The 144,179-nt window shown below is 53.8% G+C and overlaps 1 protein-coding gene across 1 annotated transcript; it reads left to right on the top strand.

Annotated features, from left to right (window-relative positions):
- The first annotated feature begins 54,402 nt into the window (after positions 1–54,402).
- Positions 54,403–127,880, top strand: DERA (deoxyribose-phosphate aldolase). The gene is made up of 9 exons (XM_075603008.1): positions 54,403–54,517; positions 64,855–64,952; positions 70,887–71,034; positions 72,877–72,972; positions 91,200–91,334; positions 100,473–100,601; positions 118,761–118,873; positions 126,275–126,424; positions 127,661–127,880. The coding sequence occupies exons 1-9, from the start codon at positions 54,487–54,489 to the stop codon at positions 127,715–127,717; spliced, it is 957 nt and encodes a 318-aa protein (XP_075459123.1). The 5' UTR covers positions 54,403–54,486; the 3' UTR covers positions 127,718–127,880.
- The last annotated feature ends 16,299 nt before the right edge of the window (positions 127,881–144,179 follow it).

The raw sequence follows: 144,179 nt of genomic DNA, 5'->3' as shown, positions 1-144,179 counted from the left end.
CTCACAGTGCAGCGTACGCAGAACCCCGGAATGCCTGTCACACAGCGCTGCGTATGCAGAACCCCGGAATGCCTGTCACACTCAGTGCAGCGTACGCAGAACCCCGGAATGCCTGTCACACTCACAGCGCTGCGTACACAGAACCCCGGAATGCCTGTCACACGCACAGCGCTGTGTATGCAGAACCCCGGAATGCCTGTCACACTCACAGTGCAGCGTACGTAGAACCCCGGAATGCCTGTCACACTCAGTGCAGCGTACGCAGAACCCCGGAATGCCTGTCACACTCACAGCGCAGCGTACGCAGAACCCCGGAATGCCTGTCACACTCACAGTGCAGCGTACGCAGAACCCCGGAATGCCTGTCACACTCACAGCGCAGCGTACATAGAACCCTGGAATGCCTGTCACACTCACAGTGCAGCGTACGCAGAACCCCGGAATGCCTGTCACACTCACAGCGCAGCGTACATAGAACCCTGGAATGCCTGTCACACTCACAGTGCAGCGTATGCAGAACCCCGGAATGCTTGTCACACTCACAGTGCAGCGTATTCAGAACCCCGGAATGCCTGTCACACTCACAGTGCAGCGTATGCAGAACCCCGAAATGCCTGTCACACTCACAGCGCAGCGTACACAGAACCCCGGAATGCCTGTCACACTCACAGTGCAGCGTACACAGAACCCCGGAATGCCTGTCACACTCACAGTGCAGCGTACGCAGAACCCCGGAATGCCTGTCACACTCAGTGCAGCGTACGCAGAACCCCAGAATGCCTGTCACACTCACAGCGCAGCGTACACAGAACCCCGGAATGCCTGTCACACTCACAGCGCTGCGTATGCAGAACCCCGGAATGCCTGTCACACTCACAGTGCAGCGTACACAGAACCCTGGAATGCCTGTCACACAGCGCAGCGTACGTAGAACCCCGGAATGCCTGTCACACTCACAGTGCAGCATACGCAGAACCCCGGAATGCCTGTCACACTCACAGCGCAGCGTACACAGAACCCCCAGAATGCCCGTCACACTCACAGTGCAGCGTACGCAGAACCCCGGAATGCCTGTCACACTCACAGTGCAGCGTACGCAGAACCCCGGAATGCCTGTCACACTCACAGTGCAGCGTACGCAGAACCCCGGAATGCCTGTCACACAGCGAAGCGTACACAGAACCCGGAATGCCTGTCACACTCAGTGCAGCGTACGTAGAACCCCGGAATGCCTGTCACACTCAGCGCAGCGTACACAGGTACGCAGAACCCCGGGAATGCCTGTCACACAGCGCAGCGTACACAGAACCCGGGAATGTCTGTCACACTCAGTGCAGCGTACGCAGAACCCCGGAATGCCTGTTACACTCAGTTCAGCGTACGCAGAACCCCGGAATGCCTGTCACACTCACAGCGCAGCGTACGCAGAACCCCGGAATGCCTGTCACACTCAGTGCAGCGTACGCAGAACCCCGGAATGCCTGTCACACTCAGTGCAGCGTACGCAGAACCCCGGAATGCCTGTCACACTCACAGTGCAGCGTACGCAGAACCCCGGAATGCCTGTCACACGCACAGTGCAGCGTACGCTGAACCCCGGAATGCCTGTCACTCACAGTGCAGTGTACGCAGAACCCCGGAATGCCTGTCACACTCACAGTGCAGCGTACGCAGAACCCCGGAATGCCTGTCACACTCACAGTGCAGCGTACGCAGAACCCCGGAATGCCTGTCACACAGCGCTGCGTATGCAGAACCCCGGAATGCCTGTCACACTCAGTGCAGCGTACGCAGAACCCCGGAATGCCTGTCACACTCACAGCGCTGCGTACACAGAACCCCGGAATGCCTGTCACACGCACAGCGCTGCGTATGCAGAACCCCGGAATGCCTGTCACACTCACAGTGCAGCGTACGTAGAACCCCGGAATGCCTGTCACACTCAGTGCAGCGTACGCAGAACCCCGGAATGCCTGTCACACTCACAGCGCAGCGTACGCAGAACCCCGGAATGCCTGTCACACTCACAGTGCAGCGTACGCAGAACCCCGGAATGCCTGTCACACTCACAGCGCAGCGTACATAGAACCCTGGAATGCCTGTCACACTCACAGTGCAGCGTACGCAGAACCCCGGAATGCCTGTCACACTCACAGCGCAGCGTACATAGAACCCTGGAATGCCTGTCACACTCACAGTGCAGCATACGCAGAACCCCGGAATGCCTGTCACACTCACAGCGCAGCGTACACAGAACCCCAGAATGCCTGTCACACTCACAGTGCAGCGTACGCAGAACCCCGGAATGCCTGTCACACTCACAGTGCAGTATACGCAGAACCCCGGAATGCCTGTCACACAGCGCAGCGTACACAGAACCCCGGAATGCCTGTCACTCAGTGCAGCGTACGTAGAACCCCGGAATGCCTGTCACACTCACAGTGCAGCATACGCAGAACCCCGGAATGCCTGTCACACTCACAGCGCAGCGTACACAGAACCCCCAGAATGCCTGTCACACTCACAGTGCAGCGTACGCAGAACCCCGGAATGCCTGTCACACTCACAGTGCAGCGTACGCAGAACCCCGGAATGCCTGTCACACAGCGAAGCGTACACAGAACCCCGGAATGCCTGTCACACTCAGTGCAGCGTACGTAGAACCCCGGAATGCCTGTCACACTCAGCGCAGCGTACACAGGTACGCAGAACCCCGGGAATGCCTGTCACACAGCGCAGCGTACACAGAACCCGGGAATGTCTGTCACACTCAGTGCAGCGTACGCAGAACCCCGGAATGCCTGTTACACTCAGTTCAGCGTACGCAGAACCCCGGAATGCCTGTCACACTCACAGCGCAGCGTACGCAGAACCCCGGAATGCCTGTCACACTCAGTGCAGCGTACGCAGAACCCCGGAATGCCTGTCACACTCAGTGCAGCGTACGCAGAACCCCGGAATGCCTGTCACACTCACAGTGCAGCGTACGCAGAACCCCGGAATGCCTGTCACACGCACAGTGCAGCGTACGCTGAACCCCGGAATGCCTGTCACTCACAGTGCAGTGTACGCAGAACCCCGGAATGCCTGTCACACTCACAGTGCAGCGTACGCAGAACCCCGGAATGCCTGTCACACTCACAGTGCAGCGTACGCAGAACCCCGGAATGCCTGTCACACAGCGCTGCGTATGCAGAACCCCGGAATGCCTGTCACACTCAGTGCAGCGTACGCAGAACCCCGGAATGCCTGTCACACTCACAGCGCTGCGTACACAGAACCCCGGAATGCCTGTCACACGCACAGCGCTGCGTATGCAGAACCCCGGAATGCCTGTCACACTCACAGTGCAGCGTACGTAGAACCCCGGAATGCCTGTCACACTCAGTGCAGCGTACGCAGAACCCCGGAATGCCTGTCACACTCACAGCGCAGCGTACGCAGAACCCCGGAATGCCTGTCACACTCACAGTGCAGCGTACGCAGAACCCCGGAATGCCTGTCACACTCACAGCGCAGCGTACATAGAACCCTGGAATGCCTGTCACACTCACAGTGCAGCGTACGCAGAACCCCGGAATGCCTGTCACACTCACAGCGCAGCGTACATAGAACCCTGGAATGCCTGTCACACTCACAGTGCAGCATACGCAGAACCCCGGAATGCCTGTCACACTCACAGCGCAGCGTACACAGAACCCCAGAATGCCTGTCACACTCACAGTGCAGCGTACGCAGAACCCCGGAATGCCTGTCACACTCACAGTGCAGTATACGCAGAACCCCGGAATGCCTGTCACACAGCGCAGCGTACACAGAACCCCGGAATGCCTGTCACTCAGTGCAGCGTACGTAGAACCCCGGAATGCCTGTCACACTCACAGTGCAGCATACGCAGAACCCCGGAATGCCTGTCACACTCACAGCGCAGCGTACACAGAACCCCCAGAATGCCTGTCACACTCACAGTGCAGCGTACGCAGAACCCCGGAATGCCTGTCACACTCACAGTGCAGCGTACGCAGAACCCCGGAATGCCTGTCACACTCACAGTGCAGCGTACGCAGAACCCCGGAATGCCTGTCACACAGCGAAGCGTACACAGAACCCCGGAATGCCTGTCACACTCAGTGCAGCGTACGTAGAACCCCGGAATGCCTGTCACACTCAGCGCAGCGTACACAGGTACGCAGAACCCCGGGAATGCCTGTCACACAGCGCAGCGTACACAGAACCCGGGAATGTCTGTCACACTCAGTGCAGCGTACGCAGAACCCCGGAATGCCTGTTACACTCAGTTCAGCGTACGCAGAACCCCGGAATGCCTGTCACACTCACAGCGCAGCGTACGCAGAACCCCGGAATGCCTGTCACACTCAGTGCAGCGTACGCAGAACCCCGGAATGCCTGTCACACTCAGTGCAGCGTACGCAGAACCCCGGAATGCCTGTCACACTCACAGTGCAGCGTACGCAGAACCCCGGAATGCCTGTCACACGCACAGTGCAGCGTACGCTGAACCCCGGAATGCCTGTCACTCACAGTGCAGTGTACGCAGAACCCCGGAATGCCTGTCACACTCACAGTGCAGCGTACGCAGAACCCCGGAATGCCTGTCACACTCACAGTGCAGCGTACGCAGAACCCCGGAATGCCTGTCACACAGCGCTGCGTATGCAGAACCCCGGAATGCCTGTCACACTCAGTGCAGCGTACGCAGAACCCTGGAATGCCTGTCACACTCACAGCGCTGCGTACACAGAACCCCGGAATGCCTGTCACACGCACAGCGCTGCGTATGCAGAACCCCGGAATGCCTGTCACACTCACAGTGCAGCGTACGTAGAACCCCGGAATGCCTGTCACACTCAGTGCAGCGTACGCAGAACCCCGGAATGCCTGTCACACTCACAGCGCAGCGTACGCAGAACCCCGGAATGCCTGTCACACTCACAGTGCAGCGTACGCAGAACCCCGGAATGCCTGTCACACTCACAGCGCAGCGTACATAGAACCCTGGAATGCCTGTCACACTCACAGTGCAGCGTACGCAGAACCCCGGAATGCCTGTCACACTCACAGCGCAGCGTACATAGAACCCTGGAATGCCTGTCACACTCACAGTGCAGCGTATGCAGAACCCCGGAATGCTTGTCACACTCACAGTGCAGCGTATTCAGAACCCCGGAATGCCTGTCACACTCACAGTGCAGCGTATGCAGAACCCCGAAATGCCTGTCACACTCACAGCGCAGCGTACACAGAACCCCGGAATGCCTGTCACACTCACAGTGCAGCGTACACAGAACCCCGGAATGCCTGTCACACTCACAGTGCAGCGTACGCAGAACCCCGGAATGCCTGTCACACTCAGTGCAGCGTACGCAGAACCCCAGAATGCCTGTCACACTCACAGCGCAGCGTACACAGAACCCCGGAATGCCTGTCACACTCACAGCGCTGCGTATGCAGAACCCCGGAATGCCTGTCACACTCACAGTGCAGCGTACACAGAACCCTGGAATGCCTGTCACACAGCGCAGCGTACGTAGAACCCCGGAATGCCTGTCACACTCACAGTGCAGCATACGCAGAACCCCGGAATGCCTGTCACACTCACAGCGCAGCGTACACAGAACCCCCAGAATGCCCGTCACACTCACAGTGCAGCGTACACAGAACCCTGGAATGCCTGTCACACAGCGCAGCGTACGTAGAACCCCGGAATGCCTGTCACACTCACAGTGCAGCATACGCAGAACCCCGGAATGCCTGTCACACTCACAGTGCAGCGTACGCAGAACCCCGGAATGCCTGTCACACAGCGAAGCGTACACAGAACCCGGGAATGCCTGTCACACTCACAGCGCTGCGTACGCAGAACCCCGGAATGCCTGTCACACTCACAGCGCTGCGTATGCAGAACCCCGGAATGCCTGTCACACTCACAGTGCAGCGTACGCAGAACCCTGGAATGCCTGTCACACAGCGCAGCGTACACAGAACCCCGGAATGCCTGTCACTCAGTGCAGCGTACGTAGAACCCCGGAATGCCTGTCACACTCACAGTGCAGCATACGCAGAACCCCGGAATGCCTGTCACACTCACAGTGCAGCCTACACAGAACCCCAGAATGCCTGTCACACTCACAGTGCAGCGTACACAGAACCCTGGAATGCCTGTCACACAGCGCAGCGTACACAGAACCCCGGAATGCCTGTCACTCAGTGCAGCGTACGTAGAACCCCGGAATGCCTGTCACACTCACAGTGCAGCATACGCAGAACCCCGGAATGCCTGTCACACTCACAGCGCAGCGTACACAGAACCCCAGAATGCCTGTCACACTCACAGTGCAGCGTACGCAGAACCCCGGAATGCCTGTCACACTCACAGTGCAGTATACGCAGAACCCCGGAATGCCTGTCACACAGCGCAGCGTACACAGAACCCCGGAATGCCTGTCACTCAGTGCAGCGTACGTAGAACCCCGGAATGCCTGTCACACTCACAGTGCAGCATACGCAGAACCCCGGAATGCCTGTCACACTCACAGCGCAGCGTACACAGAACCCCCAGAATGCCTGTCACACTCACAGTGCAGCGTACGCAGAACCCCGGAATGCCTGTCACACTCACAGTGCAGCGTACGCAGAACCCCGGAATGCCTGTCACACTCACAGTGCAGCGTACGCAGAACCCCGGAATGCCTGTCACACAGCGAAGCGTACACAGAACCCCGGAATGCCTGTCACACTCAGTGCAGCGTACGTAGAACCCCGGAATGCCTGTCACACTCAGCGCAGCGTACACAGGTACGCAGAACCCCGGGAATGCCTGTCACACAGCGCAGCGTACACAGAACCCGGGAATGTCTGTCACACTCAGTGCAGCGTACGCAGAACCCCGGAATGCCTGTTACACTCAGTTCAGCGTACGCAGAACCCCGGAATGCCTGTCACACTCACAGCGCAGCGTACGCAGAACCCCGGAATGCCTGTCACACTCAGTGCAGCGTACGCAGAACCCCGGAATGCCTGTCACACTCAGTGCAGCGTACGCAGAACCCCGGAATGCCTGTCACACTCACAGTGCAGCGTACGCAGAACCCCGGAATGCCTGTCACACGCACAGTGCAGCGTACGCTGAACCCCGGAATGCCTGTCACTCACAGTGCAGTGTACGCAGAACCCCGGAATGCCTGTCACACTCACAGTGCAGCGTACGCAGAACCCCGGAATGCCTGTCACACTCACAGTGCAGCGTACGCAGAACCCCGGAATGCCTGTCACACAGCGCTGCATATGCAGAACCCCGGAATGCCTGTCACACTCAGTGCAGCGTACGCAGAACCCCGGATTGCCTGTCACACTCACAGCGCTGCGTACACAGAACCCCGGAATGCCTGTCACACGCACAGCGCTGCGTACGCAGAACCCCGGAATGCCTGTCACACTCACAGCGCAGCGTACGCAGAACCCCGGAATGCCTGTCACACTCACAGTGCAGCGTACGCAGAACCCCGGAATGCCTGTCACACTCACAGCGCAGCGTACATAGAACCCTGGAATGCCTGTCACACTCACAGTGCAGCGTACGCAGAACCCCAGAATGCCTGTCACACTCACAGCGCAGCGTACATAGAACCCTGGAATGCCTGTCACACTCACAGTGCAGCGTATGCAGAACCCCGGAATGCTTGTCACACTCACAGTGCAGCGTATTCAGAACCCCGGAATGCCTGTCACACTCACAGTGCAGCGTATGCAGAACCCCGAAATGCCTGTCACACTCACAGCGCAGCGTACACAGAACCCCGGAATGCCTGTCACACTCACAGTGCAGCGTACACAGAACCCCGGAATGCCTGTCACACTCACAGTGCAGCGTACGCAGAACCCCGGAATGCCTGTCACACTCAGTGCAGCGTACGCAGAACCCCAGAATGCCTGTCACACTCACAGCGCAGCGTACACAGAACCCCGGAATGCCTGTCACACTCACAGTGCAGCGTACACAGAACCCCGGAATGCCTGTCACACTCACAGTGCAGCGTACACAGAACCCCGGAATGCCTGTCACACTCACAGTGCAGCGTACGCAGAACCCCGGAATGCCTGTCACACTCAGTGCAGCGTACGCAGAACCCCAGAATGCCTGTCACACTCACAGCGCTGCGTATGCAGAACCCCGGAATGCCTGTCACACTCACAGTGCAGCGTACACAGAACCCTGGAATGCCTGTCACACAGCGCAGCGTACGTAGAACCCCGGAATGCCTGTCACACTCACAGTGCAGCATACGCAGAACCCCGGAATGCCTGTCACACTCACAGCGCAGCGTACACAGAACCCCCAGAATGCCCGTCACACTCACAGTGCAGCGTACGCAGAACCCCGGAATGCCTGTCACACTCACAGTGCAGCGTACGCAGAACCCCGGAATGCCTGTCACACTCACAGTGCAGCGTACGCAGAACCCCGGAATGCCTGTCACACAGCGAAGCGTACACAGAACCCCGGAATGCCTGTCACACTCAGTGCAGCGTACGTAGAACCCCGGAATGCCTGTCACACTCAGCGCAGCGTACACAGGTACGCAGAACCCCGGGAATGCCTGTCACACAGCGCAGCGTACACAGAACCCGGGAATGTCTGTCACACTCAGTGCAGCGTACGCAGAACCCCGGAATGCCTGTTACACTCAGTTCAGCGTACGCAGAACCCCGGAATGCCTGTCACACTCACAGCGCAGCGTACGCAGAACCCCGGAATGCCTGTCACACTCAGTGCAGCGTACGCAGAACCCCGGAATGCCTGTCACACTCAGTGCAGCGTACGCAGAACCCCGGAATGCCTGTCACACTCACAGTGCAGCGTACGCAGAACCCCGGAATGCCTGTCACACGCACAGTGCAGCGTACGCTGAACCCCGGAATGCCTGTCACTCACAGTGCAGTGTACGCAGAACCCCGGAATGCCTGTCACACTCACAGTGCAGCGTACGCAGAACCCCGGAATGCCTGTCACACTCACAGTGCAGCGTACGCAGAACCCCGGAATGCCTGTCACACAGCGCTGCGTATGCAGAACCCCGGAATGCCTGTCACACTCAGTGCAGCGTACGCAGAACCCCGGAATGCCTGTCACACTCACAGCGCTGCGTACACAGAACCCCGGAATGCCTGTCACACGCACAGCGCTGCGTATGCAGAACCCCGGAATGCCTGTCACACTCACAGTGCAGCGTACGTAGAACCCCGGAATGCCTGTCACACTCAGTGCAGCGTACGCAGAACCCCGGAATGCCTGTCACACTCACAGCGCAGCGTACGCAGAACCCCGGAATGCCTGTCACACTCACAGTGCAGCGTACGCAGAACCCCGGAATGCCTGTCACACTCACAGCGCAGCGTACATAGAACCCTGGAATGCCTGTCACACTCACAGTGCAGCGTACGCAGAACCCCGGAATGCCTGTCACACTCACAGCGCAGCGTACATAGAACCCTGGAATGCCTGTCACACTCACAGTGCAGCATACGCAGAACCCCGGAATGCCTGTCACACTCACAGCGCAGCGTACACAGAACCCCAGAATGCCTGTCACACTCACAGTGCAGCGTACGCAGAACCCCGGAATGCCTGTCACACTCACAGTGCAGTATACGCAGAACCCCGGAATGCCTGTCACACAGCGCAGCGTACACAGAACCCCGGAATGCCTGTCACTCAGTGCAGCGTACGTAGAACCCCGGAATGCCTGTCACACTCACAGTGCAGCATACGCAGAACCCCGGAATGCCTGTCACACTCACAGCGCAGCGTACACAGAACCCCCAGAATGCCTGTCACACTCACAGTGCAGCGTACGCAGAACCCCGGAATGCCTGTCACACTCACAGTGCAGTGTACGCAGAACCCCGGAATGCCTGTCACACTCACAGTGCAGCGTACGCAGAACCCCGGAATGCCTGTCACACAGCGAAGCGTACACAGAACCCCGGAATGCCTGTCACACTCAGTGCAGCGTACGTAGAACCCCGGAATGCCTGTCACACTCAGCGCAGCGTACACAGGTACGCAGAACCCCGGGAATGCCTGTCACACAGCGCAGCGTACACAGAACCCGGGAATGTCTGTCACACTCAGTGCAGCGTACGCAGAACCCCGGAATGCCTGTTACACTCAGTTCAGCGTACGCAGAACCCCGGAATGCCTGTCACACTCACAGCGCAGCGTACGCAGAACCCCGGAATGCCTGTCACACTCAGTGCAGCGTACGCAGAACCCCGGAATGCCTGTCACACTCAGTGCAGCGTACGCAGAACCCCGGAATGCCTGTCACACTCACAGTGCAGCGTACGCAGAACCCCGGAATGCCTGTCACACGCACAGTGCAGCGTACGCTGAACCCCGGAATGCCTGTCACTCACAGTGCAGTGTACGCAGAACCCCGGAATGCCTGTCACACTCACAGTGCAGCGTACGCAGAACCCCGGAATGCCTGTCACACTCACAGTGCAGCGTACGCAGAACCCCGGAATGCCTGTCACACAGCGCTGCGTATGCAGAACCCCGGAATGCCTGTCACACTCAGTGCAGCGTACGCAGAACCCCGGAATGCCTGTCACACTCACAGCGCTGCGTACACAGAACCCCGGAATGCCTGTCACACGCACAGCGCTGCGTATACAGAACCCCGGAATGCCTGTCACACTCACAGTGCAGCGTACGTAGAACCCCGGAATGCCTGTCACACTCAGTGCAGCGTACGCAGAACCCCGGAATGCCTGTCACACTCACAGCGCAGCGTACGCAGAACCCCGGAATGCCTGTCACACTCACAGTGCAGCGTACGCAGAACCCCGGAATGCCTGTCACACTCACAGCGCAGCGTACATAGAACCCTGGAATGCCTGTCACACTCACAGTGCAGCGTACGCAGAACCCCGGAATGCCTGTCACACTCACAGCGCAGCGTACATAGAACCCTGGAATGCCTGTCACACTCACAGTGCAGCGTATGCAGAACCCCGGAATGCTTGTCACACTCACAGTGCAGCGTATTCAGAACCCCGGAATGCCTGTCACACTCACAGTGCAGCGTATGCAGAACCCCGAAATGCCTGTCACACTCACAGCGCAGCGTACACAGAACCCCGGAATGCCTGTCACACTCACAGTGCAGCGTACACAGAACCCCGGAATGCCTGTCACACTCACAGTGCAGCGTACGCAGAACCCCGGAATGCCTGTCACACTCAGTGCAGCGTACGCAGAACCCCAGAATGCCTGTCACACTCACAGCGCAGCGTACACAGAACCCCGGAATGCCTGTCACACTCACAGCGCTGCGTATGCAGAACCCCGGAATGCCTGTCACACTCACAGTGCAGCGTACACAGAACCCTGGAATGCCTGTCACACAGCGCAGCGTACGTAGAACCCCGGAATGCCTGTCACACTCACAGTGCAGCATACGCAGAACCCCGGAATGCCTGTCACACTCACAGCGCAGCGTACACAGAACCCCCAGAATGCCCGTCACACTCACAGTGCAGCGTACGCAGAACCCCGGAATGCCTGTCACACTCACAGTGCAGCGTACGCAGAACCCCGGAATGCCTGTCACACTCACAGTGCAGCGTACGCAGAACCCCGGAATGCCTGTCACACAGCGAAGCGTACACAGAACCCCGGAATGCCTGTCACACTCAGTGCAGCGTACGTAGAACCCCGGAATGCCTGTCACACTCAGCGCAGCGTACACAGGTACGCAGAACCCCGGGAATGCCTGTCACACAGCGCAGCGTACACAGAACCCGGGAATGTCTGTCACACTCAGTGCAGCGTACGCAGAACCCCGGAATGCCTGTTACACTCAGTTCAGCGTACGCAGAACCCCGGAATGCCTGTCACACTCACAGCGCAGCGTACGCAGAACCCCGGAATGCCTGTCACACTCAGTGCAGCGTACGCAGAACCCCGGAATGCCTGTCACACTCAGTGCAGCGTACGCAGAACCCCGGAATGCCTGTCACACTCACAGTGCAGCGTACGCAGAACCCCGGAATGCCTGTCACACGCACAGTGCAGCGTACGCTGAACCCCGGAATGCCTGTCACTCACAGTGCAGTGTACGCAGAACCCCGGAATGCCTGTCACACTCACAGTGCAGCGTACGCAGAACCCCGGAATGCCTGTCACACTCACAGTGCAGCGTACGCAGAACCCCGGAATGCCTGTCACACAGCGCTGCGTATGCAGAACCCCGGAATGCCTGTCACACTCAGTGCAGCGTACGCAGAACCCCGGAATGCCTGTCACACTCACAGCGCTGCGTACACAGAACCCCGGAATGCCTGTCACACGCACAGCGCTGCGTATGCAGAACCCCGGAATGCCTGTCACACTCACAGTGCAGCGTACGTAGAACCCCGGAATGCCTGTCACACTCAGTGCAGCGTACGCAGAACCCCGGAATGCCTGTCACACTCACAGCGCAGCGTACGCAGAACCCCGGAATGCCTGTCACACTCACAGCGCAGCGTACATAGAACCCTGGAATGCCTGTCACACTCACAGTGCAGCGTACGCAGAACCCCGGAATGCCTGTCACACTCACAGCGCAGCGTACATAGAACCCTGGAATGCCTGTCACACTCACAGTGCAGCGTATGCAGAACCCCGGAATGCTTGTCACACTCACAGTGCAGCGTATTCAGAACCCCGGAATGCCTGTCACACTCACAGTGCAGCGTATGCAGAACCCCGAAATGCCTGTCACACTCACAGCGCAGCGTACACAGAACCCCGGAATGCCTGTCACACTCACAGTGCAGCGTACACAGAACCCCGGAATGCCTGTCACACTCACAGTGCAGCGTACGCAGAACCCCGGAATGCCTGTCACACTCAGTGCAGCGTACGCAGAACCCCAGAATGCCTGTCACACTCACAGCGCAGCGTACACAGAACCCCGGAATGCCTGTCACACTCACAGCGCTGCGTATGCAGAACCCCGGAATGCCTGTCACACTCACAGTGCAGCGTACACAGAACCCTGGAATGCCTGTCACACAGCGCAGCGTACGTAGAACCCCGGAATGCCTGTCACACTCACAGTGCAGCATACGCAGAACCCCGGAATGCCTGTCACACTCACAGCGCAGCGTACACAGAACCCCAGAATGCCTGTCACACTCACAGTGCAGCGTACGCAGAACCCCGGAATGCCTGTCACTCAGTGCAGCGTACGTAGAACCCCGGAATGCCTGTCACACTCACAGTGCAGCATACGCAGAACCCCGGAATGCCTGTCACACTCACAGCGCAGTGTACACAGAACCCCAGAATGCCTGTCACACTCACAGTGCAGCGTACGCAGAACCCCGGAATGCCTGTCACACTCACAGCGCAGCGTACGCAGAACCCCGGAATGCCTGTCACACTCACAGTGCAGCGTACACAGAACCCCGGAATGCCTGTCACACAGTGCAGCGTACACAGAACCCCGGAATGCCTGTCACACTCAGTGCAGCGTACGCAGAACTCCAGAATGCCTGTCACACTCAGTGCAGCGTACGCAGAACCCCGGAATGCCTGTCACACTCACAGTGCAGCGTACGCAGTTACCCCGTAATGCCTGTCACACTCACAGCGCAGCGTACGCAGAACCCCGGAATGCCTGTCACACAGCGCAGCGTACACAGAACCCGGGAATGCCTGTCACACTCACAGCGCTGCGTACGCAGAACCCCGGAATGCCTGTCACACTCACAGCGCTGCGTATGCAGAACCCCGGAATGCCTGTCACACTCACAGTGCAGCGTATGCAGAACCCTGGAATGCCTGTCAAACAGAGCAGCGTACACAGAACCCCGGAATGCCTGTCACACTCACAGTGCAGCATACGCAGAACCCCGGAATGCCTGTCACACTCACAGCGCAGCCTACACAGAACCCCAGAATGCCTGTCACACTCACAGTGCAGCGTACACAGAACCCTGGAATGCCTGTCACACAGCGCAGCGTACACAGAACCCCGGAATGCCTGTCACTCAGTGCAGCGTACGTAGAACCCCGGAATGCCTGTCACACTCACAGTGCAGCATACGCAGAACCCCGGAATGCCTGTCACACTCACAGCGCAGCGTACACAGAACCCCAGAATGCCTGTCACACTCACAGTGCAGCGTACGCAGAACCCCGGAATGCCTGTCACACTCAAAGTGCAGTATACGCAGAACCCCGGAATGCCTGTCACACAGCGCAGCGTACACAGAACCCCGGAATGCCTGTCACTCAGTGCAGCGTACGTAGAACCCCGGAATGCCTGTCACACTCACAGTGCAGCATACGCAGAACCCCGGAATGCCTGTCACACTCACAGCGCAGCGTACACAGAACCCCCAGAATGCCTGTCACACTCACAGTGCAGCGTACGCAGAACCCCGGAATGCCTGTCACACTCACAGTGCAGCGTACGCAGAACCCCGGAATGCCTGTCACACTCACAGTGCAGCGTACGCAGAACCCCGGAATGCCTGTCACACAGCGCAGCGTACACAGAACCCCGGAATGACTGTCACACTCAGTGCAGCGTACGTAGAACCCCGGAATGCCTGTCACACTCAGCGCAGCGTACACAGGTACGCAGAACCCCGGGAATGCCTGTCACACAGCGCAGCGTACACAGAACCCGGGAATGTCTGTCACACTCAGTGCAGCGTACGCAGAACCCCGGAATGCCTGTTACACTCAGTTCAGCGTACGCTGAACCCCGGAATGCCTGTCACACTCACAGCGCAGCGTACGCAGAACCCCGGAATGCCTGTCACACTCAGTGCAGCGTACGCAGAACCCCGGAATGCCTGTCACACTCACAGTGCAGCGTACGCAGAACCCCGGAATGCCTGTCACACGCACAGTGCAGCGTACGCTGAACCCCGGAATGCCTGTCACTCACAGTGCAGTGTACGCAGAACCCCGGAATGCCTGTCACACTCACAGTGCGACGTACGCAGAACCCCGGAATGCCTGTCACACTCACAGTGCAGCGTACGCAGAACCCCGGAATGCCTGTCACACAGCGCTGCGTATGCAGAACCCCGGAATGCCTGTCACACTCAGTGCAGCGTACGCAGAACCCCGGAATGCCTGTCACACTCACAGCGCTGCGTACACAGAACCCCGGAATGCCTGTCACACGCACAGCGCTGCGTATGCAGAACCCCGGAATGCCTGTCACACTCACAGTGCAGCGTACGTAGAACCCCGGAATGCCTGTCACACTCAGTGCAGCGTACGCAGAACCCCGGAATGCCTGTCACACTCACAGCGCAGCGTACGCAGAACCCCGGAATGCCTGTCACACTCACAGTGCAGCGTACGCAGAACCCCGGAATGCCTGTCACACTCACAGCGCAGCGTACATAGAACCCTGGAATGCCTGTCACACTCACAGTGCAGTGTATGCAGAACCCCGGAATGCCTGTCACACTCACAGCGCAGCGTACATAGAACCCTGGAATGCCTGTCACACTCACAGTGCAGCGTATGCAGAACCCCGGAATGCTTGTCACACTCACAGTGCAGCGTATGCAGAACCCCGGAATGCCTGTCACACTCACAGTGCAGCGTATGCAGAACCCCGAAATGCCTGTCACACTCACAGCGCAGCGTACACAGAACCCCGGAATGCCTGTCACACTCACAGTGCAGCGTACACAGAACCCCGGAATGCCTGTCACACTCACAGTGCAGCGTACGCAGAACCCCGGAATGCCTGTCACACTCAGTGCAGCGTACGCAGAACCCCAGAATGCCTGTCACACTCACAGCGCAGCGTACACAGAACCCCGGAATGCCTGTCACACTCACAGCGCTGCGTATGCAGAACCCCGGAATGCCTGTCACACTCACAGTGCAGCGTACACAGAACCCTGGAATGCCTGTCACACAGCGCAGCGTACGTAGAACCCCGGAATGCCTGTCACACTCACAGTGCAGCATACGCAGAACCCCGGAATGCCTGTCACACTCACAGCGCAGCGTACACAGAACCCCAGAATGCCTGTCACACTCACAGTGCAGCGTACGCAGAACCCCGGAATGCCTGTCACTCAGTGCAGCGTACGTAGAACCCCGGAATGCCTGTCACACTCACAGTGCAGCATACGCAGAACCCCGGAATGCCTGTCACACTCACAGCGCAGTGTACACAGAACCCCAGAATGCCTGTCACACTCACAGTGCAGCGTACGCAGAACCCCGGAATGCCTGTCACACTCACAGCGCAGCGTACGCAGAACCCCGGAATGCCTGTCACACTCACAGCGCAGTGTACACAGAACCCCAGAATGCCTGTCACACTCACAGCGCAGCGTACACAGAACCCCAGAATGCCCGTCACACTCACAGTGCAGCGTACGCAGAACCCCGGAATGCCTGTCACACTCACAGCGCAGCGTACGCAGAACCCCGGAATGCCTGTCACACTCACAGCGCAGTGTACGCAGAACCCCAGAATGCCTGTCACACTCACAGTGCAGCGTACGCAGAACCCCGGAATGCCTGTCACACTCACAGCGCAGCGTAGCAGAACCTCGGAATGCCTGTCACACTCACAGTGCAGCGTACGCAGAACCCCGGAATGCCTGTCACACTCACAGTGCAGCGTACGCAGAACCCCGGAATGCCTGTCACACAGCGCAGCATACACAGAACCCCGGAATGCCTGTCACACTCAGTGCAGCATACACAGAACCCCGGAATGCCTGTCACACTCAGTGCAGCGTACGCAGAACCCCGGAATGCCTGTTACACTCAGTTCAGCGTACGCAGAACCCCGGAATGCCTGTCACACTCACAGCGCAGCGTACGCAGAACCCCGGAATGCCTGTCACACTCAGTGCAGCGTACGCAGAACCCCGGAATGCCTGTCACACTCAGTGCAGCGTACGCAGAACCCCGGAATGCCTGTCACACTCACAGTGCAGCGTACGCAGAACCCCGGAATGCCTGTCACACGCACAGTGCAGCGTACGCAGAACCCAGGAATGCCTGTCACACAGCGCTGCGTATGCAGAACCCCGGAATGCCTGTCACACAGCGCAGCGTACACAGAACCCGGGAATGCCTGTCACACTCACAGCGCAGCGTACGCAGAACCCCGGAATGCCTGTCACACTCACAGCACTGCGTATGCAGAACCCCGGAATGCCTGTCACACTCACAGTGCAGCGTACGTAGAACCCCGGAATGCCTGTCACACTCAGTGCAGCGTACGCAGAACCCCGGAATGCCTGTCACACTCACAGTGCAGCGTACGCAGAACCCCGGAATGCCTGTCACACTCACAGTGCAGCGTACGCAGAACCCCGGAATGCCTGTCACACTCACAGCGCAGCGTACACAGAACCCCAGAATGCCTGTCACACTCACAGTGCAGCGTACGCAGAACCCCGAATGCCTGTCACACTCACAGCGCAGCGTACGCAGAACCCCGGAATGCCTGTCACACTCACAGCGCAGCGTACAGAGAACCCCAGAATGCCTGTCACACAGCGCTGCGTATGCAGAACCCCGGAATGCCTGTCACACTCACAGTGCAGCGTACGTAGAACCCCGGAATGCCTGTCACACTCAGTGCAGCGTACGCAGAACCCCGGAATTCCTGTCACACTCACAGCGCAGCGTACGCAGAACCCCGGAATGCCTGTCACACTCACAGTGCAGCGTACACAGAACCCCGGAATGCCTGTCACACTCACAGCGCAGCGTACATAGAACCCTGGAATGCCTGTCACACTCACAGTGCAGCGTATGCAGAACCCCGGAATGCCTGTCACACTCACAGCGCAGCGTACATAGAACCCTGGAATGCCTGTCACACTCACAGTGCAGCGTATGCAGAACCCCGGAATGCCTGTCACACTCACAGTGCAGCGTATGCAGAACCCCGAAATGCCTGTCACACTCACAGCGCAGCGTACACAGAACCCCGGAATGCCTGTCACACTCACAGTGCAGCGTACGCAGAACCCCGGAATGCCTGTCACACTCAGTGCAGCGTACGCAGAACCCCAGAATGCCTGTCACACTCACAGCGCAGCGTACACAGAACCCCGGAATGCCTGTCACACTCACAGCGCTGCGTATGCAGAACCCCGGAATGCCTGTCACACTCACAGTGCAGCGTACACAGAACCCTGGAATGCCTGTCACACAGCGCAGCGTACGTAGAACCCCGGAATGCCTGTCACACTCACAGTGCAGCATACGCAGAACCCCGGAATGCCTGTCACACTCACAGCGCAGCGTACACAGAGCAGAATGCCTGTCACACTCACAGTGCAGCGTACGCAGAACCCCGGAATGCCTGTCACTCAGTGCAGCGTACGTAGAACCCCGGAATGCCTGTCACACTCACAGTGCAGCATACGCAGAACCCCGGAATGCCTGTCACACTCACAGCGCAGCGTACGCAGAACCCCGGAATGCCTGTCACACTCACAGCGCAGCGTACACAGAACCCCAGAATGCCTGTCACACTCACAGCGCAGCGTACACAGAACCCCAGAATGCCCGTCACACTCACAGTGCAGCGTACGCAGAACCCCGGAATGCCTGTCACACTCACAGCGCAGCGTACGCAGAACCCCGGAATGCCTGTCACACTCACAGCGCAGTGTACGCAGAACCCCAGAATGCCTGTCACACTCACAGTGCAGCGTACGCAGAACCCCGGAATGCCTGTCACACTCACAGTGCAGCGTACGCAGAACCCCGGAATGCCTGTCACACAGCGCAGCATACACAGAACCCCGGAATGCCTGTCACACTCAGTGCAGCATACACAGAACCCCGGAATGCCTGTCACACTCAGTGCAGCGTACGCAGAACCCCGGAATGCCTGTTACACTCAGTTCAGCGTACGCAGAACCCCGGAATGCCTGTCACACTCACAGCGCAGCGTACGCAGAACCCCGGAATACCTGTCACACTCAGTGCAGCGTACGCAGAACCCCGGAATGCCTGTCACACTCAGTGCAGCGTACGCAGAACCCCGGAATGCCTGTCACACTCACAGTGCAGCGTACGCAGAACCCCGGAATGCCTGTCACACGCACAGTGCAGCGTACGCAGAACCCCGGAATGCCTGTCACACAGCGCAGCATACACAGAACCCCGGAATGCCTGTCACACTCAGTGCAGCATACACAGAACCCCGGAATGCCTGTCACACTCAGTGCAGCGTACGCAGAACCCCGGAATGCCTGTTACACTCAGTTCAGCGTACGCAGAACCCCGGAATGCCTGTCACACTCACAGCGCAGCGTACGCAGAACCCCGGAATACCTGTCACACTCAGTGCAGCGTACGCAGAACCCCGGAATGCCTGTCACACTCAGTGCAGCGTACGCAGAACCCCGGAATGCCTGTCACACTCACAGTGCAGCGTACGCAGAACCCCGGAATGCCTGTCACACGCACAGTGCAGCGTACGCAGAACCCCGGAATGCCTGTCACACTCAGTGCAGCGTACGCAGAACCCCGGAATGCCTGTCACACAGCGCTGCGTATGCAGAACCCCGGAATGCCTGTCACACAGCGCAGCGTACGCAGAACCCCGGAATGCCTGTCACACTCACAGCACTGCGTATGCAGAACCCCGGAATGCCTGTCACACTCACAGTGCAGCGTACGTAGAACCCCGGAATGCCTGTCACACTCAGTGCAGCGTACGCAGAACCCCGGAATGCCTGTCACACTCACCGTGCAGCGTACGCAGAACCCTGGAATGCCTGTCACACTCACAGTGCAGCGTACGCAGAACCCCGGAATGCCTGTCACACTCACAGCGCAGCGTACACAGAACCCCAGAATGCCTGTCACACTCACAGTGCAGCGTACGCAGAACCCCGAATGCCTGTCACACTCACAGCGCAGCGTACGCAGGACCCCGGAATGCCTGTCACACTCACAGCGCAGCGTACAGAGAACCCCAGAATGCCTGTCAAACTCACAGCACAGCGTACACAGAACCCAAGAATGCCTGTCACACTCACAGTGCAGCGTACGCAGAACCCCGGAATGCCTGTCACACTCACAGCGCAGCGTACGCAGAACCCCGGAATGCCTGTCACACTCACAGCGCAGTGTACGCAGAACCCCAGAATGCCTGTCACACTCAGTGCAGCGTACGCAGAACCCCGGAATGCCTGTCACACTCACAGTGCAGCGTACGCAGAACCCCGGAATGCCTGTCACACGCACAGTGCAGCGTACGCAGAACACCGGAATGCCTGTCACTCACAGTGCAGTGTACGCAGAACCCCGGAATGCCTGTCACACTCACAGTGCAGCATACGCAGAACCCCGGAATGCCTGTCACACAGCGCTGCGTATGCAGAACCCCGGAATGCCTGTCACACAGCGCAGCGTACTCAGAACCCGGGAATGCCTGTCACACTCACAGCGCAGCGTACACAGAACCCCGGAATGCCTGTCACACTCACAGTGCAGCGTACGCAGAACCCCGGAATGCCTGTCACACTCAGTGCAGCGTACGCAGAACCCCAGAATGCCTGTCACACTCACAGCGCAGCGTACACAGAACCCCGGAATGCCTGTCACACTCACAGCGCTGCGTATGCAGAACCCCGGAATGCCTGTCACACTCACAGTGCAGCGTACACAGAACCCTGGAATGCCTGTCACACAGCGCAGCGTACACAGAACCCCAGAATGCCTGTCACACTCACAGTGCAGCGTACGCAGAACCCCGGAATGCCTGTCACTCAGTGCAGCGTACGTAGAACCCCGGAATGCCTGTCACACTCACAGTGCAGCATACGCAGAACCCCGGAATGCCTGTCACACTCACAGCGCAGCGTACACAGAACCCCAGAATGCCTGTCACACTCACAGTGCAGCGTACGCAGAACCCCGGAATGCCTGTCACACTCACAGCGCAGCGTACGCAGAACCCCGGAATGCCTGTCACACTCACAGCGCAGCGTACACAGAACCCCAGAATGCCTGTCACACTCACAGCGCAGCGTACACAGAACCCCAGAATGCCCGTCACACTCACAGTGCAGCGTACTCAGAACCCCGGAATGCCTGTCACACTCACAGCGCAGCGTACGCAGAACCCCGGAATGCCTGTCACACTCACAGCGCAGTGTACGCAGAACCCCAGAATGCCTGTCACACTCACAGTGCAGCGTACGCAGAACCCCGGAATGCCTGTCACACTCACAGCGCAGCGTAGCAGAACCCCGGAATGCCTGTTACACTCACAGTGCAGCGTACGCAGAACCCCGGAATGCCTGTCACACTCACAGTGCAGCGTACGCAGAACCCCGGAATGCCTGTCACACAGCGCAGCATACACAGAACTCCGGAATGCCTGTCACACTCAGTGCAGCATACACAGAACCCCGGAATGCCTGTCATACTCAGTGCAGCATACGCAGAACCCCGGAATGCCTGTTACACTCAGTTCAGCGTACGCAGAACCCCGGAATGCGTGTCGCACTCACAGCGCAGCGTACGCAGAACCCCGGAATGCCTGTCACACTCAGTGCAGCGTACGCAGAACCCCGGAATGCCTGTCACACTCAGTGCAGCGTATGCAGAACCCCGGAATGCCTGTCACACTCACAGTGCAGCGTACGCAGAACCCCGGAATGCCTGTCACACGCACAGTGCAGCGTACGCAGAACCCCGGAATGCCTGTCACTCTCAGTGCAGCGTACGCAGATACCCGGAATGCCTGTCACACAGCGCTGCGTATGCAGAACCCCGGAATGCCTGTCACACAGCGCAGCGTACACAGAACCCGGGAATGCCTGTCACACTCACAGTGCAGCGTACGCAGAACCCCGGAATGCCTGTCACACGCACAGTGCAGCGTACGCAGAACACCGGAATGCCTGTCACTCACAGTGCAGTGTACGCAGAACCCCGGAATGCCTGTCACACTCACAGTGCAGCATACGCAGAACCCCGGAATGCCTGTCACACAGCGCTGCGTATGCAGAACCCCGGAATGCCTGTCACACAGCGCAGCGTACACAGAACCCGGGAATGCCTGTCACACTCACAGCGCAGCGTACACAGAACCCCGGAATGCCTGTCACACTCACAGTGCAGCGTACGCAGAGCCCCGGAATGCCTGTCACACTCAGTGCAGCGTACGCAGAACCCCAGAATGCCTGTCACACTCACAGTGCAGCATACGCAGAACCCCGGAATGCCTGTCACACTCACAGCGCAGCGTACACAGAACCCCAGAATGCCTGTCACACTCACAGTGCAGCGTACGCAGAACCCCGGAATGCCTGTCACTCAGTGCAGCGTACGTAGAACCCCGGAATGCCTGTCACACTCACAGTGCAGCATACGCAGAACCCCGGAATGCCTGTCACACTCACAGCGCAGCGTACACAGAACCCCAGAATGCCTGTCACACTCACAGTGCAGCGTACGCAGAACCCCGGAATGCCTGTCACACTCACAGCGCAGCGTACGCAGAACCCCGGAATGCCTGTCACACTCACAGCGCAGCGTACACAGAACCCCAGAATGCCTGTCACACTCACAGCGCAGCGTACACAGAACCCCAGAATGCCTGTCACACTCACAGTGCAGCGTACGCAGAACCCCGGAATGCCTGTCACACTCACAGCGCAGCGTACGCAGAACCCCGGAATGCCTGTCACACTCACAGCGCAGCGTACACAGAACCCCAGAATGCCTGTCACACTCACAGCGCAGCGTACACAGAACCCCAGAATGCCCGTCACACTCACAGTGCAGCGTACGCAGAACCCCGGAATGCCTGTCACACTCACAGCGCAGCGTACGCAGAACCCCGGAATGCCTGTCACACTCACAGCGCAGTGTACGCAGAACCCCAGAATGCCTGTCACACTCACAGTGCAGCGTACGCAGAACCCCGGAATGCCTGTCACACTCACAGCGCAGCGTAGCAGAACCTCGGAATGCCTGTCACACTCACAGTGCAGCGTACGCAGAACCCCGGAATGCCTGTCACACTCACAGTGCAGCGTACGCAGAACCCCGGAATGCCTGTCACACAGCGCAGCATACACAGAACCCCGGAATGCCTGTCACACTCAGTGCAGCATACACAGAACCCCGGAATGCCTGTCACACTCAGTGCAGCGTACGCAGAACCCCGGAATGCCTGTTACACTCAGTTCAGCGTACGCAGAACCCCGGAATGCCTGTCACACTCACAGCGCAGCGTACGCAGAACCCCGGAATACCTGTCACACTCAGTGCAGCGTACGCAGAACCCCGGAATGCCTGTCACACTCAGTGCAGCGTACGCAGAACCCCGGAATGCCTGTCACACTCACAGTGCAGCGTACGCAGAACCCCGGAATGCCTGTCACACGCACAGTGCAGCGTACGCAGAAGCCCGGAATGCCTGTCACACTCAGTGCAGCGTACGCAGAACCCCGGAATGCCTGTCACACAGCGCTGCGTATGCAGAACCCCGGAATGCCTGTCACACAGCGCAGCGTACACAGAACCCGGGAATGCCTGTCACACTCACAGCGCAGCGTACGCAGAACCCCGGAATGCCTGTCACACTCACAGCACTGCGTTTGCAGAACCCCGGAATGCCTGTCACACTCACAGTGCAGCGTACGTAGAACCCCGGAATGCCTGTCACACTCAGTGCAGCGTACGCAGAACCCCGGAATGCCTGTCACACTCACAGTGCAGCGTACGCAGAACCCCGGAATGCCTGTCACACTCACAGTGCAGCGTACGCAGAACCCCGGAATGCCTGTCACACTCACAGCGCAGCGTACACAGAACCCCAGAATGCCTGTCACACTCACAGTGCAGCGTACGCAGAACCCCGAATGCCTGTCACACTCACAGCGCAGCGTACGCAGAACCCTGGAATGCCTGTCACACTCACAGCGCAGCGTACAGAGAACCCCAGAATGCCTGTCAAACTCACAGCGCAGCGTACACAGAACCCCAGAATGCCTGTCACACTCACAGTGCAGCGTACGCAGAACCCCGGAATGCCTGTCACACTCACAGCGCAGCGTACGCAGAACCCTGGAATGCCTGTCACACTCACAGCACAGTGTACGCAGAACCCCAGAATGCCTGTCACACTCAGTGCAGCGTACGCAGAACCCCGGAATGCCTGTCACACAGTGCAGCGTACGCAGAACCCCGGAATGCCTGTCACACGCACAGTGCAGCGTACGCAGAACACCGGAATGCCTGTCACTCACAGTGCAGTGTACGCAGAACCCCGGAATGCCTGTCACACTCACAGTGCAGCATACGCAGAACCCCGGAATGCCTGTCACACAGCGCTGCGTATGCAGAACCCCGGAATGCCTGTCACACAGCGCAGCGTACTCAGAACCCGGGAATGCCTGTCACACTCACAGCGCAGCGTACACAGAACCCCGGAATGCCTGTCACACTCACAGTGCAGCGTACGCAGAACCCCGGAATGCCTGTCACACTCAGTGCAGCGTACGCAGAACCCCAGAATGCCTGTCACACTCACAGCGCAGCGTACACAGAACCCCGGAATGCCTGTCACACTCACAGCGCTGCGTATGCAGAACCCCGGAATGCCTGTCACACTCACAGTGCAGCGTACACAGAACCCTGGAATGCCTGTCACACAGCGCAGCGTACACAGAACCCCAGAATGCCTGTCACACTCACAGTGCAGCGTACGCAGAACCCCGGAATGCCTGTCACTCAGTGCAGCGTACGTAGAACCCCGGAATGCCTGTCACACTCACAGTGCAGCATACGCAGAACCCCGGAATGCCTGTCACACTCACAGCGCAGCGTACACAGAACCCCAGAATGCCTGTCACACTCACAGTGCAGCGTACGCAGAACACCGGAATGCCTGTCACACTCACAGCGCAGCGTACGCAGAACCCCGGTATGCCTGTCACACTCACAGCGCAGCGTACACAGAACCCCAGAATGCCTGTCACACTCACAACGCAGCGTACACAGAACCCCAGAATGCCCGTCACACTCACAGTGCAGCGTACTCAGAACCCCGGAATGCCTGTCACACTCACAGCGCAGCGTACGCAGAACCCCGGAATGCCTGTCACACTCACAGCGCAGTGTACGCAGAACCCCAGAATGCCTGTCACACTCACAGTGCAGCGTACGCAGAACCCCGGAATGCCTGTCACACTCACAGCGCAGCGTAGCAGAACCCCGGAATGCCTGTCACACTCACAGTGCAGCGTACGCAGAACCCCGGAATGCCTGTCACACTCACAGTGCAGCGTACGCAGAACCCCGGAATGCCTGTCACACAGCGCAGCATACACAGAACCCCGGAATGCCTGTCACACTCAGTGCAGCATACACAGAACCCCGGAATGCCTGTCACACTCAGTGCAGCGTACGCAGAACCCCGGAATGCCTGTTACACTCAGTTCAGCGTACGCAGAACCCCGGAATGCGTGTCGCACTCACAGCGCAGCGTACGCAGAACCCCGGAATGCCTGTCACACTCAGTGCAGCGTACGCAGAACCCCGGAATGCCTGTCACACTCAGTGCAGCGTATGCAGAACCCCGGAATGCCTGTCACACTCACAGTGCAGCGTACGCAGAACCCCGGAATGCCTGTCACACGCACAGTGCAGCGTACGCAGAACCCCGGAATGCCTGTCACTCTCAGTGCAGCGTACGCAGATACCCGGAATGCCTGTCACACAGCGCTGCGTATGCAGAACCCCGGAATGCCTGTCACACAGCGCAGCGTACACAGAACCCGGGAATGCCTGTCACACTCACAGTGCAGCGTACGCAGAACCCCGGAATGCCTGTCACACGCACAGTGCAGCGTACGCAGAACACCGGAATGCCTGTCACTCACAGTGCAGTGTACGCAGAACCCCGGAATGCCTGTCACACTCACAGTGCAGCATACGCAGAACCCCGGAATGCCTGTCACACAGCGCTGCGTATGCAGAACCCCGGAATGCCTGTCACACAGCGCAGCGTACACAGAACCCGGGAATGCCTGTCACACTCACAGCGCAGCGTACACAGAACCCCGGAATGCCTGTCACACTCACAGTGCAGCGTACGCAGAGCCCCGGAATGCCTGTCACACTCAGTGCAGCGTACGCAGAACCCCAGAATGCCTGTCACACTCACAGCGCAGCGTACACAGAACCCCGGAATGCCTGTCACACTCACAGCGCTGCGTATGCAGAACCCCGGAATGCCTGTCACACTCACAGTGCAGCGTACACAGAACCCTGGAATGCCTGTCACACAGCGCAGCGTACGTAGAACCCCGGAATGCCTGTCACACTCACAGTGCAGCATACGCAGAACCCCGGAATGCCTGTCACACTCACAGCGCAGCGTACACAGAACCCCAGAATGCCTGTCACACTCACAGTGCAGCGTACGCAGAACCCCGGAATGCCTGTCACTCAGTGCAGCGTACGTAGAACCCCGGAATGCCTGTCACACTCACAGTGCAGCATACGCAGAACCCCGGAATGCCTGTCACACTCACAGCGCAGCGTACACAGAACCCCAGAATGCCTGTCACACTCACATTGCAGCGTACGCAGAACCCCGGAATGCCTGTCACACTCACAGCGCAGCGTACGCAGAACACCGGAATGCCTGTCACACTCACAGCGCAGCGTACACAGAACCCCAGAATGCCTGTCACACTCACAGCGCAGCGTACACAGAACCCCAGAATGCCCGTCACACTCACAGTGCAGCGTACTCAGAACCCCGGAATGCCTGTCACACTCACAGCGCAGCGTACGCAGAACCCCGGAATGCCTGTCACACTCACAGCGCAGTGTACGCAGAACCCCAGAATGCCTGTCACACTCACAGTGCAGCGTACGCAGAACCCCGGAATGCCTGTCACACTCACAGCGCAGCGTAGCAGAACCCCAGAATGCCTGTCACACTCACAGTGCAGCGTACGCAGAACCCCGGAATGCCTGTCACACTCACAGTGCAGCGTACGCAGAACCCCGGAATGCCTGTCACACAGCGCAGCATACACAAAAACCCCGGAATGCCTGTCACACTCAGTGCAGCATACACAGAACCCCGGAATGCCTGTCACACTCAGTGCAGCGTACGCAGAACCCCAGAATGCCTGTTACACTCAGTTCAGCGTACGCAGAACCCCGGAATGCCTGTCGCACTCACAGAGCAGCGTACGCAGAACCCCGGAATGCCTGTCACACTCAGTGCAGCGTACGCAGAACCCCGGAATGCCTGTCACACTCAGTGCAGCGTATGCAGAACCCCGGAATGCCTGTCACACTCACAGTGCAGCGTACGCAGAACCCCGGAATGCCTGTCACACGCACAGTGCAGCGTACGCAGAACCCCGGAATGCCTGTCACACTCAGTGCAGCGTACGCAGATACCCGGAATGCCTGTCACACAGCGCTGCGTATGCAGAACCCCGGAATGCCTGTCACACAGCGCAGCGTACACAGAACCCGGGAATGCCTGTCACACTCACAGCGCAGCGTACGCAGAACCCCGGAATGCCTGTCACACTCACAGCACTGCGTATGCAGAACCCCGGAATGCCTGTCACACTCACAGTGCAGCGTACGTAGAACCCCGGAATGCCTGTCACACTCAGTGCAGCGTACGCAGAACCCCGGAATGCCTGTCACACTCACAGTGCAGCGTACGCAGAACCCCGGAATGCCTGTCACACTCACAGTGCAGCGTACGCAGAACCCCGGAATGCCTGTCACACTCACAGCGCAGCGTACACAGAACCCCAGAATGCCTGTCACACTCACAGTGCAGCGTACGCAGAACCCCGGAATGCCTGTCACACTCACAGCGCAGCGTACGCAGAACCCCGGAATGCCTGTCACACTCACAGCGCAGTGTACAGAGAACCCCAGAATGCCTGTCAAACTCACAGCGCAGCGTACACAGAACCCCAAAATGCCTGTCACACTCACAGTGCAGCGTACGCAGAACCCCGGAATGCCTGTCACACTCACAGCGCAGCGTACGCAGAACCCCGGAATGCCTGTCACACTCACAGTGCAGCGTACGCAGAACCCCGGAATGCCTGTCACACGCACAGTGCAGCGTACGCAGAACACCGGAATGCCTGTCACTCACAGTGCAGTGTACGCAGAACCCCGGAATGCCTGTCACACTCACAGTGCAGCATACGCAGAACACCGAAATGCCTGTCACACAGCGCTGCGTATGCAGAACCCCGGAATGCCTGTCACACAGCGCAGCGTACACAGAACCCGGGAATGCCTGTCACACTCACAGCGCAGCGTACGCAGAACCCCGGAATGCCTGTCACACTCACAGCGCTGCGTATGCAGAACCCCGGAATGCCTGTCACACTCACAGCGCAGCGTACGTAGAACCCCGGAATGCCTGTCACACTCAGTGCAGCGTACGCAGAACCCCGGAATGCCTGTCACACTCACAGCGCAGCGTACGCAGATCCCCGGAATGCCTGTCACACTCACAGTGCAGCGTACGCAGAACCCCGGAATGCCTGTCACACTCACAGCGCAGCGTACACAGAACCCTGGAATGCCTGTCACACTCACAGTGCAGCGTATGCAGAACCCCGGAATGCCTGTCACACTCACAGCGCAGCGTACACAGAACCCCGGAATGCCTGTCACACTCACAGTGCAGCGTACACAGAACCACGGAATGCCTGTCACACTCACAGTGCAGCGTACGCAGAACCCCGGAATGCCTGTCACACTCACAGCGCAGCGTACACAGAACCCCGGAATGCCTGTCACTCAGTGCAGCGTACGCAGAACCCCGGAATGCCTGTCACACTCACAGTGCAGCGTATGCAGAACCCCGAAATGCCTGTCACACTCAGTGCAGCGTACACAGAACCCCGGAATGCCTGTCACACTCACAGCGCAGCGTACACAGAACCCCGGAATGCCTGTCACACTCACAGTGCAGCGTACGCAGAACCCCGGAATGCCTGTCACACTCACAGCGCAGCGTACACAGAACCCCGGAATGCCTGTCACACTCACAGTGCAGCGTACGCAGAACCCCGGAATGCCTGTCACACAGCGCAACGTACACAGAACCCCGGAATGCCTGTCACACTCACAGCGCAGTGTACGCAGAACCCCAGAATGCCTGTCACACTCACAGTGCAGCGTACGCAGAACCCCGGAATGCCTGTCACACTCACAGCGCAGCGTAGCAGAACCCCGGAATGCCTGTCACACTCACAGTGCAGCGTACGCAGAACCCCGGAATGCCTGTCACACTCACAGTGCAGCGTACGCAGAACCCCGGAATGCCTGTCACACAGCGCAGCATACACAGAACCCCGGAATGCCTGTCACACTCAGTGCAGCATACACAGAACCCCGGAATGCCTGTCACACTCAGTGCAGCGTACGCAGAACCCCGGAATGCCTGTTACACTCAGTTCAGCGTACGCAGAACCCCGGAATGCCTGTCGCACTCAGAGCGCAGCGTACGCAGAACCCCGGAATGCCTGTCACACTCAGTGCAGCGTACGCAGAACCCCGGAATGCCTGTCACACTCAGTGCAGCGTATGCAGAACCCCGGAATGCCTGTCACACTCACAGTGCAGCGTACGCAGAACCCCGGAATGCCTGTCACACGCACAGTGCAGCGTACGCAGAACCCCGGAATGCCTGTCACACTCAGTGCAGCGTACGCAGATACCCGGAATACCTGTCACACAGCGCTGCGTATGCAGAACCCCGGAATGCCTGTCACACAGCGCAGCGTACACAGAACCCGGGAATGCCTGTCACACTCACAGCGCAGCGTACGCAGAACCCCGGAATGCCTGTCACACTCACAGCACTGCGTATGCAGAACCCCGGAATGCCTGTCACACTCACAGTGCAGCGTACGTAGAACCCCGGAATGCCTGTCACACTCAGTGCAGCGTACGCAGAACCCCGGAATGCCTGTCACACTCACAGTGCAGCGTACGCAGAACCCCGGAATGCCTGTCACACTCACAGTGCAGCGTACGCAGAACCCCGGAATGCCTGTCACACTCACAGCGCAGCGTACACAGAACCCCAGAATGCCTGTCACACTCACAGTGCAGCGTACGCAGAACCCCGGAATGCCTGTCACACTCACAGCGCAGCGTACGCAGAACCCCGGAATGCCTGTCACACTCACAGCGCAGTATACGCAGAACCCCAGAATGCCTGTCACACTCAGTGCAGCGTACGCAGAACCCCGGAATGCCTGTCACACTCACAGTGCAGCGTACGCAGAACCCCGGAATGCCTGTCACACGCACAGTGCAGCGTACGCAGAACACCGGAATGCCTGTCACTCACAGTGCAGTGTACGCAGAACCCCGGAATGCCTGTCACACTCACAGTGCAGCATACGCAGAACACCGAAATGCCTGTCACACAGCGCTGCGTATGCAGAACCCCGGAATGCCTGTCACACAGCGCAGCGTACACAGAACCCGGGAATGCCTGTCACACTCACAGCGCAGCGTACGCAGAACCCCGGAATGCCTGTCACACTCACAGCGCTGCGTATGCAGAACCCCGGAATGCCTGTCACACTCACAGCGCAGCGTACGTAGAACCCCGGAATGCCTGTCACACTCAGTGCAGCGTACGCAGAACCCCGGAATGCCTGTCACACTCACAGCGCAGCGTACGCAGATCCCCGGAATGCCTGTCACACTCACAGTGCAGCGTACGCAGAACCCCGGAATGCCTGTCACACTCACAGCGCAGCGTACACAGAACCCTGGAATGCCTGTCACACTCACAGTGCAGCGTATGCAGAACCCCGGAATGCCTGTCACACTCACAGCGCAGCGTACACAGAACCCCGGAATGCCTGTCACACTCACAGTGCAGCGTACACAGAACCACGGAATGCCTGTCACACTCACAGTGCAGCGTACGCAGAACCCCGGAATGCCTGTCACACTCACAGCGCAGCGTACACAGAACCCCGGAATGCCTGTCACTCAGTGCAGCGTACGCAGAACCCCGGAATGCCTGTCACACTCACAGTGCAGCGTATGCAGAACCCCGAAATGCCTGTCACACTCAGTGCAGCGTACACAGAACCCCGGAATGCCTGTCACACTCACAGCGCAGCGTACACAGAACCCCGGAATGCCTGTCACACTCACAGTGCAGCGTACGCAGAACCCCGGAATGCCTGTCACACTCACAGCGCAGCGTACACAGAACCCCGGAATGCCTGTCACACTCACAGTGCAGCGTACGCAGAACCCCGGAATGCCTGTCACACAGCGCAACGTACACAGAACCCCGGAATGCCTGTCACACTCACAGCGCAGTGTACGCAGAACCCCAGAATGCCTGTCACACTCACAGTGCAGCGTACGCAGAACCCCGGAATGCCTGTCACACTCACAGCGCAGCGTAGCAGAACCCCGGAATGCCTGTCACACTCACAGTGCAGCGTACGCAGAACCCCGGAATGCCTGTCACACTCACAGTGCAGCGTACGCAGAACCCCGGAATGCCTGTCACACAGCGCAGCATACACAGAACCCCGGAATGCCTGTCACACTCAGTGCAGCATACACAGAACCCCGGAATGCCTGTCACACTCAGTGCAGCGTACGCAGAACCCCGGAATGCCTGTTACACTCAGTTCAGCGTACGCAGAACCCCGGAATGCCTGTCGCACTCAGAGCGCAGCGTACGCAGAACCCCGGAATGCCTGTCACACTCAGTGCAGCGTACGCAGAACCCCGGAATGCCTGTCACACTCAGTGCAGCGTATGCAGAACCCCGGAATGCCTGTCACACTCACAGTGCAGCATACGCAGAACCCCGGAATGCCTGTCACACGCACAGTGCAGCGTACGCAGAACCCCGGAATGCCTGTCACACTCAGTGCAGCGTACGCAGATACCCGGAATACCTGTCACACAGCGCTGCGTATGCAGAACCCCGGAATGCCTGTCACACAGCGCAGCGTACACAGAACCCGGGAATGCCTGTCACACTCACAGCGCAGCGTACGCAGAACCCCGGAATGCCTGTCACACTCACAGCACTGCGTATGCAGAACCCCGGAATGCCTGTCACACTCACAGTGCAGCGTACGTAGAACCCCGGAATGCCTGTCACACTCAGTGCAGCATACACAGAACCCCGGAATGCCTGTCACACTCAGTGCAGCGTACGCAGAACCCCGGAATGCCTGTTACACTCAGTTCAGCGTACGCAGAACCCCGGAATGCCTGTCGCACTCAGAGCGCAGCGTACGCAGAACCCCGGAATGCCTGTCACACTCAGTGCAGCGTACGCAGAACCCCGGAATGCCTGTCACACTCAGTGCAGCGTATGCAGAACCCCGGAATGCCTGTCACACTCACAGTGCAGCATACGCAGAACCCCGGAATGCCTGTCACACGCACAGTGCAGCGTACGCAGAACCCCGGAATGCCTGTCACACTCAGTGCAGCGTACGCAGATACCCGGAATACCTGTCACACAGCGCTGCGTATGCAGAACCCCGGAATGCCTGTCACACAGCGCAGCGTACACAGAACCCGGGAATGCCTGTCACACTCACAGCGCAGCGTACGCAGAACCCCGGAATGCCTGTCACACTCACAGCACTGCGTATGCAGAACCCCGGAATGCCTGTCACACTCACAGTGCAGCGTACGTAGAACCCCGGAATGCCTGTCACACTCAGTGCAGCGTACGCAGAACCCCGGAATGCCTGTCACACTCACAGTGCAGCGTACGCAGAACCCCGGAATGCCTGTCACACTCACAGTGCAGCGTACGCAGAACCCCGGAATGCCTGTCACACTCACAGCGCAGCGTACACAGAACCCCAGAATGCCTGTCACACTCACAGTGCAGCGTACGCAGAACCCCGGAATGCCTGTCACACTCACAGCGCAGCGTACGCAGAACCCCGGAATGCCTGTCACACTCACAGCGCAGTGTACAGAGAACCCCAGAATGCCTGTCAAACTCACAGCGCAGCGTACACAGAACCCCAAAATGCCTGTCACACTCACAGTGCAGCGTACGCAGAACCCCGGAATGCCTGTCACACTCACAGCGCAGCGTACGCAGAACCCCGGAATGCCTGTCACACTCACAGCGCAGTATACGCAGAACCCCAGAATGCCTGTCACACTCAGTGCAGCGTACGCAGAACCCCGGAATGCCTGTCACACTCACAGTGCAGCGTACGCAGAACCCCGGAATGCCTGTCACACGCACAGTGCAGCGTACGCAGAACACCGGAATGCCTGTCACTCACAGTGCAGTGTACGCAGAACCCCGGAATGCCTGTCACACTCACAGTGCAGCATACGCAGAACACCGGAATGCCTGTCACACAGCGCTGCGTATGCAGAACCCCGGAATGCCTGTCACACAGCGCAGCGTACACAGAACCCGGGAATGCCTGTCACACTCACAGCGCAGCGTACGCAGAACCCCGGAATGCCTGTCACACTCACAGCGCTGCGTATGCAGAACCCCGGAATGCCTGTCACACTCACAGCGCAGCGTACGTAGAACCCCGGAATGCCTGTCACACTCAGTGCAGCGTACGCAGAACCCCGGAATGCCTGTCACACTCACAGCGCAGCGTACGCAGATCCCCGGAATGCCTGTCACACTCACAGTGCAGCGTACGCAGAACCCCGGAATGCCTGTCACACTCACAGCGCAGCGTACACAGAACCCTGGAATGCCTGTCACACTCACAGTGCAGCGTATGCAGAACCCCGGAATGCCTGTCACACTCACAGCGCAGCGTACACAGAACCCCGGAATGCCTGTCACACTCACAGTGCAGCGTACACAGAACCACGGAATGCCTGTCACACTCACAGTGCAGCGTACGCAGAACCCCGGAATGCCTGTCACACTCACAGCGCAGCGTACACAGAACCCCGGAATGCCTGTCACTCAGTGCAGCGTACGCAGAACCCCGGAATGCCTGTCACACTCACAGTGCAGCGTATGCAGAACCCCGAAATGCCTGTCACACTCAGTGCAGCGTACACAGAACCCCGGAATGCCTGTCACACTCACAGCGCAGCGTACACAGAACCCCGGAATGCCTGTCACACTCACAGTGCAGCGTACGCAGAACCCCGGAATGCCTGTCACACTCACAGCGCAGCGTACACAGAACCCCGGAATGCCTGTCACACTCACAGTGCAGCGTACGCAGAACCCCGGAATGCCTGTCACACAGCGCAACGTACACAGAACCCCGGAATGCCTGTCACACTCACAGCGCAGTGTACGCAGAACCCCAGAATGCCTGTCACACTCACAGTGCAGCGTACGCAGAACCCCGGAATGCCTGTCACACTCACAGCGCAGCGTAGCAGAACCCCGGAATGCCTGTCACACTCACAGTGCAGCGTACGCAGAACCCCGGAATGCCTGTCACACTCACAGTGCAGCGTACGCAGAACCCCGGAATGCCTGTCACACAGCGCAGCATACACAGAACCCCGGAATGCCTGTCACACTCAGTGCAGCATACACAGAACCCCGGAATGCCTGTCACACTCAGTGCAGCGTACGCAGAACCCCGGAATGCCTGTTACACTCAGTTCAGCGTACGCAGAACCCCGGAATGCCTGTCGCACTCAGAGCGCAGCGTACGCAGAACCCCGGAATGCCTGTCACACTCAGTGCAGCGTACGCAGAACCCCGGAATGCCTGTCACACTCAGTGCAGCGTATGCAGAACCCCGGAATGCCTGTCACACTCACAGTGCAGCGTACGCAGAACCCCGGAATGCCTGTCACACGCACAGTGCAGCGTACGCAGAACCCCGGAATGCCTGTCACACTCAGTGCAGCGTACGCAGATACCCGGAATACCTGTCACACAGCGCTGCGTATGCAGAACCCCGGAATGCCTGTCACACAGCGCAGCGTACACAGAACCCGGGAATGCCTGTCACACTCACAGCGCAGCGTACGCAGAACCCCGGAATGCCTGTCACACTCACAGCACTGCGTATGCAGAACCCCGGAATGCCTGTCACACTCACAGTGCAGCGTACGTAGAACCCCGGAATGCCTGTCACACTCAGTGCAGCGTACGCAGAACCCCGGAATGCCTGTCACACTCACAGTGCAGCGTACGCAGAACCCCGGAATGCCTGTCACACTCACAGTGCAGCGTACGCAGAACCCCGGAATGCCTGTCACACTCACAGCGCAGCGTACACAGAACCCCAGAATGCCTGTCACACTCACAGTGCAGCGTACGCAGAACCCCGGAATGCCTGTCACACTCACAGCGCAGCGTACGCAGAACCCCGGAATGCCTGTCACACTCACAGCGCAGTGTACAGAGAACCCCAGAATGCCTGTCAAACTCACAGCGCAGCGTACACAGAACCCCAAAATGCCTGTCACACTCACAGTGCAGCGTACGCAGAACCCCGGAATGCCTGTCACACTCACAGCGCAGCGTACGCAGAACCCCGGAATGCCTGTCACACTCACAGCGCAGTATACGCAGAACCCCAGAATGCCTGTCACACTCAGTGCAGCGTACGCAGAACCCCGGAATGCCTGTCACACTCACAGTGCAGCGTACGCAGAACCCCGGAATGCCTGTCACACGCACAGTGCAGCGTACGCAGAACACCGGAATGCCTGTCACTCACAGTGCAGTGTACGCAGAACCCCGGAATGCCTGTCACACTCACAGTGCAGCATACGCAGAACACCGGAATGCCTGTCACACAGCGCTGCGTATGCAGAACCCCGGAATGCCTGTCACACAGCGCAGCGTACACAGAACCCGGGAATGCCTGTCACACTCACAGCGCAGCGTACGCAGAACCCCGGAATGCCTGTCACACTCACAGCGCTGCGTATGCAGAACCCCGGAATGCCTGTCACACTCACAGCGCAGCGTACGTAGAACCCCGGAATGCCTGTCACACTCAGTGCAGCGTACGCAGAACCCCGGAATGCCTGTCACACTCACAGCGCAGCGTACGCAGATCCCCGGAATGCCTGTCACACTCACAGTGCAGCGTACGCAGAACCCCGGAATGCCTGTCACACTCACAGCGCAGCGTACACAGAACCCTGGAATGCCTGTCACACTGACAGTGCAGCGTATGCAGAACCCCGGAATGCCTGTCACACTCACAGCGCAGCGTACACAGAACCCCGGAATGCCTGTCACACTCACAGTGCAGCGTACACAGAACCACGGAATGCCTGTCACACTCACAGTGCAGCGTACGCAGAACCCCGGAATGCCTGTCACACTCACAGCGCAGCGTACACAGAACCCCGGAATGCCTGTCACTCAGTGCAGCGTACGCAGAACCCCGGAATGCCTGTCACACTCACAGTGCAGCGTATGCAGAACCCCGAAATGCCTGTCACACTCAGTGCAGCGTACACAGAACCCCGGAATGCCTGTCACACTCACAGCGCAGCGTACACAGAACCCCGGAATGCCTGTCACACTCACAGTGCAGCGTACGCAGAACCCCGGAATGCCTGTCACACTCACAGCGCAGCGTACACAGAACCCCGGAATGCCTGTCACACTCACAGTGCAGCGTACGCAGAACCCCGGAATGCCTGTCACACAGCGCAACGTACACAGAACCCCGGAATGCCTGTCACACTCACGGTGCAGCGTACGCAGAACCCCGGAATGCCTGTCACACTCACAGTGCAGCGTACGCAGAACCCCGGAATGCCTGTCACACTCACAGTGCAGCGTACGCAGAACCCCGGAATGCCTGTCACACTCACAGTGCAGCGTACGCAGAACCCCGGAATGCCTGTCACACTCACAGCGCAGCATACACAGAACCCCGGAATGCCTGTCACACAGCGCAGCGTACACAGAACCCTGGAATGCCTGTCACACTCACTGTGCAGCGTACGCTGAACCCCAGAATGCCTGTCACACTCACAGTGCAGCATACGCAGAACCCCGGAATGCCTGTCACACAGAGCAGCGTACACAGAACCCCGGAATGCCTGTCACACAGCGCAGCGTACACAGAACCCCGGAATGCCTGTCACACTCACAGTGCAGCATACGCAGAACCCCGGAATGCCTGTCACACTCACCGCGCAGCGTACACAGAACCCCGGAATGCCTGTCACACTCACAGTGCAGCGTACACAGAACCCCGGAATGCCTGTCACACTCACAGTGCAGCGTACGCAGAACCCCGGAATGCCTGTCAAACTCACAGTGCAGCGTACGCAGAACCCCGGAATGCCTGTCACACTCACAGTGCAGCGTACACAGAACCCCGGAATGCCTGTCACACTCACAGCGCAGCGTACACAGAACCCCAGAATGCCTGTCACACTCACAGCGCAGCGTACACAGAACCCCAGAATGCCTGTCACACTCACAGTGCAGCGTACGCAGAACCCCGGAATGCCTGTCACACTCACAGTGCAGCGTACGCAGAACCCCGGAATGCCTGTCACACTCACAGCGCAGCGTACGCAGAACCCCGGAATGCCTGTCACACTCACAGCGCAGCGTACACAGAACCCCAGAATGCCTGTCACACTCACAGCGCAGCGTACACAGAACCCCAGAATGCCCGTCACACTCACAGTGCAGCGTACTCAGAACCCCGGAATGCCTGTCACACTCACAGCGCAGCGTACGCAGAACCCCGGAATGCCTGTCACACTCACAGCGCAGTGTACGCAGAACCCCAGAATGCCTGTCACACTCACAGTGCAGCGTACGCAGAACCCCGGAATGCCTGTCACACTCACAGCGCAGCGTAGCAGAACCCCGGAATGCCTGTCACACTCACAGTGCAGCGTACGCAGAACCCCGGAATGCCTGTCACACTCACAGTGCAGCGTACGCAGAACCCCGGAATGCCTGTCACACAGCGCAGCATACACAGAACCCCGGAATGCCTGTCACACTCAGTGCAGCATACACAGAACCCCGGAATGCCTGTCACACTCAGTGCAGCGTACGCAGAACCCCAGAATGCCTGTTACACTCAGTTCAGCGTACGCAGAACCCCGGAATGCCTGTCGCACTCACAGAGCAGCGTACGCAGAACCCCGGAATGCCTGTCACACTCAGTGCAGCGTACGCAGAACCCCGGAATGCCTGTCACACTCAGTGCAGCGTATGCAGAACCCCGGAATGCCTGTCACACTCACAGTGCAGCGTACGCAGAACCCCGGAATGCCTGTCACACGCACAGTGCAGCGTACGCAGAACCCCGGAATGCCTGTCACACTCAGTGCAGCGTACGCAGATACCCGGAATGCCTGTCACACAGCGCTGCGTATGCAGAACTCCGGAATGCCTGTCACACAGCGCAGCGTACACAGAACCCGGGAATGCCTGTCACACTCACAGCGCAGCGTACGCAGAACCCCGGAATGCCTGTCACACTCACAGCACTGCGTATGCAGAACCCCGGAATGCCTGTCACACTCACAGTGCAGCGTACGTAGAACCCCGGAATGCCTGTCACACTCAGTGCAGCGTACGCAGAACCCCGGAATGCCTGTCACACTCACAGTGCAGCGTACGCAGAACCCCGGAATGCCTGTCACACTCACAGTGCAGCGTACGCAGAACCCCGGAATGCCTGTCACACTCACAGCGCAGCGTACACAGAACCCCAGAATGCCTGTCACACTCACAGTGCAGCGTACGCAGAACCCCGGAATGCCTGTCACACTCACAGCGCAGCGTACGCAGAACCCCGGAATGCCTGTCACACTCACAGCGCAGTGTACAGAGAACCCCAGAATGCCTGTCAAACTCACAGCGCAGCGTACACAGAACCCCAAAATGCCTGTCACACTCACAGTGCAGCGTACGCAGAACCCCGGAATGCCTGTCACACTCACAGCGCAGCGTACGCAGAACCCCGGAATGCCTGTCACACTCACAGCGCAGTATACGCAGAACCCCAGAATGCCTGTCACACTCAGTGCAGCGTACGCAGAACCCCGGAATGCCTGTCACACTCACAGTGCAGCGTACGCAGAACCCCGGAATGCCTGTCACACGCACAGTGCAGCGTACGCAGAACACCGGAATGCCTGTCACTCACAGTGCAGTGTACGCAGAACCCCGGAATGCCTGTCACACTCACAGTGCAGCATACGCAGAACACCGAAATGCCTGTCACACAGCGCTGCGTATGCAGAACCCCGGAATGCCTGTCACACAGCGCAGCGTACACAGAACCCGGGAATGCCTGTCACACTCACAGCGCAGCGTACGCAGAACCCCGGAATGCCTGTCACACTCACAGCGCTGCGTATGCAGAACCCCGGAATGCCTGTCACACTCACAGCGCAGCGTACGTAGAACCCCGGAATGCCTGTCACACTCAGTGCAGCGTACGCAGAACCCCGGAATGCCTGTCACACTCACAGCGCAGCGTACGCAGATCCCCGGAATGCCTGTCACACTCACAGTGCAGCGTACGCAGAACCCCGGAATGCCTGTCACACTCACAGCGCAGCGTACACAGAACCCTGGAATGCCTGTCACACTCACAGTGCAGCGTATGCAGAACCCCGGAATGCCTGTCACACTCACAGCGCAGCGTACACAGAACCCCGGAATGCCTGTCACACTCACAGTGCAGCGTACACAGAACCACGGAATGCCTGTCACACTCACAGTGCAGCGTACGCAGAACCCCGGAATGCCTGTCACACTCACAGCGCAGCGTACACAGAACCCCGGAATGCCTGTCACTCAGTGCAGCGTACGCAGAACCCCGGAATGCCTGTCACACTCACAGTGCAGCGTATGCAGAACCCCGAAATGCCTGTCACACTCAGTGCAGCGTACACAGAACCCCGGAATGCCTGTCACACTCACAGCGCAGCGTACACAGAACCCCGGAATGCCTGTCACACTCACAGTGCAGCGTACGCAGAACCCCGGAATGCCTGTCACACTCACAGCGCAGCGTACACAGAACCCCGGAATGCCTGTCACACTCACAGTGCAGCGTACGCAGAACCCCGGAATGCCTGTCACACAGCGCAACGTACACAGAACCCCGGAATGCCTGTCACACTCACAGCGCAGTGTACGCAGAACCCCAGAATGCCTGTCACACTCACAGTGCAGCGTACGCAGAACCCCGGAATGCCTGTCACACTCACAGCGCAGCGTAGCAGAACCCCGGAATGCCTGTCACACTCACAGTGCAGCGTACGCAGAACCCCGGAATGCCTGTCACACTCACAGTGCAGCGTACGCAGAACCCCGGAATGCCTGTCACACAGCGCAGCATACACAGAACCCCGGAATGCCTGTCACACTCAGTGCAGCATACACAGAACCCCGGAATGCCTGTCACACTCAGTGCAGCGTACGCAGAACCCCGGAATGCCTGTTACACTCAGTTCAGCGTACGCAGAACCCCGGAATGCCTGTCGCACTCAGAGCGCAGCGTACGCAGAACCCCGGAATGCCTGTCACACTCAGTGCAGCGTACGCAGAACCCCGGAATGCCTGTCACACTCAGTGCAGCGTATGCAGAACCCCGGAATGCCTGTCACACTCACAGTGCAGCGTACGCAGAACCCCGGAATGCCTGTCACACGCACAGTGCAGCGTACGCAGAACCCCGGAATGCCTGTCACACTCAGTGCAGCGTACGCAGATACCCGGAATACCTGTCACACAGCGCTGCGTATGCAGAACCCCGGAATGCCTGTCACACAGCGCAGCGTACACAGAACCCGGGAATGCCTGTCACACTCACAGCGCAGCGTACGCAGAACCCCGGAATGCCTGTCACACTCACAGCACTGCGTATGCAGAACCCCGGAATGCCTGTCACACTCACAGTGCAGCGTACGTAGAACCCCGGAATGCCTGTCACACTCAGTGCAGCGTACGCAGAACCCCGGAATGCCTGTCACACTCACAGTGCAGCGTACGCAGAACCCCGGAATGCCTGTCACACTCACAGTGCAGCGTACGCAGAACCCCGGAATGCCTGTCACACTCACAGCGCAGCGTACACAGAACCCCAGAATGCCTGTCACACTCACAGTGCAGCGTACGCAGAACCCCGGAATGCCTGTCACACTCACAGCGCAGCGTACGCAGAACCCCGGAATGCCTGTCACACTCAGTGCAGCGTACGCAGATACCCGGAATACCTGTCACACAGCGCTGCGTATGCAGAACCCCGGAATGCCTGTCACACAGCGCAGCGTACACAGAACCCGGGAATGCCTGTCACACTCACAGCGCAGCGTACGCAGAACCCCGGAATGCCTGTCACACTCACAGCACTGCGTATGCAGAACCCCGGAATGCCTGTCACACTCACAGTGCAGCGTACGTAGAACCCCGGAATGCCTGTCACACTCAGTGCAGCGTACGCAGAACCCCGGAATGCCTGTCACACTCACAGTGCAGCGTACGCAGAACCCCGGAATGCCTGTCACACTCACAGTGCAGCGTACGCAGAACCCCGGAATGCCTGTCACACTCACAGCGCAGCGTACACAGAACCCCAGAATGCCTGTCACACTCACAGTGCAGCGTACGCAGAACCCCGGAATGCCTGTCACACTCACAGCGCAGCGTACGCAGAACCCCGGAATGCCTGTCACACTCACAGCGCAGTGTACAGAGAACCCCAGAATGCCTGTCAAACTCACAGCGCAGCGTACACAGAACCCCAAAATGCCTGTCACACTCACAGTGCAGCGTACGCAGAACCCCGGAATGCCTGTCACACTCACAGCGCAGCGTACGCAGAACCCCGGAATGCCTGTCACACTCACAGCGCAGTATACGCAGAACCCCAGAATGCCTGTCACACTCAGTGCAGCGTACGCAGAACCCCGGAATGCCTGTCACACTCACAGTGCAGCGTACGCAGAACACCGGAATGCCTGTCACTCACAGTGCAGTGTACGCAGAACACCGGAATGCCTGTCACACAGCGCTGCGTATGCAGAACCCCGGAATGCCTGTCACACAGCGCAGCGTACACAGAACCCGGGAATGCCTGTCACACTCACAGCGCAGCGTACGCAGAACCCCGGAATGCCTGTCACACTCACAGCGCTGCGTATGCAGAACCCCGGAATGCCTGTCACACTCACAGCGCAGCGTACGTAGAACCCCGGAATGCCTGTCACACTCAGTGCAGCGTACGCAGAACCCCGGAATGCCTGTCACACTCACAGCGCAGCGTACGCAGATCCCCGGAATGCCTGTCACACTCACAGTGCAGCGTACGCAGAACCCCGGAATGCCTGTCACACTCACAGCGCAGCGTACACAGAACCCTGGAATGCCTGTCACACTCACAGTGCAGCGTATGCAGAACCCCGGAATGCCTGTCACACTCACAGCGCAGCGTACACAGAACCCCGGAATGCCTGTCACACTCACAGTGCAGCGTACACAGAACCACGGAATGCCTGTCACACTCACAGTGCAGCGTACGCAGAACCCCGGAATGCCTGTCACACTCACAGCGCAGCGTACACAGAACCCCGGAATGCCTGTCACTCAGTGCAGCGTACGCAGAACCCCGGAATGCCTGTCACACTCACAGTGCAGCGTATGCAGAACCCCGAAATGCCTGTCACACTCAGTGCAGCGTACACAGAACCCCGGAATGCCTGTCACACTCACAGCGCAGCGTACACAGAACCCCGGAATGCCTGTCACACTCACAGTGCAGCGTACGCAGAACCCCGGAATGCCTGTCACACTCACAGCGCAGCGTACACAGAACCCCGGAATGCCTGTCACACTCACAGTGCAGCGTACGCAGAACCCCGGAATGCCTGTCACACAGCGCAACGTACACAGAACCCCGGAATGCCTGTCACACTCACGGTGCAGCGTACGCAGAACCCCGGAATGCCTGTCACACTCACAGTGCAGCGTACGCAGAACCCCGGAATGCCTGTCACACTCACAGTGCAGCGTACGCAGAACCCCGGAATGCCTGTCACACTCACAGTGCAGCGTACGCAGAACCCCGGAATGCCTGTCACACTCACAGCGCAGCATACACAGAACCCCGGAATGCCTGTCACACAGCGCAGCGTACACAGAACCCTGGAATGCCTGTCACACTCACTGTGCAGCGTACGCAGAACCCCAGAATGCCTGTCACACTCACAGTGCAGCATACGCAGAACCCCGGAATGCCTGTCACACAGAGCAGCGTACACAGAACCCCGGAATGCCTGTCACACAGCGCAGCGTACACAGAACCCCGGAATGCCTGTCACACTCACAGTGCAGCATACGCAGAACCCCGGAATGCCTGTCACACTCACCGCGCAGCGTACACAGAACCCTGGAATGCCTGTCACACTCACCGCGCAGCGTACACAGAACCCCGGAATGCCTGTCACACTCACAGTGCAGCGTACGCAGAACCCCGGAATGCCTGTCAAACTCACAGTGCAGCGTACGCAGAACCCCGGAATGCCTGTCACACTCACAGTGCAGCGTACACAGAACCCCGGAATGCCTGTCACACTCACAGCGCAGCGTACACAGAACCCCAGAATGCCTGTCACACTCACAGCGCAGCGTACACAGAACCCCAGAATGCCTGTCACACTCACAGTGCAGCGTACGCAGAACCCCGGAATGCCTGTCACACTCACAGTGCAGCGTACGCAGAACCCCGGAATGCCTGTCACACTCACAGCGCAGCGTACGCAGAACCCCGGAATGCCTGTCACACTCACAGCGCAGCGTACACAGAACCCCAGAATGCCTGTCACACTCACAGCGCAGCGTACACAGAACCCCAGAATGCCCGTCACACTCACAGTGCAGCGTACTCAGAACCCCGGAATGCCTGTCACACTCACAGCGCAGTGTACGCAGAACCCCGGAATGCCTGTCACACTCACAGCGCAGTGTACGCAGAACCCCAGAATGCCTGTCACACTCACAGTGCAGCGTACGCAGAACCCCGGAATGCCTGTCACACTCACAGCGCAGCGTAGCAGAACCCCGGAATGCCTGTCACACTCACAGTGCAGCGTACGCAGAACCCCGGAATGCCTGTCACACTCACAGTGCAGCGTACGCAGAACCCCGGAATGCCTGTCACACAGCGCAGCATACACAGAACCCCGGAATGCCTGTCACACTCAGTGCAGCATACACAGAACCCCGGAATGCCTGTCACACTCAGTGCAGCGTACGCAGAACCCCAGAATGCCTGTTACACTCAGTTCAGCGTACGCAGAACCCCGGAATGCCTGTCGCACTCACAGAGCAGCGTACGCAGAACCCCGGAATGCCTGTCACACTCAGTGCAGCGTACGCAGAACCCCGGAATGCCTGTCACACTCAGTGCAGCGTATGCAGAACCCCGGAATGCCTGTCACACTCACAGTGCAGCGTACGCAGAACCCCGGAATGCCTGTCACACGCACAGTGCAGCGTACGCAGAACCCCGGAATGCCTGTCACACTCAGTGCAGCGTACGCAGATACCCGGAATGCCTGTCACACAGCGCTGCGTATGCAGAACTCCGGAATGCCTGTCACACAGCGCAGCGTACACAGAACCCGGGAATGCCTGTCACACTCACAGCGCAGCGTACGCAGAACCCCGGAATGCCTGTCACACTCACAGCACTGCGTATGCAGAACCCCGGAATGCCTGTCACACTCACAGTGCAGCGTACGTAGAACCCCGGAATGCCTGTCACACTCAGTGCAGCGTACGCAGAACCCCGGAATGCCTGTCACACTCACAGTGCAGCGTACGCAGAACCCCGGAATGCCTGTCACACTCACAGTGCAGCGTACGCAGAACCCCGGAATGCCTGTCACACTCACAGCGCAGCGTACACAGAACCCCAGAATGCCTGTCACACTCACAGTGCAGCGTACGCAGAACCCCGGAATGCCTGTCACACTCACAGCGCAGCGTACGCAGAACCCCGGAATGCCTGTCACACTCACAGCGCAGTGTACAGAGAACCCCAGAATGCCTGTCAAACTCACAGCGCAGCGTACACAGAACCCCAAAATGCCTGTCACACTCACAGTGCAGCGTACGCAGAACCCCGGAATGCCTGTCACACTCACAGCGCAGCGTACGCAGAACCCCGGAATGCCTGTCACACTCACAGCGCAGTATACGCAGAACCCCAGAATGCCTGTCACACTCAGTGCAGCGTACGCAGAACCCCGGAATGCCTGTCACACTCACAGTGCAGCGTACGCAGAACCCCGGAATGCCTGTCACACGCACAGTGCAGCGTACGCAGAACACCGGAATGCCTGTCACTCACAGTGCAGTGTACGCAGAACCCCGGAATGCCTGTCACACTCACAGTGCAGCATACGCAGAACACCGAAATGCCTGTCACACAGCGCTGCGTATGCAGAACCCCGGAATGCCTGTCACACAGCGCAGCGTACACAGAACCCGGGAATGCCTGTCACACTCACAGCGCAGCGTACGCAGAACCCCGGAATGCCTGTCACACTCACAGCGCTGCGTATGCAGAACCCCGGAATGCCTGTCACACTCACAGCGCAGCGTACGTAGAACCCCGGAATGCCTGTCACACTCAGTGCAGCATACGCAGAACCCCGGAATGCCTGTCACACTCACAGCGCAGCGTACGCAGATCCCCGGAATGCCTGTCACACTCACAGTGCAGCGTACGCAGAACCCCGGAATGCCTGTCACACTCACAGCGCAGCGTACACAGAACCCTGGAATGCCTGTCACACTCACAGTGCAGCGTATGCAGAACCCCGGAATGCCTGTCACACTCACAGCGCAGCGTACACAGAACCCCGGAATGCCTGTCACACTCACAGTGCAGCGTACACAGAACCACGGAATGCCTGTCACACTCACAGTGCAGCGTACGCAGAACCCCGGAATGCCTGTCACACTCACAGCGCAGCGTACACAGAACCCCGGAATGCCTGTCACTCAGTGCAGCGTACGCAGAACCCCGGAATGCCTGTCACACTCACAGTGCAGCGTATGCAGAACCCCGAAATGCCTGTCACACTCAGTGCAGCGTACACAGAACCCCGGAATGCCTGTCACACTCACAGCGCAGCGTACACAGAACCCCGGAATGCCTGTCACACTCACAGTGCAGCGTACGCAGAACCCCGGAATGCCTGTCACACTCACAGCGCAGCGTACACAGAACCCCGGAATGCCTGTCACACTCACAGTGCAGCGTACGCAGAACCCCGGAATGCCTGTCACACAGCGCAACGTACACAGAACCCCGGAATGCCTGTCACACTCACAGCGCAGTGTACGCAGAACCCCAGAATGCCTGTCACACTCACAGTGCAGCGTACGCAGAACCCCGGAATGCCTGTCACACTCACAGCGCAGCGTAGCAGAACCCCGGAATGCCTGTCACACTCACAGTGCAGCGTACGCAGAACCCCGGAATGCCTGTCACACTCACAGTGCAGCGTACGCAGAACCCCGGAATGCCTGTCACACAGCGCAGCATACACAGAACCCCGGAATGCCTGTCACACTCAGTGCAGCATACACAGAACCCCGGAATGCCTGTCACACTCAGTGCAGCGTACGCAGAACCCCGGAATGCCTGTTACACTCAGTTCAGCGTACGCAGAACCCCGGAATGCCTGTCGCACTCAGAGCGCAGCGTACGCAGAACCCCGGAATGCCTGTCACACTCAGTGCAGCGTACGCAGAACCCCGGAATGCCTGTCACACTCAGTGCAGCGTATGCAGAACCCCGGAATGCCTGTCACACTCACAGTGCAGCGTACGCAGAACCCCGGAATGCCTGTCACACGCACAGTGCAGCGTACGCAGAACCCCGGAATGCCTGTCACACTCAGTGCAGCGTACGCAGATACCCGGAATACCTGTCACACAGCGCTGCGTATGCAGAACCCCGGAATGCCTGTCACACAGCGCAGCGTACACAGAACCCGGGAATGCCTGTCACACTCACAGCGCAGCGTACACAGAACCCCGGAATGCCTGTCACACTCACAGCACTGCGTATGCAGAACCCCGGAATGCCTGTCACACTCACAGTGCAGCGTACGTAGAACCCCGGAATGCCTGTCACACTCAGTGCAGCGTACGCAGAACCCCGGAATGCCTGTCACACTCACAGTGCAGCGTACGCAGAACCCCGGAATGCCTGTCACACTCACAGTGCAGCGTACGCAGAACCCCGGAATGCCTGTCACACTCACAGCGCAGCGTACACAGAACCCCAGAATGCCTGTCACACTCACAGTGCAGCGTACGCAGAACCCCGGAATGCCTGTCACACTCACAGCGCAGCGTACGCAGAACCCCGGAATGCCTGTCACACTCACAGCGCAGTGTACAGAGAACCCCAGAATGCCTGTCAAACTCACAGCGCAGCGTACACAGAACCCCAAAATGCCTGTCACACTCACAGTGCAGCGTACGCAGAACCCCGGAATGCCTGTCACACTCACAGCGCAGCGTACGCAGAACCCCGGAATGCCTGTCACACTCACAGCGCAGTATACGCAGAACCCCAGAATGCCTGTCACACTCAGTGCAGCGTACGCAGAACCCCGGAATGCCTGTCACACTCACAGTGCAGCGTACGCAGAACCCCGGAATGCCTGTCACACGCACAGTGCAGCGTACGCAGAACACCGGAATGCCTGTCACTCACAGTGCAGTGTACGCAGAACCCCGGAATGCCTGTCACACTCACAGTGCAGCATACGCAGAACACCGAAATGCCTGTCACACAGCGCTGCGTATGCAGAACCCCGGAATGCCTGTCACACAGCGCAGCGTACACAGAACCCGGGAATGCCTGTCACACTCACAGCGCAGCGTACGCAGATCCCCGGAATGCCTGTCACACTCACAGTGCAGCGTACGCAGAACCCCGGAATGCCTGTCACACTCACAGCGCAGCGTACACAGAACCCTGGAATGCCTGTCACACTCACAGTGCAGCGTATGCAGAACCCCGGAATGCCTGTCACACTCACAGCGCAGCGTACACAGAACCCCGGAATGCCTGTCACACTCACAGTGCAGCGTACACAGAACCACGGAATGCCTGTCACACTCACAGTGCAGCGTACGCAGAACCCCGGAATGCCTGTCACACTCACAGCGCAGCGTACACAGAACCCCGGAATGCCTGTCACTCAGTGCAGCGTACGCAGAACCCCGGAATGCCTGTCACACTCACAGTGCAGCGTATGCAGAACCCCGAAATGCCTGTCACACTCAGTGCAGCGTACACAGAACCCCGGAATGCCTGTCACACTCACAGCGCAGCGTACACAGAACCCCGGAATGCCTGTCACACTCACAGTGCAGCGTACGCAGAACCCCGGAATGCCTGTCACACTCACAGCGCAGCGTACACAGAACCCCGGAATGCCTGTCACACTCACAGTGCAGCGTACGCAGAACCCCGGAATGCCTGTCACACAGCGCAACGTACACAGAACCCCGGAATGCCTGTCACACTCACAGCGCAGTGTACGCAGAACCCCAGAATGCCTGTCACACTCACAGTGCAGCGTACGCAGAACCCCGGAATGCCTGTCACACTCACAGCGCAGCGTAGCAGAACCCCGGAATGCCTGTCACACTCACAGTGCAGCGTACGCAGAACCCCGGAATGCCTGTCACACTCACAGTGCAGCGTACGCAGAACCCCGGAATGCCTGTCACACAGCGCAGCATACACAGAACCCCGGAATGCCTGTCACACTCAGTGCAGCATACACAGAACCCCGGAATGCCTGTCACACTCAGTGCAGCGTACGCAGAACCCCGGAATGCCTGTTACACTCAGTTCAGCGTACGCAGAACCCCGGAATGCCTGTCGCACTCAGAGCGCAGCGTACGCAGAACCCCGGAATGCCTGTCACACTCAGTGCAGCGTACGCAGAACCCCGGAATGCCTGTCACACTCAGTGCAGCGTATGCAGAACCCCGGAATGCCTGTCACACTCACAGTGCAGCGTACGCAGAACCCCGGAATGCCTGTCACACGCACAGTGCAGCGTACGCAGAACCCCGGAATGCCTGTCACACTCAGTGCAGCGTACGCAGATACCCGGAATACCTGTCACACAGCGCTGCGTATGCAGAACCCCGGAATGCCTGTCACACAGCGCAGCGTACACAGAACCCGGGAATGCCTGTCACACTCACAGCGCAGCGTACGCAGAACCCCGGAATGCCTGTCACACTCACAGCACTGCGTATGCAGAACCCCGGAATGCCTGTCACACTCACAGTGCAGCGTACGTAGAACCCCGGAATGCCTGTCACACTCAGTGCAGCGTACGCAGAACCCCGGAATGCCTGTCACACTCACAGTGCAGCGTACGCAGAACCCCGGAATGCCTGTCACACTCACAGTGCAGCGTACGCAGAACCCCGGAATGCCTGTCACACTCACAGCGCAGCGTACACAGAACCCCAGAATGCCTGTCACACTCACAGTGCAGCGTACGCAGAACCCCGAAATGCCTGTCACACTCACAGCGCAGCGTACGCAGAACCCCGGAATGCCTGTCACACTCACAGCGCAGTGTACAGAGAACCCCAGAATGCCTGTCAAACTCACAGCGCAGCGTACACAGAACCCCAAAATGCCTGTCACACTCACAGTGCAGCGTACACAGAACCACGGAATGCCTGTCACACTCACAGTGCAGCGTACGCAGAACCCCGGAATGCCTGTCACACTCACAGCGCAGCGTACACAGAACCCCGGAATGCCTGTCACTCAGTGCAGCGTACGCAGAACCCCGGAATGCCTGTCACACTCACAGTGCAGCGTATGCAGAACCCCGAAATGCCTGTCACACTCAGTGCAGCGTACACAGAACCCCGGAATGCCTGTCACACTCACAGCGCAGCGTACACAGAACCCCGGAATGCCTGTCACACTCACAGTGCAGCGTACGCAGAACCCCGGAATGCCTGTCACACTCACAGCGCAGCGTACACAGAACCCCGGAATGCCTGTCACACTCACAGTGCAGCGTACGCAGAACCCCGGAATGCCTGTCACACAGCGCAACGTACACAGAACCCCGGAATGCCTGTCACACTCACAGTGCAGCGTACGCAGAACCCCGGAATGCCTGTCACACTCACAGTGCAGCGTACGCAGAACCCCGGAATGCCTGTCACACTCACAGTGCAGCGTACGCAGAACCCCGGAATGCCTGTCACACTCACAGTGCAGCGTACGCAGAACCCCGGAATGCCTGTCACACTCACAGCGCAGCATACACAGAACCCCGGAATGCCTGTCACACAGCGCAGCGTACACAGAACCCTGGAATGCCTGTCACACTCACTGTGCAGCGTACGCAGAACCCCAGAATGCCTGTCACACTCACAGTGCAGCATACGCAGAACCCCGGAATGCCTGTCACACAGAGCAGCGTACACAGAACCCCGGAATGCCTGTCACACAGCGCAGCGTACACAGAACCCCGGAATGCCTGTCACACTCACAGTGCAGCATACGCAGAACCCCGGAATGCCTGTCACACTCACCGCGCAGCGTACACAGAACCCTGGAATGCCTGTCACACTCACCGCGCAGCGTACACAGAACCCCGGAATGCCTGTCACACTCACAGTGCAGCGTACGCAGAACCCCGGAATGCCTGTCAAACTCACAGTGCAGCGTACGCAGAACCCCGGAATGCCTGTCACACTCACAGTGCAGCGTACACAGAACCCCGGAATGCCTGTCACACTCACAGCGCAGCGTACACAGAACCCCAGAATGCCTGTCACACTCACAGCGCAGCGTACACAGAACCCCAGAATGCCTGTCACACTCACAGTGCAGCGTACGCAGAACCCCGGAATGCCTGTCACACTCACAGTGCAGCGTACGCAGAACCCCGGAATGCCTGTCACACTCACAGTGCAGCGTACGCAGAACCCCGGAATGCCTGTCACACTCACAGTGCAGCGTACACAGAACCCCGGAATGCCTGTCACACTCACAGTGCAGCGTACACAGAACCCCGGAATGCCTGTTACTCAGTGCAGCGTACGCAGAACCCCGGAATGCCTGTCACACTCACAGTGCAGCGTATGCAGAACCCCGGAATGCCTGTCACACTCACAGTGCAGCGTATGCAGAACCCCGAAATGCCTGTCACACTCACAGCGCAGCGTACACAGAACCCCGGAATGCCTGTCACACTCACAGCGCAGCGTACACAGAACCCCGGAATGCCTGTCACACTCACAGTGCAGCGTACGCAGAACCCCGGAATGCCTGTCACACTCACAGCGCAGCGTACACAGAACCCCGGAATGCCTGTCACTCAGTGCAGCGTACGCAGAACCCCGGAATGCCTGTCACACTCACAGTGCAGCGTATGCAGAACCCCGAAATGCCTGTCACACTCACAGCGCAGCGTACACAGAACCCCGGAATGCCTGTCACACTCACAGCGCAGCGTACACAGAACCCCGGAATGCCTGTCACACTCACAGTGCAGCGTACGCAAAAGCCCGGAATGCCTGTCACACTCAGTGCAGCGTACGCAGAACCCCGGAATGCCTGTCACACTCACAGCGCAGCGTACACAGAACCCCGGAATGCCTGTCACACTCACAGTGCAGCGTACGCAGAACCCCGGAATGCCTGTCACAGCGCAACGTACACAGAACCCCGGAATGCCTGTCACACTCACAGTGCAGCGTACGCAGAACCCCGGAATGCCTGTCACACTCACAGTGCAGCGTACGCAGAACACCGGAATGCCTGTCACACTCACAGTGCAGCGTACGCAGAACCCCGAAATGCCTGTCACACTCACAGTGCAGCGTACGCAGAACCCCGGAATGCCTGTCACTCACAGCGCAGCATACACAGAACCCCGGAATGCCTGTCACACAGCGCAGCGTACACAGAACCCTGGAATGCCTGTCACACTCACTGTGCAGCGTACGCAGAACCCCAGAATGCCTGTCACACTCACAGTGCAGCATACACAGAACCCCGGAATGCCTGTCACACAGAGCAGCGTACACAGAACCCCGGAATGCCTGTCACACAGCGCAGCGTACACAGAACCCCGGAATGCCTGTCACACTCACAGTGCAGCATACGCAGAACCCCGGAATGCCTGTCACACTCACCGCGCAGAGTACACAGAACCCTGGAATGCCTGTCACACTCACCGCGCAGCGTACACAGAACCCCGGAATGCCTGTCACACTCACAGTGCAGCGTACGCAGAACCCCGGAATGCCTGTCACACTCACAGTGCAGCGTACGCAGAACCCCGGAAGGCCTGTCACACTCACAGTGCAGCGTACACAGAACCCCGGAATGCCTGTCACACTCACAGTGCAGCGTACACAGAACCCCGGAATGCCTGTCACACTCACAGCGCAGCGTACACAGAACCCCAGAATGCCTGTCACACTCACAGTGCAGCGTACGCAGAACCCCGGAATGCCTGTCACACTCACAGTGCAGCGTACGCAGAACCCCGGAATGCCTGTCACACTCACAGTGCAGCGTATGCAGAACCCCGAAATGCCTGTCACACTCACAGCGCAGCGTACACAGAACCCCGGAATGCCTGTCACACTCACAGTGCAGCGTACGCAGAACCCCGGAATGCCTGTCACACAGCGCAGCGTACGCAGAACCCCGGAATGCCTGTCACACTCAGCGCAGCGTACACAGGTACGCAGAACCCCGGAATGCCTGTCACACTCACAGTGCAGCGTACACAGAACCCCGGAATGCCTGTCACACTCACAGTGCAGCGTACGCAGAACCCCGGAATGCCTGTCACTCAGTGCAGCGTACGCAGAACCCCAGAATGCCTGTCACAATCACAGTGTAGCGTACGCGGAACCCCGGAATGCCTGTCACAATCACAGTGTAGCGTACGCGGAACCCCGGAATGCCTGTCACACTCACAGTACAGCGTACGCAGAACCCCGGAATGCCTGTCACACTCACAGCGCAGCGTACGCAGAACCCCGGAATGCCTGTCACACTCAGCGCAGCGTACACAGGTACGCAGAACCCCGGGAATGTGTCACACTCACAGCGCAGCGTACGCAGAACCCCGGAATGCCTGTCACAATCACAGTGTAGCACAGACGTGAAGATGTCTGTGTAAAAATGTCCTTCCTATGAACAGGAGGGGTAAGGGTCTTTAAAGCATCTTTTCAAAATGTTTATTGTGAGTTTATGCAAACTGCATATCCACTGAGCACTGGTTCTGGGAGACGTGTTAGGAACCGGCAGCGGATCCGGTAATCTTCCTGTCACTGCAGCGAGGGGGTATCATTTTTTCCAGATAAAGTATAAAAACATATTTTATTTTCCAACCAAAAGTAGCAATCCTGAATCCTCTCACAACTATTACTGTGAGCACTAATTACTTCAATCATATGTCTGTCAGAGGCACCTGACACACACTCTCTCCCACCTCCCCATATCTCTCCCACCTCCCCTCCTCTCTCCCACCTCCCCTCCTCTCTCCCTCCCCTCCCATCTCTCTCTCCCCCCTCCCATCTCTCTCCCCCCCTCCCATCTCTCTCCCCCCCTCCCATCCCCATATCTCTCCCCCCTCCCATCTCTCTCTCCCCCTTCCCATCTCTCTCTCCCCCCTCCCATCTCTCTCTCCTCCCCTCCCCATATCTCTCTCCCCCACTCCCCATATCTCTCTCCCCCCCTCCCCATATCTCTATCCCCCCCTCCCCATATCTCTATCCCCCTACCTCCCCATATCTCTCTCCCCCCTCCCCATATCTCTCTCCCCCCTCCCATCTCTCTCTCCCCCCTCCCATCTCTCTCTCCCCCCTCCCATCTCTCTCTCCCCCCCTCCCATCTCTCTCTCCCCCCCTCCCATCTCTCTCTCCCCCCCTCCCATCTCTCTCTCCCCCCCTCCCCATATCTCTATCCCCCCCTCCCCATATCTCTATCCCCCTACCTCCCCATATCTCTCTCCCCCTCCCCATATCTCTCTCTCCCCCCCCTCCCCATATCTCTCTCTCCCCCCCCTCCCCATATCTCTCTCTCCCCCCCCTCCCCATATCTCTCTCTCCCCCGCCCCCCTTCTTCTCTTTCTCTAGTCAAATGCAAATTTGCCCCCATTATAGAGAGAAGGAAGCAAGTTACAAATGACTGACACACACCCGGGCAGTGAGCACAGTGCTGCAGTATTGTTACTCTGTTACCACGTGACCAGGCTGCCGCTGCCGCTGCCTTATTGGCTGCTTCAGGTGGGTGGGGAGGAAGTGACAGGAGGGGCTGTAACCCAGGAAGTGCCGCTACCCAGGAAGTGCCGCTGACCCTGAGACTCCGCACTGGGACAGGCTCAGGATCTCTCGTCTCATCATGTCATCCAGGAACCCGGGCACAGAGCTGGGTAAGGGGGCACAGGGGGGCACAGGAACCCGGGCACAGAGCTGGGTAAGGGGGCACAGGGGGGCACAGGAACCCGGGCACAGAGCTGGGTAAGGGGGCACAGGAACCCGGGCACAGAGCTGAGTAAGGGGGGCACAGGAACCCGGGCACAGAGCTGGGTAAGGGGGCACAGGGGGGCACAGGAACCCGGGCACAGAGCTGGGTAAGGGGGCACAGGGGGGCACAGAGCTGGGTAAGGGGGCACAGGAACCCAGGCACAGAGCTGGGTAAGGGGGCACAGGGCGGCACAGTAACCTGGGCACAGAGCTGGGTAAGGGGGCACAGTAACCCGGGCACAGAGCTGGGTAAGGGGGGCACAGGAACCCGGGCACAGAGCTGGGTAAGGGGGGCACACTAATCCGGGCACAGAGCTGGGTAAGGGGGCACAGGGGGGCACAGGAACCCGGGCACAGAGCTGGGTAAGGGGGGCACAGGAACCCGGGCACAGAGCTGGGTAAGGGGGGCACACTAATCCGGGCACAGAGCTGGGTAAGGGGGCACAGGGGGGCACAGGAACCCGGGCACAGAGCTGGGTAAGGGGGCACAGGAACCCGGGCACAGAGCTGGGTAAGGGGGCACAGGAACCCGGGCACAGGGCTGGGTAAGGGGGCACAGTAACCCGGGCACAGAGCTGGGTAAGGGGGCACAGGAACCCGGGCACAGAGCTGGGTAAGGGGGCACAGGAACCCGGGCACAGAGCTGGGTAAGGGGGCACAGGGGGGCACAGGAACCCGGGCACAGAGCTGGGTAAGGGGGCACAGGAACCCGGGCACAGAGCTGGGTAAGGGGGCACAGGAACCCGGGCACAGAGCTGGGTAAGGGGGCACAGGAACCCGGGCACAGGGCTGGGTAAGGGGGCACAGTAACCCGGGCACAGAGCTGGGTAAGGGGGCACAGGAACCCGGGCACAGAGCTGGGTAAGGGGGCACAGGGGGGCACAGGAACCCGGGCACAGAGCTGGGTAAGGGGGCACAGGGGGGCACAGGAACCCGGGCACAGAGCTGGGTAAGGGGGCACAGGAACCCGGGCACAGAGCTGGGTAAGGGGGCACAGGGGGCACAGGAACCCGGCCACAGGGCTGGGTAAGGGGGCACAGTAACCCGGGCACAGAGCTGGGTAAGGGGGCACAGTAACCTGGGCACAGCTGGGTAAGGGGGCACAGTAACCCGGGCACAGGGCTGGGTAAGAGGTCACAGGGGGGCACAGGAACCTGGGCACAGAGCTGGGTAAGGGGGCACAGTAATCCATGCACAGAGCTGGGTAAGGGGGCACATGGGGGCACAGTAACCCGGGCACAGAGCTGGGTAAGCAGGTACATTGCATCGCCCCCATAACGCTGATCTCAGTGGTGTGATACAGACCAGTATCGGGTCCTGCAGCATCGGTAGTAAAGTGATAGTAGGACATTGAGTAATATGATACCTGGAGCAGCAGGGGCTGTGCAGTGAAGTCTTGCAGGTTACAGGACACATCACCTGAGCAGTAAATAATAATACATTGCTGCACACGTGGGAAACATTCTGCAGCCTTAACCCTTTGAATCCTTAACCCCGGATGTGTTTGTAATTGGGCGCATTATATATTTCCATTGGGACATTTTGTGGATAATCTAATGACCGTCTTTATCCGATGTTCTAAGGCTCTGGATCACAAATAAATTACAATGCATACAAATGGTTATACGTGTGCAAACATTTATAAACGCTCTACAATATAATAAATACATAATAATATACATTTACATAGCCTTAGCTGAAGCGTGTGTTTCCGTGTGGAACATTGCTCGCCACTGCATGGGCCGTGCGTGGAAGAAATCTGGTGTCTGAAGTTTGTGTCGCCATAAAACTGCGTCTGAAAACTAAACACGTGGAACACGCGCTCGTACAAAACAGGAAATCTGAATGAAGTCAAAGCGCTCCTCTCGTGACCCAGACAAATCGGATCATCGGTGCCTGTTTCTTAGACTTCGGCCCGTGTGTGATCAAAACATGCACGTTTCTTGCGTATTTTACAGACGTCGGAATAAAATTAGCATTAATAACGTGACCTGAGTGTTTTGGTTCCGCTGAACATTTATAAACCACTTCACAAGGTCCGCTAAATAAAGCACTTCGGCTGTTTCAGCTTTCACTGGCTCGTACTATTTACTTTAATGGCTGGATGACCTCAGGGATATCTCTCCCGGATAGAGGATGAAGATCAACATTCACATCATACAGAAGAGCCTGTGTCAGGGTTTTAATCAGCAGTTTGCGTGCAGCTCCCTCTGAGAATCCGTATCCGGCCTCATTGGAAAAGCTCCTTTTTTGTAAGGATTCTCTCGCTAACTAAAGTGATCATCAGATGCCTCGAATCATCACTTGGGCACAACTAGAGGCGTATAATAGTGTAGTCATGCACACACGTGCTGTATGTTCCAATCAGCAACACACATGTATTTACTTCCCAGCATTATCTTGGGGGGGCCCCAGGGTTACAAGCATTGGGGGAGGGTCACGGCGCTCCGATAACATGGACCAGAGCTTTCACCGTGCATCTGCATTACCTGCCAATCAAGGCAATGCCATTATTGGGGTTTCGTTGACAATAAATTAGTCTGGTTGATTTCACGTGCAGGAAGGTTACACACCTTGATCTCACGTGCAGGAAGGTTACACACCTTGATCTCACGTGCAGGAAGCTTACACACCGTGATCTCACGTTCAGGAAGGTTACACACCTTGATCTTCACGTGCAGGAAGGTTACACACCTTGATCTTCACGTGCAGGAAGGTTACACACCTTGATCTCACGTGCAGGAAGCTTACACACCGTGATCTCACGTTCAGGAAGGTTACACACCTTGATCTTCACGTGCAGGAAGGTTACACACCTTGATCTTCACGTGCAGGAAGGTTACACACCTTGATCTCACGTGCAGGAAGCTTACACACCTTGATCTTCACGTTCAGGAAGCTTACACACCTTGATCTCACGTGCAGGAAGCTTACACACCTTGATCTTCACATGCAGGAAGCTTACACACCTTGATCTTCACGTTCAGGAAGCTTACACACCTTGATCTCACGTGCAGGAAGTTTACACATCTTGATCTTCACGTTCAGGAAGCTTACACACCGTGATCTCACGTGCAGGAAGTTTACACATCTTGATCTTCACGTTCAGGAAGCTTACACACCTTGATCTTCACGTTCAGGAAGCTTACACACCTTGATCTTCACGTTCAGGAAGCTTACACACCTTGATCTTCACGTTCAGGAAGCTTACACACCGTGATCTCACGTGCAGGAAGCTTACACACCTTGATCTCACGTGCAGGAAGCTTACACACCTTGATCTCACGTGCTGGAAGCTTACACACCTTGATCTCATGTGCAGGAAGCTTACATAGCTTGATCTCACGTGCAGGAAGCTTACACACCTTGATCTCACGTGCAGGAAGCTTACACACCGTGATCTCACGTGCAGGAAGCTTACACGCCTTGATCTCACGTGCAGGAAGCTTACACACCTTGATCTCATGTGCAGGAAGCTTACACATCGTGATCTCACGTGCAGGAAGCTTACACACCGTGATCTCACGTGCAGGAAGCTTACACACCGTGATCTCACGTGCAGGAAGCTTACACACCGTGATCTCACGTGCAGGAAGCTTACACATCGTGATCTCACGTGCAGGAAGCTTACACACCTTGATCTTCACGTTCAGGAAGCTTACACACCTTGATCTTCACGTTCAGGAAGCTAACACACCGTGATCTCAAGATGCTGTGGTGGAGGAAACCTCGCTCTTAAACCCCTTGTTGGACAAAGCGTGCTGCCTAGGGATGGGTTGGAATAGCTAGAGAAGTGTATCAAAGAAGATACACCAAAGAAATCCCTTTCGTAGGCGCACCGCAGACCTTTATAGTATATACGGTCAGGGGTGAATGTGGTGGGTGAAGTTAACTTTATTTCATACTGATGTGTCAATCGTGTAGTTAAAACAGTATATAGTGTGGATCTATATACTCGAAATAAAAGATAGACACCTAAAGTCTATTTGATCTCTGCCATGCCTCTCCTTTATTGTCTATGTATTACTCTATAAGGAATAGATATGCCCTTTTGTTTTTTTATATTTTATTTTTTAATTTATCTTTCTATGCTTCTACATCCCGTGTGTTTTTTGAGGTTTTTGTATCCTTGGTATATATAGAAGGTATAATCCTTCTGTTATTTTTGGTTTGGGGTAATGTCACCTGATCCCTCGTTTGGGAGGGTTGTGTTCTTTATCATATATGACCAATGCTCCACTGTAGGAGTCTGTTCCCTGTATCCCTGTTTAGTATATGTTGCTGTATTTTAGCATACAGTAGGAGAACGTGCCCTGGTTGGCTGATGGTACAAAGTCGCATTGGTCATATATGATAAAGAACACAACCCTCCCAAACGAGGGATCAGGTGACATTACCCCAAACCAAAAATAACAGAAGGATTTATATCCATCCATCTATATATACCAAGGATACAAAAACCTCAAAAAACACACGGGATGTAGAAGCATAGAAAGATAAATTAAAAAATAAAATATAAAAAAACAAAAGGGCATATCTATTCCTTATAGAGTAATACATAGACAATAAAGGAGAGGCATGGCAGAGATCAAATAGACTTTAGGTGTCTATCTTTTATTTCGAGTATATAGATCCACACTATATACTGTTTTAACTACACGATTGACACATCAGTATGAAATAAAGTTAACTTCACCCACCACATTCACCCCTGACTGTATATACTATAAAGGTCTGCGGGACACCATGATCTCATGTGCAGGAAGCTTACACACCGTGATCTCATGTGCAGGAAGCTTACACACCTTGATCTTCACGTTCAGGAAGCTTACACACCGTGATCTCATGTGCAGGAAGCTTACACACCTACAATATTAGGAGGCACATGAGAAACCAGGAAAGAGAAACCCGTGCATCATAAAAAATCGATCAGTCTTTATTATAAATTCATAAATGGCATATTCACTTATTTTACAAAGCGCTGCCACCGTGCTGTTAGCCGCCTGGGAGGAGCTATACGTCGGCACTCCCGGCAAGTGTCAGGGTAATAGTGACTATTTGCACAATAGTGACGTACGCAGTGAACTCTTTAAAAAGAGAAGGGTTGTGATTTTGTCGTCTGGTTGTGTTAGCCGTTATTTATAGATTTTGACGCTTTGCTTTATGTATCTTTAAGATATCCTCCTAGATAACGGGGATTTTTAATACCGTAAAAGTACCAAACATTATAAAAAAGACAAATCTGTTGCTAAGCGGCATGTTTGTTGTGTAACTTGTAGCTGTGCTTGTTGTGTAACTTGTAGCTGTGTTTGTTGTGTAACTTGTAGCTGTGTTTGTTGTGTAACTTGTAGCTGTGCTTGTTGTGTAACTTGTAGCTGTGTTTGTTGTGTAACTTGTAGCTGTGTTTGATGCTCCGTTAGAGCGATGATCCCACTGATTACACAGGAGTTGTGTTATCTTTAAAAAGGCGTTCCCGTAGGTGGGACGCGGTGACCCCGGAGCGAAACCGCATTTATTTCGGCTTTGGTGACCCCTTCGTTTCCAAGATACTTACATAGGATGGGGCCGCTGGTTACTTCTGGCTCGTTTCGATGCCTGTGTCACGCAGGCCAAAGAGAAGCCGCGACCGGTGAGGGCTATTTAATACGGGAAATGAAAACGCGCGGGGGCGGGGGAAGGGGGGGGGGCTATCTAATACGGGAAATGAAAACGCGCGGGGCGGGGGGAGGTGGGGGGGGGGCGCTATCTAAAGCTGCAGTTCAGTCTTTTTTTTTGTTTTTTTAATTTATTTTTTTACTTCAATAGTTTTATGTGTGCAATCTCTAATTACCTAAAGAACTGTATAGCTGCCGGTCAATTCGTTCTCCATGTATTGATAGGTCGAAATTTGGTGACATAATTAGTGAAGGGATCTGTTTATATTCTGCTTGTCTGTCAGTGGAAGCTCATGAATATTCATGAGCACTACTGCACTGACATGTGCTAGAGGGAGGGCAGGGCTGACAAAGGGGTGTGCCAGGGCTTGTGACAGGACAAGAAGGGGCAGTGCCTTAGCAAATGGCTGTTAAAATAGAATACAAGAAAATTGGTCTTTAAAAGTTGTTTTTTTAAAAACAGAAAATGCTAAAAGTATTTTTTCTTACTACAGAACTGATTTATTAAAAAAAACCCCCACATGCAGGATATTGACTGAACTGCAGCTTTAATACGGGAAATGAAAACGCGCGGGGGCGGGGGGAGGGGGGGGCGCACCTTGTATTACCCTACATGTTTTTTTTTTTTAAATAAATCCGAGTGTAGTATTAGATAATACTTTGTTGTTGTTACTTTGCCTCATTATGTTGAATGGCTTTATTAAATATAGGGATTTTATATCACTAACATTTGATTTGTAATTTACAAAGTTGTGTGTGCATATATTCCTCCACAGCGTGGCGCTTAACTCCATTTAACTCAATCGTAATTAGGATCTGTGCACAATAATCTTTAGCGTGTAATAAAAGTTTGGGGTCATGATAGCAAACGCCACAATTTTGTATATACTATAATATAAGGGGCAGCCAACTCCAGTACTCAAGGGCCACCAACAGTTCAGGTTTTCAGGATATCACTGTTTCAGCACAGGTTGTGCAGTCGCTGACTGAGCCATTGATTGAGCCACCTGTGCTGAAGCAGGGATATCCTAAAAACCTGACATGTTGGTGGCCCTTGAGGACTGGAGTTGGCCACCCCTGAACTATATGGTCTTAACATGCGATCTATTGTTATAATCAATAGTTTCAAATGGTAATTTTGTAATCTACAAATAAGTATAACCCGCTAATTAGTTCTCTGGAAATGAGTCCTTCATCACAGACACATTCAGCTGAGCTGAACCGGTTTTATTCCTATAAATGTATATATAGACTGTCGGTGTGTCTACAAAACGATCCGACCCATTTATTCATGTCATTGTCATCCTAAATAGTTAAAAAGATTTGGCGCGGCTTGAAACGTCGCCCAGAACAAAGCAAGGACAGACATTGAAATGCATTTGGCGTTACTGATAAGTAGAAGATAATAAAACTGTGTGATGATGGCTCTGGGTGTAACCTTTAGAAGCTGCGCCCCTGGGGGCCTCGGCCCTTGGAAGATATGTTGGAAGAGATGAGACGCTTTAAAGAGACTCTTTTGAAGATTTATATTCTACTTCATCTTCATCAAGTCTTTTCCTGGATGCCAAGCACCAATGATTGAAGTCTTCCCAGGCTGCAGAGGAGGCAAAGCGTTGCGTGTCGTCCACTGCAACAGCAGCCTCCAACGTGAAGGCATCGCTGCAAAACGTGGGCTGCAGGAGAAGACATTGTCACGGATATCCACGGGCGGGTGGACATGTCTCCGGTATTTAACCAACGAGATTCCACGTGTGAGGTTCTCAATGGAAACTTCTGGTCTTCTGGTCTACATGATTGTTAAAAATGTCCAACATTAGGATGATAGAAATGGAGGGCAGGAACGGTTACTGGGTCCACCTACAGATGTCACCCAACCAGGCATGGATTATCCACTGGGCACAACGGGCACAGTGCCCCGGGCCAACGAAGCTCTCAAGGGCTCACAAAGAAGTTTTAGGCCCCAAAACAACCTCAGATTGCTCAAAAATGAGAAAAGAAAACTGCTAAATCAAATGTAATAATTTGCTTTCATTGAATTATTTTACAAAACCTTTTTAATATAATAATACATCTACAAATGTTGATGTGTACAGTATATAAACCCATGCAAGTAACGTTAATAAAATTGTGAGATATTATGGAACGTTGAATCATCAAGAATGAGTCATAGTCTCAAAGTATCATAGTCCTGTATTATATAGCTCTATGATTTATATTCTGGGACCTATACATTGTATACAATGCAAATATTTATCTATAGCTCTATCCTGGGGGCCTGCCATTATGAGAGGGTCCAGGGCGTTCAAAGCCTTTCATCCGGCCCTGCTCCCTTCTACCTTCTCCTGCTTTCCCCTGCAACCTCGCGTGTCGCCCCTGTGTGCTCGTGTAATATGGTGTTAATCCTGGTCATCGTTGCTTGACACACCATGTTAGCCCTGGTCATCGCTGCTGGACATACCATGTTAGTCCTGGTCATCGCTGCTGGACACACCATGTTAGTCCTGGTCATCGATGCTGGACACACCATGTTAGTCCTGGTTATCGCTGCTGGACACACCATGTGAGTCCTGGTCATCGCTGCTGGACACACCATGTTAGTCCTTGTCATCGCTGCTGGACACACCATGTTAGTCCTTGTCATCGCTGCTGGACACACAATGTTAGTCCTGATCATCGACGCTGGACACACCATGTTAGTCCTGGTCATCGACGCTGGACACACCATGTTAGTCCTGGTCATCGCTGCTGGACACACCATGTTAGTCCTGGTCATCGCTGCTGGACACACCATGTTAGTCCTGGTCATCGCTGCTGGACACACCATGTTAGTCCTGGTCATCGATGCTGGACACACCATGTTAGTCCTGGTCATCGATGCTGGACACACCATGTTAGTCCTGGTCATCGCTGCTGGACACACCATGTTAGTCCTGGTCATCGCTGCTGGACACACCATGTTAGTCCTTGTCATCGCTGCTGGACACACCATGTTAGTCCTTGTCATCGCTGCTGGACACACAATGTTAGTCCTGATCATCGACGCTGGACACACCATGTTAGTCCTGATCATCGACGCTGGACACACCATGTTAGTCCTGGTCATCGACGCTGGACACACCATGTTAGTCCTGGTCATCGCTGCTGGACACACCATGTTAGTCCTGGTCATCGCTGCTGGACACACCATGTTAGTCCTGGTCATCGCTGCTGGACACACCATGTTAGTCCTGGTCATCGATGCTGGACACACCATGTTAGTCCTGGTCATCGATGCTGGACACACCATGTTAGTCCTGGTCATCGCTGCTGGACACACCATGTTAGTCCTGGTCATCGCTGCTGGACACACCATGTTAGTCCTTGTCATCGCTGCTGGACACACCATGTTAGTCCTTGTCATCGCTGCTGGACACACAATGTTAGTCCTGATCATCGACGCTGGACACACCATGTTAGTCCTGGTCATCGACGCTGGACACACCATGTTAGTCCTGGTCATCGACGCTGGACACACCATTTAAGTCCTGGTCATCGCTGCTGGACACACCATGTTAGTCCTGGTCATCGCTGCTGGACACACCATGTTAGTCCTGGTCATTGCTGCTGGACACACCATGTTAGTCCTTGTCATTGCTGCTGGACACACCATGTTAGTCCTGGTCATCGATGCTGGACACACCATATTAGTCCTGGTCATCGATGCTGGACACACCATGTTAGTCCTTGTCATCGCTGCTGGACACACCATGTTAGTCCTGGTCATCGCTGCTGGACACACCATGTTAGTCCTGGTCATCGCTGCTGGACACACCATGTTAGTCCTGGTCATCGCTGCTGGACACACCATGTCAGTCCTGGTCATCGCTGCTGGACACACCATGTTAGTCCTTGTCATCGCTGCTGGACACACCATGTTAGTCCTGGTCATCGCTGCTGGACACACCATGTTAGTCCTGGTCATCGATGCTGGACACACCTGTTAGTCCTGGTCATCGCTGCTGGACACACCATGTTAGTCCTGGTCATCGCTGCTGGACACACCATGTTAGTCCTGGTCATCGCTGCTGGACACACCATGTTAGTCCTGGTCATCGCTGCTGGACACACCATGTTAGTCCTTGTCATCGCTGCTGGACACACCATGTTAGTCCTGGTCATCGCTGCTGGACACACCATGTTAGTCCTGGTCATCGATGCTGGACACACCATGTTAGTCCTGGTCATCGATGCTGGACACACCATGTTAGTCCTTGTCATCGCTGCTGGACACACCATGTTAGTCCTGGTCATCGCTGCTGGACACACCATGTTAGTCCTGGTCATCGCTGCTGGACACACCATGTTAGTCCTGGTCATCGCTGCTGGACACACCATGCTAGGTGAATGTGCCGCTGTGGTCACTCCGTTAAGGAGAGGTTTGAGATCCAATACAGATGTAACGGACATTACTGCTCCCACGGGCCACGTTACAGCGGGGGGACACAACACGCCACGTGAGCAGCCACCATTTAAAAGTATGTTAGCTGCTCGCAGAAAGGGCGACTCCGAGTCCTGCGGACGGCCATGTAAATATTCCTTTTCTTTCACAGACCTTGGCTGGATCTCGATAGTTAAAGTGAACTTACCTGCAGTTCTGCGACGGGCGGAACAGATCCAAACCCGGAGGACCGTCAAAAAGGAGTGGCAGGTAAGTGCTTTAGTAAAGCGATCGCATAGTACAGAGGGGCTCAACGCCCGTCCTCAAGCCCCTCCAACAGGACAGGTTTTCAGGATATCTCTGCTTCAGCACAGGTGGCTCAATCAGAGGCTCAGTCAAAGACTGCACATCCTGTGCTGGAGCAGGGACTGATTGAGCCACCTGTGCTGGAGCAGGGATATCCCGCCTCCCTTCTCACACAGCCCCGCCTCCCTTCTCACACAGCCCCGCCTCCCTTCTCACACAGCCCCGCCTCCCTTCTCACACAGCCCCGCCTCCCTTCTCACACAGCCCCGCCTCCCTTCTCACAGAGCCCCGCCTCCCTCCTCACAGAGCCCCGCCTCCCTCCTCACAGAGCCCCGCCTCCCTCCTCACAGAGCCCCGCCTCCCTCCTCACAGAGCCCCGCCTCCCTCCTCACAGAACCCCGCCTCCCTTCTCACAGAGTTCCCGCCTCCCTTCTCACAGAGCCCCGCCTCCCTTCTCACAGAGCCCCGCCTCCCTCCTCACAGAGCCCCGCCTCCCTCCTCACAGAGCCCCGCCTCCCTCCTCACAGAGCCCCGCCTCCCTTCTCACAGAGCCCCGCCTCCCTTCTCACAGAGCCCCGCCTCCCTTCTCACAGAGCCCCGCCTCCCTTCTCACAGAGCCCCGCCTCCCTTCTCCCTTCTCACACAGCCCCGCCTCCCTTCTCACACAGCCCCTCCTCCCTTCTCACACAGCCCCGCCTCCCTTCTCACACAGCCCCGCCTCCCTTCTCACAGAGCCCCGCCTCCCTTCTCACACAGCCCCGCCTCCCTTCTCACACAGCCCCGCCTCCCTTCTCACACAGCCCCGCCTCCCTTCTCACACAGCCCCGCCTCCCTTCTCACACAGCCCCGCCTCCCTTCTCACACAGCCCCGCCTCCCTTCTCACACAGCCCCGCCTCCCTTCTCACACAGCCCCGCCTCCCTTCTCACAGAGCCCCGCCTCCCTTCTCACAGAGCCCCGCCTCCCTTCTCACACAGCCCCGCCTCCCTTCTCACACAGCCCCGCCTCCCTTCTCACAGAGCCCCGCCTCCCTTCTCACACAGCCCCGCCTCCCTTCTCACACAGCCCCGCCTCCCTTCTCACAGAGCCCCGCCTCCCTTCTCACAGAGCCCCGCCTCCCTTCTCACACAGCCCCGCCTCCCTTCTCACACAGCCCCGCCTCCCTTCTCACACAGCCCCGCCTCCCTTCTCACAGAGCCCCGCCTCCCTTCTCACACAGCCCCGCCTCCCTTCTCACAGAGCCCCGCCTCCCTTCTCACACAGCCCCGCCTCCCTTCTCACACAGCCCCGCCTCCCTTCTCACAGAGCCCCGCCTCCCTTCTCACACAGCCCGCCTCCCTTCTCACAGAGCCCCGCCTCCCTTCTCACAGAGCCCCGCCTCCCTTCTCACACAGCCCGCCTCCCTTCTCACAGAGCCCCGCCTCCCTTCTCACAGAGCCCCGCCTCCCTTCTCACAGAGCCCCGCCTCCCTTCTCACACAGCCCCGCCTCCCTTCTCACACAGCCCCGCCTCCCTTCTCACACAGCCCCGCCTCCCTTCTCACACAGCCCCGCCTCCCTTCTCACACAGCCCCGCCTCCCTTCTCACACAGCCCCGCCTCCCTTCTCACACAGCCCCGCCTCCCTTCTCACACAGCCCCGCCTCCCTTCTCACACAGCCCCGCCTCCCTTCTCACACAGCCCCGCCTCCCTTCTCACACAGCCCCGCCTCCCTTCTCACACAGCCCCGCCTCCCTTCTCACACAGCCCCGCCTCCCTTCTCACACAGCCCCGCCTCCCTTCTCACACAGCCCCGCCTCCCTTCTCACACAGCCCCGCCTCCCTTCTCACACAGCCCCGCCTCCCTTCTCACACAGCCCCGCCTCCCTTCTCACACAGCCCGCCTCCCTTCTCACACAGCCCCGCCTCCCTTCTCACACAGCCCCGCCTCCCTTCTCACACAGCCCCGCCTCCCTTCTCACACAGCCCCGCCTCCCTTCTCACACAGCCCCGCCTCCCTTCTCACACAGCCCCGCCTCCCTTCTCACACAGCCCCGCCTCCCTTCTCACACAGCCCCGCCTCCCTTCTCACACAGCCCCGCCTCCCTTCTCACACAGCCCCGCCTCCCTTCTCACACAGCCCCGCCTCCCTTCTCACACAGCCCCGCCTCCCTTCTCACACAGCCCCGCCTCCCTTCTCACACAGCCCCGCCTCCCTTCTCACACAGCCCCGCCTCCCTTCTCACACAGCCCCGCCTCCCTTCTCACACAGCCCCGCCTCCCTTCTCACACAGCCCCGCCTCCCTTCTCACACAGCCCCGCCTCCCTTCTCACACAGCCCCGCCTCCCTTCTCACAGAGCCCCGCCTCCCTTCTCACAGAGCCCCGCCTCCCTTCTCACACAGCCCCGCCTCCCTTCTCACACAGCCCCGCCTCCCTTCTCACACAGCCCCGCCTCCCTTCTCACAGAGCCCCGCCTCCCTTCTCACAGAGCCCCGCCTCCCTTCTCACAGAGCCCCGCCTCCCTTCTCACAGAGCCCCGCCTCCCTTCTCACACAGCCCCGCCTCCCTTCTCACACAGCCCCGCCTCCCTTCTCACACAGCCCCGCCTCCCTTCTCACACAGCCCCGCCTCCCTTCTCACACAGCCCCGCCTCCCTTCTCACACAGCCCCGCCTCCCTTCTCACACAGCCCCGCCTCCCTTCTCACACAGCCCCGCCTCCCTTCTCACACAGCCCCGCCTCCCTTCTCACACAGCCCCGCCTCCCTTCTCACACAGCCCCGCCTCCCTTCTCACACAGCCCCGCCTCCCTTCTCACACAGCCCCGCCTCCCTTCTCACAGAGCCCCGCCTCCCTTCTCACAGAGCCCCGCCTCCCTTCTCACACAGCCCCGCCTCCCTTCTCACACAGCCCCGCCTCCCTTCTCACACAGCCCGCCTCCCTTCTCACACAGCCCCGCCTCCCTTCTCACACAGCCCCGCCTCCCTTCTCACAGAGCCCCGCCTCCCTTCTCACAGAGCCCCGCCTCCCTTCTCACAGAGCCCCGCCTCCCTTCTCACAGAGCCCCGCCTCCCTTCTCACACAGCCCCGCCTCCCTTCTCACACAGCCCCGCCTCCCTTCTCACACAGCCCCGCCTCCCTTCTCACACAGCCCCGCCTCCCTTCTCACACAGCCCCGCCTCCCTTCTCACACAGCCCCGCCTCCCTTCTCACACAGCCCCGCCTCCCTTCTCACACAGCCCCGCCTCCCTTCTCACACAGCCCCGCCTCCCTTCTCACACAGCCCCGCCTCCCTTCTCACACAGCCCCGCCTCCCTTCTCACACAGCCCCGCCTCCCTTCTCACACAGCCCCGCCTCCCTTCTCACACAGCCCCGCCTCCCTTCTCACACAGCCCCGCCTCCCTTCTCACACAGCCCCGCCTCCCTTCTCACACAGCCCCGCCTCCCTTCTCACACAGCCCGCCTCCCTTCTCACAGAGCCCCGCCTCCCTTCTCACAGAGCCCCGCCTCCCTTCTCACAGAGCCCCGCCTCCCTTCTCACAGAGCCCCGCCTCCCTTCTCACACAGCCCCGCCTCCCTTCTCACACAGCCCCGCCTCCCTTCTCACACAGCCCCGCCTCCCTTCTCACACAGCCCCGCCTCCCTTCTCACACAGCCCCGCCTCCCTTCTCACACAGCCCCGCCTCCCTTCTCACACAGCCCCGCCTCCCTTCTCACACAGCCCCGCCTCCCTTCTCACACAGCCCCGCCTCCCTTCTCACACAGCCCCGCCTCCCTTCTCACACAGCCCCGCCTCCCTTCTCACACAGCCCCGCCTCCCTTCTCACACAGCCCCGCCTCCCTTCTCACACAGCCCCGCCTCCCTTCTCACACAGCCCCGCCTCCCTTCTCACAATGCAAAATTTGAATAAACAGGTCTAATCTAGTAGTAATACAATGGGATGATGTTTTTGCAGGGAAAATGTAGAAGATAAATGGGCAGTCTTTAAAACATTGTTAGAAAAGCACACTTATCAGTGTATACCCTTGGGTAATAAGTATAAAAGAAATAAGTCAAAACCAATGTGGCTAAATAAACAGGTAGGGGAGGAAATGGACAAGAAGAGGAAGGCGTTTAGGTTCTTTAAGTCAGAAGGGACGGAGACATCGTATCAGAATTATAAGGAATGTAACAATTGTAAAAGGGCAATCAAATTAGCAAAAATGGATAATGAAAAAAGGATTGCAATAGAAAGTAAGGTCAACCCTAAAAAGTTCTTTAAGTACCTTAATAACAAAATAATTAGAAAAGAAAATATAGGACCCTTTCAGTGTGAGATGGGTAGGCAGATTATTGGAGATAAGGAAAAAGCTGAGGTATTAAACAAATTCTTTGCCTCTGTGTTTACCAGGGAAGAATCAAGTTCAATAGTAGTGCCGCAGGAGGAAGCCACAACCTCCATATTAATGACCAATTGGTTAACTGAGGAAGAAGTTCATAAGCGACTTGAAAGAATTAAAGTAAATAAGGCACCTGGCCCCGATGGCATACATCCAAGAGTTCTCAAGGAGTTAAGCTCAGTAACAGCCAAACCATTATATTTAATATTCAAGGACTCCATTTCCACAGGCTCAGTACCACAAGATTGGCGTAAAGCAGATGTGGTGCCTATATTTAAAAAGGGAGCTAGATCACACCCAGGGAATTACAGACCTGTAAGCCTGACTTCAATAGTGGGGAATCTTCTTGAAAGTTTAATACGGGATAATATTCAGGAATACCTAATAGAAAACAAAATTATTAGTAATAGTCAGCATGGATTTATGAAGGATAGATCATGCCAAACTAACCTTATTTGTTTCTTTGAGGAGGTAAGTAGGAATCTAGACCAGGGTAAGTAGGAATCTAGACCAGGGTAATGCAGTTGATGTGGTCTACTTAGATTTTGCAAAGGTTTTTGATACGGTTTCACACGAGGTTGGTGTACAAAATAAAGCAAATTGGACTCAGTAATAATATATGCACCTGGATTGAAAACTGGTTAAAGGACAGACAACAGAGTAATAAATGGAACCTTTTCAGGTTGGGGTAAGGTCGTGAGGGTAGTACCTCAGGGATCGGTACTGGGACCCCTGCTTTTTAATTTGTTTATTAATGACCGTGAGGGAGCAATGCGGGAATGAGAGGGGGAGCAATGGGGGAATGAGGGGGGAGAGGGAATGAGGGGGGGAGCAATGGGGGAATGAGGGGGGAGCAATGGGGGAATGAGGGGGGAAGCAATGGGGGAATGAGGGGGGAGCAATGGGGGAATGAGGGGGGGAGCATTGCGGGAATGAGGGGGGGAGCAATGCGGGAATGAGGGGGGGAGCAATGAGGGAATGAGGGGGGGAGCAATGAGGGAATGAGGGGGGGAGCAATGAGGGAATGAGGGGGGGGAGCAATGCGGGAATGAGGGGGGGAGCAATGAGGGAATGAGGGGGGGAGCAATGAGGGAATGAGGGGGGGAGCAATGAGGGAATGAGGGGGAGCAATGCGGGAATGAGGGGGGGAGCAATGAGGGAATGAGGGGGGGAGCATTGCGGGAATGAGGGGGGGAGCAATGCGGGAATGAGGGGGGGAGCAATGCGGGAATGAGGGGGGGAGCAATGCGGGAATGAGGGGGGGAGCAATGAGGTGGGGAGCAATGCGGGAATGAGGGGGGGGAGCAATGCGGGAATGAGGGGGGGAGCAATGCGGGAATGAGGGGGGGGAGCATTGCGGGAATGAGGGGGGGAGCAATGCGGGAATGAGGTGGGGAGCATTGCGGGAATGAGGGGGGGAGCAATGCGGGAATGAGGGGGGAGTTATGAGGGGGGGTTCACTTTTACGCGGATGGGTGAATATTAGTGACATTTTCCCACCTGATCTAATTTCACGTATTCCCCCCCCCCCCCCCCGCAGGCGGCCTGGTTACTGAGAGCGGTGACCTGCATCGATCTCACCACGCTCTCCGGGGATGACACGCCTTCAAATATTCACCGGCTCTGTTTTAAAGCCAAGCATCCAATCAGAGAGGATCTCCTGAGGACCATTAATATGGATGACATAGGTGCGAACGCCTTAAAGAAAGAGCAGTTTAATTATAGTTCATCAGCAGAAGAGAGACCTGCCCCGTGTACAGCAGAAGAGAGATCTGCCCCTTGTACAGCAGAAGAGAGACCTGCCCCGTGTGCAGCTTTATTCCCGCTCACATCTAGATACAGAAATGCTAACCCGTTCCTACGGGTAATACTCAGGGCCTTTAAATCCCAGGAAACACAGCATTATGTGCATAAGTCAGACTGTTTCTTGTAACCAGTAAAGATCATTTAAGGGCGGATAGAGCAGGTTTGTAATTAGGAAGATCCTCAGCGTTGAATCTGTCCGTGAGTATTTGCGCCTTTCCCTCCTGCTCCTTCAAAACGTATCCGTGAGTATTTGCGCCTTTCCCTCCTGCTCCTTCAAAACGTATAAGCAAGTGCGCAGAGTACTGTTACCCGGGCTCCGCGCAGACGGTACCTAGCAGCATTAATACTATTCTCTGTGCAAGTCTCTCATAGTATGTGTGTATGTATTGTATGTCTTTATTTATATCGCGCCATTAATGTACACAGCGCTTCACAGCAGTAATACACGTGGTAATCATACAAATAATACAAATAACAACATGGGAATAAGTGCTTCAGGCATAAAAAGTAACATTTAGGAAGAGGAGTCCCTGCTCCGAAGAGCTTACAATCTAATTGATTAGGGCATAGGGCCATGGTAATCAAGTCTTGGCATTATACATGTGAAATATGTTAAAAAAGGGATTTAATCAGAGAAGTATGAGTATTTTTAACTATTTGTTACCCAAATGCCCCAAATCCTTTCACAAATTGTGATCCTTGCTGTGACTTATCTGTAACAATCTCCAACGTTGCTCCACATTTCTTGTTGTTATTAGCAAACCATTCTAGCAGCGGCATGCTCTCTATCCATTCATGCTCCTGTCCAGGCTCTTCGTCCGTTTGTAAACCACGTAACCTAAAAGTTGTCTCCTTTCTCATATATCCCTGCTTCAGCACAGGTGGCTCAATCAGTCTCTGATTCAGTAAAGGTAGCTTAATCAGAGGCTTAGTCTTTGTCTCCTCAAAACGCTTCCGCGTCAACGCGCCTCTTCGCCTGCAGGCGCGTGGGCACATGGCTAACTGCTATAACCAATTACTGACGTGTGCTTGGCGCGCGGGCACATGGCTAACTGCTATACCCAATTACTGACGTGTGCTTGGCGCGCGGGCACACGGCTAACTGCTATAACCAATTACTGACGTGTGCTTGGCGCGCGGGCACATGGCTAACTGCTATAACCAATTACTGACGTGTGCTTGGCGCGCGCAGAAACTCTTCCACTGTAAGTTCGGCCTAAGAGGGGATATGATAACTATATACAAATATATTCGGGGACAATACAAGGAGCTTTCAAAAGAATTATTCATCCCACGGGCAGCACAAAGGACTCGGGGCCATCCCTTAAGGTTGGAGGAAAGGAAATTTCACCAGCAACAAAGGAAAGGGTTCTTTATAGTAAGGGCAGTTACAGTGCGGGATTCATCACCCATGGAGACTGTGATGGCAGATACAATAGATTTGTTCCAACAAAGGTTGGACATCTTTTTAGATGGGAAAGGTATACAGGGATATATCAAATAAGAAAACATGGGAAGGATGCTGATCCAGGGAGTAATCTGATTGCCAATATTTGGAGTCAGGAAGGAATGTATTTTCCCCTATGAGATATCATTGGATGATATGACACTGGGGTTTTGTGTTTGCCTTCCTCTGGATCTCGAACCTGATGGACAAGTCTTTTTTTTTTTTCCAACCTCATCTCCTATGTAACTATGTATATCTTGTCATTCTTTTCCTGTAGGCATTACCACTGGGGCTGTTTGTGTGTACCCAGCGCGTGTGCGGGATGCTGTAAAAGCGCTTAAAGCTGCAGGCTGCAACATACCAGTGGCATCAGGTATATCTCCTTCTTTGTGTCACTACTGGGTAGAAATGCAGAGAGGAAGGACAGGCTGAGCCAGTGCGGGGTAGGACCCAGTCGCTGTGCTGCTTAGGACCCCGTCGCTGCGCTGCTTAGGACCCCGTCGCTGCGCTGCTTAGGATCCCGTCGCTGCGCTGCTTAGGACCCCGTCGCTGTGCTGCTTAGGATCCCGTCGCTGTGCTGCTTAGGATCCCGTCGCTGTGCTGCTTAGGACCCCGTCGCTGTGCTGCTTAGGATCCCGTCGCTGCGCTGCTTAGGACCCCGTCGCTGCGCTGCTTAGGACCCCGTCGCTGCGCTGCTTAGGATCCCGTCGCTGTGCTGCTTAGGATCCCGTCGCTGTACTGCTTAGGATCCCGTCGCTGTGCTGCTTAGGACCCCGTCGCTGTGCTGCTTAGGATCCCGTCGCTGTGCTGCTTAGGATCCCATCGCTGTGCTGCTTAGGATCCCGTCGCTGCGCTGCTTAGGATCCCGTCGCTGCGCTGCTTAGGATCCCGTCGCTGTGCTGCTTAGGATCCCGTCGCTGCGCTGCTTAGGATCCCGTCGCTGCGCTGCTTAGGATCCCGTCGCTGCGCTGCTTAGGACCCCGTCGCTGTGCTGCTTAGGACCCCGTCGCTGCGCTGCTTAGGATCCCGTCACTGCGCTGCTTAGGACCCCGTCGCTGTGCTGCTTAGGATCCCGTCGCTGTGCTGCTTAGGATCCCGTCGCTGTGCTGCTTAGGATCCCGTCGCTGCGCTGCTTAGGATCCCGTCGCTGCGCTGCTTAGGACCCCGTCGCTGTGCTGCTTAGGACCCCGTCGCTGTGCTGCTTAGGATCCCGTTGCTGCGCTGCTTAGGATCCCGTCGCTGTGCTGCTTAGGACCCTGTCGCTGCGCTGCTTAGGATCCCGTTGCTGCGCTGCTTAGGATCCCGTCGCTGTGCTGCTTAGGATCCCGTCGCTGTGCTGCTTAGGATCCCGTTGCTGCGCTGCTTAGGATCCCGTCGCTGTGCTGCTTAGGATCCCGTCGCTGTGCTGCTTAGGACCCTGTCGCTGTGTTGCTTAGGACCCCGTCGCTGTGCTGCTTAGGACCCTGTCGCTGTGTTGCTTAGGATCCCGTCGCTGCGCTGCTTAGGATCCCGTCGCTGTGCTGCTTAGGACCCCGTCGCTGTGCTGCTTAGGACCCTGTCGCTGTGCTGCTTAGGACCCTGTCGCTGTGTTGCTTAGGATCCAGTCGCTGCGCTGCTTAGGATCCCGTCGCTGCGCTGCTTAGGACCCCGTCGCTGCGCTGCTTAGGACCCCGTCGCTGCGCTGCTTAGGATCCAGTCGCTGCGCTGCTTAGGATCCCGTCGCTGTGCTGCTTAGGACCCCGTCGCTGTGCTGCTTAGGACCCCGTCGCTGTGCTGCTTAGGATCCCGTCGCTGCGCTGCTTAGGATCCCGTCGCTGCGCTGCTTAGGATCCCGTCGCTGTGCTGCTTAGGACCCCGTCGCTGCGCTGCTTAGGATCCCGTCGCTGCGCTGCTTAGGATCCCGTCGCTGCGCTGCTTAGGATCCCGTCGCTGCGCTGCTTAGGACCCCGTCGCTGCGTTGCTTAGGATCCCGTCGCTGTGTTGCTTAGGACCCCGTCGCTGCGCTGCTTAGGACCCCGTCGCTGTGCTGCTTAGGACCCAGTCGCTGTGCTGCTTAGGATCCAGTCGCTGCGCTGCTTAGGATCCCGTCGCTGTGCTGCTTAGGACCCCGTCGCTGCGCTGCTTAGGATCCCGTCTCTGTGCTGCTTAGGACCCCGTCGCTGTGCTGCTTAGGATCCCGTCGCTGCGCTGCTTAGGATCCCGTCGCTGCGCTGCTTAGGATCCCGTCGCTGTGCTGCTTAGGACCCCGTCGCTGCGCTGCTTAGGATCCCGTCGCTGCGCTGCTTAGGATCCCGTCGCTGCGCTGCTTAGGATCCCGTCGCTGCGCTGCTTAGGACCCCGTCGCTGTGCTGCTTAGGATCCAGTCGCTGCGCTGCTTAGGATCCCGTCGCTGCGCTGCTTAGGACCCCGTCGCTGTGCTGCTTAGGACCCTGTCGCTGCGCTGCTTAGGATCCCGTCGCTGCGCTGCTTAGGATCCCGTCGCTGTGCTGCTTAGGACCCCGTCGCTGTGCTGCTTAGGACCCCGTCGCTGCGCTGCTTAGGACCCCGTCGCTGTGCTGCTTAGGATCCCGTCGCTGTGCTGCTTAGGATCCCGTCGCTGTGCTGCTTAGGATCCCGTCGCGGTGCTGCTTAGGACCCCGTCTCTGCGCTGCTTAGGATCCCGTCGCTGCGCTGCTTAGGACCCCGTCTCTGTGCTGCTTAGGATCCCGTCGCTGTGTTGCTTAGGACCCCGTCGCTGCGCTGCTTAGGATCCCGTCGCTGTGCTGCTTAGGACCCCGTCGCTGCGCTGCTTAGGATCCCGTCGCTGCGCTGCTTAGGATCCCGTCGCTGTGCTGCTTAGGACCCCGTCGCTGTGCTGCTTAGGATCCCGTCGCTGTGCTGCTTAGGATCCCGTCGCTGTGCTGCTTAGGACCCCGTCGCTGTGCTGCTTAGGATCCCGTCGCTGCGCTGCTTAGGACCCCGTCTCTGTGCTGCTTAGGATCCCGTCGCTGTGCTGCTTAGGATCCCGTCGCTGTGCTGCTTAGGACCCCGTCGCTGTGCTGCGTAGGACCCCGTCGCTGTGCTGCTTAGGACCCCGTCTCTGTGCTGCTTAGGATCCCGTCGCTGCGCTGCTTAGGACCCCGTCGCTGTGCTGCTTAGGACCCCGTCTCTGTGCTGCTTAGGACCCCGTCTCTGTGCTGCTTAGGATCCCGTCGCTGTGCTGCTTAGGACCCCGTCGCTGCGCTGCTTAGGATCCTGTCGCTGCGCTGCTTAGGATCCCGTCTCTGTGCTGCTTAGGACCCCGTCGCTGCGCTGCTTAGGACCCCGTCTCTGTGCTGCTTAGGATCCCGTCGCTGCGCTGCTTAGGATCCCGTCTCTGTGCTGCTTAGGACCCCGTCGCTGCGCTGCTTAGGACCCCGTCTCTGTGCTGCTTAGGATCCCGTCTCTGTGCTGCTTAGGATCCCGTCGCTGCGCTGCTTAGGATCCCGTCTCTGTGCTGCTTAGGACCCCGTCGCTGCGCTGCTTAGGACCCCGTCTCTGTGCTGCTTAGGATCCCGTCTCTGTGCTGCTTAGGACCCCGTCTCTGTGCTGCTTAGGATCCCGTCTCTGTGCTGCTTATGACCCCGTCTCTGTGCTGCTTAGGATCCCGTTGCTGCGCTGCTTAGGATCCCGTCGCTGCGCTGCTTAGGACCCTGTCTCTGTGCTGCTTAGGATCCCGTCTCTGTGCTGCTTAGGATCCCGTCTCTGTGCTGCTTAGGACCCCGTCTCTGTGCTGCTTAGGATCCCGTCGCTGTGCTGCTTAGGACCCCGTCTCTGTGCTGCTTAGGATCCCGTCGCTGCGCTGCTTAGGACCCCGTCTCTGTGCTGCTTAGGATCCCGTCGCTGCGCTGCTTAGGACCCCGTCGCTGTGCTGCTTAGGACCCCGTCGCTGTGCTGCTTAGGACCCCGTCGCTGTGCTGCTTAGGACCCCGTCGCTGTGCTGCTTAGTATCCTGTCGCTGCGCTGCTTAGGACCCCGTCTCTGTGCTGCGAAGGATCCCGTCTCTGTGCTGCTTAGGACCCCGTCGCTGTGCTGCTTAGGACCCCGTCGCTGCGCTGCTTAGGATCCCGTCGCTGCGCTGCTTAGGATCCCGTCGCTGTGCTGCTTAGTATCCCGTCGCTGCGCTGCTTAGGACCCCGTCGCTGTGCTGCTTAGGATCCCGTCGCTGCGCTGCTTAGGATCCCGTCGCTGCGCTGCTTAGGATCCCGTCTCTGTGCTGCTTAGGATCCCGTCTCTGTGCTGCTTAGGACCCCGTCGCTGCGCTGCTTAGGATCCCGTCGCTGCGCTGCTTAGGATCCCGTCTCTGTGCTGCTTAGGATCCCGTCGCTGCGCTGCTTAGGATCCCGTCTCTGTGCTGCTTAGGATCCCGTCTCTGTGCTGCTTAGGATCCCGTCGCTGTGCTGCTTAGGATCCCGTCGCTGCGCTGCTTAGGATCCCGTTGCTGTGCTGCTTAGGATCCCGTCGCTGCGCTGCTTAGGACCCAGTCGCTGTGCTGCTTAGGATCCCGTCTCTGTGCTGCTTAGGACCCCGTCTCTGTGCTGCTTAGGACCCCGTCTCTGTGCTGCTTAGGATCCCGTCTCTGCGCTGCTTAGGACCCCGTCTCTGCGCTGCTTAGGACCCCGTCTCTGCGCTGCTTAGGACCCCGTCGCTGTGCTGCTTAGGATCCCGTCGCTGCGCTGCTTAGGATCCCGTCGCTGCGCTGCTTAGGATCCCGTCTCTGTGCTGCTTAGGATCCCGTCTCTGTGCTGCTTAGGACCCCGTCGCTGCGCTGCTTAGGACCCCGTCGCTGCGCTGCTTAGGACCCTGTCGCTGCGCTGCTTAGGACCCCGTCGCTGCGCTGCTTAGGATCCCGTCGCTGCGCTGCTTAGGATCCCGTCGCTGCGCTGCTTAGGATCCCGTCGCTGTGCTGCTTAGGATCCCGTCTCTGTGCTGCTTAGGACCCCGTCGCTGTGCTGCTTAGGATCCCGTCGCTGCGCTGCTTAGGATCCCGTCGCTGCGCTGCTTAGGATCCCGTCGCTGCGCTGCTTAGGACCCCGTCGCTGCGCTGCTTAGGACCCCGTCTCTGTGCTGCTTAGGACCCCGTCGCTGCGCTGCTTAGGACCCCGTCGCTGCGCTGCTTAGGACCCCGTCGCTGCGCTGCTTAGGATCCCGTCGCTGTGCTGCTTAGGATCCCGTCGCTGTGCTGCTTAGGACCCCGTCGCTGTGCTGCTTAGGACCCCGTCGCTGTGCTGCTTAGGACCCCGTCGCTGTGCTGCTTAGGACCCCGTCGCTGTGCTGCTTAGGATCCCGTCGCTGTGCTGCTTAGGATCCCGTCGCTGCGCTGCTTAGGACCCCGTCGCTGCGCTGCTTAGGACCCCGTCGCTGCGCTGCTTAGGATCCCGTCGCTGCGCTGCTTAGGATCCCGTCGCTGCGCTGCTTAGGATCCCGTCGCTGCGCTGCTTAGGATCCCGTCGGTGCGCTGCTTAGGATCCCGTTGCGTCGCTGCGCTGCTTAGGATCCCGTCGCTGCGCTGCTTAGGATCCCGTCGCTGCGCTGCTTAGGATCCCGTCGCTGCGCTGCTTAGGATCCCGTCGCTGCGCTGCTTAGGATCCCGTCGCTGCGCTGCTTAGGACCCCGTCGCTGTGCTGCTTAGGACCCCGTCGCTGTGCTGCTTAGGATCCCGTCTCTGTGCTGCTTAGGATCCCGTCGCTGTGCTGCTTAGGATCCCGTCGCTGCACTGCTTAGGATCCCGTCGCTGTGCTGCTTAGGACCCCGTCGCTGCGCTGCTTAGGACCCCGTCGCTGTGCTGCTTAGGATCCCGTCGCTGCGCTGCTTAGGATCCCGTCGCTGCGCTGCTTAGGATCCCGTCGCTGCGCTGCTTAGGACCCCGTCGCTGCGCTGCTTAGGACCCCGTCGCTGCGCTGCTTAGGATCCCGTCGCTGTGCTGCTTAGGACCCCGTCGCTGTGCTGCTTAGGACCCCGTCGCTGTGCTGCTTAGGATCCCGTCGCTGTGCTGCTTAGGATCCCGTCGCTGTGCTGCTTAGGATCCCGTCGCTGTGCTGCTTAGGACCCCGTTGCTGTGCTGCTTAGGACCCCGTCGCTGTGCTGCTTAGGACCCCGTCGCTGCGTTGCTTAGGATCCCGTCGCTGTGTTGCTTAGGACCCCGTCGCTGCGCTGCTTAGGACCCCGTCGCTGTGCTGCTTAGGACCCAGTCGCTGTGCTGCTTAGGATCCAGTCGCTGCGCTGCTTAGGATCCCGTCGCTGTGCTGCTTAGGACCCCGTCGCTGCGCTGCTTAGGATCCCGTCTCTGTGCTGCTTAGGACCCCGTCGCTGTGCTGCTTAGGATCCCGTCGCTGCGCTGCTTAGGACCCCGTCGCTGCGCTGCTTAGGATCCAGTCGCTGCGCTGCTTAGGATCCCGTCGCTGTGCTGCTTAGGACCCCGTCGCTGTGCTGCTTAGGACCCCGTCGCTGTGCTGCTTAGGATCCCGTCGCTGCGCTGCTTAGGATCCCGTCGCTGTGCTGCTTAGGACCCCGTCGCTGCGCTGCTTAGGATCCCGTCGCTGCGCTGCTTAGGATCCCGTCGCTGAGCTGCTTAGGATCCCGTCGCTGCGCTGCTTAGGACCCCGTCGCTGCGCTGCTTAGGACCCCGTCGCTGTGCTGCTTAGGACCCCGTCGCTGTGCTGCTTAGGACCCCGTCGCTGTGCTGCTTAGGATCCCGTCGCTGTGCTGCTTAGGATCCCGTCGCTGTGCTGCTTAGGATCCCGTCGCTGTGCTGCTTAGGACCCCGTTGCTGTGCTGCTTAGGACCCCGTCGCTGTGCTGCTTAGGACCCCGTCGCTGCGTTGCTTAGGATCCCGTCGCTGTGTTGCTTAGGACCCCGTCGCTGCGCTGCTTAGGACCCCGTCGCTGTGCTGCTTAGGACCCAGTCGCTGTGCTGCTTAGGATCCAGTCGCTGCGCTGCTTAGGATCCCGTCGCTGTGCTGCTTAGGACCCCGTCGCTGCGCTGCTTAGGATCCCGTCGCTGTGCTGCTTAGGACCCCGTCGCTGTGCTGCTTAGGATCCCGTCGCTGTGCTGCTTAGGACCCCGTTGCTGCGTTGCTTAGGATCCCGTCTCTGTGCTGCTTAGGACCCCGTCGCTGTGCTGCTTAGGATCCCGTCGCTGCGCTGCTTAGGATCCCGTCGCTGCGCTGCTTAGGATCCCGTCGCTGTGCTGCTTAGGACCCCGTCGCTGCGCTGCTTAGGATCCCGTCGCTGCGCTGCTTAGGATCCCGTCGCTGCGCTGCTTAGGATCCCGTCGCTGCGCTGCTTAGGACCCCGTCGCTGTGCTGCTTAGGATCCAGTCGCTGCGCTGCTTAGGATCCCGTCGCTGCGCTGCTTAGGACCCCGTCGCTGTGCTGCTTAGGACCCTGTCGCTGCGCTGCTTAGGATCCCGTCGCTGCGCTGCTTAGGATCCCGTCGCTGTGCTGCTTAGGACCCCGTCGCTGTGCTGCTTAGGACCCCGTCGCTGCGCTGCTTAGGACCCCGTCGCTGTGCTGCTTAGGATCCCGTCGCTGTGCTGCTTAGGATCCCGTCGCTGTGCTGCTTAGGATCCCGTCGCGGTGCTGCTTAGGACCCCGTCTCTGCGCTGCTTAGGATCCCGTCGCTGCGCTGCTTAGGACCCCGTCTCTGTGCTGCTTAGGATCCCGTCGCTGTGTTGCTTAGGACCCCGTCGCTGCGCTGCTTAGGATCCCGTCGCTGTGCTGCTTAGGACCCCGTCGCTGCGCTGCTTAGGATCCCGTCGCTGCGCTGCTTAGGATCCCGTCGCTGTGCTGCTTAGGACCCCGTCGCTGTGCTGCTTAGGATCCCGTCGCTGTGCTGCTTAGGATCCCGTCGCTGTGCTGCTTAGGACCCCGTCGCTGTGCTGCTTAGGATCCCGTCGCTGCGCTGCTTAGGACCCCGTCTCTGTGCTGCTTAGGATCCCGTCGCTGTGCTGCTTAGGATCCCGTCGCTGTGCTGCTTAGGACCCCGTCGCTGTGCTGCGTAGGACCCCGTCGCTGTGCTGCTTAGGACCCCGTCTCTGTGCTGCTTAGGATCCCGTCGCTGCGCTGCTTAGGACCCCGTCGCTGTGCTGCTTAGGACCCCGTCTCTGTGCTGCTTAGGACCCCGTCTCTGTGCTGCTTAGGATCCCGTCGCTGTGCTGCTTAGGACCCCGTCGCTGCGCTGCTTAGGATCCTGTCGCTGCGCTGCTTAGGATCCCGTCTCTGTGCTGCTTAGGACCCCGTCGCTGCGCTGCTTAGGACCCCGTCTCTGTGCTGCTTAGGATCCCGTCGCTGCGCTGCTTAGGATCCCGTCTCTGTGCTGCTTAGGACCCCGTCGCTGCGCTGCTTAGGACCCCGTCTCTGTGCTGCTTAGGATCCCGTCTCTGTGCTGCTTAGGATCCCGTCGCTGCGCTGCTTAGGATCCCGTCTCTGTGCTGCTTAGGACCCCGTCGCTGCGCTGCTTAGGACCCCGTCTCTGTGCTGCTTAGGATCCCGTCTCTGTGCTGCTTAGGACCCCGTCTCTGTGCTGCTTAGGATCCCGTCTCTGTGCTGCTTATGACCCCGTCTCTGTGCTGCTTAGGATCCCGTTGCTGCGCTGCTTAGGATCCCGTCGCTGCGCTGCTTAGGACCCTGTCTCTGTGCTGCTTAGGATCCCGTCTCTGTGCTGCTTAGGATCCCGTCTCTGTGCTGCTTAGGACCCCGTCTCTGTGCTGCTTAGGATCCCGTCGCTGTGCTGCTTAGGACCCCGTCTCTGTGCTGCTTAGGATCCCGTCGCTGCGCTGCTTAGGACCCCGTCTCTGTGCTGCTTAGGATCCCGTCGCTGCGCTGCTTAGGACCCCGTCGCTGTGCTGCTTAGGACCCCGTCGCTGTGCTGCTTAGGACCCCGTCGCTGTGCTGCTTAGGACCCCGTCGCTGTGCTGCTTAGTATCCTGTCGCTGCGCTGCTTAGGACCCCGTCTCTGTGCTGCGAAGGATCCCGTCTCTGTGCTGCTTAGGACCCCGTCGCTGTGCTGCTTAGGACCCCGTCGCTGCGCTGCTTAGGATCCCGTCGCTGCGCTGCTTAGGATCCCGTCGCTGTGCTGCTTAGTATCCCGTCGCTGTGCTGCTTAGTATCCCGTCGCTGCGCTGCTTAGGACCCCGTCTCTGTGCTGCGAAGGATCCCGTCTCTGTGCTGCTTAGGACCCCGTCGCTGCGCTGCTTAGGATCCCGTCTCTGTGCTGCTTAGGATCCCGTCGCTGCGCTGCTTAGGATCCCGTCGCTGCGCTGCTTAGGACCCCGTCGCTGCGCTGCTTAGGATCCCGTCGCTGCGCTGCTTAGGACCCCGTCTCTGCGCTGCTTAGGATCCCGTCTCTGCGCTGCTTAGGACCCCGTCTCTGCGCTGCTTAGGACCCCGTCTCTGCGCTGCTTAGGACCCCGTCGCTGTGCTGCTTAGGATCCCGTCGCTGCGCTGCTTAGGATCCCGTCGCTGCGCTGCTTAGGATCCCGTCTCTGTGCTGCTTAGGATCCCGTCTCTGTGCTGCTTAGGACCCCGTCGCTGCGCTGCTTAGGATCCCGTCGCTGCGCTGCTTAGGATCCCGTCTCTGTGCTGCTTAGGATCCCGTCTCTGTGCTGCTTAGGATCCCGTCGCTGCGCTGCTTAGGATCCCGTCTCTGTGCTGCTTAGGATCCCGTCTCTGTGCTGCTTAGGATCCCGTCGCTGTGCTGCTTAGGATCCCGTCGCTGCGCTGCTTAGGATCCCGTTGCTGTGCTGCTTAGGATCCCGTCGCTGCGCTGCTTAGGACCCAGTCGCTGTGCTGCTTAGGATCCCGTCTCTGTGCTGCTTAGGATCCCGTCTCTGTGCTGCTTAGGACCCCGTCTCTGTGCTGCTTAGGATCCCGTCTCTGCGCTGCTTAGGACCCCGTCTCTGCGCTGCTTAGGACCCCGTCTCTGCGCTGCTTAGGACCCCGTCGCTGTGCTGCTTAGGATCCCGTCGCTGCGCTGCTTAGGATCCCGTCGCTGCGCTGCTTAGGATCCCGTCTCTGTGCTGCTTAGGATCCCGTCTCTGTGCTGCTTAGGACCCCGTCGCTGTGCTGCTTAGGATCCCGTCGCTGCGCTGCTTAGGATCCCGTCTCTGTGCTGCTTAGGATCCCGTCTCTGTGCTGCTTAGGATCCCGTCGCTGCGCTGCTTAGGATCCCGTCTCTGTGCTGCTTAGGATCCCGTCTCTGTGCTGCTTAGGATCCCGTCGCTGTGCTGCTTAGGATCCCGTCGCTGCGCTGCTTAGGATCCCGTCGCTGTGCTGCTTAGGATCCCGTCGCTGCGCTGCTTAGGACCCCGTCGCTGTGCTGCTTAGGATCCCGTCGCTGCGCTGCTTAGGATCCCGTTGCTGCGCTGCTTAGGACCCCGTCGCTGCGCTGCTTAGGACCCTGTCGCTGCGCTGCTTAGGACCCCGTCGCTGCGCTGCTTAGGATCCCGTCGCTGCGCTGCTTAGGATCCCGTCGCTGTGCTGCTTAGGATCCCGTCTCTGTGCTGCTTAGGACCCCGTCGCTGTGCTGCTTAGGATCCCGTCGCTGCGCTGCTTAGGATCCCGTCGCTGTGCTGCTTAGGATCCCGTCGCTGCGCTGCTTAGGACCCCGTCGCTGCGCTGCTTAGGACCCTGTCGCTGCGCTGCTTAGGACCCCGTCGCTGCGCTGCTTAGGATCCCGTCGCTGCGCTGCTTAGGATCCCGTCGCTGCGCTGCTTAGGATCCCGTCGCTGTGCTGCTTAGGATCCCGTCTCTGTGCTGCTTAGGACCCCGTCGCTGTGCTGCTTAGGATCCCGTCGCTGCGCTGCTTAGGATCCCGTCGCTGTGCTGCTTAGGATCCCGTCGCTGCGCTGCTTAGGACCCCGTCGCTGCGCTGCTTAGGACCCCGTCTCTGTGCTGCTTAGGACCCCGTCGCTGCGCTGCTTAGGACCCCGTCGCTGCGCTGCTTAGGACCCCGTCGCTGCGCTGCTTAGGATCCCGTCGCTGTGCTGCTTAGGATCCCGTCGCTGTGCTGCTTAGGACCCCGTCGCTGTGCTGCTTAGGACCCCGTCGCTGTGCTGCTTAGGACCCCGTCTCTGTGCTGCTTAGGACCCCGTCGCTGTGCTGCTTAGGATCCCGTCGCTGTGCTGCTTAGGATCCCGTCGCTGCGCTGCTTAGGACCCCGTCGCTGCGCTGCTTAGGACCCCGTCGCTGCGCTGCTTAGGATCCCGTCGCTGCGCTGCTTAGGATCCCGTCGCTGTGCTGCTTAGGATCCCGTCGCTGTGCTGCTTAGGATCCCGTCGCTGTGCTGCTTAGGACCCCGTCTCTGTGCTGCTTAGGACCCCGTCTCTGTGCTGCTTAGGATCCCGTCGCTGTGTTGCTTAGGACCCCGTCGCTGCGCTGCTTAGGATCCCGTCGCTGTGCTGCTTAGGACCCCGTCTCTGTGCTGCTTAGGATCCCGTCGCTGCGCTGCTTAGGATCCCGTCGCTGTGCTGCTTAGGACCCCGTCGCTGTGCTGCTTAGGACCCCGTCGCTGTGCTGCTTAGGACCCCGTCGCTGCGCTGCTTAGGACCCCGTCTCTGCGCTGCTTAGGACCCCGTCGCTGCGCTGCTTAGGACCCCGTCGCTGCGCTGCTTAGGACCCCGTCGCTGCGCTGCTTAGGATCCCGTCGCTGCGCTGCTTAGGATCCCGTCGCTGTGCTGCTTACGACCCCGTCGCTGTGCTGCTTAGGACCCCGTCGCTGTGCTGCTTAGGACCCCGTCGCTGTGCTGCTTAGGAGCTGCTTAGGACCCCGTCGCTGCGCTGCTTAGGACCCCGTCGCTGTGCTGCTTAGGACCCCGTCGCTGCGCTGCTTAGGATCCCGTCGCTGCGCTGCTTAGGATCCCGTCGCTGCGCTGCTTAGGATCCCGTCGCTGCGCTGCTTAGGATCCCGTCGCTGCGCTGCTTAGGATCCCGTCGCGTCGCTGCGCTGCTTAGGATCCCGTCGCTGCGCTGCTTAGGATCCCGTCGCTGCGCTGCTTAGGATCCCGTCGCTGCGCTGCTTAGGATCCCGTCGCTGCGCTGCTTAGGACCCCGTCGCTGTGCTGCTTAGGATCCCGTCTCTGTGCTGCTTAGGATCCCGTCGCTGTGCTGCTTAGGATCCCGTCGCTGCGCTGCTTAGGATCCCGTCGCTGTGCTGCTTAGGACCCCGTCGCTGCGCTGCTTAGGACCCCGTCGCTGCGCTGCTTAGGACCCCGTCGCTGTGCTGCTTAGGATCCCGTCGCTGCGCTGCTTAGGATCCCGTCGCTGCGCTGCTTAGGATCCCGTCGCTGCGCTGCTTAGGATCCCGTCGCTGTGCTGCTTAGGATCCCGTCGCTGCGCTGCTTAGGACCCCGTCGCTGCGCTGCTTAGGACCCCGTCGCTGTGCTGCTTAGGACCCCGTCGCTGCGCTGCTTAGGACCCCGTCGCTGTGCTGCTTAGGACCCCGTCGCTGTGCTGCTTAGGACCCCGTCGCTGCGCTGCTTAGGACCCCGTCGCTGCGCTGCTTAGGACCCCGTCGCTGTGCTGCTTAGGATCCAGTCGCTGCGCTGCTTAGGATCCCGTCGCTGTGCTGCTTAGGACCCCGTCGCGCTGCGCTGCTTAGGATCCCGTCGCTGTGCTGCTTAGGACCCCGTCGCTGCGCTGCTTAGGATCCCGTCGCTGCGCTGCTTAGGATCCCGTCGCTGCGCTGCGTAGGATCCCGTCGCTGCGCTGCTTAGGACCCCGTCGCTGTGCTGCTTAGGATCCAGTCGCTGCGCTGCTTAGGATCCCGTCGCTGCGCTGCTTAGGACCCCGTCGCTGTGCTGCTTAGGACCCTGTCGCTGCGCTGCTTAGGATCCCGTCGCTGCGCTGCTTAGGATCCCGTCGCTGTGCTGCTTAGGACCCCGTCGCTGTGCTGCTTAGGACCTCGTCGCTGCGCTGCTTAGGATCCCGTCGCTGTGCTGCTTAGGATCCCGTCGCTGTGCTGCTTAGGATCCCGTCGCTGTGCTGCTTAGGACCCCGTCTCTGTGCTGCTTAGGACCCCGTCTCTGTGCTGCTTAGGATCCCGTCGCTGTGTTGCTTAGGACCCCGTCGCTGCGCTGCTTAGGACCCCGTCGCTGTGCTGCTTAGGACCCCGTCTCTGTGCTGCTTAGGATCCCGTCGCTGCGCTGCTTAGGATCCCGTCGCTGTGCTGCTTAGGACCCCGTCGCTGTGCTGCTTAGGATCCCGTCGCTGTGCTGCTTAGGACCCCGTCGCTGTGCTGCTTAGGATCCAGTCGCTGCGCTGCTTAGGATCCCGTCGCTGTGCTGCTTAGGACCCCGTCGCTGCGCTGCTTAGGATCCCGGCGCTGTGCTGCTTAGGATCCCGTCGCTGCGCTGCTTAGGACCCCGTCGCTGCGCTGCTTAGGACCCCGTCGCTGTGCTGCTTAGGACCCCGTCGCTGCGCTGCTTAGGACCCCGTCGCTGTGCTGCTTAGGACCCTGTCGCTGTGCTGCTTAGGACCCCGTCGCTGCGCTGCTTAGGATCCCGTCGCTGCGCTGCTTAGGACCCCGTCGCTGTGCTGCTTAGGATCCAGTCGCTGCGCTGCTTAGGATCCCGTCTCTGTGCTGCTTAGGACCCCGTCGCTGTGTTGCTTAGGACCCCGTCGCTGCGCTGCTTAGGATCCCGTCGCTGTGCTGCTTAGGACCCCGTCTCTGTGCTGCTTAGGATCCCGTCGCTGCGCTGCTTAGGATCCTGTCGCTGCGCTGCTTAGGATCCCGTCGCTGCGCTGCTTAGGATCCCGTCGCTGTGCTGCTTAGGACCCCGTCGCTGTGCTGCTTAGGACCCCGTCGCTGCGCTGCTTAGGATCCCGTCGCTGTGCTGCTTAGGATCCCGTCGCTGTGCTGCTTAGGATCCCGTCGCTGTGCTGCTTAGGACCCCGTCTCTGTGCTGCTTAGGACCCCGTCTCTGTGCTGCTTAGGATCCCGTCGCTGTGTTGCTTAGGACCCCGTCGCTGCGCTGCTTAGGATCCCGTCGCTGTGCTGCTTAGGACCCCGTCTCTGTGCTGCTTAGGATCCCGTCGCTGCGCTGCTTAGGATCCCGTCGCTGTGCTGCTTAGGACCCCGTCGCTGTGCTGCTTAGGACCCCGTCGCTGTGCTGCTTAGGACCCCGTCGCTGTGCTGCTTAGGATCCCGTCGCTGCGCTGCTTAGGACCCCGTCTCTGTGCTGCTTAGGATCCCGTCGCTGTGCTGCTTAGGATCCCGTCGCTGTGCTGCTTAGGATCCCGTCGCTGCGCTGCTTAGGACCCCGTCTCTGTGCTGCTTAGGATCCCGTCGCTGCGCTGCTTAGGACCCCGTCTCTGTGTTGCTTAGGACCCCGTCTCTGTGCTGCTTAGGACCCCGTCTCTGTGCTGCTTAGGATCCCGTCGCTGTGCTGCTTAGGACCCCGTCGCTGCGCTGCTTAGGACCCCGTCTCTGTGCTGCTTAGGATCCCGTCGCTGCGCTGCTTAGGATCCCGTCTCTGTGCTGCTTAGGATCCCGTCTCTGTGCTGCTTAGGACCCCGTCGCTGCGCTGCTTAGGACCCCGTCTCTGTGCTGCTTAGGATCCCGTTGCTGCGCTGCTTAGGATCCCGTCGCTGCGCTGCTTAGGACCCTTTCTCTGTGCTGCTTAGGATCCCGTCTCTGTGCTGCTTAGGATCCCGTCTCTGTGCTGCTTAGGACCCCGTCTCTGTGCTGCTTAGGATCCCGTCGCTGTGCTGCTTAGGTCCCCGTCGCTGTGCTGCTTAGGACCCCGTCTCTGTGCTGCTTAGGATCCCGTCGCTGCGCTGCTTAGGACCCCGTCTCTGTGCTGCTTAGGATCCCGTCGCTGCGCTGCTTAGGACCCCGTCGCTGTGCTGCTTAGGACCCCGTCGCTGTGCTGCTTAGGACCCCGTCGCTGTGCTGCTTAGGACCCCGTCGCTGTGCTGCTTAGGATCCCGTCTCTGTGCTGCTTAGGATCCCGTCTCTGTGCTGCTTAGGACCCCGTCTCTGTGCTGCGAAGGATCCCGTCTCTGTGCTGCTTAGGACCCCGTCGCTGCGCTGCTTAGGATCCCGTCTCTGTGCTGCTTAGGATCCCGTCGCTGCGCTGCTTAGGATCCCGTCGCTGCGCTGCTTAGGACCCCGTCGCTGTGCTGCTTAGGATCCCGTCGCTGCGCTGCTTAGGATCCCGTCTCTGTGCTGCTTAGGATCCCGTCGCTGCGCTGCTTAGGATCCCGTCGCTGCGCTGCTTAGGACCCCGTCTCTGTGCTGCTTAGGATCCCGTCTCTGTGCTGCTTAGGACCCCGTCGCTGTGCTGCTTAGGATCCCGTCGCTGCGCTGCTTAGGATCCCGTCGCTGTGCTGCTTAGGACCCCGTCGCTGCGCTGCTTAGGATCCCGTCTCTGTGCTGCTTAGGATCCCGTCGCTGCGCTGCTTAGGATCCCGTCGCTGCGCTGCTTAGGACCCCGTCGCTGTGCTGCTTAGGATCCCGTCGCTGCGCTGCTTAGGATCCCGTCTCTGTGCTGCTTAGGATCCCGTCGCTGCGCTGCTTAGGATCCCGTCGCTGCGCTGCTTAGGATCCCGTCTCTGTGCTGCTTAGGATCCCGTCGGTGCGCTGCTTAGGATCCCGTCGCTGCGCTGCTTAGGATCCCGTCGCTGTGCTGCTTAGGACCCCGTCTCTGTGCTGCTTAGGATCCCGTCTCTGTGCTGCTTAGGATCCCGTCGCTGCGCTGCTTAGGATCCCGTCGCTGCGCTGCTTAGGATCCCGTCTCTGTGCTGCTTAGGACCCCGTCGCTGTGCTGCTTAGGATCCCGTCTCTGTGCTGCTTAGGATCCCGTCTCTGTGCTGCTTAGGACCCCGTCGCTGTGCTGCTTAGGATACCGTCGCTGCGCTGCTTAGGATCCCGTCTCTGTGCTGCTTAGGATCCCGTCTCTGTGCTGCTTAGGATCCCGTCTCTGTGCTGCTTAGGATCCCGTCGCTGCGCTGCTTAGGACCCCGTCGCTGCGCTGCTTAGGACCCTGTCGCTGTGCTGCTTAGGATCCCGTCGCTGTGCTGCTTAGGATCCCGTCTCTGTGCTGCTTAGGACCCCGTCGCTGTGCTGCTTAGGATCCCGTCGCTGCGCTGCTTAGGATCCCGTCGCTGTGCTGCTTAGGATCCCGTCGCTGCGCTGCTTAGGACCCCGTCGCTGCGCTGCTTAGGACCCCGTCTCTGTGCTGCTTAGGACCCCGTCGCTGTGCTGCTTAGGACCCCGTCGCTGTGCTGCTTAGGACCCCGTCGCTGTGCTGCTTAGGATCCCGTCGCTGTGCTGCTTAGGACCCCGTCGCTGTGCTGCTTAGGATCCCGTCGCTGTGCTGCTTAGGACCCCGTCGCTGCGCTGCTTAGGATCCCGTCGCTGCGCTGCTTAGGATCCCGTCGCTGCGCTGCTTAGGATCCCGTCGCTGCGCTGCTTAGGATCCCGTCGCTGCGCTGCTTAGGATCCCGTCGCGTCGCTGCGCTGCTTAGGATCCCGTCGCTGCGCTGCTTAGGATCCCGTCGCTGCGCTGCTTAGGATCCCGTCGCTGCGCTGCTTAGGATCCCGTCGCTGCGCTGCTTAGGACCCCGTCGCTGTGCTGCTTAGGACCCCGTCGCTGTGCTGCTTAGGATCCCGTCTCTGTGCTGCTTAGGATCCCGTCGCTGCGCTGCTTAGGATCCCGTCGCTGCGCTGCTTAGGACCCCGTCGCTGTGCTGCTTAGGACCCCGTCGCTGTGCTGCTTAGGACCCCGTCGCTGCGCTGCTTAGGATCCCGTCGCTGCGCTGCTTAGGATCCCGTCGCTGTGCTGCTTAGGATCCCGTCGCTGTGCTGCTTAGGACCCCGTCGCTGTGCTGCTTAGGATCCCGTCGCTGTGCTGCTTAGGACCCCGTCGATGTGCTGCTTAGGACCCCGTCGCTGCGCTGCTTAGGACCCCGTCGCTGTGCTGCTTAGGACCCCGTCGCTGCGCTGCTTAGGATCCCGTCGCTGCGTTGCTTAGGACCCCGTCGCTGCGCTGCTTTTCCGTGACGTACGCCCGTAACCTGTGTATTCCATCTAACGACTCGTCTTTTCCCTGACGTGCGCCCGTAACCTGTGTATTCCATCTAACGACTCGTCTTTTCCCTGACGTACGCCCGTAACCTGTGTATTCCATCTAACGACTCGTCTTTTCCGTGACGTGCGCCCGTAACCTGTGTATTCCATCTAACGACTCGTCTTTTCCCTGACGTGCGCCCGTAACCTGTGTATTCCATCTAACGACTCGTCTTTTCCGTGACGTGCGCCCGTAACCTGTGTATTCCATCTAACGACTCGTCTTTTCCGTGACGTGCGCCCGTAACCTGTGTATTCCATCTAACGACTCGTCTTTCCGTGACGTGCGCCCGTAACCTGTGTATTCCATCTAACGACTCGTCTTTTCCGTGACGTGCGCCCGTAACCTGTGTATTCCATCTAACGACTCGTCTTTTCCCTGACGTACGCCCGTAACCTGTGTATTCCATCTAACGACTCGTCTTTCTGTGACGTGCGCCCGTAACCTGTGTATTCCATCTAACGACTCGTCTTTTCCGTGACGTGCGCCCGTAACCTGTGTATTCCATCTAACGACTCGTCTTTTCCGTGACGTGCGCCCGTAACCTGTGTATTCCATCTAACGACTCGTGTTTTCCGTGACGTGCGCCCGTAACCTGTGTATTCCATCTAACGACTCGTCTTTTCCGTGACGTGCGCCCGTAACCTGTGTATTCCATCTAACGACTCGTCTTTTCCCTGACGTGCGCCCGTAACCTGTGTATTCCATCTAACGACTCGTCTTTTCCCTGACGTGCGCCCGTAACCTGTGTATTCCATCTAACGACTCGTCTTTTCCCTGACGTGCGCCCGTAACCTGTGTATTCCATCTAACGACTCGTCTTTTCCCTGACGTGCGCCCGTAACCTGTGTATTCCATCTAACGACTCGTCTTTTCCGTGACGTGCGCCCGTAACCTGTGTATTCCATCTAACGTCTCGTCTTTTCCCTGACGTACGCCCGTAACCTGTGTATTCCATCTAACGACTCGTCTTTTCCGTGACGTGCGCCCGTAACCTGTGTATTCCATCTAACGACTCGTCTTTTCCGTGACGTGCGCCCGTAACCTGTGTATTCCATCTAACGTCTCGTCTTTTCCGTGACGTGCGCCCGTAACCTGTGTATTCCATCTAACGTCTCGTCTTTTCCGTGACGTGCGCCCGTAACCTGTGTATTCCATCTAACGACTCGTCTTTTCCGTGACGTGCGCCCGTAACCTGTGACAAATAATCACATCTCTCCTCCGTTGGTGAACATTAATTTACACACACGGCACGCCTGCAATGTGAGGGAAAGGATACAGAGGGGAGGGACATGTTTAGTGTGCCCCACATCGAATGCTGCTCGGGATTCTGGGTTGTTACGTTGTTCTTGTTTTTCTTTATATACATTAAACAGCCTCCACATCTTTATATTTCCAGGGATTTAGTAGTTAAAATGAAGGAACATTTAGAACATTTGTTTAAAAATGCATTTTACCACCGATACGAGCATTTGACATTTTCAGTGGTTATTTTATGTTAATATTTCCTTACAGTGGCCACGGGGTTTCCTGCCGGACAGACGCCACTGAAAACCCGGTTAGAAGAGGTCAGGATAGCCGTCGATGATGGGGCATTGGAGATTGATATTGTGATTAACAGAACCTTGGCCCTGACTGGCCAGTGGGAAGGTGAGTCCTATATAGTGTGTGTAATAAATATATTAGGGTTGCTACATTTACGTTTTTATAATGGGGGACACCGAAATCCAGTAGGAAAATTCAATGTTATTGCCATACAATTCCTATATGCTTTAGTGTCACAAACACGCAACGTTTCTCTCTCCCCCTCCATTCTCTCCTGCACCCCCATATCCTCTCTCCCCCATCTTTCTCTCCCCCCTATATCCATTTCTTTCCTCCCCCCTCAGCTCCTCACCTCGCTAAAAGTGCCCAGTCGCAGTCCCTAGCTCTTACCTGTAGACTGGCGCCCATCCTGGTGGCAGACACAGGAAGTTGTCATTGACTTCCAGGTCGGACAGCGGGGCAGGCTCCAGCCCTACTCTTCTCTACTGCTGCCACCATTGTCCCACCTTCCTCTACATCTGCCCTCTGCCATCCTCCTCCTGTCAGTGCCGGACAGACCAGCGTACGCCCCTGAATTGTCCTGTTGCTCCCTGAAATACGAGACAGTTATGCGTCCCGACAGACCTTTCTGGGACAATTCATTAGCGTGTGTGTGTTTTTGGGAGCACCACATGCCTATAGTGCTTCCGTGTCACGTGATGTCTTCCAGTCTCGTCTCGCGGCACCATGGCTTTCAAGTCCCTGTGCAGCGGCAGCACTTCGGGAGGTTGCAGGATCGTCAGCTGGAGCCACAGTCTCTAACGCAATTAAATTGGCGAGTGCTTCCTCAGGAGCTGACAGAGGCCCCCGCTGTCCCCCAGAACAATTAAAGTGATTGCGAGGGGAGAACACGGGGCTTCTGTAACACTGTTACCTTCCCCGGCGGCTTCTCCTCATGCAGGGTCCCGTCATCATGCCTTTGCGACATCAAATGACAACGGGACGCTGCATGGCGTTGTGACCTCACGTGATGTCTCGTTGGCATGAGAACACAACGCCATTTGACGTCGCGGAGCCATGATGACGGGACCCTGAGGTGATGCTGCCGGAGAAAGTAAGAATCGAGGCCCTGCACTGAGCCCCGCAAATATACCAGCCGGCCCGGCCTAATATGTGTGTGTGTGTCGTCTGGGGTGTAGGCACGGTCCAGTGGTCAGAGTAGATCACGAGATCACTCGGCTACAAACGGTAGATCCGGACAGTCCAGTCGCGGATCAGGCTGCCTGGGCCACAGTCTTTAGGGTGTTTGCGGTACTGCCAAGTTAATGCGTATCCCGCGGCCAGACAAGGGGGTCTTCCCAGAGGGTAAGGCCAGGGAGTACCGCTCAGGGCCCCTCTCCTCGGGACCCCAATTACTTTATCACAGACTTTGCTATATATAGACGAGCCTGAAGCCCCTCCCTCCAGCTACAATTAGCCAGTGTCCTTCCAAGAACGAACTACCCCCAGGAGTTGAGATGTTAACCCATTAGAACCCTAATAGCTGGCTGGGGTGTGCGCGTGTGTGTGCGCGCTCGTGTGTGTGCGCGCTCGTGTGTGTGCGCGTGTGTGTGCGCGTGCGTGTGTTTGTGTGGATGTGTTTGTGTGCGTGTGCGTGTGTGTGTGCGTGCGCGTGTGTGTGCCACCTTCTCTGATCCTGATTGTATTAGGAATTATTATCAGAGTATTTGGTAATATGAGAACATTTTGTATTATTGGAAGCTCCCTTAGCCGTGTCCTGTGAGAAACAAATCCCTTTTTATGTTCGGTGAGCTGTGTGAAGTGGTATTATCAGATCATTACTGTAACTTTCACTAATGATGGCTAGGAAGAGCAAAGGGGAAGATGACACAATATACAGGTTAACAATCTGCCTATTCCACAATTCGTGTTATCGCAGAAGAGACGTACTGTGACTAACACATCCAAAGTCATCGGTTACCGTGGAAACATTACTGTAAATTGGGTGCGTTTTTTACAATAAAAATCAAACAAATATATGTATTTTCAGATCAATCACCTGCATTTAGCACATGAAACATATCAACCCCACTTCTATATGTGTTTAATGCAGTTTGAATGTGGGCGATTAATTATAAAAATACATACTGTATGGAAAAAGGCTGGCCGCAATAACACGAGATCTAATAAAGTTACCGCCGCAATAACACGAGATCTAATAATGTTACCGCCGCAATAACACGAGATCTAATAATGTTACCGCCGCAATAACACGAGATCTCATAATGTTACCGCAGCAATAACACGAGATCTAATAATGTTACCGCCGCAATAACACGAGCTCTAATAATGTTACCGCAGCAATAACACGAGATCTAATAATGTTACCGCCGCAATAACACGAGCTCTAATAATGTTACCGCCGCAATAACACGAGATCTAATAATGTTACCGCCGCAATAACACGAGCTCTAATAATGTTACCGCAGCAATAACACGAGATCTAATAATGTTACCGCCGCAATAACACGAGATCTAATAATGTTACCGCCGCAATAACACGAGATCTAATAATGTTACCGCCGCAATAACACGAGATCTAATAATGTTACCGCCGCAATAACACGAGATCTAATAATGTTACCGCCGCAATAACACGAGATCTAATAATGTTACCGCCGCAATAACACGAGATCTAATAATGTTACCGCCGCAATAACACGAGATCTAATAATGTTACCGCCGCAATAACACGAGATCTAATAATGTTACCGCCGCAATAACACGAGATCTAATAATGTTACCGCCGCAATAACACGAGATCTAATAATGTTACCGCCGCAATAACACGAGCTCTAATAATGTTACCGCAGCAATAACACGAGATCTAATAATGTTACCGCCGCAATAACACGAGCTCTAATAATGTTACCGCCGCAATAACACGAGATCTAATAATGTTACCGCCGCAATAACACGAGCTCTAATAATGTTACCGCAGCAATAACACGAGATCTAATAATGTTACCGCCGCAATAACACGAGATCTAATAATGTTACCGCCGCAATAACACGAGATCTAATAATGTTACCGCCGCAATAACACGAGATCTAATAATGTTACCGCCGCAATAACACGAGATCTAATAATGTTACCGCCGCAATAACACGAGATCTAATAATGTTACCGCCGCAATAACACGAGATCTAATAATGTTACCGCCGCAATAACACGAGATCTAATAATGTTACCGCCGCAATAACACGAGATCTAATAATGTTACCGCCGCAATAACACGAGATCTAATAATGTTACCGCCGCAATAACACGAGATCTAATAATGTTACCGCCGCAATAACACGAGATCTAATAATGTTACCGCCGCAATAACACGAGATCTAATAATGTTACCGCCGCAATAACACGAGATCTAATAATGTTACCGCCGCAATAACACGAGATCTAATAATGTTACCGCCGCAATAACACGAGATCTAATAATGTTACCGCCGCAATAACACGAGATCTAATAATGTTACCGCCGCAATAACACGAGATCTAATAAAGTTACCGCCGCAATAACACGAGATCTAATAATGTTACCGCCGCAATAACACGAGATCTAATAATGTTACCGCCGCAATAACACGAGATCTAATAAAGTTACCGCCGCAATAACACGAGATCTAATAAAGTTACCGCCGCAATAACACGAGATCTAATAATGTTACCGCCGCAATAACACGAGATCTAATAATGTTACCGCCGCAATAACACGAGATCTAATAATGTTACCGCCGCAATAACACGAGATCTAATAATGTTACCGCCGCAATAACACGAGATCTAATAATGTTACCGCCGCAATAACACGAGATCTAATAATGTTACCGCCGCAATAACACGCTATCTAATAATGTTACCGCCGCAATAACACGAGATCTAATAATGTTACCGCCGCAATAACACGAGATCTAATAATGTTACCGCCGCAATAACACGAGATCTAATAATGTTACCGCCGCAATAACACGAGATCTAATAATGTTACCGCCGCAATAACACGAGATCTAATAATGTTACCGCCGCAATAACACGAGATCTAATAACGTTACCGCCGCAATAACACGAGATCTAATAACGTTACCGCCGCAATAACACGAGATCTAATAAAGTTACCGCCGCAATAACACGAGATCTAATAATGTTACCGCCGCAATAACACGAGATCTAATAATGTTACCGCCGCAATAACACGAGATCTAATAATGTTACCGCCGCAATAACACGAGATCTAATAAAGTTACCGCCGCAATAACACGAGATCTCATAAAGTTACCGCCGCAATAACACGAGATCTAATAATGTTACCGCCGCAATAACACGAGATCTAATAATGTTACCGCCGCAATAACACGAGATCTAATAATGTTACCGCCGCAATAACACGAGATCTAATAATGTTACCGCCGCAATAACACGAGATCTAATAATGTTACCGCCGCAATAACACGAGATCTAATAAAGTTACCGCCGCAATAACACGAGATCTAATAATGTTACCGCCGCAATAACACGAGATCTAATAATGTTACCGCCGCAATAACACGAGATCTAATAATGTTACCGCCGCAATAACACGAGATCTAATAAAGTTACCGCCGCAATAACACGAGATCTAATAAAGTTACCGCCGCAATAACACGAGATCTAATAATGTTACCGCCGCAATAACACGAGATCTAATAATGTTACCGCCGCAATAACACGAGATCTAATAATGTTACCGCCGCAATAACACGAGATCTAATAATGTTACCGCCGCAATAACACGAGATCTAATAATGTTACCGCCGCAATAACACGAGATCTAATAATGTTACCGCCGCAATAACACGCTATCTAATAATGTTACCGCCGCAATAACACGAGATCTAATAATGTTACCGCCGCAATAACACGAGATCTAATAATGTTACCGCCGCAATAACACGAGATCTAATAATGTTACCGCCGCAATAACACGAGATCTAATAATGTTACCGCCGCAATAACACGAGATCTAATAACGTTACCGCCGCAATAACACGAGATCTAATAACGTTACCGCCGCAATAACACGAGATCTAATAAAGTTACCGCCGCAATAACACGAGATCTAATAATGTTACCGCCGCAATAACACGAGATCTAATAATGTTACCGCCGCAATAACACGAGATCTAATAATGTTACCGCCGCAATAACACGAGATCTAATAAAGTTACCGCCGCAATAACACGAGATCTCATAAAGTTACCGCCGCAATAACACGAGATCTCATAATGTTACCGCCGCAATAACACGAGATCTAATAATGTTACCGCCGCAATAACACGAGATCTAATAATGTTACCGCCGCAATAACACGAGATCTAATAAAGTTACCGCCGCAATAACACGAGATCTAATAATGTTACCGCCGCAATAACACGAGATCTAATAATGTTACCGCCGCAATAACACGAGATCTAATAATGTTACCGCCGCAATAACACGAGATCTAATAATGTTACCGCCGCAATAACACGAGATCTAATAATGTTACCGCCGCAATAACACGAGATCTAATAATGTTACCGCCGCAATAACACGAGATCTAATAATGTTACCGCCGCAATAACACGAGATCTAATAATGTTACCGCCGCAATAACACGAGATCTAATAATGTTACCGCCGCAATAACACGAGATCTAATAATGTTACCGCCGCAATAACACGAGATCTAATAATGTTACCGCCGCAATAACACGAGATCTAATAATGTTACCGCCGCAATAACACGAGATCTAATAATGTTACCGCCGCAATAACACGAGATCTAATAATGTTACCGCCGCAATAACACGAGATCTAATAATGTTACCGCCGCAATAACACGAGATCTAATAAAGTTACCGCCGCAATAACACGAGATCTAATAAAGTTACCGCCGCAATAACACGAGATCTAATAATGTTACCGCCGCAATAACACGAGATCTAATAATGTTACCGCCGCAATAACACGAGATCTAATAATGTTACCGCCGCAATAACACGAGATCTAATAATGTTACCGCCGCAATAACACGAGATCTAATAATGTTACCGCCGCAATAACACGAGATCTAATAAAGTTACCGCCGCAATAACACGAGATCTAATAATGTTACCGCCGCAATAACACGAGATCTAATAATGTTACCGCCGCAATAACACGAGATCTAATAATGTTACCGCCGCAATAACACGAGATCTAATAATGTTACCGCCGCAATAACACGAGATCTAATAAAGTTACCGCAGCAATAACACGAGATCTAATAATGTTACCGCAGCAATAACACGAGATCTAATAATGTTACCGCAGCAATAACACGAGATCTAATAATGTTACCGCAGCAATAACACGAGATCTAATAATGTTACCGCCGCAATAACACGAGATCTAATAATGTTACCGCCGCAATAACACGAGATCTAATAATGTTACCGCCGCAATAACACGAGATCTAATAATGTTACCGCCGCAATAACACGAGATCTAATAAAGTTACCGCCGCAATAACACGAGATCTAATAAAGTTACCGCCGCAATAACACGAGATCTAATAAAGTTACCGCCGCAATAACACGAGATCTAATAAAGTTACCGCCGCAATAACACGAGATCTAATAATGTTACCGCCGCAATAACACGAGATCTAATAAAGTTACCGCAGCAATAACACGAGATCTAATAATGTTACCGCAGCAATAACACGAGATCTAATAATGTTACCGCAGCAATAACACGAGATCTAATAATGTTACCGCAGCAATAACACGAGATCTAATAATGTTACCGCAGCAATAACACGAGATCTAATAATGTTACCGCCGCAATAACACGAGATCTAATAATGTTACCGCAGCAATAACACGAGATCTAATAATGTTACCGCAGCAATAACACGAGATCTAATAATGTTACCGCAGCAATAACACGAGATCTAATAATGTTACCGCCGCAATAACACGAGATCTAATAATGTTACCGCAGCAATAACACGAGATCTAATAATGTTACTGCAGCAATAACACGAGATCTAATAATGTTACCGCAGCAATAACACGAGATCTAATAATGTTACCGCAGCAATAACACGAGATCTAATAATGTTACCGCCGCAATAACACGAGATCTAAGAATGTTACCGCAGCAATAACACGCTATCTAATAATGTTACCGCAGCAATAACACGAGATCTAATAATGTTACCGCCACAATAACACGAGATCTAATAATGTTACCGCAGCGACAACACGAGATCTAATAATGTTACCGCAGCGACAACACGAGATCTAATAATGTTACCGCCGCAATAACACGAGATCTAATAATGTTAAAGCAGCAATAACATGAGATCTAATAATGTAACCGCAGCAAGAGAGACAGACAGAGACAGACAGAGACAGACAGAGACAGACAGAGACAGACAGAGACAGACAGAGACAGACAGAGACAGACAGAGACAGACAGAGACAGACAGAGACAGACAGACAGACAGACAGACATACACAGAGAGAGCGAGAGAGACACAGAGAGAGCGAGAGAGACACAGAGAGAGCGAGAGAGACACAGAGAGAGCGAGACAGACAGAGAGAGCGAGAGAGACACAGAGAGAGCGAGACAGACACAGAGAGAGCGAGAGAGACACAGAGAGAGCGAGAGAGACACAGAGAGAGCGAGACAGACACAGAGAGAGCGAGAGAGACACAGAGAGAGCGAGAGAGACACAGAGAGAGACACAGAGAGACAGACTCCAAGCCCTGGCGAATGAGTTCATTATAACATGCTTTGTTTGCTCTGGAATATTAGGATAAGTAGATTGATGCCAGTTGAAGATGAGATACATTGTCTGTAAAGTGATTTCTTGATGCTGTTTAGTTGTGAATAGTTCTGCCTTTTAACTCACTTGAGGAACTGGAGCCCTCGTTTTAGCTACAAATGTGAACATTATTGATATAGTCTAGTACCTATATTAGTCGATAACAATTAGCGAATATAATCATTAGAAAAGTCTTGCACTTGAGTTGTTTCTCCTTCTTCCCTTTAGAGAGAGAGTATTGTAACTTGCGGCCCCGGGTACATCCTGACAATGGAACGAAGGCCTGTGTAAGGGGACATGCACTCGCTTAGAGAGAAGCTTTTAATTCATGCTTCTGATATATTTCAAAACACTTTGCAAAGAACATTTTGTGCTACAGTTCTGTAGTGGCAATTTAATTCTAGCTGTAACTTGCAGGATAGGTTTAAGGCTCAATTATAAAGCAAGCAACTGTATATATAGCTTTTTATAACACGATTTTAACTCTGTAATTGCCAGGCAGATGTAAAACGCGTTGCAATCTCTTGGCACTGAAGGGATCAGAAAGTAATCCATTATAATAAATAAAATATAGATTCCCCAAAATGTGATCTGGTGCTTCCACTTATTTTGCTATTGCACTTTTATATAACGTATATTTATTTATGACCACTTTACAGATAACCAATAAATCTCCCCGAGCATTACGAGGAACGCGTTAACCTTTACCTTCCGGCACCTTCCAGATCGCTGGCGGATTCAGTTCCATCTGTCAGACTTTTTCCATGTGTGACCTTTTAGCGTTTGAACCTCGGACTTCAAAAAACACGACTGGAAACTTCTATTAACAATCTTTAAAAAAAAAAAAAAAAAAATGTATTTTGTGCATTCAGCGTTTCCTTGTTTGCTTTCAGGTTGGGAGGAGCGCAGCGTTCTCCAGCAGCGCAGTGTTCTGAAGCCGCGCAGCGTTCTGGATCAGCGCAGCGTTCTGGATCAGCGCAGCGTTCTGCAGCAGCGCAGCATTCTGGAGCAGCGCAGCATTCTGGAGCCGCGCAGTGTTCTGGACCAGAACGCCGTTCTGAACCAGCGCTTGTAGGTCCAGATCAGCAAAGGGACTACACTTCGTTTTTCTTTCTGAATTACATTGGTTACAGTACCGGGACACTTTAAATGTAACATCAAAGTAGAACAAACAGAAGTAACACAGAAAGTTTTCATTTAATTCCTTTTCCTAAAAGAGGAAAAAGCGAAAGTAGAAATATAATGAAAGAGACTGAACGTTATAACCTGGGATTTGGAACTCCTGTATAGAGACCGACACCTTCTCATTTCATTTGAGGCGGGAAGTATTATTTTGTGACCGTTGATACCTTTTTGCATTTTCCTTTTAGATCTTTATGACGAGATCCGTCAGTTCCGCGAGGCGTGCGGAGACGCGCATATGAAAACTATCTTGGGAACGGGAGAGCTAGGCTCACTCACCAACGTCTACAAAGCCAGCCTGGTTGCTATGATGGCAGGTAATATACATCATCAACTTATTGTCTACTAACCCAGTCAGTGACTTGGTCCTACTAGATCAAGATCTCTTCCCAGTTGTTGCCAATCTGTATACATTGGTCCTTCAAGAGTAAATGTTTTGCCTTCGGTCCCCCAGTTGCCAAATATTTGGAGGATTGGATTCCAAAACCTTTATGTAGTTTGTGTTATTGTCTCTGTCTCCCTGTTCATGTCGCTGTCTCTCTGTGTCTCTGTCTCTCTGTCTCCCTGTCTCCCTGTCTCTGTCTCCCTGTCGCTGTCTCCCTGTCGCTGTCTCCCTGTCTCTGTCTCCCTGTCGCTGTCTCCCTGTCTCTGTCTCCCTGTCTCTGTCTCCCTGTCTCTGTCTCCCTGTCTCTGTCTCCCTGTCTCTGTCTCCCTGTCTCTGTCTCCCTGTCTCTGTCTCTCTGTCTCCCTGTCTCTGTCTCCCTGTCTCTGTCTCCCTTTCTCTGTCTCCCTGTCCCTGTCTCTGTCTCCCTGTCTCTGTCTCCCTGTCTCCCTGTCTCTGTCTCCCTGTCTCTGTCTCCCTTTCTCTGTCTCCCTGTCTCTGTCTCCCTGTCTCCCTGTCTCTGTCTCCCTGTCTCTGTCTCCCTGTCTCTGTCTCCCTGTCTCTGTCTCCCTGTCTCTGTCTCCCTGTCTCTGTCTCCCTGTCTCTGTCTCCCTGTCTCTGTCTCCCCGTCTCTGTCTCCCCGTCTCTGTCTCCCTGTCTCTGTCTCCCTGTCTCTGTCTCCCCGTCTCTGTCTCCCCGTCTCTGTCTCCCTGTCTCTGTCTCCCTGTCTCTGTCTCCCTGTCTCTGTCTCCCTGTCTCTGTCTCCCTGTCTCCGTCTCCCTGTCTCCGTCTCCCTGTCTCTGTCTCTGTGTCCCTCCTTGCGCACGTCCCCTCTGTCACCCTGAGGTCCCCTTTCCAAGTTCCTGGGCCCCATGTTGGAAAACACTGTCTTAACCACTTCACGTCTTTACTAGGCCCTCTGGCAGTGAAGTGGTAATCTCGCAGGCTGTGCTCTGCATCCTGTGCTCTCTCTCTCTTCCAGGCTGCGCTCTCATTTCCTGTGCTCTCCCTCCTTACCAGCGCTCTCCCGGGCTGAACTCTCCCTGCTTACCAGCGCTCTCCCGGGCTGCACTCTGCCTTCCTGTGCTCTCACTCTCTCGGGCGGCACTCTTCCATCCTTCCTGCGCTCTCGCAGGCTGTGTTCGCGCTCTCGCAGGCTGTGTTCGCGCTCTCGCAGGCTGTGTTCTCACTCTCGCAGGCTATGCTCTCACTCTCGCAGGCTGCTCTCTCCCAGACTGCGCTCTCACGGGCTACGCTCTCATTTGCTGCACTCTCCCTGGCTGCGCTCTCCCAGGCTGCACTCGCGCTCTCGCAGGCTTCATGTTCTAGGGCTGCACGCTCTTGGGCTGCGCTCTCGCAGGTAGTGCTCTCTCAGGTTTAGATCTCCTGGGCTGCGCTCTCGCAGGTAGAGCTCTCCTGGGCTGTGCGCTCTCTTCCTGTGCTCTCGCTCTCCCAGGCTGCGCTCTCCTTCCTTGCCAGCGCTCTCCTGGGCTGCACACTCCTCCTTACCAGCGCTCTCCCGGCCTGTGCTCTCCCGGCGTGCGCTCTCCCAGTATGCGCTCTCTCGGGCTGCGCTCTCGCAGGTAGAGCTCTCCCGGGCTGCGCTCTCCCTGGCTGCTCGCTCTCTTCCTGTGCTCTCGCTCTCCCAGGCTGCGCTCTCCCTCCTTACCAGCGCTGTCCCGGGCTGCGCACTCCCTCCTTACCAGCGCTCTCGCAGGCTGCGCTCTCCCGGGCTGCACTCTCACAGGCTGCGCTGTCGCTCACAGCAGGCTGCGCCCTCCGGGGCTTATGCTCTTGGGCTGCGCTCTCTCAGGCTACGCTCTTGCAGGCTGTGCTCTCTCGGGCTGTGCTCTCACTCAGCAGGCTGTGCTCTCTCGGGCTGTGCTCTCTCGGGCTGCGCTGTCGCAGGCTGCGTTCTCTCAGGCTGCGTTCTCTCAGGTTGCGCTCTCGGGCTGCACTCTCTCAGGCTGCGTTCTCTCAGGCTGCGCTCGCTCACAGCAGGCTTCGCTCTCGGGCTGCGCTGTCGCAGGCTGCGCTCTCGCAGGCTGTGCTCTCGCTCACAGCAGGCTGTGCTCTCGGGCTGCGCTCTCAGGCTGCGCTGTCGCAGGCTGCTTTCTCTCAGGCTGCGCTCTCACTCACAGCAGGCTTCGCTCTCGGGCTGCGCTGTCGCTCACAGCAGACTGCGCTGAGAGGAGGCATTTCCGGTCCCATCCTCCGCACACCGTGCTATTCTCCCCCACATTTCCACGCGTGGCAGGCTGCTCACGTCCATGTGACTTTGCATGGTGTAGTTGAGTTGCAATAAAATAAAAGGACTTAGCCACGTAACCCTTTGGGTGCCACAGCACGTAGTCACAACGCCACGGGGTCTGGCACTAGCAGGACGCGATCTACCCTCTGAGGAAGTGGCTGAAAAATGACCACCGACCGCAATGTACCGGGCGGGCCGTGGCACATGGGTACCACGGCCCCTCCAGCACTCAGAGGATAAAGGAGTATTTCTGCCCAGATAAGACACATAGATAAGAATAAGGGGGTCTCCGCAGCCGGACCACGTGCTTCTAGAGATACTTAGCGGGGGAGACGCTATCGGTAACGTCACCACCTGGGAAACAAAATGGATCTTTAAATCTGCCACGTCACGCCGGTCCGTAAGAAATCACGACGTCTTCCCAATGGCCTGCGAGACTCCATAAAGTACCGGCAGCGCGGGCTCCTATAAGGATCTCGGAACCAGGGGTCCATCGGGCGGAAATAACCATGGTTCCGGCCCGGGGACCCCATGCTAAAAGGTATTTCGTTTGTCGGAACCTGCCGGAGCTTTACTGGGGCTTTCTCCGCTCCGAGAGTCCTTCCCGCGTCCACAAACGTGGCACTCAATGTGCCGTTAAATGCAAACAAATAAATAAAATCAAGGTGGCTGCAGGTAACATTCACGTGCCGAGCGCCCGAAGGGGACATGAACCCCAACACATTGTCACCTACATGGGGGTCCCTGGAGCAGAATAGCGCACTTCAGCTTTTGGTGATCCCTTGTTCCGATGCAATTGGGGGGTGATGAGTGCGCATATCTGGGGAAGGACTGGGGTGCCCTGACATGTTATTGTGCCTGCGCTGGCATTGTCCGCGTGATCTCCACCTCTGTCCGCGTGATCTCCACCTCTGTCCGCGTGATCTCCACCTCTGTCCGCGTGATCTCCACCTCTGTCCGCGTGATCTCCACCTCTGTCCGCGTGATCTCCACCTCTGTCCGCGTGATCTCCACCTCTGTCCGCGTGATCTACACCTCTGTCCGCGGGATCTCCACCTCTGTCCGCGGGATCTTCACCTCTGTCCGCGTGATCTCCACCTCTGTCCGCGTGATCTCCACCTCTGTCCGCGGGATCTCCACTTCTGTTCGCGGGATCTCCACCTCTGTCCGCGTGATCTCCACCTCTGTCCGCGTGATCTCCACCTCTGTCAGCGTGATCTCCACCTCTGTCCGCGTGATCTCCACCTCTGTCCGCGTGATCTCCACCTCTGTCCGCGTGATCTCCACCTCTGTCCGCGTGATCTCCACCTCTGTCCGCGTGATCTCCACCTCTGTCCGCGTGATCTCCACCTCTGTCCGCGGGATCTCCACCTCTGTCCGCGTGATCTCCACCTCTGTCCGCGTGATCTCCACCTCTGTCCGCGTGATCTCCACCTCTGTCCGCGGGAACCCTTCCGTACACGGGAACCCTTCCGTACACGTTCCTGGAGCACACGGGAACCCTTCCGTACACGGGAACCCTTCCGTACACGTTCCTGGAGCACACGGAAGATTGCAGTCCCCGGGGGCAGATTGTTAGACGGTACAAATTGGCTCCACTTTAAACTTGGCAGAGACGCCAATCTCATTACAATCCGGGCATCATGTAACTCCGCCCTAACCTCTCCTTTTAATACTCCCCAACTACGGCGCGAAAAAGGGCGCAGCGTTCTTCATACATTGCCGCATAGAGACGGAAGATGGGAACGGCGCTGCTTGTGGCCATATTGCTCCAAAATTGCTTTGCTTCACCGCTCACAAATTGCCTTAGTTGTGTTTTTTTGGGATGCCCGGAACCTAAATGACGGCAGCGCAGTGCGGCGTAGTGCGGCGCAGTGCGGCGTGTCGTGAAACGCGGGCAGCAAGGCTACAAATGCTATAATCCCTTATACAAAAATATTCTACTCCTATATTCCTTACAGAACGACATACAGATTCCCGAGTACAGTATTTGGACAGGAAGGAAATGATGATAGCCTTTAAAATAAAAAGTAGACATTAATTATAGAAAATTATCCGGCAGTATTGGTGTTGAGGTGGTATTTTTACACATTCTGTTTCCTACACTAGGTGGCGATATTGTTCATGAACGGAGATTGTTTTGTTGCATATATTCACTCGGAGCAATTGTATTGTATGTATGTCTTTATTTATATAGCGCCATTTATGTACATAGCGCTTCACAGCAGTAATACATGTGGAACTCAAATAATTAACAGATAATATAAATAACAGATTGTGGGAATAAGTGCTTCAGACATAGAAGTAACATTAAGGAACAGGAGTCCCTGCCCCGAGGAGCTTACAATCTAATTGGTAGGTAGGGAGAACGTACAGAGACAGTAGGAGGGAGTTCTGGTAAGTGCGTCTGCAGGGGGCCAAGCTTTATGTATCATGTGTTCAGAATATCCACAGTGCTATTCATATGCTTCTTTAAGCAAGTGTGTCTTAAGGTGGGTCTTAAAGGTGGATAGAGAGGGTGCTAGTCGGGTACTGAGGGGAAGGGCATTCCAGTGGTGTGGGGCAGTCAGTGAAAAAGGTTTAAGGCGGGAGAGGGCTTTAGATACAATGGAGGTAGAAAGAAGACATCATTGAGAAGAACGCAAGAGTCGGGGTGGTGCATAACGAGAATGCAATGAACTTTGCCAACCCATACTGCAACGTAATGTACCGAGGCTTACATCCATCATGTTCATTTATATCCCTTATTATTATTATTATTATTATTCAGTTTCGCTCTGAGTTTTAAATGGTTGACATTTGATTATGAGCCATTTGTAATCTTGGTTCAAACCAACGTTAATCGTTCTTAGCATTGAAGCAAATACTAGAGCACCGGGAACATCAGGGCCTTATTTACTAAGTAGGGGTATTTCTTAAGATACCTATTGGCGCTAGAAGACAACTCATGACCCATTTAATTGAATTGGCCAGGGCATAAGTTGTGTCACGGCATAGCACCGATTAGTAGTTATATCCTCCTGGGAAGAACGTGCATGTGTTTCCTTCTCACGGTTTCATTTAGGGATTACATGAGATAGGTGCGGCATTCACTGTATATACACGCCATGTACACGCGATATACACGCATGCTTTGGGCATCGTATGCATGTGAGCTTAAAGAGAAAATATGAAGGGCACAAAAGATTTTAATAGAATTTGTAAAACTATGTTGATTCCCTTCAAATGCAACATCTCACTTAACTCTTTAATGCCCTATGGCCATATATGTCACGAGGGCTGCGCTGACCGCAATCTCCTTTCCTTCTTCCCCCCTTCCCCGTCCTTAACCCCCTTCCCCCCCCCCTTCCCACCCCCTCCCCTTCCCCGTGCTGGGACTGTGTGTATATATGATAGTATGATCAGCATACATGTGCAGAGAGGCTGGGACTGCGTGTATATAGGATAGTATCAGTATACATGTGCAGAGAGGCTGGGACTGCGTGTATATAGGATAGTATCAGTATACATGTGCAGAGAGGCTGGGACTGCGTGTATATAGGATAGTATCAGTATACATGTGCAGAGAGGCTGGGCTGTGTGTATATAGGATAGTATCAGTATACATGTGCAGAGAGGCTGGGACTGTGTGTATATAGGATAGTATCAGCATACATGTGCAGAGAGGCTGGGCTGTGTGTATATAGGATAGTATCAGTATACATGTGCAGAGAGGCTGGGACTGCGCGTATATAGGATAGTATCAGTATACATGTGCAGAGAGGCTGGGGCTGCGTGTATATAGGATAGTATCAGTATACATGTGCAGAGAGGCTGGGACTGCGCGTATATAGGATAGTATCAGCATACATGTGCAGAGAGGCTGGGACTGCGTGTATATAGGATAGTATCAGTATACATGTGCAGAGAGGCTGGGACTGCGTGTATATAGGATAGTATAAGCATACATGTGCAGAGAGACTGGGACTGCGTGTATATATGATAGTATGATTAGCATACATGTGCAGAGATGCTGGGACTGCGTGTATATAGGATAGTATCAGCATACATGTGCAGAGAGGCTGGGCTGTGTGTATATAGGATAGTATCAGTATACATGTGCAGAGAGGCTGGGACTGTGTGTATATAGGATAGTATCAGCATACATGTGCAGAGAGGCTGGGCTGTGTGTATATAGGATAGTATCAGTATACATGTGCAGAGAGGCTGGGCTGTATGTATATAGGATAGTATCAGTATACATGTGCAGAGAGGCTGGGACTGTGTGTATATAGGATAGTATCAGCATACATGTGCAGAGAGGCTGGGACTGTGTGTATATAGGATAGTATCAGTATACATGTGCAGAGAGGCTGGGACTGCGTGTATATAGGATAGTATCAGTATACATGTGCAGAGAGGCAGGGCTGCGTGTATATAGGATAGTATCAGTATACATGTGCAGAGAGGCTGGGACTGTGTGTATATAGGATAGTATCAGTATACATGTGCAGAGAGGCTGGGACTGTGTGTATATAGGATAGTATCAGTATACATGTGCAGAGAGGCAGGGCTGTGTGTATATAGGATAGTATCAGTATACATGTGCAGAGAGGCTGGGACTGCGCGTATATAGGATAGTATCAGTATACATGTGCAGAGAGGCTGGGCTGTGTGTATATAGGATAGTATCAGCATACATGTGCAGAGAGGCTGGGCTGTGTGTATATAGGATAGTATCAGTATACATGTGCAGAGAGGCTGGGACTGTGTGTATATAGGATAGTATCAGCATACATGTGCAGAGAGGCTGGGACTGTGTGTATATAGGATAGTATCAGTATACATGTGCAGAGAGGCAGGGCTGTGTGTATATAGGATAGTATCAGTATACATGTGCAGAGAGGCTGGGACTGCGCGTATATAGGATAGTATCAGTATACATGTGCAGAGAGGCTGGGCTGTATGTATATAGGATAGTATCAGTATACATGTGCAGAGATGCTGGGACTGTGTGTATATAGGATAGTATCAGCATACATGTGCAGAGAGGCTGGGACTGTGTGTATATAGGATAGTATCAGCATACATGTGCAGAGAGGCTGGGCTGTGTGTATATAGGATAGTATCAGTATACATGTGCAGAGAGGCTGGGCTGTATGTATATAGGATAGTATCAGTATACATGTGCAGAGAGGCTGGGACTGTGTGTATATAGGATAGTATCAGCATACATGTGCAGAGAGGCTGGGACTGTGTGTATATAGGATAGTATCAGTATACATGTGCAGAGAGGCTGGGCTGTGTGTATATAGGATAGTATCAGTATACATGTGCAGAGAGGCTGGGACTGCGCGTATATAGGATAGTATCAGTATACATGTGCAGAGAGGCTGGGACTGTGTGTATATAGGATAGTATTATCAGTATACATGTGCAGAGAGGCTGGGCTGTATGTATATAGGATAGTATCAGTATACATGTGCAGAGAGGCTGGGCTGTGTGTATATAGGATAGTATTATCAGTATACATGTGCAGAGAGGCTGGGACTGCGTGTATATAGGATAGTATCAGTATACATGTGCAGAGAGGCTGGGACTGCGTGTATATAGGATAGTATCAGTATACATGTGCAGAGAGGCTGAGACTGCGTGTATATAGGATAGTATCAGCATACATGTGCAGAGAGGCTGGGACTGCGTGTATATAGGATAGTATAAGCATACATGTGCAGAGAGGCTGGGACTGCGTGTATATAGGATAGTATCAGCATACATGTGCAGAGAGGCTGGGACTGCGTGTATATATGATAGTATCAGTATACATGTGCAGAGAGGCTGAGACTGCGTGTATATAGGATAGTATCAGTATACATGTGCAGAGAGGCTGGGACTGTGTGTATATAGGATAGTATCAGCATACATGTGCAGAGAGGCTGGGACTGCGTGTATATAGGATAGTATCAGCATACATGTGCAGTGCGGCTGTGACTTTGTGTATATAGGATAGTATTATCAGTATACATGTGCAGAGAGGCTGAGACTGCGTGTATATAGGATAGTATTATCAGTATACATGTGCAGAGAGGCTGGGACTGCGTGTATATAGGATAGTATAAGCATACATGTGCAGAGAGGCTTGGACTGCGTGTATATAGGATAGTATCAGCATACATGTGCAGTGCGGCTGTGACTTTGTGTATATAGGATAGTATTATCAGTATACATGTGCAGAGAGGCTGAGACTGCGTGTATATAGGATAGTATTATCAGTATACATGTGCAGAGAGGCTGAGACTGCGTGTATATAGGATAGTATTATCAGTATACATGTGCAGAGAGGCTGGGACTGCGTGTATATAGGATAGTATTATCAGTATACATGTGTAGAGAGGCTGGGACTGCGTGTATATAGGATAGTATAAGCATACATGTGCAGAGAGGCTGGGACTTTGTGTTTATAGGATAGTATTATCAGTATACATGTGCAGAGAGGCTGGGACTGCGCGTATATAGGATAGTATTATCAGCATACATGTGCAGAGAGGCTGGGCTGTGTGTATATAGGATAGTATCAGCATACATGTGCAGAGAGGCTGGGACTGCGTGTATATAGGATAGTATCAGTATACATGTGCGGAGAGGCTGGGCTGTATGTATATAGGATAGTATCAGTATACATGTGCAGAGAGGCTGGGACTGCGTGTATATAGGATAGTATCAGTATACATGTGCAGAGAGGCTGGGACTGCGTGTATATAGGATAGTATCAGTATACATGTGCAGAGAGGCTGGGACTGTGTGTATATAGGATAGTATCAGCATACATGTGCAGAGAGGCTGGGCTGTATGTATATAGGATAGTATCAGTATACATGTGCAGAGAGGCTGGGACTGTGTGTATATAAGATAGTATCAGTATACATGTGCAGAGAGGCTGGGACTGCGTGTATATAGGATAGTATCAGTATACATGTGCAGAGAGGCTGGGACTGCGTGTATATAGGATAGTATTATCAGTATACATGTGCAGAAAGGCTGGGCTGTGTGTATATAGGATAGTATCAGTATACATGTGCAGAGAGGCTGGGACTGTGTGTATATAGGATAGTATCAGCATACATGTGCAGAGAGGCTGGGACTGTGTGTATATAGGATAGTATCAGTATACATGTGCAGAGAGGCTGGGCTGTATGTATATAGGATAGTATCAGTATACATGTGCAGAGAGGCTGGGCTGTGTGTATATAGGATAGTATCAGCATACATGTGCAGAGAGGCTGGGGCTGCGTGTATATAGGATAGTATTATCAGTATACATGTGCAGAGAGGCTGGGACTGCGTGTATATAGGATAGTATCAGCATACATGTGCAGGGAGGCTGGGACTGCGTGTATATAGGATAGTATCAGCATACATGTGCAGAGAGGCTGGGACTGCGTGTATATAGGATAGTATAAGCATACATGTGCAGAGAGACTGGGACTGCGCGTATATAGGATCAGTCTCTTACAAACGGTGGCCAGGCCATTTATAAAGACAGAGAAAGGGGTCCCAGGATAGCCTGGGGGACCCCACAGGTAATATCCAAGTGGTCGGAGTTGGAGCCTGAGATAGACATATGTTGGGATCTTCCTGATAAATGAAAGTTAAACCAGTTTACAGCAAGTCCCCATTTTTCTGTACTTGAACTGGGGTTCCCTGCAGTGCATCTGTTGTCCCCTGGGTGTTTTTATACGTGTGTCAGTATGTGGCACAAAATAACTAAAAATATAGAAAGTCGTGACGCCGTCCATCATGACGTTCCGCTTTCTGTCAGCCGTTGGAGTGAGGCTGCGCGGCGGCCATATTGTATTCACCTGGCAAGTCGGGGCACTGCGGGTTTGCTCAGAGGGAACTCCAGGTTCAGGTCGGATAAGTCTACAGATTACCAAACAGAGATGCCACGTGGGCCAATCAGAGTTGGTAGAAACTCAGCCAAGCCGTAATACACGTGACATAATAAAATAAATAACAAGTAATTCAAATAACACATAATGGGAATATGCGCTTCCAACATAAGTGACATTTAGAAAAAGGAGACCCTGCCCCGAAGAGCTTACAATCTAATTGGTAAGTAGGAGGAACGTACAGAGACAGCAGGAAGATGTTCTGGTAAGTGCCTCTGCAGGGGGCCATGGTCGATGTACAGTATGAGGTGTAAAGTATCAGCCACGGAGCTGCCCATATGGTTCTTCCAGGACCTTCTTTCCTGGATTTTGAGCAAAGCCGGTTGTAGCACTGACATGGTATTGCGGATGTGCTTATAGCAACGCACAGCTAGCCTGATTGTGATATAGGACCTATATCTGGACTGAATCACACAAGCAGCTTCCTTCATTTTCCAACAGCATCTTTGCTCCAGATAAAGTCCTTCCTAGCATTTGGCTGGACCACAATTGCTTCAAATGTTCACCCTTCTTTCTTTGTATTTGCATTCTCCATATTGGCTGGAGAAGACAGGCTGCTGGTGAGCTTTGATCCCTCTGTAGGCCGCCTGTATGATAACTGCTGTGGAGCGTTTGCACAGATCATTTTTTCTCTCTCCCACATTCCTTGGATAAGAGCTCCGTAATATTTTTGAAGTGTTAGAATGCTTCTTTCTTTCAGAGGTTGCTCTGATCTGAGAGAGTTCCAACTGAAGACATAGGGATTAGCTCTTTTCCCGCTGAAAGGCCCCTCTGCATCTTTCACCGCTAACTGCACTTCCAATTTATCTTGTTGGATTTGGTTCTTCACCTTTTCTTCGTGAAGCTTTTCTTGATCAGTCACATATGAAACGTCTTCTGTCAGGTTTCTGTTCCCTCTTTTGACAGTCTCTATAAAATTCAGGACCTTGCCATAGTCATCCATCAATCTACACACCTCTGTGCTGAGATGTCGGATTTCCTGGTGCGAGACTTCTAGCTCTGTGTTGAGAGACTTCCAGCTCTGTACCGAGACTGCGAATCTCCTTTTGGGAGACTCGCAGTTCTGCACCGAGACGGTGAAATTCCTTTTGAGAGATTTCCAGTTCTGTGCTGAGACCAGTGACCTCCTGGCGAGAGACATCCAGCTCTATGCTGAGAGTATTCTGAGATACTCCCAGGTCTGTACTAAGACTGCAAAACTCCTTTTGAGAGATTCCCAGCTCTGTGCTTAGACTGAGAGACTTGTTCTGAGCGAGTTCCAGCTCTATTCTCAGGCTGAGGGCCTTCTTCTGAGCCTCCTCATACCTCTGCTTCCCGTCAGCAATAACTTCTCTGTTTCTTGTCCATGGTGATAATCCGTGTTCGACAAACCTATACATTTGCTCGCCCCGGGCGAGTGGATTTAATCCCCGGGCGAGTAAATATTGGCCCAAGCAGCACACGTTTGGTACTAGGTGGCGAGTAGATTTTTTTTGTGTGGCGAGTAGATTTTTTGGTGATTTGTCAACCACTGGTGATAATAATAGCTTTCACTGTCTTCCGCTCAGTCATCAGGTCTTCGAAGTCACTACTCAAGTGATGCTTGTAACACAGTCCCACAGTCAAAGGCAATTGTGAACGGATCACTCTGTAGCTTGCCGTTGGCGTCCATCTCCTTTTCCAGTCGTTCACAGAGGAGATCAGTCACTTCTGGCCTTTTGCAGGGCATCTTCAGGGATGGTCAAGGAATCATCACTTATTGGTTTCGGCTCCACTTACCTGGTACTGTTTGTTCAGGGTTCTCAATGTCAGAATCGGACAGACACTTCTTCAGGGTAACGACTTCTGCCTTGGGCCTTCTGGAGATTCTGCAGTTCCCAGGAGGAATCTTCCATTCACTCTAGGATGCAGGACATCTTGGCCCTTCTGATGCTAGTAGGATCAAAAGGGTGTAATCATAGCTCTACCTTAATATTCACCTAGTAGGATATATTGGCGGTGCATGGGGAATGAATGACCAGAGAAGCGGTCACAAAAAGAAACCCACTAGTTTGCACACAGCCTTCAGTAAAATAGACAATAGTAGGGAACTGATTAGTCCCAACATACAAGTGATGAATCAAGCAGGGGGGATATATATAATCCAGAAAAACAAAAAAACAACATTTTATTAATTACTTGTTAACTCTTCTAAGTGAAAATATAATAAAATCAATTAAAAATGAAACCACTAGAGTATGCCTTGAATAATTAACCTCAGTTGTATTAAATACGAGGATGTTCTTATTCAAAATTAAGCAAGATCCATTAATATAGATCTGTGCTTGTGTAGAAAGCACTTAAACACGGAGCGTCTATTTATTATAGCTCAGGGATTACTAGGTTGCCAATACCTAGTGTGTATACTCATATATGGTCCTCTTATATACAATGTATACATCAAAACATCTGCAACTCTAATTGTAGCATATTGTCCAGGGTATCAGTGAACAATCAGTTGCATAACATTTCCCATGGTACTATGACCAATAACAATAGCAGTGGACTGTGTAACAGATAAACATTATAGTTACACAAGGGGTGATGTTGCAGGATCATCTGCATAGTATAGTAAATACAGACAGTTCGGTAAAACAGAGAACCTATTCGTTACCAACGCACAACAGCAGTTCCCTCCCAATTCATGTCTTGTTGGCATAAAACACAACCTTGTTGAATTCTAGTTTTCATATCCCAATTACAGGTTTTTTATCCAAAATAAAAAAACTCTGCACTGGGAACAGAATAAGTCCACCCTCTTGGGGCGTATGCTTAACCCACACTCATCAATCTCTTGATATTTATGATGGGAAAACAGTTCTTTTAAACACAAACTATCTCTGAGTATAAATATCCTATAACTATATTTCTGTAACTCCTAGAATGATGGGACCTGCATCAATGTGTTTGGCTAGTCAAAATGTACGTTTAGACATCTACTGTATTTTGATGCCCATTTCCATTTTTGATAGACAAGTGGATATCTTATATATGCAGCCTCACTAGTCTAGCTTCTTATGACTTCATTGAAACAGCTGAACGTGCTGGCCAGAAATATAGTGTCCACCTTCTTGTGAATGGTATCGTATGCCCAATACAGATGCAGCCACCAGTATCCGATCACTTGCCGGGGTAAAAACTAAGGCATCTCACAGTAAATGCCTCAACATTTTGTGAGATTCCTAATGGCTCATCGAATTAACACAGCAGGGGTCCCTGCAGCCCCATTCAGTTTGATTTAGTTTGAATAGGACTGCAGGACGCCCCCCCCCTCCCCCTCCCTGCTGTGTTAATCTGATGGGCCATTAGGAATCTCACCGAACTGTTGAGGCATTTACAGTTAGATTGCCCCAGATTTTCCAAGGCAAGTGATCTAATACTGGTGGCTGCATCTGTATCTCATAGTAATGTGTAAGGGCCTGGGTGTCCTCTCTTGGCTACACCTTCTTGCTCTGTCCAGAAATATTGGAAACCCCTTGAATTCCCTTCAATTTGTCCTGGTTACTTTCACTGTCACCAAGGGTTGTGGGTTTAGGGTTTTAGTCACCCCACAGTCCCAGACCAGATCACACTCGGATAACCCCACTTTTAGACATAATCACAGAAAACAGGCCAGGCTGTTATAGCAGGACCCCAATAAAACAAAACGTGTGTTTCTAACTCAAATTAACCTTTTGAATGCTGGAGTATTAGAATACTGAATATTGGATAGACCATTCGCTTATTGTGTGCCTCCGTGTGTAACAGGGGCATTTGTACGATTACATGGACTAAGCTTCAGTCCAACCCGCTCCCAAACCACATTCTCACTCTCAGAGCCTTCAATCCAACACAACACCTTTGAAATAAATTTACCAATAATCAGTGCCTTCAACATCATAAATCACAACAATTAGGTCTTCTTGTGGTTCATTTAAGTAGCCAAAACTAATGTAATCATGTGAGACCATTTTAGAAATAAAAAGCTTCTCTTCTGTATCATTCAATTAGAATAAATAGTATAACTTTGCTTTACATTACAGGATTATTATACCTGTGTATTACAGGATTATTTATCCCAAACATATTTTCCCTCAGAGGAGTCTAATACTACATTGATTATGTTTTGCTAATCATCACATTTACAGCCATTTATGTCAGTAATAACCTTAAGATATTGCTTAGAAAATAAATGCACTTCTTTAGCCATAATGCACGTTTTTTAATCTCTTCTTGTTACCACAAAGTCTGAAAAAGATTTTCAAATTGAATAATAATTTGATCCGTTAATCTTTTGAAGGTAGTAATTTTATTTTGCCCTCTTTGCCATCTCTAAGGCTCACAAATGAATAGAGCTTCATTATAGCAGTCTGAATTTAATAACCATTATCCATTATCGTGTAATTAAGACTCCCTGTAACGAATAATGAGCACAATGCAAAAATACATAGTACATTTCTTTAATGAACTGGAAAATGTTCATCTTGTTCTATTTAGTAATGAGTAGCTGAATAGTCATTAAATCCGCTGGAGAATAGGACGAGATGGATTTTGAAGACTGTCTTCAGTTTGTGGTTAATCTATTAGAATTAAAATTTCATCTTCTATTTTTATCAACAGCTGATTAAAAGTCATTCTGTTTGACCAAATTGATTAGAAGACCATATACAGGGGCAGCTGTTGTTTAATGAAAGTTTTTAATGAAACTGTACCAGAGAGACGTTTAATTATAGGCCAGGACAAAGCTTTGCCTATCCTCACACAGGAAAATGTAGTACTCAAAAGGGCTTACTCTCTGCAGTTAAAAGGAACTCGATAACATAAGGTGATGTGCGGCAAAGTAGCTGAATTACTTTCTGTTCACTAGCAGCGGTGATGGGAAGCACTAATATTATGTTGAGTTAAATGTTCTTGTTGGTTTGAAGTTTTCTCTATTTCGTTCAGTCTGGTAAACTAAGACGTTTCAATGCATCTCGTGTGATTTAGATATGGCAGGATCACTGTAATAATGCTGCATTATAATAAGTACGTTTTGTGTGTGTATATATTCATTCATGTATATGAGTGTGTATATGCACAAATTACCGTCCCGTTCAGCCCGTGCTTGTCCACTGCTGGATTACGGCTTCCGCAGGCCTCTCGGCGCAAAGCGCTGTCTGACTTTTGGTCGTTGTCTTGGTCTTTTGATTCCTCTTAGAATCCGGTTGCCTAACATCTTTGTTCTACAATGGTAATTTCTTCCTGCGATATGTCCGCCCAATCGCCATTTTAATTTCTTTATACACACACAGATATATATTGTTGCAACAGTGACATTGGGTACTTCGCACTTTGAGCATTTCTGAATGAATGCAACGTTGTATCAATAAGCTGACTGTATTTAACCTGACTAGTAACAGTAAGTGACTGTATTTAACCTGACTAGTAACAGTAAGTGACTGTATTTTACCTGACTAGTAACAGTAAGTGACTATTTAATCTGACTAGTAACAGTAAGTGACTATATTTAACCTGACTAGTAACAGTACGTGACTGTATTTAACCTTACTAGTAACAGTAAGTGACTGTATTTTAACCTGACTAGTAACAGTAAGTAACTGTATTTAACCTGACTAGTAACAGTAAGTGACTGTATTTAACCTGACTAGTAACAGTAAGTGACTGTATTTAACCTGACTAGTAACAGTAAGTAATGGTATTTAGCCTTACTAGTAACAGAAACTGACTGTATTTAACCTGACTAGTAACAGTAAGTGACTGTATCTAACCGGACTAGTAACAGTAAGTGACTGTATTTTACCGGACTACTAACAGTAAGTGACTGTATTTAACCTGACTACTAACAGTAAGTGACTGACTGTATTTAACCTGACTAGTAACAAACAGTAAGTGACTGTATTTAGCCTGACTAGTAACAGTAAGTGACTGTATTTTGCCTGACTAGTAACAGTAAGTGACTGTATTTAGCCTGACTAGTAACAGTAAGTGACTGTATTTTGCCTGACTAGTAACAGTAAGTGACTGTATTTTGCCTGACTAGTAACAGTAAGTGACTGTATTTAGCCTGACTAGTAACAGTAAGTGCCTGTAGTTAGCCTGACTAGTAACAGTAAGTGACTGTATTTAGCCTGACTAGTAACAGTAAGTGACTGTATTTGGCCTGACTAGTAACAGTACGTGACTGTATTTAGCCTGACTAGTAACAGTACGTGACTGTATTTAGCCTGACTAGTAACAGTAAGTGATTGTAGTTAGCCTGACTAGCAACACTAAGTGACTGTAGTTAGCCTGACTAGTAACAGTAAGTGAGTGTAGTTAGCCTGACTAGTAACACTAAGTGACTGTAGTTCGCCTGACTAGTAACACTAATTGACGGTAGTTAGCATGACTAGTAACAGTAAGTGACTGTAGTTAGCCGGACTAGTAACAGTAAGTGACTGTAGTTAGCCGGACTAGTAACCGTAAGTGACTGTAGTTTGCCTGACTAGTAACACTAAGTGAGTGTAGTTAGCCTGACTAGTAACAGTAAGTGACTGTAGTTAGCCTGACTAGTAACAGTAAGTGACTGTATTTAGCCTGACTAGTAACACTAAGTGAGTGTAGTTAGCCTGACTAGTAACACTAAGTGAGTGTAGTTAGCCGGACTAGTTACAGTTAGTGACTAGTTAGCCGGACTAGTTACAGTTAGTGACTGTAGTTAGCCGGACTAGTAACCGTAAGTGACTGTAGTTTGCCTGACTAGTAATACTAAGTGAGTGTAGTTAGCCTGACTAGTAACACTAAGTGAGTGTAGTTAGCCTGACTAGTAACAGTAAGTGAGTGTAGTTAGCCTGACTAGTAACACTAAGTGACTGTAGTTAGCATGACTAGTAACAGTAAGTGAGTGTAGTTAGCCTGACTAGTAACAGTAAGTGAGTGTAGTTAGCCTGACTAGTAACACTAAGTGACTGTAGTTAGCATGACTAGTAACAGTAAGTGAGTGTAGTTAGCCTGACTAGTAACAGTAAGTGAGTGTAGTTAGCATGACTAGTAACAGTAAGTGAGTGTAATTAGCCTGACTAGTAACAGTAAGTAAGTGTAGTTAGCCTGACTAGTAACAGTAAGTGACTGTAGTTAGCATGACTAGTAACAGTAAGTGACTGTAGTTAGCCTGACTAGTAACACTAAGTGACTGTAGTTAGCCTGACTAGTAACACTAAGTGAGTGTAGTTAGCATGACTAGTAACAGTAAGTGAGTGTAGTTAGCATGACTAGTAACAGTAAGTGAGTGTAGTTAGCCTGACTAGTAACTGTTAGTGACTGTTGCCATATTTCATTATTGGCCTGAGACCAGCCTGTAGACTGCATTCCCACGGGATTAATTAGTGCAGATTCGTTAAGCGTCAGTAACGATCCAGCATTAACACTCATTCAAATCAATAAGAGTTGGCGCTGGATTGAGTGCGCAAACCTTTTCCTGCGATTGATGAATCTGCCCTATTGTGGGATCTATTTAGCTAACACACATGATGCATAACATACATTTTGCCATTGTTCAGACCAGCTAACATAAGTACTGACCTGGTGAGCAGGTTACAAGAGGCGTTATTGTAGCAGGAGTAGTCATCATTGCAACAATGCTGCTACGCTTTAAATGTCATCTATAAAGTCGTACTACTAGAAAAAACCCACGGACGATCATTTGGTGCGTACTATGAAACCGCACCTTACAATGTGCATTGTTTCTGCGTGTCTCCCCGCGGTGTAGTACGGCACGTTACAGCGGTGTAGTACGGCACGTTACAGCGGTGTAGTACGGCACGTTACAGCGGCCTTTTCCGAATAGACACAATGACATCGCATTGGTATATGTCGCTGAAACATTCGGCAGCCTTTGATTTCATTGACAAACATGCTAAGCCTTTTCATTCCCTTCCAGGCTCTGATTTTATTAAGACCTCTACAGGGAAGGAATCTGTTAACGCCACGTACCCCGTGGCTTTGGTGATGGTGCGGGCGATCCGAGACTTTTACTGCAAAACTGGGATCAAGGTAACGTGTTCTGTGCGCTTCCCAAGTGTTCGTCATGATAACGCATTAGATACTAGAACGGTTCTTAGTGAACTGGGGAGTTCCAAGCCGTAAAACTGCCTTTTTTATTATTATTATTCAACATTTAATGCCCTTTTATGAGTTTTAAAACATCCTTTGATTTCTATAGCAGGTTTAGCCCACCTCCCCAGCAGTGCAAGATGTTTGCAACACTTTCCTGTTTGTGACCATTTGTTGCCAATGTTCCCAGCCGTGTGAGCGATAAACTGTTACAATAGACAATGTTACCTTACTGTAACTCAGCAGCTACACTGTATCCTTGTACGACTGACTGAAGAATTGATTTAAACTGAGAGGCGGCCATTATGTTAGGCACACAGTCAGGATTTTTGCAGATTTATGGAGCACCAACCGATTGCAGCTTCGGTAAGTGTGTAGAATGATACATTGTCACACGCTTTACAGATACAAATAAGGGAAAGGGGGGATGTGTTATTGCTGCATTCATTTGTACGTGTGCAGGGAAAACTGGCATCTGCAAAAAAGAAGCATACAGCAGCAGCGCAACCAGGGGGTGCAAGGGTGTATTTGTACGCCCCAAGAATTGGTGTCGCGGTTACAGGTGCCGCGCTCTTCCCCACTGCAGTGAAACGGATTGCCGGGCGAGAGAGCGGAGCCTCTATATGAGAGCAGCCCTCCTCATCGCTAACGCTGCGATGTCACATGGCGCAACGTTTCCATAACGACGTGACGCAATGAGATCGCGACGTCGATGGGGAGGACTGGTAAAAATTGCACCTCCAATCAGAATTTCGGATGGCGCCCCTGGCATGGAGTATGTGTGGCAGCAGAATTACTAGTGGCCGACGTAGATCCAGCGCCAGCGATGCCCAGACTGGGCTCACTGGTTATTAGCTGCAATGTGTAAGAATTCGATGTCACTTTCTATATCCCTGGGATTACCTTTCAGCTGTCACGATATTCCAGGAAAGGAGCGTTAACAAACTGATTCAGTTGCGGTGTTAATTCTGATCTGCAAAGAGCTGGGACTTCGTTAGGAAATAAACGAGCAGCGACGTTTCTCCGGGTTACACTGCGGCGGAGGTCCAACCGCGTCATCGCGCTCTGTCATTACTGAGGGGCTCGCGCCAATTCAGCCCAGAAAAGCCTGGTACTGGGAGGCGGAGGGTTAACTCTTGAAGATCAATGTATTGAACACAATAAAGAAATGGCGAGAAATAGCAGAGCAGCGTGTATATATATATATATAGCTAGGTCGGTATATGAGCAGTGGCCGATTCTGGTGTTAGAACAGAGAACCAGCTGTTGTACTTGTTTTCAGGTTTTGCATCATGGTTTAAATCACTTCTTACCACAGGGGGGCTCCAGGCCTCAAGCCTCCCCCAACAGGTCAAGTTTTCAGAATATCCCTGCTTCAGCACAGGTGGCTGAATCCGAGGCTCAGTTGAAGACTGAGCCACTGATTGAGCCACCTGTGCTGAAGCAGGGATATCCTGAAAACCTGACCTGTTGCGAGGCTTGAGGACGGGAGTCGAGCCCCCCCTGTTTGACCACACAGCTTTCTAGATAAGTACATTTCATCCTCTCCTTCTCTGTGTTACCCACACGTCGGACTTTGTCTTCTTTAACTAACACTGTGTTACTCTGTGACTGTGCGTTACACAGAGAATACTCTGTTACTCTGTGACTGTGCGTTACACAGAGAATACTCTGTTACTCTGTGACTGTGCGTTACACAGAGAATACTCTGTTACTCTGTGACTGTGCGTTACACAGAGAATACTCTGTTACTCTGTGACTGTGCGTTACACAGAGAAAGCGGTTTGTTTCATGTGTCACATGTAGGAGATTTGCAACATATCAAAATGTAAACAAGTATTAAAAGTGTATGTTACATAATATCACAGGAAACAATACACTTCGTTTAATTAACTTTCAAATGAACATTGCACATAGGAAGCCAGAGACATATTTGTTTCTATGTTTGAGCTCCTGTAACGACGTCCAATCTGCCCGACATCTTATCGTTAGAATCTGGGGGAATGGAGAGGAGGAAATGGGACAGCTCTGCAAAGCGTACTGCTGGAATTATTTATTATTTATTTATTTATAAAATATTCTACCAGGAAGTATTACATTGAGGGTAATCTCTCGTTTTCACACATGTCCTGGGCACAGAGTTAAGACAAATAATACATGGTTACAAATACAGTTACATAAATGAGCAGGGTATACATTATATACAAGACATTGCATGCACAGTAATGATGCAGCGTTCGGCAGATTCACTTTACCATATTGTCCACATGACTGTCCCATATATATATGTGTGTGTGTGTATATGTATGTATGTATGTATGTGTGTGTATATATATATATATATATATATATATATATATATATATATATATATAACTGCAGCTGCTCTGCTGTTAACGTAGTGGGTTTGTACTACTGCAGCAGGTACAGTAGCGGGTATAGAAGTACTCTCTTTTCCACTATTTTATAGGGGGAATGGGGGGCTCACTGATTTAAAGTCTGACTCCAGAAACGATGACTTGAGCTTGATTCCCGGTGTCGGCTCCTTGTGACCTTGGGCAGGTCACTTTATCTCCCTGTGCCTCATCCACCAAAAGCATAGAGTGTAAGCTCCACGGTGCAGGGACCCGAACCTGCAAAAATTCTATGTACAGCGCTACGTTCACGGTCAGTGCTATACACGAGAAAGCTATTATTTGTATTATTATTATTATAATAAGAGAAATGCTGCACCCACAGTGCGCTTTGTGCTGAACGTTCACATCGAGTCTTGTGTTGGGGGCACGGTGATCCCACTCCATGCATGTGCATTTATATGCATCTCAATTATACACTTGGATTGTTACAATGAATTCCCAGGCAGGAATCGTTTGCTTAATTCCCTTTTAAATGCATTTGCATGGGGCCCATTTCCCTTTCATCTTCCTAGACACAGAGCCGCGGCCGCACGGGGGGATTGGGCTCTGGGGAACGCAAATGCGCTGCTAGAATACATGTATGTCTCAGGAGAGCTCTGGAAAAGCTCTGCGAGGAGGGGATCCTTTTCTTGGGCATCGGTCGTATGAGAATATATATCATCTTCCAGTCTGAGTGAGGCTGGAAATAATCATCGTTAACACCGTTCTGTTGCTTTCTTTGTGTTAACAAAGCACCTTCTCCTTCTGTACGACCACCCTGACACGCGCGGGATGTTTGTGCGTTATGCCGCACTGTTGTTGTTGTGTTACCTTCCTGGCCTGTGTGCGTGATTGCGGGATCGCTGACCTCCTGTGTAGGAATAACTTGTATTTATAGAATGAAGTGTAATTGTGGTTAGGAATTTTTGATGTTAATTCCGTGCCGTTTTCCTGCCCGCTGCAGGAAAGGTTGTATGCGTGTTCCTTCCAGAACTACCTGTGCTTCTTTACTCAAGCGTGAAACCGCCGTCTCTCGGTATATTTGTAATGTCACAAGCTCGCACTGTATATACCATCACAAGCTCGCACTGTATATACCATCACAAGCTCGCACTGTATATACCATCACAAGCTCGCACTGTATATACCATCACAAGCTCGCACTGTATATACCATCACAAGCTCGCACTGTATATACCATCACAAGCTTGCACTGTATATACCATCACAAGCTCGCACTGTATATACCATCACAAGCTCGCACTCTATATACCATCACAAGCTCGCACTGTATATACCACACACATTACATTTAGAAAAGCCTTTGAAACACCTTAATATACTGTACAAACGTGCACAAGGCTATGGCCATAATCACCCCTTTCCTCTCCTAGATCTGATACTTCTTCTGACCACTTAATAGGTAAAATCTTTTTGGGGGAAATTGTGGATCCGACCCCCCTCCCCCCCTCCCAATTTACTGGTAAATATCCCTGTCCCTGTCCCATTACAGAAAGTGGGGAGGCACAGCGCAGCTTTCTGAGAGGTGTAAAATTGGGATCGCATATTTTATCCTTGTGACGGATTCCCATTAATGTCCAGGACCTCCCATAATGCCCCAAACTCCCTTACCCCAAACTCCCTTACCCCAAACTCCCTTACCCCAAACTCCCTTACCCCAAACTCCCTTACCCCAAACTCCCTTACCCCAAACTCCCTGACCCCAAACTCCCTTACCCCAAACTCCCTTACCCCAAACTCCCTTACCCCAAACTCCCTCACCCCAAACTCCCTCACCCCAAACTCCCTTACCCCAAACTCCCTTACCCCAAACTCCCTTACCCCAAACTCCCTTACCCCAAACTCCCTGACCCCAAACTCCCTTACCCCAAACACCTTTACCCCAAACTCCCTTACCCCAAACTCCCTTACCCCAAACTCCCTTACCCCAAACTCCCTTACCCCAAACTCCCTTACCCCAAACTCCCTTACCCCAAACTCCCTTACCCCAAACTCCCATAGTGCCCCAAACTCCCTTACCCCAAACACCTTTACCCCAAACTCCCTTACCCCAAACTCCCTTACCCCAAACTCCCTTACCCCAAACTCCCTTACCCCAAACTCTCTTACCCCAAACTCCCTTACCCCAAACTCCCTTACCCCAAACTCCATTACCCCAAACTCCATTACCCCAAACTCCATTACCCCAAACTCCCATAGTGCCCCAAACTCCCGTACCCCAAACTCCCATACACCAAACTCCCTTACCCCAAACTCCCTTACCCCAAACTCCCTTACCCCAAACTCCCTTACCCCAAACTCCCTTACCCCAAACTCCCTGACCCCAAACTCCCTGACCCCAAACTCCCTTACCCCAAACACCTTTACCCCAAACTCCCTTACCCCAAACTCCCTTACCCCAAACTCCCTTACCCCAAACTCCCTTACCCCAAACTCTCTTACCCCAAACTCCATTACCCCAAACTCCCTTACCCCAAACTCCCTTACCCCAAACTCCCTTACCCCAAACTCCATTACCCCAAACTCCATTACCCCAAACTCCCATAGTGCCCCAAACTCCCGTACCCCAAACTCCCGTACCCCAAACTCCCTTACCCCAAACTCCCATAGTGCCCCAAACTCCCTTACCCCAAACTCCCTTACCCCAAACTCCCGTACCCCAAACTCCCGTACCCCAAACTCCCGTACCCCAAACTCCCGTACCCCAAACTCCCGTACCCCAAACTCCCTTACCCCAAACTCCCTTACCCCAAACTCCCTTACCCCAAACTCCCTTACCCCAAACTCCCTTACCCCAAACTCCCTTACCCCAAACTCTCTTACCCCAAACTCCCTTACCCCAAACTCCCTTTCCCCAAACTCTCTTACCCCAAACTCCATTACCCCAAACTCCCTTACCCCAAACTCCCTTACCCCAAACTCCCTTACCCCAAACTCCATTACCCCAAACTCCCTTACCCCAAACTCCCTTACCCCAAACTCCCTTACCCCAAACTCCCATAGTGCCCCAAACTCCCGTACCCCAAACTCCCGTACCCCAAACTCCCGTACCCCAAACTCCCGTACCCCAAACTCCCTTACCCCAAACTCCCGTACCCCAAACTCCCGTACCCCAAACTCCCGTACCCCAAACTCCCGTACCCCAAACTCCCGTACCCCAAACTCCCTGACCCCAAACTCCCTGACCCCAAACTCCCTGACCCCAAACTCCCTGACCCCAAACTCCCTTACCCCAAACTCCCTCGCGAGTAAGGACATATCGCCCAATAGTCAAACGGCAGCTCACGCATGCGCCTGTCAGCACGTCCTGAACAGCAATACCGGCTCCCTACCTGTACCGAAGCTGTGCGGAAGCGGGGAGACTATAGAGCCTGTTACACATGCGTTATTTACATCAGTTCTGCACGTATATGATGATTACAGTACAGTACATGCATCGATAAGTGGGGAAAAGGTAGTGCTTCACTACATTTTCGCTTTACATACATGCTCCGGTCCCATTGCGTACGTTAATGCGGGGTATGCCTGTACTGTACCTGGCGACCCCTGTACTGTACCTGACTTGCCCTTGTCACTGGTACCCAGACACCCTCTCCCTGTGTACAAGACGTGCCTGATGCAGTGCTGTACCTGGCGACCCCTGTACTGTACCTGACTTGCCCTTGTCACTGGTACCCAGACACCCTCTCCCTGTGTACAAGGTGTGCCTGATGCAGTGCTGTACCTGGCGACCCCTGTACTGTACCTGACTTGCCCTTGTCACTGGTACCCAGACACCCTCTCCCTGTGTACAAGACGTGCCTGATGCAGTGCTGTACCTGGCGACCCCTGTACTGTACCTGACTTGCTCCTGTCACTGGTACCCAGACACCCTCTCCCTGTGTACAAGGCGTGCCTGATGCAGTGCTGTAGCCTTGAACACATGATGATTACTCTGCCTGTAAAAGCCCCCACTCCACCTCCCACCGGTAACCTGACGCTTTTATCGTACGTGTATTATTCCTGCGCCTGCAAGTCCCCGTTATATTGTCCTGATTGGAAGCGCTCTCTAACATTGAGATTCAATTCTCCTATTGTGTGCTTTTATATCTGTGTTGTATGATAAATATTATTATTATTATTATTATTATTCGGTTTGCAGTAATTGTGAGTAGAATTGAATACTTCTTTGAATACTGTTTCTGTAAAGGACTGCATGTATGTTTCGTGCTAAATAGGTCAAATCGTCATTGATCTGGGAAATGACGGAATAAACGGAATAGCCAAAGATCATTTCTGTCTCCTAATATAATTGAAGGGAAACATTTAGGGCCACAGTTACTAAGGAGTGCTACGCCATGAAACAACTTCCCGCATGGCGTACTGTAGTAATATGGTCCTTTCTGGGCTGGAAGGGGTCTAACGGGGTCTGCCCTATATGGCCCTGTCACTTGAATTGGGCCACAAGAGTCTTCCTGCATGGGCAGTGTCTTAGTTCAGGGGGGCTCAACGCCCGTCCTCAAGCCCCCTAACAGGTCAGGTTTTTAGGATATCCCAGATTCAGCACAGGTGGCTCAATCACAGGCCTGAGCATGATTGAGCCACCTGTGCTGAAGCAGGGATATCCTGAAAATCTGTGGGGGGGAGGGGGCAGCTTGAGGACTGGAGTTGAGCACCTCTGATGCAGAACATAAGAAGGGGTAAGGGAGTTTGGGGCACTATGGGAGGTCCTGGACTTTAATGAGAAGCCGTCACAAGGATAACATATGCGATCCCAATTTTACCTGTTGGGGGGGGGGGCTTGAGAACGGGAGTTGACCACACCTGTCTTGGTAAATAGGGCTCTTAAGCCAATTGATAACGTTGTAGTTGAAACATTTTGTTTCCGTCCAGCTGTGTGATCATGGTACTGTGGTTCTGATCCGGGTTTCCTGCTTCTTCCTAGGTTGGGTTTAAACCGGCTGGAGGAATTCGGAGCGCCAAGGAAGCCCTGGTCTGGCTGTCCCTCATTAAGGAGGAGTTGGGGGATGAGTGGCTGAACGCAGAGCTGTTCCGCATCGGGGCCAGCACGTTGTTGGGAGATATTGAGAGACAGGTTAGTTTGAACACGACATCCATCTCCGTTACTTCTTTATTTGCCGTATATATATATATATTGGAGGAAAACAAAACTATTTGATTTAGACATTTAACAAATTGCTTTTATTAGCCTTCCCCACTGGTGTTCGTTCTTTTTCTGCGCAGATATTAGTTTATGTATGCATGCATCCACTCACTAAAGCTTCCCTTATACTTTAGGGCAGGTGCTCAATACCAGTCTTCAAGGGCCACCACCAGGTCAGGTTTTAAGGATATCCCTGCTTCAGCACAGGTGGTTAGGTCATTGACTGAGCCACTGATTGCGTCACCTGTGCTGAAGCAGGAATATCCTTAAAACCGGACCTGTCCCTTGAGGACTGAAGTTGAGCCCCCCCCCCCCCCGGGTTCGGACATGCACAAAAATCACTGAGGCTTCCAGAATGTTTAACAGCTGATCTCACACGCACCTTCCTGGTAATAATGCCCCCTGCCCCTCGCCACGCATGCATGCCGCGGTGGCTGCTGCACCATGTTATATTTCAGGCATACCGATGCACCACCGGTTTTTGCTACTTTAATTTCATTTTGTTCTCCCTGAATAAGTAGCTGTGTGAGGCTTGTCATATAAAGAGATATTTATTAATAAATATATTAATTAATATAATAACTAATTGTCATGCGGTTGATGCTGTAAAATCCTCAGACAAACATCGGGTCCTGTAACCATCGTTTCGCTAACACGCGTAACTTCCAGAAGAGCCGGCAGTGCGATGCCCGAGCTTTGTGATGCATTACCGGCCCCTCTGCAAGGAAGGGATTCAGAGACACCGTTTGGCAATGTTCCTCCTAAAAACATTTGTTTGCCGTTGAGTTTTGGTGCAATAAAAGTGTCTCAGAGAGAAGCACAATCCTGTGAGGTGCTGACCCATAGTGGACAGCAGAGGCTGGATTCCGGCCCGGGTCAGTGCCCATGCTCACTCACCCTTCAGTAAACAACGCTAGGAAAAGAACCAACCTGTTGATTGTAAACACGTTGTTTTTTTCCCTTGTGGAATCAGTAAACTGTTTATTTTGCTACCAAGGGCGGGAGTCGTGTAAGCGCGCTCCTCGCTATCTCGCCCCCGAATTGGCAACATCTGCCGCTGACTTTAATGGCCGGTATCGCCGATTCAGCCATGATAACGCGGATCGAGCTTTGATGGCTCCTGGACTGTGTCCTTTATAACTAATGATGTTATCGTCTCCGCGACAGATTTACCACCATGTGACCGGAAGATACGCTGCTTATCATGATTTACCAATGGCCTGAAACACCGGAGTCACCGCGGATACACCGATACCGTCTCCCGGCTCTTCGGCAGTGACAGAAATATGTCATCACTGAAAAAAACTACATTTTAATCATTCGTCTCAGGTTTTATCAAGTTCTATTCATTTACAATAATAAATGTTTTGGGTTCATTGTTACTAAATGGGGCTATTTAATTAGACACATTACGGCCTTTTCAAATGAATGGTCTTCGAGATGTCCTCCAGTGCGGGAAGGGGTCTTATGGAATAGCACCACTTAGCAAGCATGTGCCTAAATCATATACTGTATATCCTTAACATTCTACGCATGAAGTCCGGTCATTATGGGTTTTCCATACGTCTGCAGAACGTGCGAGATACAATATCCGCTCGATCACTTGGAAAGTCTGTCCTTGCACGGTAGTGTAACAGGTGCAGCGTGCGCTCGCCGACCGGAGGACGAGAATTTGACCGTTCATGTACAACGCCAGTATCTGTAAGAAGAAGGTTTGTGTTCGCTCATTAACAGGTCACCGCCGGCTTTCAGTCGCCTCTCCTGCAGGCCCAGGATTGTTACTCTAATTATGCAACGGTTCTCAACAAATACATCGTTCATTTTTAAATTGTGTTCTCCTCGCAGAGGAAAATAACAAGTCTTCATGGCAAAGGTCTTTTAAATAACGATTATTATTTTAGTATAAATGAGGTCCCGAGAAAGTAAAGGTGTTTCAGTGGAAAATGTCAAAACAAATTATATACATTTTCTAGCTCTGGCCATTTTGGAAGAAGTTGCCAATTTCACGCAGGCAGGGGGCAGGGGGCAGCGGGCGGGCAGGGGGCTCGCAGGGGGCTGGCAAGGGGCAGCGGGCTCACAGGGGACTCGCAGGGGGCAGCGGGCTGGCAGGGGGCAGCGGGCTCGCAGGGGGCAGGGGGCTCGCAGGGGGCAGCGGGCTGGCAGGGGGCAGGGGGCTCGCAGGGGGTAGGGGGCTCGCAGGGGGCAGGGGGCTCGCAGGGGGCAGGAGGCTCGCAGGGGGCTCACAGGGGGCTCGCAGGGGGTAGGGGGCTCACAGGGGGTAGGGGGCTCGCAGGGGGCAGGGGGCAGCGGGCTGGCAGGGGGCTCGCAGGGGGCAGAGGGCTCGCAGGGGGCTCGCAGGGGGCAGGGGGCTCGCAGGGGGCAGGGGGCTCGCAGGGGACTCAAGGGACAGGGTGCTCACAGGGGGAAGGGTGCTCACAGGGGCAGGGTGTTCACAGGGGGCAGGGTGCTCACAGAGGGCAGGGTGCTCACAGGGGGCAGGGTGCTCACAGGGGGCAGGGTGCTCACAGAGGGCAGGGTGCTCACAGAGGGCAGGGTGCTCGCAGGGTGCTCACAGAGGGCAGGGTGCTCACAGGGGGCAGGGTGCTCACGGGGCAGGGTGCTCGCAGGGGGCAGGGGGCAGGGTGCTCACAGAGGGCAGGGTGCTCACAGGGGGCAGGGTGCTCACAGGGGGCAGGGTGCTCACAGGGGGCAGGGTGCTCACAGAGGGCAGGGTGCTCACAGGGGGCAGGGTGCTCACAGGGGGCAGGGTGCTCACAGGGGGCAGGGTGCTCACAGAGGGCAGGGTGCTCACGGGGCAGGGTGCTCACAGGGGGCAGGGTGCTCACAGAGGGCAGGGTGCTCACAGGGGGCAGTGTGCTCACAGAGGGCAGGGTGCTCACAGGGGGCAGGGTGCTCACAGGGGGCAGGGTGCTCACAGAGGGCAGCGTGCTCACAGAGGGCAGGGTGCTCACAGAGGGCAGGGTGCTCACAGAGGGCAGCGTGCTCACAGGGGGCAGCGTGCTCACAGGGGGCAGGGTGCTCACAGGGGGCAGGGTGCTCACAGAGGGCAGGGTGCTCACGGGACAGGGTGCTCACAGGGGGCAGGGTGCTCACAGGGGCAGCGTGCTCACAGGGCAGGGTGCTCACAGGGGGCAGGGTGCTCACAGGGGCAGGGTGCTCACAGGGGGCAGGGTGCTCACAGGGGGCAGGGTGCTCACAGAGGGCAGGGTGCTCACGGGGCAGGGTGCTCACGGGACAGGGTGCTCACGGGACAGGGTGCTCACAGGGGGCAGGGTGCTCACAGGGGACTCACAGGGGGCAGGGTGCTCACAGGGGACTCACAGGGGGCAGGGGGCTCACAGGGGGCAGGGGGCTCACAGAATGGGAATGCCTTAAATGCCAGACTGGCGGTGTGCCTGGCGTGGAGGCTCCGGCTTGTGCAGAACGCTGCTGCTCGGATGCTGAGACGTGTTTCTCGCTTTGAGCACATCACTCCCATCCTGCACCGGCTTCCAGGGATCTTCCGGGCTCGGTTCAAGTTTGCCGTTATGGCCTTTAAAACCTTGCAAAGCCAAGGGCCTGCCTATCTGCCGTCTCGTTTGATGCCTCGGAGGAACACTGGCTATGATCTCAGATCCTCAGGGAGGGGGCGCCTCTCTGTGCCAAGGCTACTGCACCCTACTGTGGGGGGGGGGGCGCCTCTGTGCCAAGGCTACTGCACCCTACTGTGGGTGGGGGGGGGAGGGGTGCCTCTCTGTGCCAAGGCTAATGCACCCTACTGTGGGGGGGGCGCCTCTCTGTGCCAAGGCTGCTGCACCCTACTCTGGGTGGGGGGGGGGTGCCTCTGTGCCAAGGCTACTGCACCCTACTCTGGGTGGGGGGGTCTGTCTCTGTGCCAAGGCTACTGCACGCTACTCTGGGTGGGGGGCCTCCTTGTGTGCAGCTTCATTGGACTGGAACTCAATACCGCCAGAGCTCAGGTGTATATGAACATTACCACTGTTCCGGGCTCGGTGTAAGACTTATTTCTTCCTTATGGCTTTTCCTATCTAACAAAATGAATTTGAATTGCGTATAATTTCAGTTTGTTCTTAAACTATAAAGTATTGTGGTGCTCCCTTAAGTAAAGGTTGTGTTTACTATCCCTGTCCCTCTGTCTCTGTCACACTATCCCTGTCCCTCTGTCACTCAATCCCTGTCCCTCTGTCTGCCACTCAATCCCTGTCCCTCTGTCTGTCACTTAATCCCTGTCCCTCTGTCACTCAATCCCTGTCCCTCTGTCTCTGTCACACTATCCCTGTCCCTCTGTCACTCAATCCCTGTCCCTCTGTCTGTCACTCAATCCCTGTCCCTCTGTCACTCAATCCCTGTCCCTCTGTCACTCAATCCCTGTCCCTCTGTCACTCAATCCCTGTCCCTCTGTCTGTCACTTAATCCCTGTCCCTCTGTCACTCAATGCCTGTCCCTCTGTCTCTGTCACACTATCCCTGTCCCTCTGTCACTCAATCCCTGTCCCTCTGTCTGTCACTCAATCCCTGTCCCTCTGTCACTCAATCCCTGTCCCTCTGTCACTCAATCCCTGTCCCTCTGTCACTCAATCCCTGTCCCTCTATCACTCTATGCCTGTCCCTCTGTCTGTCACTCTATCCCTGTCCATCTGTCTGTCACTCTATCCATGTGCCTCTGTCTGTCACTATATCCCTGTCCCTCTGTCTGTCACTCTATCCCCGTCACTCTGTCTCTGTCACTCTATCCCTGTCCCTCTCTCTCTGTCACTCTATCCCCGTCCCTCTGTCTCTGTCACACTATCCCTGTCCCTCTGTCACTCTATCCCTGTCACTCTATCCCTGTCCCTCTGTCCCTGTCCCTCTGTCTCTGTCACTATTCCTGTCACTCTATCCCTGTCACTCTATCCCTGTCCCTCTGTCTCTGTCACTCTATCCCTGTCACTCTGTCTCTGTCCCTCTATCCCTGTCACTCTATCACCGTTCCTCTGTCTGTCACTCTATCCCTGTCCCTCTGTCTCTGTCACTCTATCCCTGTCCCTCTCTCTGTCACTCTACCCCTGTCCCTCTGTCTCTGTCACTCTATCCCTGTCCCTCTGTCACTCAATCCCTGTCCCTCTGTCACTCTATCGCTGTCCCTCTACCCCTGTCACTCTATCCCTGTCCCTCTGTCTGTCCCTCTATCCCTGTCCCTCTGTCACTCTATCCCTGTCCCTCTATCCCTGTCACTCTATCCCTGTCCCTCTGTCTCTGTCACTCTATCCCTGTCCCTCTGTCTGTCACTCTATCCCTGTCCCTCTATCCCTATCCCTCTGTCACTCTATCCCTGTCCCTCTATCCCTGTCACTCTGTCCCTGTCTCTCTGTCTGTCACTCTATCCCCGTCCCTCTGTCTCTGTCACTCAATCCCTGTCCCTCTGTCTGTCACTCTGTCTCTGTCCCTCTGTCTGTCACTCTGTCTCTGTCCCTCTATCCCTGTCCCTCTGTCTCCATTTCACCTGCATGCTTTCTTATTATTTTATCAGCTTATAATTATTTTCTCCTAATTTACTCCTTTTTATCTGTTTCCTGTTCTCTGTCCTATCCCGAATCTTCTCTGTCCTGTCCCGACTCTTCTCTGTCCTGTCCCGAATCTTCTCTGTCCTGTCCCGACTCTTCTCTGTCCTGTCCCGACTCTTCTCTGTCCTGTCCCGAATCTTCTCTGTCCTGTCCCGACTCTTCTCTGTCCTGTCCCGACTCTTCTCTTTACTGTCCCGACTGTTCTCTGTCCTGTCCCGACTGTTCTGTGTCCTGTCCCGACTGTTCTCTGTCCTGTCCCGACTGTTCTGTGTCCTGTCCCGACTCTTCTCTGTCCTGTCCCGACTCTTCTCTGTCCTGTCCCGACTCTTCTCTGTACTGTCCCGACTGTTCTGTATCCTGTCCCGACTGTTCTGTGTCCTGTCCCGACACTTCTCTGTCCTGCTCTGACCTGACTTCTCTGTCCTGCTCTGACCTGACTTCTCTGTCCTGCTCTGACCTGACTTCTCTGTCCTGCTCTGACCTGACTTCTCTGTCCTGCTCTGACCTGACTTCTCTGTCCTGCTCTGACCTGACTTCTCTGTCCTGCTCTGACCTGACTTCTCTGTCCTGCTCTGACCTGACTTCTCTGTCCTGCTCTGACCTGACTTCTCTGTCCTGCTCTGACCTGACTTCTCTGTCCTGCTCTGACCTGACTTCTCTGTCCTGCTCTGACCTGACTTCTCTGTCCTGCTCTGACCTGACTTCTCTGTCCTGCTCTGACCTGACTTCTCTGTCCCTTCACCGTCTCTACCCACTTTATTTAAAAAAATCTCCCTGAGGTCTCCTTTACATTCTATAGTTGCCGGGGCAACCCTGGCTGAACCAGAATGGTCACCTGACCATTGGCCCGGACACATGTGGCTCCCTGTCTGGGGCACTACATCCTGACCATGTTTACATTGTGTGTGCAGAACGCTGCGTGTCCTGAACGCTCTGTGTGCAGAACGCTGCGTGTGTGCAGAACGCTGCGTGTCCTGAACGCTCTGTGTGCAGAACGCTGCATGTGTGCAGAACGCTGCGTGTGTGCAGAACGCTGCATGTGTGCAGAACGCTGAGTGTGCTGAACGCTCTGTGTGCAGAACGCTGCGTGTGTGCAGAACGCTGCGTGTGTGCAGAACGCTCTGTGTGCAGAATGCTGTCTATGCAGATAAATGTATATAGGACACCGCACACTAGGCAGAAATGCTCAATAAAACATTGTTTTGAAAAAGTAAATATTTCGGTGTTCTTTCACCACTTCATCTGGATATACTGTACATGACGGTGACGGTGCTCGTTACCCACAGGATGTGGAGACTTGCAGAGATCCAGGCACGGGGCATGGCTCGTAGTCTGGGTCAGAGACAGATCAAGGTTAGTACAAAGGAACAGGAACAAACGAGGACTAGCAGGAACAGGCACCTTGCTCGGGCACTGGTTGGAAGAAAATGGCTGCTGTTTAAAGGTCTAGACCAATGTAACCAATCATCAGTCTCCATCTTGGTTGAGGGTGAGAATGAAGCCACTTCCTGGTTTCGGCCTTCTTGGTGGAGGCGAAGCAATCCTCAGATTTCAGCCATTTTAGTTGAGGCAATGTTAAGATCACAAGGATGCACCAGAGCGGAAAGTTAACGTGGTCAATGGCAGGTCGTTATTGTACATAGTGCATTACAGACAGTAATTCAGGTTGGAGAAGACAATCGTTTACTGTAGCGAAATTACACAACAATATTGCTGCTATTATAAACATACAGAAAAAAAGGCATTTTATAGAAAAAGATCAAACATAACCTAAGAGACATTGGAAGTAACATAATTCACTCCCCGTCTCATGCATAAAGGGATCAAACCTGTCTTGTATTTCTGTGACCTTTACCCAGCGGTCAGCAAGCTACTGATATTCCTTATATCCCACTCCCAGATAGAATGATTTTATTTCATACTGTGTGATATCTGAAACGTAGTGCAAGAAAAGAAACCGCCATGACATTATCTGGAAAACGTTACTGCTCCTCAATAACATGGATATTAGGGACTAATGCACAACGGAGTAAACACTTCTGCTCTATATCAGTCCCTATTCTGCAGTCGCTACGCTCCCTGCACTATTCTGCAGTCGCTGCCCTCCCTGCACTATTCTGCAGTCGCTGCGCTCCCTGCACTATTCTGCAGTCGCTGCGCTCCCTGCACTATTCTGCAGTCGCTGCCCTCCCTGCACTATTCTGCAGTCGCTACGCTCCCTGCACTATTCTGCAGTCGCTGCCCTCCCTGCACTATTCTGCAGTCGCTACGCTCCCTGCACTATTCTGCAGTCGCTACGCTCCCTGCACTATTCTGCAGTCGCTGCCCTCCCTGCACTATTCTGCAGTCGCTACGCTCCCTGCACTATTCTGCAGTCGCTACGCTCCCTGCACTATTCTGCAGTCGCTGCCCTCCCTGCACTATTCTGCAGTCGCTACGCTCCCTGCACTATTCTGCAGTCGCTGCCCTCCCTGCACTATTCTGCAGTCGCTGCCCTCCCTGCACTATTCTGCAGTCGCTGCCCTCCCTGCACTATTCTGCAGTCGCTACGCTCCCTGCACTATTCTGCAGTCGCTACGCTTCCTGCACTATTCTGCAGTCGCTGCCCTCCCTGCACTATTCTGCAGTCGCTACGCTCCCTGCACTATTCTGCAGTCGCTACGCTTCCTGCACTATTCTGCAGTCGCTGCCCTCCCTGCACTATTCTGCAGTCGCTACGCTCCCTGCACTATTAACGCATAGATGAAAAAAATAAAATGTATCAATAGCCTCATAAGATAAAGTGAATGTGTATAAATGGTAGATGTACAGTGTATATATATTTATATAGTGCCATTTCTGTACATAGCCGTTCACAGCAACAATAGTCATGACATAATAATATAACATATAGTGGGAATAAGCGCTTCAGACATGACAGTAAAAATAGAAAGGGGGGTCCCTGCACCGAAGAGCTTACACTCTAAGTGGTAATTAGGGAGAACATGCAGAGACAGTAGGAGGGTGTTCTGGTAAGAGCGTCTACAAGGGGTCAGTGCATCCGGGATGTATAGTACCAGCCAGCGGAGCTAACCATATGCTTCGTTAAGCAGGTGGGTTTTAAGGTGGGTTTTAAAGGTGGATAGAGAGGGTGCTAGTCGGGTACTGAGGGGAAGGGCATTCCCGAGGTGCGGGGCAGTCAGTGAGAAGGGTTTAAGGCGGGAGAGGGCTTTAGATACAAAGGGGGTAGAGAGAAGACATCCTTACCTGTTGGTGGCCCTTGAGGACTGGAGTTGCCCTCCCTGGACTAGGCAATGTTTCCTACTGCAAGCTCCAGCACTTACCCAGATTCTATTTCTGTCCTTTGCCACTTGCGTTAGTTTGGGATCTGCTCCATATCAGTAAATATTTACTAAACATCGGGGGTAGGTGGGATTGTGCTTTTACCCCATTTTCCAGTCTCCTACATGTATCCCTGTTTCCCCCTAAACAAGAAGGCTACTGGTGCTGCAGTTACCTGTTGGCTCACAGGGGCCTAAGCCTCCGCCACGGGGAGCCCGGGGTGATACAATTAACGTCTCGGTGCAGCGCCTCCACCTGGGAGGGATCCCAACATAGTGGGAGTAGCCCCTCACAGGACCCAATAACTAAACACAATATATATATGAACAGTTTTACTGACACACTTACAGCAGATGTAAATATATAAAGAGTAATACTAAAGGCTAAATAGGTACAGCTACCCTCCAGGCCATGCACGGCCGTAGCCCTACACCGTGTTCCCAACACCATGCCCTTAAAGTCCACGCCCACCCCAATGTGTGAGACAGCACTGCCCACTAGATTAGGTGAAATGTTGGTGCACTTAAGGTAGTTAGGTACCTGCCGGGTGCTCCAGCACCTGGGCGCGCCGACAACAGGTAGATTGGATCCACTGATCCAGCGATAGTCTTCCGCGATGAGTCCGCCTACGCGTGGGGTGGTAACCTGGGTTGAGTGCCCCACCGTGAAAGAGTCTCTCGGCAACAGGTGTCTGGTCCCAGACCACCTGCAATCAGGATGTAGCAGCGTCCTGACTGTGTCCCTTACTTTCAGTTCTACAGGCGCAGTGTCCCTATCTATGGGCCTGTCCCTGTAGCAACCACAAGCTGAGGTGAGTCGGGTCTAGCTGGGGCCTACTGGGGGTAATCTGGCCTAGTACGGGGTCACAGACCCCTGCACACCTACAACTCACCTCTCTGTGTCCCAGCTCCGACTGGTGTGGCTTGCAGCGCACGAAATGTAACTATCTGGCCACAGGGGATTGCTGCAGCCTCATTGGCTATGTCAGACCATATGTTCTTGCAGACCAAGAAGAACCATCTGGCGACTCCAGGATAACACCTTATGGCTATTAGCCTGTATAGGTTTGATAAGTGAGGCAAGGAAAAAGCCTAATGGAGGTATGGGGTTGAAGCTGTGTGCAGTTCCGTTCCCAATGTATGCAGATGCGACAGCTAACGGATGGAGTGGATACTCACGATGGTCCGTCCCCTCTGCTCCCGGCTGACCGTTCCCCTCCAGGGCTGAATGACGTACGTCCATTGCGCGGCCACGTTCCGGATGTAGACAAGAAGATAGAAGATCGATCTTCTATCTTCTTGTCATGTGTTCTTGCAGCCCCAGTGGCTGCTGGGAGTTGTAGTCCCCGTGGAGCATATTCCCATAGCTGCTGCGTGCGCCTAGCATACTGTGCTTACGCTAACTGTAGTGGCTGACGCAACTTTTGCTGCGCATGCGCGAACCTCCGCGCATGCGCCTGCACTCCCAACATGGCGGCGCCCTTTACCGGGAGCCACCGGCGCGCCTGTCGCCACTCACACCTTCCTGCTGTGTTACCCCACTGCAGCAGAGGTAGGGGAACAAGGGGAAGACCTGGCTACATCCACAAAGGGATTTTGTGCTTATTGCGAGCTGCAGGGTCCGGGTTTGTAGGCATAGTCAGCTTCACATTGCAAGCCTAGTAAACCACCCTCACACTGATGAGACCCAAACGGTTGAAACTGCTGTCTCTGAGTAGGTTTGCTGACAATGCACTTCTTTAACCAATGCTTTGTTTTATAAGCGGTGTAACACCGCAGGCATAAGCTTATATGGGTCTATGTTAGTGTGAATATGAAGCAAAACGTGACACACCGTGAGTGCTCATTTGCACGTCATTACCCAGAATCCTTTGCTGCAGTGGAAGCGTGGTATGCTGTGCGATTATAAGGTAAGGCCCGTAGTATAGTGCGCGTGCACGACACTTATAATTGGCGGTGGTAAGCCTGACTTTATATAGTTTTGAGCGTTGATCCGGCAGATCGGGGGAAAGACTGAAAATAATCTTTACGCGCTGCTGCCGCTCAGAGTGAGGCTGCAATGTGTGTGTGTGTGTGTGTGTGTGTGTGTGTGTGTGTGTGTGTGTGTGTGTGTATATATATATATATCAAAGTTGCACGTTATTCAATGTTAATAAATTATTTTTTCTCACATGTCTGTTTTTTTTTAATTTTTAAAATATTATATAATAAATTATTAACTTTCAAACAATCTATACATACACATGTACACACACCCGTGCGCGTCATAGCCTGCCGCTCACAGCACGGACCCATGCACACAAAAAGTGTGCGTCACGTGCACAAGCATTCGCACACACGCACGCCAACTATAAAACAAGCCTAAGGGAGGGTTGTGGACCTGTCCTGGACATGTGGACATGCTGATAAGTGCTCTTTATCATTAGAGAGCTACTCAAATAATTAGATTTTTTTTCCAGCTTTTAAAATCTATTTTTTTTTGGGGGGCTTCTTGTCCCTTATAGTGACTAGATTATATTTTATTTACTATAAGCACAATCACTGTCAATATCATCGGCAGATAGAGCAAGAGCCGACCGCATAACGCGCTGCGATTTCATGAATTTGGAAGTACTTTTAAAATGCTAAATCTGTGCTCGATTCCTACAAGTTGTTTGATGGAAGAGACAATCATTCTGCAAAGTTAGTGGCAATTCAGTTCCCCCTGTGATAAATATGTTCCCTCCTCCAGTCAGTATAATAAACATTTCCTCCCTTTGTGTATGCCGCTTGTTTCCCGCTGGTCTCCATTTAAGTGTGTTTGATAGTTCTTTCACCTTATTGAATAGAACAATGTGAAACTGTATTTGAATGAGTCTCATTGAATGTAACATTTTTCTCATCTTATAAAGTCCATTTCATTTGTTTTCTGCTCTTTATCGTTTGAATAGCGTTAACTGCTATCTTTATTTTGAATAGAACAATGCGATCCTTTTCAGGTTAGCAGCGCTGAGCATGTTTCAAGAGAAATTAAAGCCGCAGCGCATGTATGACACTACCGGTAATTTTCCGACCGCATACTGCTGCCTTTAGTAAGAACAGATCGGTGGACAACAGGAAACACAGGTTCATATTATGTTTTATAAACTACAGGGCAAAGCACGAGGCGCCATGATAACCTCTTTTCTGTTTCTCTTCATTAAATAAAGATCATGCAAAACATTTTACTATTTCACTACCAATCTTTTTTTCAAAATGTATGTATGTGTATCTTTATATATCACCTCTGATGTAAATAAAGCTTTACCGCAGTAATACACGTGACATAATACTACAGTATAAATAACAAATAATACAAATAACACATAATGGGAAGAAGGGCTTCAGACATAAAAGTAACATTTTGGAAAAGGAGTCCCTGCTCCGAAGAGCTTACAATCTAATTGGTAACTCGGCAGAGACAGTAGGCGGGTGTTCTGGTAAGTGCGTCTGCAGGGGGCCACTGTCGATGTATGAGATGTATAGTATCAGCCACGGAGCTACCCGTATGCTTTGTTGAATGGTGGGATGTAGGAATTGCCGTCAGATAATAAGTAATTAACGTCCCTTCGCTTACATTGAATTTAAGTCACGGATAAGTTTGCATTATATTGTATCTCAACATATGGAACCCGGAGCCACAAGAGGAAACGAAGCTCCAGCTCTAATAACGTTAGAGTACCACATTCAGCCATATATAAGTGGCACAGACGTGGCCACTGCATTTTCACCACGTTCCTGCACACGTTGTACTGCTCTGAATGTCACCAACGTTGTGTGTGCACCTGTGCATTATTATCCTTGTTAAATCAATGTTATTTGTATTTTTATTGTGGTGCTAAAGGCTCGCTTTGTTGTGGATTAAATGATGCCTCTGGCAATCGGTGTCGTGTAGTTCTGCAGTTTAGAGGGAAGTGTTTCAGGCACCGAGGACGCGGTTTTGTGGGAGAAGAGATTGTGCCAAAAAACAGCCAACTTTGACAAAATGACATAGTTCTGCTTGACAATAACATAGAAGCAAATAGCATTTAACGTTCATTTCTGTCCGCTAATTATTACTGTAAGTGTTGCCAGGTAGTTTTCTCAGCAGGTTGTTTTTTAATTGAATACAGATGGAGATGGTTTACTATAGATTAGATTCATTTTGTGTTTTCGACTACATTGCATTTGGGTGGATTATTAAATTGGGCACAGTAATTATGGACTGTTTGATAACTTTCAATGCACTGTTACTAAAATACTAAAACCATGATGCTAAAGTAATAATGTACTAAATAATATCTCAGCTGGGCTTTTGCTTCGACCAGGAATAAAGTGAGAAATAGCAATTTCTTGTGCATATTATATAGTATTTTAATAATTCTCATATGATCACAAAATCGGTATATGCAGTAGACTATATACTTAGTATGAACTATTTATATAATTTATAGATATAGTCCACCAGATGGATGAACAGGACTTAAAATGTATAAAACCTTTAAAAATATTTAGGAGTCCATGGGGCATATTTTATTAGCTGCGAGTTCCCCATAACAGCTATATGAGAATTTACAGAATAAGCTCCTTTGTATCAAAAAAGTGGTCTGCGTTGACGCCAATGAGTTTGAAAAAACAATTCTTTTTCCTGTCTGAAATGAAACACATTGATATAAAGATTATTTGTATTCTTGTAGAATTTAGCACACGTTGCTCTAGTTTTCTGCACTAGAGAAATACGGCATACGCTACCTTTAAAGTGATGGAAGTATAGCATAGCCTCCCTGGGCCTGGGGTCTTTCCCTGGGCCCTACTAATGTAAGCCCTGTTAGGTGCAGTCAGTGGACGGGATAATTCCTTCCTAAGGCCTAGTGTGCTTCTGCAGCCTTGGATGAGTAAGTATCCAAGGGTGGGCCTTAGCAGCAGCCTGAGAGTGCCAACCTGAGGGGTGGGTACTGATTGGACCACACACTGGCTGTGAGAGCCTATCAGTATCCAGATCTGGCTTGTTATGAGTCAGAGTTACAGCCATTCCCCAAAGGATATAAATATAGGACACTTTCCTAAATTCGTGGTGTTTGTGTCTTTTCTCCTCCCTCTGTGGAGTGAGTAACATCTGCCCTCCATCTCATAAGGAGATGTGAGGAAAGGATCAACAGGCCTGACCTGGGCCTAAAGCCTGAGTCAGGGCAAAGCAAGAAGGGAAGAATGTAATGGCTCTGTTATGTGATCTGCATGCAATAAAGACCAAAGACAATATAAAGGAGTGTGATTCACTGTCTGCTAAGAGAGGAAGAGGTGTCAGTATGGGCCATCCCTGCCATCACAGAGGATCCATGCTGACTGGAGGCGCTGCACCGAGCAAGAACAAAGGTAACCTGTGATCCTGTCCTGTTTCTCCCCACACCATTGCGGAGCACTCAGCCCTCCTGTTTACCAACAGGTACAGTGGAAAAATGAGGAACAAACTTCAAAAGAAACCGCTGCTCTGCCAATAGCAATGATGTAATAACAAAGATTGTAAAGCAAATGTCTCTGATTCCTTCGGTTGTGTCAGCGTGTGTGGGGGGATTAAGGAAATAAGCAAAGTGTCTTCGGTGTGCTGAAAGTGGACTCAGCCAGGGTGGGGGGTTAATAAGCTTAAGGAATCCAAATAACCAGAAATTTCAATGCTATATAGGCAATGTGATACTCCCAATGTCCTCAGGTAGCTTCCCTTACCGCACCCTGTGTCCCGCACCCTGTGTCCCACACCCTGTGTCCGCTGGCTGGTATTCACGTTAAGCTACCCGTGTCCGCCTGTGGTCGCTGAAGTTTGATGAAGGACCCCCACACAGAATCTGATCACTGTGCGTGCTCCAACCGGTAAATAGCGTAGCAAAAAAAGGGGGTAGAAATGGTGGTCACTGCTTCCCCGAATCCTCCGAATCAACCAAGCGCTAAGTTAATAAAAATATTATTTATTCATGAAAAAACGAGAAAGCATACAAGGTGTACAGCTCTAACGTTAGCACTGTACACCTTATATGCTTTCTCGTTTTTTCATGAATAAATAATATTTTTATTAACTTAGCGCTTGGTTGATTCCGAGGATTCGGGGAAGCAGTGACCACCATTTCTACCCCCCTTTTTTTTACCAACAGGTACAGCCCAACCCCTAGGGAAGTAGCTGAAGAAGCATACCCACCCCAATCTTACTTAGGGGGGGAGGGGGTACAAGGGCTACAGAAGTAACCAGCGTAAAAAAAATGTCCATAAACGTAACACAAGCCGCACGTTTCTTAATACACCGAACGGAGCCAACATGCAAATGTACCGTCTCCCTAATCTCCAACCACTTTCCCCATATATTCCTCATCTGGTCGCAGACACCCACACATGGAGTAACCACGATTATTACATGGATGCACTGTAACCTGTCACAGGTATGCTGTTAGAAGGATAAAAAGAACCAGAGCCGTGGTCCCATTACAGTGCTCCAGAAATGTCCCTAGATAAATTATTTCGGGTTCCAATGAGTATTGCAGAATATTTGTGTAATAATATTGGATACATGTCCATGCAGCTAGTGGTCTGAGTCTATAGTTATTAGAGGCCTGAATTCATTGTAGATAACAAAGTAAATGTCAAAATTGGTGCTCAAAAAACAAGCGCTGATAAATCCCATAAGTGTGGGGTGCCCCCGAGTAACCAGTGACCCTGAAGCTCCCATCTCGCCCCAGAGAGAACCACGCTACAGAGCAATGCTTAATTGTGCATGTTACAATACATGTTACAATACCTCCATATAATCCACAAGTACAACGCAGAGAAGATCCAGTACTCAGGACCCTGCCGATCATGTACCCTGTGACATGCCTCCCGCAGTCTGTGCAATAGACACAAATTGAACAAATAGGGGGGTGGGGGGGGGGGGGGGGGGGAGAGAGCGTTTCACAACTTGATGAGAGAAATGGCTCGAGAGCAAAGGATAAAACTCAGGGTATTGGGCACGTAGCAAAAATAAAACAAAGAGGGTAAAGGGCAGGGAGGTTATTTTTGCCCTCTCTGTTTTATTTTTGTTATTGTGCCCAATATTGTGAGCAATAACCGGAGTTTTATCTCTTGCACTTTCTTTCCTATCACTTTGCACCGCTCTTTTCCCATTTTTTCGGTTCAATTTTTGTCTACTTTTCGAACGAGTTGTGACAAAAAATGACTGTGTTCACATGTTGGCGTTGGGTACATAATGCCCCATGTTACTCAGTATGCCTAATGTGAACTAAGATGATGCATAGGTGCTTGGGAATGAGGGTATAAGAGACACAAACAAAGCAGAGTTTGTAAGTAGCACGGTTGTGAATCACAGGTTGCACCGCTGGTAGTGGAACAAAGGATGCCACAGATGGTGTGGGAGGCTCAGGTACCACTGAAACTGAGGGTGGCATGGAACAAAATGAATCGAACATGCAATGCCCACTGCATATAGTGCTAATCCGGTGTTACAGCAGAGAAATACCACTGCATATAGTGCTAATCCGGTGTTACAGCAGAGAAATACCACTGCATATAGTGCTAATCCGGTGTTACAGCAGAGAAATACCACTGCATATACAGTAGTGCTAATCCGGTGTTACAGCAGAGAAATACCACTGCATATAGTGCTAATCCGGTGTTACAGCAGAGAAATACCACTGCATATAGTGCTAATCCGGTGTTACAGCAGAGAAATACCACTGCATATAGTGCTAATCCGGTGTTACAGCAGAGAAATACCACTGCATATAGTGCTAATCCGGTGTTACAGCAGAGAAATACCACTGCATATAGTGCTAATCCGGTGTTACAGCAGAGAAATACCACTGCATATAGTGCTAATCCGGTGTTACAGCAGAGAAATACCACTGCATATAGTGCTAATCCGGTGTTACAGCAGAGAAATACCACTGCATATAGTGCTAATCCGGTGTTACAGCAGAGAAATACCACTGCATATAGTGCTAATCCGGTGTTACAGCAGAGAAATACCACTGCATATAGTGCTAATCCGGTGTTACAGCAGAGAAATACCACTGCATATAGTGCTAATCCGGTGTTACAGCAGAGAAATACCACTGCATATAGTGCTAATCCGGTGTTACAGCAGAGAAATACCACTGCATATAGTGCTAATCCGGTGTTACAGCAGAGAAATACCACTGCATATAGTGCTAATCCGGTGTTACAGCAGAGAAATACCACTGCATATAGTGCTAATCCGGTGTTACAGCAGAGAAATACCACTGCATATAGTGCTAATCCGGTGTTACAGCAGAGAAATACCACTGCATATAGTGCTAATCCGGTGTTACAGAAGAGAAATACCACTGCATATAGTGCTAATCCGGTGTTACAGCAGAGAAATACCACTGCATATAGTGCTGATCCGGTGTTACATCAGAGAAATACCACTGCATATAGTGCTGATCCGGTGTTACAGCAGAGAAATACCACTGCATATAGTGCTGATCCGGTGTTACAGCAGAGAAATACCACTGCATATAGTGCTGATCCGGTGTTACAGCAGAGAAATACCACTGCATATAGTGCTGATCCGGTGCTACAACACGGAAAGCCTCACTGCATATAGTGCTGATCCGGTGTTACAGCAGAGAAATACCACTGCATATAGTGCTAATCCGGTGTTACAGCAGAGAAATACCACTGCATATAGTGCTAATCCGGTGTTACAGCAGAGAAATACCACTGCATATAGTGCTGATCCGGTGCTACAACACGGAAAGCCTCACTGCATATAGTGCTGATCCGGTGCTACAACACGGAAAGC

Source organism: Ascaphus truei, chromosome 5 (assembly GCF_040206685.1).
Source record: "Ascaphus truei isolate aAscTru1 chromosome 5, aAscTru1.hap1, whole genome shotgun sequence".
Taxonomy (NCBI): Eukaryota; Metazoa; Chordata; class Amphibia; order Anura; family Ascaphidae; genus Ascaphus; species Ascaphus truei.
The sequence above is the reverse complement of the archived record's forward strand: the minus strand, read 5'-3'. Positions and strand labels throughout refer to the sequence as shown.

Bases quoted from the DNA above. Each gene is read 5' to 3' on its own strand.
- DERA (XM_075603008.1), top strand. From the start codon at position 54,487: ATGTCATCCAGGAACCCGGGCACAGAGCTGG. The intron at 100,602-118,760 runs GTAATATACATC...ATTCCCTTCCAG, and splicing joins CCTGGTTGCTATGATGGCAG to GCTCTGATTTTATTAAGACC. The intron at 118,874-126,274 runs GTAACGTGTTCT...GCTTCTTCCTAG, and splicing joins ACTGCAAAACTGGGATCAAG to GTTGGGTTTAAACCGGCTGG.